General features: G+C 41.8%; 4 protein-coding genes across 12 annotated transcripts in view; 3 read left to right on the forward strand and 1 right to left on the reverse strand.

Annotated features, from left to right (window-relative positions):
• The first annotated feature begins 40,906 nt into the window (after positions 1–40,906).
• Positions 40,907–88,843, forward strand: zmp:0000000755 (phosphofurin acidic cluster sorting protein 2). Of its 2 annotated transcripts, XM_037124650.1 has the most exons (25): positions 40,907–41,483; positions 60,843–60,930; positions 68,084–68,173; positions 69,404–69,529; positions 71,460–71,622; positions 72,685–72,776; positions 73,003–73,083; positions 73,441–73,500; positions 74,880–75,031; positions 75,134–75,227; positions 76,215–76,298; positions 77,073–77,200; positions 77,420–77,552; positions 78,385–78,489; positions 78,727–78,833; positions 79,833–79,987; positions 80,064–80,174; positions 81,369–81,471; positions 82,082–82,114; positions 84,220–84,262; positions 84,355–84,397; positions 84,583–84,721; positions 84,848–85,071; positions 85,592–85,705; positions 85,906–88,843. In XM_037124650.1, exons 1-25 carry the CDS (start codon positions 41,278–41,280, stop codon positions 86,019–86,021), a joined length of 2,790 nt encoding a protein of 929 aa, XP_036980545.1. In that variant the 5' UTR covers positions 40,907–41,277; the 3' UTR covers positions 86,022–88,843. The 2 variants fall into 2 exon arrangements, with proteins under 2 accessions (XP_036980545.1, XP_036980546.1); XM_037124651.1 differs by lacking the exon at positions 82,082–82,114 and having other exon boundaries at positions 40,918–41,483.
• mrpl2 (mitochondrial ribosomal protein L2) lies at positions 88,816–92,215 on the reverse strand. Of its 2 annotated transcripts, none has more exons than XM_037124660.1 (8): positions 92,061–92,215; positions 91,564–91,659; positions 91,298–91,466; positions 90,499–90,640; positions 90,286–90,401; positions 90,093–90,203; positions 89,265–89,338; positions 88,816–89,182 (listed from the first exon to the last, which is right to left on the reverse strand). In XM_037124660.1, the coding sequence occupies exons 2-8, from the start codon at positions 91,636–91,638 to the stop codon at positions 88,970–88,972; spliced, it is 900 nt and encodes a 299-aa protein (XP_036980555.1). In that variant the 5' UTR covers positions 91,639–91,659; positions 92,061–92,215; the 3' UTR covers positions 88,816–88,969. The 2 variants fall into 2 exon arrangements, with proteins under 2 accessions (XP_036980555.1, XP_036980556.1); XM_037124661.1 differs by lacking the exon at positions 92,061–92,215 and adding an exon at positions 91,888–92,008.
• klc1b (kinesin light chain 1b) lies at positions 91,701–118,705 on the forward strand. Of its 7 annotated transcripts, none has more exons than XM_037124653.1 (17): positions 91,701–91,724; positions 101,309–101,579; positions 101,918–102,148; positions 103,759–103,840; positions 104,273–104,501; positions 104,629–104,716; positions 105,394–105,495; positions 106,044–106,217; positions 107,207–107,306; positions 108,672–108,724; positions 109,001–109,068; positions 109,322–109,430; positions 109,587–109,595; positions 109,901–110,053; positions 116,678–116,802; positions 117,008–117,062; positions 117,174–118,705. In XM_037124653.1, exons 2-17 carry the CDS (start codon positions 101,331–101,333, stop codon positions 117,246–117,248), a joined length of 1,902 nt encoding a protein of 633 aa, XP_036980548.1. In that variant the 5' UTR covers positions 91,701–91,724; positions 101,309–101,330; the 3' UTR covers positions 117,249–118,705. The 7 variants fall into 7 exon arrangements, with proteins under 7 accessions (XP_036980548.1, XP_036980551.1, XP_036980547.1 ...); XM_037124656.1 differs by lacking the exon at positions 91,701–91,724 and adding an exon at positions 92,757–92,908 and having other exon boundaries at positions 103,762–103,840; XM_037124652.1 differs by lacking the exon at positions 91,701–91,724 and adding an exon at positions 92,758–92,908.
• A 2,026-nt stretch (positions 118,706–120,731) lies between these two features.
• ptk7b (protein tyrosine kinase 7b) overlaps positions 120,732–144,179 on the forward strand; it is a 75,431-nt gene continuing 51,983 nt past the window's right edge. The window contains exon 1 of the mRNA XM_037123740.1: positions 120,732–121,500. Coding sequence (XP_036979635.1) covers positions 121,440–121,500 — 61 coding nt within the window. The 5' untranslated portion in view covers positions 120,732–121,439. The remainder of the gene's footprint in view (positions 121,501–144,179) is intronic.

Below are 144,179 nucleotides of genomic sequence, written 5' to 3' on the forward strand. Positions count from 1 at the left end.
TCATCTTTGATTATTATTCTTATCCTCCATACATGGCTCATCTGCCTCTCTCTTTGAAGTCTCTCGGCTGCTTTGTGGGTTTTTTTATGCGATCGATCCCGAATCGAAGCTGAACAGATGTGTTTGCTGTGAGAGACAGTCTGCTCCTCTCACCAACAGAAACCCGGTCCAGAGAAAGGACTGGCAGCGTTTGAGAGGAGACTTCAAATGCACATGTCATTCCTCCAGACAGCCAGTGTATAAATATTTAGATAGTGTGACCAGGGGATGGATATTCGACTCAGACATTTTCTTTAACCCATTCAACTGATGGACACAGCAGAGACAAGGTTTCCAAGGTTATGAACAAAAGCGATAAATAGACTGGGAAAACCTCAACAATACTAATATAAAGGTATGGGAACTGTGTTAAACAATGTGAGTAGGAGAGAAAAAACACACCCTAGACAATACAAAAGGGCGGTGAAATGACACAAACAAACAGTTGAACATGAAGATAAAGTACAAGTTGCAAACACAGAAGACTCACACTACTGTGCTTTAGAAGGAGTGGTTACTCAGTGTATTAAACAGACTTGTTCTGGATCAAATTCTGGCCTGGAACACAGGCCTCATTTTCAATGATGTCGAGAGCACCAATTAAAAAAAAAAAAAAAAAAAAAAAAAACAGAAATGGTGCAAAAATGTGAAACCAAACAAAAGCAAGGAACATAATCACAGAGCAAATACACAGAACGGGTAAATAAAAATGATAACAGATAAGGAGCAATATGACAGCACACAAATAAAACAGTGAAAAACTGCTTGAAAATGATAAGAAACTGCAAGCAAATGAACATGACAAAACAAATAAAACAGAGGTGCATAAAAGATAAATGGAAGAAAACCTCATTAAGAAAGACGCTCTTTAAAACAAGCCCAGAAATAAAATACATACAGATAAAACCTTGGCAAAACAGCACTCAGCATAGCAATAAAAGAATAAAAGAAAAACAATTAAACCAAGACAACTACATGGGTGTGAAAGGTTTTTTTTTTCCCTCAACAGTCACAAAATGGATTATATTAGCTCTTACTTAGTGCAAAACCAGTTATTCACATCTTCACCACAGTGTGTTGGCAGCAGTGGTAAAAGCGATACTTAAAGCTAGGGTTGGCAAGTTATTCAAGCAGTTTTGTTATGTTTGTATTATGTCTTTTAACACCCCAACAGCAATAAATACATCAAATCCTTTTGCTCTTACGAGCAAAAGGGAAAAAATCCAGTATCTGCGACACCCTTAGTCCTTAAGAAACCCATCTAATCGTTTCCTTCTACCTGTATGACGAGATTCAACGAACGCTGCCCTTTGCCCTCTGCCTTCATTGCATGTGACCTCAAGCTGTTATAAAGCTGGTGGCACAACAATGGCAAAGAAAGTGCAGCCAACGTGTTCCAGTACTAACATACTAGCTTGACAGCACCATGTTTGTTGTCGACAGTGCATTTGTAATGATAATGTCACGTGGTTTATTCCTTGTGAGACACAACCCAAGCTGGATACGGTTGCAATAATGTTCTGCGCTGTTTGGCAGCTAGCTAACTCATTAGCACAAAGCACACAGCCCCTGAACCAAAGCACACCCCTACTGCAGTAAGGAGTACCTGTCACGCCAGGCAGCCTTTTGAGACAAAGTGGTGTTCATGACAGTTATTTTGCTTGTGTTTATATGATGTGGCATGTCGTTTATTTGCCGTAACGCACAGCATATCCTACATTATGTGTTGATTATTCTGAGGCTTAACTTGTTTTACATTATTGGATAAAGGTAGAGGAGTAAAAGTGCAAAATTCGCCCTTGAAATGTCGTAGAGTCAGAGTGGAGAGCGCTCAGTCAGTGCATCAGCCAACCCTCTGAGCTACACAACAGATCCTTATTGTATACAAATAAAAAGACATAGAGCAGCTCGCATAAATACCTCACATTAATTCACTGACCTTTAAGGCGCAGCTGCTAACCCTGGGCTAGCGCTGAAAAGCACGCAGCGAGGCCGAGGATAAATGTGACATGAGCTATAAAACTAACCATGGAAAGTGTGGCCTCCAAATAACTTCAGCACAAACACTTCAGCATGAATTGCCACGGACATATTTCAGGTAATCTGTCTGTTTTGTGAAATGCCAGCCCCTGTCTTCGGCCATTGTTTATCAACTTTTTTACGGCTCATTGTGGCGCTCTCCGCCGAAACAGCCTCAATCAATTGTGTTTGTCGGCGCGACACCATGTGAATGGAGCCTTACAGCAGCAAATCCCCCTCCGGCAACACAAAAACCACCTGACAGCTTGTATTACAGAGAGATTGTGCCAGCCTCTTCTCGGACATGGCATTTGAAGGAATAAGCAGTTGATTATCACTCGCCAAAATGCTTTTCTTTCAGCTTTCTTATCAGTGTGGGGGATGACCTTCAGCGCTGTGTGGAGGGAGGAGGGAGCCATCAGAATAAATTACAGGCTGCTGCCCTTGTCAAAGAAGTCCCGCTGGTGGTTGTGACAGCGGTGTGTGTGATTCTCTCCCGACGTCTTTTTCACACATACACACACGTCTCCTGCTCCTCGCACTGGCACTGGAGGCTACAGTTATTGCCGTTTGCTAGGAAGGCACGTACTAGATGTAAATGAGCCGGAATAAAAAATTATAGGTATAGATTAACTCATAAAACAGCTGAATTTATTAGTCAGAAAAAGAGACCTGCATCTATTTTGTGATTTATCACCGAGGCGGTTTAACAAAGGCAGTGTAAACAGGGGGGGAAAAAGTCGAAGTGATTACTCCACCTACTCCAGCCCTCTGACACGCCGGGTCACAGTCTATCATCGAATGAGTAAAGGAGCCAAGGCCCTGAAAGAAACCCATCCTCTGACTCCCAATGTTGCCTTTCATAACTCACCCACATCTCACTCACTGTCTGTCACATCCACATCTCACAGTCACAATGACTCTGTGTAAAGAAGTCTTTTTTCTCTGTCTGCTTATCTTAGGCTGCCGCTGATCCCGGGAGTGGATGACCATGTTTTTAAAGGGCAATAACTAAGATTTTTACTGGCCCCAGAGCGCCAAATGACCGACATCCATCTGCAGGGGTGCTGACAGTGTTGTTGATCAATATCAATGACTCAAGGATCAGTTCTCCAGGTGCTGACATTTCTCACTTTCCAAACGTTATGCTCCATTTTGAAAACTAATCACATTTTTCAGCTGTTCTGCAAGGGGAGCGGCGCTGCGAGGGAAGCGCTGGCGGAATAAGATGTTTGAGCTGCTAACATTAAAAAGCCTTGGAAGCCCGATTTTCACATTATTACTTATATCTTTGTTGGGTTTTTCTGTTGGATTTCTACGATGGAGCCTAAAATCCAACCTTAGCGTATCAGTCAAAGCCTCATGTCCTCATCAGAAATACTACCATAAAGGTCAACTACGGAAGCAGTTTTTTACAACCCACATTTCCTGTAAGGCAGCAACCTCTAGTGGCTGTAGTAATAGTTATGGCTGCAAGGAAGAAGTAAGGAGAAGAAGTATGAAGAGCAAAAAGCATAGAGGTTGGAGAAGGGCATTCTGGGAAAACAAGCAAGCAAGACATGCTGTTCACGTCTAGTGTGAAACCAGAAGACAATGGTAAGTTCTTGTGGAAACATACTTATTTTAACCCAAACCATGTTTTCCTAAACCTAACAGACCAAAGAGAGTTTTGGTTAAGCTACGGCTGGAATGCTGCAACAGATATGTCGTTTTGGAAACGGCGGTATATGCTATTTCGGGAGCTGTCTTGGCCCCAGGATATATTGCTAAAAAGAGCCAATATATAGGCAATCCCACCTAGATGAAAATATGTCATTCCACCCTGACCTCTTAGCCACAGACCTCATGCGCGGTGGGTCTTTGACATTATCCGTCGGTTTCACAAAATGTGATTCAAAGCCTGACATTGGCTGCTCTGCTTGCCAACATCTTTGTCAGTTACTGGGGACAAAAATTTGGGCAACGAGATGGAGCAATCTTTCGCTTAAATCCCGCGTTGTTACAAGCATGACTCTCTAGGCCATGAGTGGATACATGTGTCCTTCTGTGCAGTGATTTGTGTTGTTTGGTAGAAAAAGAAAGAAAGCTTACAACATGTGGACAATCCTGGGTAACTGGGTCATGACTTCAACATTGCTGTTGGGGTTTTTGGGTACCACAAGCTCAGTGCCATCTAGTTCCATTATATTTGAGAGAGGGCAGACATCTCCGTCACTCAGCGACTAACAGCAAAACAGTCGAGATGGAGACAGGAAGGAGGAAGATACTATACTGTATGCAACTGTCAATTTATACAAAACGCTTTTGTTGTCGGGTGAACTCTCTTCACACCCTGAGTATCTTTTCTGTAGCGTCAGAATCCTGCGTTTCACACATCCACAATACACTCCGACGACTCTTTCACAGTATATGTAGCTCTCTTTTCTCTCAGGAAAAGGCTGCCAGTGAATGTAATCCAGGCTGCAATTATGTCTCCTCCTATGTCACCTTACTTTATATGAGACAGGGATGCAATGTCTTTGGCAGTGCTACTTGTCATCCAAACAACCGCATCTAAAGACAGGAGTGTTTTTACCTTATCCGAATTGCTACACTTAAAGGTTGAGCCAGAAACCGGCTGTCAGAAAATGAGGCGAGATGGAGCAATTGTTAAAACTAGAATAAGGGCACACACACTGTCTGGCAGTCTCTCCTCAAAGTCATCCGAGGTGTTTCACCTTCAACACAAAGAAATTGACGGAGGTAGTTGAATGAAACAAGAGAGCAGGGGAGCTCGAGAGAAAAATTGAAACCCTGCTGAAGCTCTTATCTCTGTACACCTGGCCAATCACTGCTTGTAGTTGCCATGATTGTCGGATCATTGGTTTTTGAAAGTTACAGAACTTTTGGGAAGCAGCCCCTCCGCCCCCAGATCCAATTTTAGGTTCTGTCCAAAAGTCCAACAAGGACTTTACTGAAGCCCCAGGTACTTGTCAGCAACCACATCCTAAAACATTAATAGCCAAGTAATATAATATCCAAGGTGCAAGGTAATTTGTTTGCCATCATACACCACAGGTTTGCTTCCACATGGAAGTTCATAAATATCTTCATGCTCCATAAATTACAGACATTACATGTATGCAGTTATTTATGTACAACTATATATAATGGAGTATCTTCTGAATCTGCATCATAGTGAATGCAAACAGCAGCGTGATGGTGTTGATAACATAGCTGACTTCTTCACATTTGAAGTTCAACATCTAGGGAAACAGTGTCCAGCCACTTGGACTTGGACTCTGTGTTTATAACATCGATGTTTGGTGCTCACACACAGTTAGAGTCCACCTCTCTTTGTCCAGCTGTAGTCCTGCACTGTGACGGCCTGGAGGACGGTTTGACCCTCAAGTGCAGCAGCTTGATCATTGGTGTTTCTTACAAAAATGTGAGCGCAACAGTCCCTGATTTCTTGTTGTTTGGTCCCATTTGTCAGTTTCCTGCTCCTACGACTGGGCATAGAACAGGAGGGTGTTAAACCAAGCTGGATTAGCATGGCTGTAATTCTGACTCTCTTCCTCCCTGGGGTGGTCCAGCCGGTCAGTATAGTTGGTCTAAAGATGCTGTGTGTCGCGATGGTCTGCCGTTCTTAATCCAAAACACCCACTTGCTTCTCTGATCCTTATGTCAGTATTTCTACTATGGGCAGTGCTTATTTTCAGCAACAACAAAAAGAGTTGACATAGCCTTTCCTGTTTTGATATAAACGGGTAAGATTCAACATTACAGCAGTCCTCAAATCTGAAATATCAAGAACTTTTTATGAAGGATGCATTAATTATCAGGTCATCTCGATTCGCTCCTCCATGGTTCCTTAGCAACTACTCACAGGTGTGAGCATCATATTGTAAAGTGTTAACCCGGTGCCAATAGTACAATGACAGAGTGATGAATTAATTGTCACCCAAACTCTCTGAAAGATCAGTTCCTCAGTGGCAAAGAGAGCTTTCAGTGATGCTGTAGAAAATCAAAAAGGTCTCAATTTTCTATTTCAGTCCATGCAACAGTTGCAAAAGTTACACATTTGTTATTGGTGAGAATACAAGAAAATAGTTTACATGTCTGAGCCGCAGTGGCAAGAGGATAGAGGAAGCAGTCCTTTTGAAGTTTAATATTTTTGAATAAATGGTTTCCACATTCCAAACATATTTTGTTAACAAGTGGTGGAGTAAAAAAGCATTTTAAAAAATTGAGTTGTTATATCTCCACTCGCACAGAGTGTGCAGTCTCAATCGTATGACCACATCCAGGAAATTGAACCACCCTGCAGTGAAAGCAGTGGAGATGTCCCTGCGTGTCCTTATGTGCTTGGAAAAGATAGACGTGACTGACTGATTTTATTGATTCTTGTCTTCTCCGAGAAAGTTTTGATTAATTCCCTTTGAGGTAATTTGACTTCTGATCCACATTAATTCCAAGCAGAGACACTGGTCGACTGATAAAGAAATGTCAGTATGTTATCTACATTTCAATCAGCGTTAATTAGCGAAAATATATTGTAACACTCTCCCACAGCGTTGTCGCCCAGTGGGAAACAGATAGATCATTAAAATGTAATGTCAACAGCGCCTGTCTTTTTAATAACTTGTTCATGCCTTTCTATTGAGAACAATGGCAGTATTGAATAAGGTGTTAACAGCGGAGTGTTAAGTAAATGTAGGTGCTGCTGACTCCCCATCAATTAAACCTGCAGTGGTATCCACTGATCTTGACAGTATTTCATCTGTAGTGTGGAAACATTTTTGATCTCACACTTCGCTCCCTGGGAAAGTTATGTCACTGTACATGTATGACAATACCAAAGTTCAGCGTCAACAGCCTTAATTTAAAGTCTATAAACTGCGCTTTTATGCAGATATAGGCATTTTGTGGAAAGAAAACTGTGACGGTGCCCATTGATTTTGAAGCAATGAGCCTGTGTTAATTGGCTATAAATGTAGTTATGATTGATGGTTTTAAGGAGATGGAGACAAGCTTTAAAGCTTGTACTAACAGGCCTCCTGCTGCTTTATTGCAGCACATCAATAACCCTGCAGTATCTCCAGCTATCTGCGCTCACACGGTTGCTCTGCCTGTCCCCTTTCTTTCACTCATCAGATAGGGCCTCCCAGGGCTCACTTGGTGAACAAGTTACGTGCCTGTTGTGGGCTTCGTCCTTTATGAACACTTATCAATCTGGGCAGGCTTCTTCCAGCATGTTTGTGATGAATGCAGGCAAAGAAAGCTTCAGAGAACAAGCCGTACCCCTTTTTCACAAGGCTATGCTCAATACAATTTATCAAAGCTCTGCAGAGGGAGAGACAGTCAGGAATGGTTGCTGTAATTATTAGTCATTCCAAATATTTTCCCCTCAGAGCAGTGCGGCGCCAGTCGTTGATCTGATATGTCTCTTTTTGAATTCTAATGTGCAGACCAATAAACAACGAATATGCAGTCTTTACATACACATATGCTGTCGAAACTTTTCATCGTCATGAGTTTATGAGTTTTTCATGAAGATTAAATAACAGATGGTGAGCTGTTTATTTAAAAGTCAGTTTTTGGTGGGTTCTTGTTGGCATGCACATGTCTGACTTACACTGAATAATGAATGGAGAGCTATTCCTGGATTGTAAGAGTTGCACCTTCTCTTGCTACTACAGTATGACTGACAACTCTGTGACCAAAACACACACACAAACAAAGTGTGTGACAAGACCAGTGATCTGGCGGTAAACTTATACTCAAATACTAAAGGCCATAGTCTGTTTATTCTTTGTATCGATACAGTTAATATTTACATATGACAATACTGGCAGGTCAGAAGCTGACCATTTGAGAGTGGTTGGGATGACTGGATAAATCTAGAACAGTTCACCCAAACTCACTTTGCCATCGTGGCTGATGTGAGCCAATCACAACATGCTCTCTAGTTGGAGGTCATGATGAGCCCACAGCTTTCCCAGCATCAACATTTGCAGAGACTCTGCAGCATCTGAGTGTAGAGTTCTTGTGAGTACAAGTACTTTCACAACCTAAATATCCTTCAGAGGGGTGAGTCACTGCTTTTTAAAAAGACAGTCACAACCTCTATTGCCTGAGAAAACAGTGTTGCCTATCTAATGTTTTCTGACTCCATCCAGTACAGGACACGCATCTTAACACACAAATTCAAGCCTCGAGCAATCGGTGTGAGTGTGCTTATATGCACGTTCCTCACTTTGTGTGTGGGCTCACTGGCTAGTCGCTTGTGTGCGTTTGTACGAGCGTGAAAAAGAGCCTTTAAAAAAATGATATCCAAGGAGATCTTAAAACAAAAAGCTGCAAAGGTAGCGGGCCTGGCATGACAAGTGTAGATAAGCGATTATGTGTTGGTTTCGGCGGAGCAGGTGATTCCTCAGCCCTGCAGGCAGGGGGTGAAGCATTTCGGCAGCGTGGAGAGACGGCAGAAACATCAAAAAGCGAGCTGGGAGCTCCGGCTACGCCTTGCAAGATCAATGATAGGGGTTACAGCTACAGCTGTTCTCACAGGAGGTTTTGTTGCTAGAAGTGTGAAAAATGAATCACTGCACTGATGTGGTGTGTTCATTATGTCCACTTCTGATGGGGAAAAAAATATCTCATTGGTAAACATGAGACAAGAGCCTGGAGGAGATGCGAAGAGGTCACCGAAAACGCAGGTAAACAAAAGTTTCAAAATGGATCCACATGTTAATTACGTTGTACTTTTCCAATACGGTCTGCCAACGGGAATAGTCGTGTCGAAAATAATGATCAACTCCATTTGCTAACATGAGGCAGAAGGTGTTTTCTGTGGTTTTTCCCTTTCGCGCTACCTTACCATGTCCCGTGATGAAGCTACAAACCTGCTGACAGCATGACCGAACACCCTGCATCCTCCTACTGCAATAAAACTTACGGCTCACATGAATAATTTGTCCATCTGGGAGCAGTCTATTTAGCATAACTGACTCATCTATCTGGGCACCAGGAACGGGGACGGGGCTGAGATTGCCACCAACATACATTTCAAATTTTTGCAAATTTTCTGGATGATTTCACACCAGATAGATTTTTATTTTTTTTATTTTTTTTCCCCCGAGTTCACGACTGCGTCAAATTGTCTGTGAAGATGCCACCCCCTGATCTATGAATAACTGATCCATCTCAGGATGAAAATAAGATATATGGCACTCAGTGGGTTTCCATATGGCAGCAATGCTGGATAATTACTCCGTAATTACCTTGAATGTTTGCACTCTGGACCATTTGCATCGCCAGCTGTCATTGCTGAGGCATCTGCTGGATATCGCAGCGTGCAGTGGCTCACACCTTGGTCCCCCTCTGACCACCCAGAGCCACACGCTCATTAACTAACACATAAAAAGCACAGGCAGCAGCGCCTCTACCTCCTCTTCCAGCTTATTTGTTCCTTTACCCACCGGTCCTCTCAATAAATGCCATATCCTCATGACTTAATAGGATCCTCAGCCGCATTGCATCGCTCTGAGTTCATCCTTAATAAACACAGGCGGCTGCTGCTCCGGTGGCTGCCCGAACCAAGGTCCCCCTGCCAATCACCCGTGACTATGGAGCGCCATAACCGAACACTAATGAGTAAATTATTGGATGTTGATAAGTCATGTCTCACAAGGGACACTAACAGGAGGAATACATGCACGTCTTCCACACAAGCTACAAAGTCACGCACCTCGCAGACAAAGAAAGAATCTTGAATTCATAGCGGCGGCAAAAAAAATCCACTGAATGCGCATTGTTTTCCTTTCACCTTGAGGCGTCTCCTCAGTTCCTCCCTCTCGGCTGGTCAAGGTCCCGCCTTATACCGCCTGTCACTCATCTCGAGGAGCTGTCTCCTATGAATGCACTTAGCCTGAGGCGGAGGTAAGTGCCATCCATAAAGACACCACTGTCACCTTCAGTGAACGCTGATGGTCTGTGGTACGTGGAGCACCTCACACCAGTGTTGTCCACAAAGAAAACCGTAGATTTGTGCTAACACGGAACCACGCAACTACGGCGACTTCATTGCGAAAACTTGCTTATTACACCAGCAATTTGTCTGCTTAGCTCCGTCTGTCAGGAGAACACGAACTGCTTTCGTTGCCGTGCGCTGCTGGATGATCTCAGGCGCCTCGCTGGCTCGTATCTGACAAGCATATCTGATTCATATTTTGAAGACAGTGCAGTGGTCCGGGGACAGGCGTAATCTGTTTGGATTTCTCGTGTTGCTGTCAAGACTGCAGCTGCATTTTCAAACCCAGTCAGTTTTTTTTTTTTCTCTGCTGTCAGCTAAGCCATGCATTAATTTCTCCGAGCACTGCTGCTTTCGCCGTTTCCTAATATGCCATTTCAGGGATTGTCGATCCGAGAAAACTCCCTAATCGCTCACAAATATTCTGCTCCTGTTCCTTTACACACGTTGTTTTGAGGAAGCCTAGTTAGGTGAATAATTTATTTATCCGGGGCTTTTAGCCAAACACGAGCAGGTTTTTCTCAGAGAACAGGTCGAGCAAAATTTCTCTAATTTTACCCTCCTCTTCCTCCAATCAATAATTCAAACACAAGCTTCTAAGTGTTTGCAACCTCGTGCCCGAAAGATTTTAACATTCGGCATCATTCCCCATAATGACGGTAAATCATCCTCTCTTTCTGAGTAACATTTTGTATACCAGCTGTGCGGTATGATTGTCAGACTAGACAAAGAATCAGTGGGAATCAAATGACATCCGGTCTGTTTCATGCTGTTTGAGAAAGTTGACACACTACAAACATTTAGGCAGAAGGGAAGAGTTTCATATTTGTTCAATTGATTCTCAATTTGTGAGGCTTTAGTAGTCATAAAGTCTGTGACCGCACACAGCTAATCGCTCTGGCTGGCGATTGCCAATCACGTCCCTTGCTATCATATCCTGCAAGTCGTTGCGGGCAGCAGTCGACGTGCTGCAGCAGAGGCAGGGCCCTGCTTAAGAGACGCAGACAGTCTCCTCGCTATGCTCCCAATGAAGCAGAGGAGATGTGTAGAACAATCATTTGATTTCCCCACAGTGCTGCTCCCAGGCACGCCAGCCTGATTCTCCACAGTCCCCGAGGATCAATACCGCGGGGCTCCTCCAGCCACTGGACCGCAAGTAAAGTTATTATCTGACATTCTAAAACTTGGAAAGTTTTTCAAAAGCTGTTTCCAGTGTGACAGGCTGGCCGAGATTCTGCTGGTAGTCGCTCTAAAAGTCAGAGTTAGCTGAGAAGCCTGGCATGACTCTCACGTGTGTGCGCAAAACGTGAAGCAAGGAGTTGCAGGTGGATAGCTTAGCTTAGCATAAAAACTTTAAACATAAAATAAAAATAAGGTTTACTTCCGGGTTTGGTGTCCTACTGAATATGCCGAATGCATGACGTCAGCATTTCTTAATTCGTATTCCACCCGGCTCGAGGAAAGTTTTACAAATATGTCCATGGATCAAAACATGGTGATGGAAAGAAACACAACACAAAGGAACAGCTCAAACAGGCTGGGTGCACTAAGTGAAAAATACAAATGACTGTAGCCTCTGAGGCCCTTCGCCGGATACCACTGGCTGTAAAAGAAGACCTTGTTTATTCATTATTATATTCAGCACCACTCTCTCCACTCCTCTTGGCCTCATATGTGGCCACACGCGGTGTCTGGCTTTTTCTGAAATTAGAGGATTAATGATTGCATGTATGAAACTTAAGGTTATGCCGCAGAGCAGAGGTCAAAGAAAATTACAATCGCATGCTGAGTGAAAGTGTGAGGGTTTAATGAATGAAATCGCAAGCCACACCTGAGTGTGAAGTGAGGGGAGGAAAGTAGATGAAAGGTAATTATAGTTCATTAGGAAAAAGTGCTTCTGGAGCAGAACTCTGACATTCCCTTTTTCGGGGGGGGAAATTAGATTTCAGGGGATCAGCGTGACCTGCTCTTTAAATGGCTTCTATATGGTTTCGCTTCTCTGGAGCAACCCCCTGCCTCTTACCATTCGTATGATAACCCTATAAGTCCTGATTGCTTCACAGACCTCTTGAGCTCCGTGGCAATTAATGATCCACTAAGACAGCTGAGAAGTTTGCTTTGCCTCTCAGTAGGAATTCACGTCCTGCTCAGGATGGAGCTATAATTTGACTGTGGAGAGGGAAACTACTCATCCTACATCCTTTTCATCAATACATATACATCTTTGGACCTCACCGGTGGGAAAATTGCCACTTACTGACAACTTGACCGCAGGTGTGTACTCCACTTGGCCAGAGGAATTATCGCAAACAAGCGCTCTGATGCTCAAGCAAGACTGCCACTCCTCTGCTGGCTGTTGAAGGTTCATTTATATATCATGTCACATGATTTTAAAAATGCAGCTACAGGCTACAGAGACGTCCCTCAAAAGAGATTTTGTCAAGATGCTACAAAAAAAAAAAAACAATCAAGTCATTTTGAAGAGCAACGCTGAGCATATGGGAGATTCTTGGAAAGCAGTCGAGACATAAACTAGTCTTATATTTCTCTGCTTTGGAAGGCCTCTCCCAAAAGCTGCAGCATCAGCAAGAAACGGCACAGTAAAAAAAAAAAAACGGGGGACATAAAACAAATCCGATCCTATTAAGTCCACCAACATCGGGCTGCGAAAGGAAAAAAAAAAAAATCAAGTTGATGCAGTATTTAAATATTGAAAATCACAGTGTGGCGTCTGTGGGGACAGCTTGTGTTTAAAGGATCAGACCCATTAAAATGGATGAAATTAACATGAACATGCAAACAAACAGGCCGGCTGACTGGTGTCACGCCTTTCTATACGCTCCTTTGACAGTTATCACGACCTGATTTCCACTCTCACTGATGTGTTGTTGGGTAAACATTATTCTCAATGTACACCTCTGCATCATGCTCTTTGTGTTTTGTATTCCACCCACGTGCTTTGTTGAAAGCGCGCCTCGACAAAGCCTGTCAGTGACGGAGGATTGCTCCGACCTATAATACCAACCAGTCCACCATCAGCATCATTCTTGAATATGTTGTCAGTCAGCGCAAGAAAATTCACTCATCGAGATGCCGTTTTTTTTTTTTGAGAGCGGGAATCAAATTATCCAACGTTTTCTGCGCGTGGCGATTTCTTCAAAATTGTAACAGTCGTCATACAATGAGCTTTTCATGACCCATTTTCATATTGTGAAGTTTCATGCACACCGTCAGGACTCTCGGGGGTCCTACTGCTCCCTGGACCTGCACGCAGCCCCTCCTAATTTCCACCTTTCACTCTCCAAGGTGATTCCACAATAGTCTTTCTCGAGAAGAACTATTCAGATGTATAATGTGAAAGGGGGCTCAGTCCTACTGTAGTAACAAACCTGCAGATAATCACCCAATTACACCAGGGTACTGCAGTCTATCGCCATTTGAAAATGATAACACCCTACTTGCTTTTGGACATGTAATATATCATTTCAAGGAATAGAAACATATCAGTAGCACAATATGAAATGCACGGCTGATAGGTTGTTTGTTTACATTTCATAACAGAGGTTCATATTTCACACATTCACTCTGGACAGAGAGTATTGATGAACTATACTGTTATGATACACTGATTTTTTTATATATATAATACTACATTATAGCCAGCTCGCAGGCTGTTAGGCAGAAGTACAGGGAGGCATAAAATGGAAACAGCGATGTACTTCAGAATCAAATTCAGTGCACTCCTTTATGATATACTTCCCACCGTTGGAAAATATAGACATACTGTATAATGTGGTTGCTGTGGAAAAGCTTTTTATATCCAATTTTACATTGTTATTTTACCAGGAGCCCTTTTTACACCCATAGTGCAAGTTTCAGACATGCTGTCTGGTCTCTGAGGGGCTCTCTACCCCGAGGCCCTGCACACATCCCCTGCTAATTTCCCGAAGTCTTAATCAAGGTGAGAAAACTCGAATGAAAAACCAACCAGCCACCAGGCAGAAAGCTCTCCACCTCTGAGTCATGGCTCGATTTCCACTCACTCCTTCCCTTCCCCACATTCGCTCTCCTCTCCTCTCCTCTCCTCTCCTCTCCTCTCCTCTCCTCTCCTCTCCTCTCCCTCTTGTCCACCCCCCCACCCCCCATCCCCAATCCTCCAGTCCCTCCTTCATGTGAGAGACTTGTTCCTCTGATCTCCTGCCTGCAATTCGAGGCCCTGGGCACACTTGGCCGTATCAGTCCCACGGGGCCCGCCGGTACTGTCAAACTCTCGCGGGAGCCCTCCTGCCTCTTCTCCTCCTTCAAGCCCGTCGACACCCGACAATGCTCATTTGAAGGAAGTTCATTCATTATGTAATGCTGTCTTTAATTATTTATCCTCCGCTGAGCCTCCATTAGCATGCGAGGGGGGCTCATCCGTTTCCAGCGTGTTCACCAGTGGTGATCCGTGTGTGTTTGCCACCTTAAATGCTAATAGTTGTCACGCTGCATGTCATACAGCTCCCCGCAGACCCGGTACGAGACTCGCAATTCATGCCAAGTGTTAAATCTTTTTGAAGTTTTTCCCCCCACTGCTCTCTAATGGCTGGGAAGTATGTGTATTCAGTGTATTGTGTGTCAATGGGTTTACGTGGGGGCAGTGAAATAAATGTGAGCCTTTGCACAATAATCATTAACCCTTGTGTATTAATTACTTGTGTATTTAAAAAGCCTCAAGAGGACTCTGAAAACTGGCCACACAATCACAGTTGTTATCTGTCCAAGTCCATGAGCCGGAGCCTCGCGGCTCACCCAGCCAACATGCTGTTTATAGGACGCGACCTTAGCTTTCTCTTTCTCTTCTGTCTGCCCGTAATTTTTTGTGTCAGAGCGTCTTGAGCCAAGCGATGTGGTCGAGCCGCTGGATCCCCTCCAAGAAGTGTCCCCGTTATTGATTCGGGTCTTTTATTGCACCATCAGTAGCCATTAGGGTTTTTATATTTTTATTATACTTCATCATTAAATGGCTTCTTGTAAAGATGCTGCAGTTAACTAAAATTGTTCAGCAGAGTTTGAAGTTAAATTATATTGCATTTGTCTCAAATGCTCTGAAATATTCAGTCACATGTGAACCGGGAGCCGTTCTCTACTCTTTGTTTATCGCTATTATTGAATTATTTAAAGATCGCTGTATGGCCTAATTAAGCCTGATCAATGTTTACTTTGCGCTTATTATTATCTCAGGATGTTACCGGAGCATGTGAGAAGTAGGAGATGGAGAAAGGATTGGGGATAGGAGGCGGGGGTGAGGGTTTTTTTTTTCTGTTCTTTCTCTTTTTTTTGTTCTCGCTCTTAGTAAAATCATTAAAGAATTGATCACTAAAATGTTGAAAAGAGGAGAACTTTATATGGACCAGAGGGCACAACGGTAAAGTTTAGAGGAGCCCGTTTGATGTTGCAGATTAAAGAAAAAGCTCGTAGAGGACTGAAGAGAGAACTTTTAAGTGGTTGCCAAGTTTGTGCTTATTTGTTTTAAAGCTTCACCTGCGATTGAATCTCAGAGCAACTCCAGTGCTTTTTCATCATGTCTCTGGCATCTCAATAAAGGCGGTTCAGTCGGTTTTCATTTATTGCACCTTTTTATCGCTAAAAAGCTGTTTCTTCGTTAAGTGGCCTCGATTTTGATTCGGGCCTCACAGTCACCTTAACTTTCGGTTAAGTCTTCGAACCTACACACCTGAGACGTCTGCTTTGGGGAACGTAATCAGCGAAACCTTCACCTCCACATGCTACCGTGGCACTATGTCTCAAACTGCGACTGTGACAAAGGAAAGTGCGGCTTGGATCGCACTATGGATTATTAGCGAGTCAGGCTGATGCCATTTATAATCATGAACGCCTGAGTATTTCAACCAGTCGATCAATAAATCATTATTGACAAGCAAAGGCTTATTTTTGACAGCCCCATCATCAGAATAAAAATGTTCTGCAGAAGTGTCATATCACATTCACATTCCATGTATATGAGCTGACTGCGACGCTGGGACAGACATTGGAGGGCCAGGTGGTGACATTACAGCAGGCTGCCAAGCTTTAGACGACTGTATCTGCTGGTGTTTTGACATCTGTATCCACGAAACTACTGGACATTTCAAAATATATCTCAGGACGTTTTCCAGCTGTTTTCTGGCAACAAAACAGCCTCAGGATTTTGGTTTGGTTTGATTAGCCATTTCCTGTTTTATTTTGAAGTTATATCCTCTTGTTGACACTCTCCACCTCCTGCTCATCTCTGTTCCCAGTGTTCTGTTTCCCTCCTGTGTTCCTCCCCAGTCTGACTGTCTCGCATCATTCTCCTTAGCACTGCCCTGTTCCTGGTGACTCCACCCCTCGTTAGCTGAGTTTGTATTTAAGCGTTTGTCGTTCCCTCGCTCTTTGTTGGTTCGTCTGTAATCATCCTCAGCTCAGTGCTGTTGTCATCTTGTGTGCGTCCATGTGTCTCCTGTGTCTCTGTGCCTGTGACCTGTGTTCTGGATTTGTTCCTTGTGGTTTTCTGGTTTGTACATCATTTAGCTTTTGTATTTCTCTTCCTTTTGACTTTCTGTTGCCTGCCTTTGTGTTGCCTGGACTTTGTAATTTGGACGGTGGATTACAGCTTACATCATTAAAGCTCGCCTTGTGTTGTTTCAACCTGCCTGTTTGTTCATCAGCAACAAAAATAGGTTTTCCTGCTCTGACTATTGTTTGTGGTATTTGTGCCTAAACCAACCAGACCATAAGAACAACTCTGTCACAGCATAAAACCAAAAGTGTATGGCTAACATGAATTCTGGTGGTTTGGGGTTAGGGTTAAAAATGTTAAAAGTATTTTATGCATACATGATAAATATTCTTTGTAAATGTACAAATTACCAAGGACACATTACTATATTTACAATTGTTTTAAAGATAATAGCTATTCAGTCATTTTTTTCTTTTTTTAGCTAGTCAAAATAACTCTGATATCTGAGGTCGAGGAAATGTCCGAGCTGATGCAGGAACTTCTTCATCCCTGGGGTTTAAACATGGTCAAACGACAATCTGTGAATTTGATTTGTGTCTTTGCCAAAGTTGGCAGTGGAAAAGTTGGGATTACACTCTTCTGTATAAAGAGGACATGTGAGCTGTACAGTACCTGAGCCAGAATAAAGGCTACAATGTCACGGGTGATAAAGCCCTTCTCTGTCAAGGCCTCTGGCCTAGAATACTACAGAGCGGGCCTGTCATGGGGTTACACAGCGGAGGCAGGAGGTGCTTTCAAATGCATACCCAGGGACCGGCGCAGGTCAACACTTTGAGCTTCCAGCTCCGCACTTTTAGGGGCGATCCAAAGAACCTTGAAGTGCTAAAAGCGAACACCAGCGTTTGCTTCCATGTCCTCAGGCAGGAGAAGCATCAGAATGACACATAGAGTCTGACGGCAGTCTTAAACTGTCTGTTGGCGTGGGACATCCTGCGGAGCACAAGAACCCACCTGGGGCCAAAGCAAAGAGTTTGACATGTTGCTGCCCCTGCTGCAATATTGATGCCCACTGTGATGTGTGAAAAGCCTCTCTGAACTGCCCATTGTGATGAATATAAGCAGGACTGACCTTCATCATTTTCAGGGCCCTCAGTGAGACATTGCTTGGAGGTTATTCTACATTGTAAACAATGAAGAAGGGCCACATAGATCACCTGTAGTACCACTTGTATTGTACTGTATAGTTAATACATTTATGTGGACTTCAGGGACGTTTGCTGTTGTGTTAAGTGTCGCTAATTGTGAATTCAATTAACAATAAAGCCAGATGGCTCAGTCAGGAAGTGCTATAATGGCATTTTGGAGTCAGCCCTGTGCATGTGAATTAGAAGTTACCGCTCCCTGAGCCTTGGAGCTGTCTGACACTCGCCAGCAAAATAGGCAATGAGTACTTTTATTGTCATGATGTTGAGGCAGATTTATATTTCAAGACATCCAATAAAACTTAGATGAGAACAAGTTCAGTCGATTTTTTTTTTTATAAGACATTTTGACAAGTGATTTTACATCAGGGAAACAAACGCTACTGTAGCTTCTTTTACATCTGACATTTATTTTGGACTTTCCTCGCCAGAAAAAATGACAGTGCCATTTGTGGCATATGTGTATTACTTTTTTCCTTTTCTGGTTTTAAAGGCTGTATTAAAATGAAGTGGTATCCTTTTCTGAATCTTCCAGGTGGTCCTAGACTTGTTCTAATACTTGTCTTTATCCACTTCGTCATTATATCCACATTACTGATGATTATTTATCAAACATCTCATTGTGTCAAGATTTGGTGAAATACCAATAGTCAATCTACAATATCGTCACAATATTGAGATGGTATTTGGTCAAAAATATAATGCTGTTTGGTTCATGTTGCCGAGGTATATATTGTGTATTATGAGGCCATATCACCCAGCCCCACTAGCAGCCCCAGAAATTATAACTCAAGTGAAAAATTAAGTAGAGTGATGTTATAGAGCCAAAAAATACTTTGTCTAAATCTGTTAGTTGTAGGCTGTGATGTAACCTAGATGTGGAAATGGTGCTAAAATAAAGTTGACTTAATTTCAGCATTGTCATATTGGTACACATAGCTACATAGCCAAAAAAGGACACAATATCCCATCACTTTGCCTCCTGCCAACAGCTGTGTTTATAAAAGAAGAATGGTATTATATCTAAGGTTATAAAACAAAAGGGCAACCGTGTCCTCTTGGATGCCCCCGTGGTAGATAAAACATGATAGGGTGCCCTTCCAGTGGACAAAAAAAGTTAAGTGCCCGCTTTACAGCCCCTCCAGTGAGTCCATCACTGAAACCAGAGACCATCTTGTGATTGGCTCATACCAGCCACGGTTACCATTGACATGTTCCCATTCCAGCCCTTTACTGCTTTATTACATGAGTACTTTTGGGTCGGACAATGCCCATCTTTGAACTCAGCTGATTTTTTATCTTTACTACACAACTGTAAATTGTCCAGAGACACAGACAAGTTTAAGACTTCCAGCTGTGCTAGAGTGAACAAGAATAATTGGAACTGAGTTACAGTGATCCCCAGTTTAAAATGAATGTATGCTAGGGGAGAAAAGTTTGGGGCCAATAGCCGTCTCCTACTTCCCACTTCCCTAGCTGTGGTGTTTGTACCGGTTTCAACTTTCCCAAGGCGATTCTGCATTGCCATTTAGTTTGATTCCAAACGAGATAACTGTCTTCATTTGGATTGGACAATAGGCCTCAAGTTGACTCTTGCACTCTTACATCAAATTGCAACAGAGGTTGTCAAGATGGAGACACGACTGAACTTCAACAAGCTACATTACAGATCACAACTGGCTGATAAACATCTGTCTTCTGTGCTGCGCATTTAAACATCATGACTTTGATGGCTTTGCATCTCAACTGTTCCCATTATACAGCAAAATGACGGGGGTAGGCATTGATTTCCATATTGTCATTCATAAATATTATAATTAAATATCATAAGTTACATCAACAGTTACATCTGAAAAACAGAGAATAAGTTAATGTGGTTTTATACATGAAGTGTTAGACCACATGTTTGTTAATTAATAGTAAATAATAAATATTAGCCCGATCTTTACTTCATTCAGTGTTGCATTTTGTGCTGAGAATTAGTTTAACATAATTCACCACTACTGTGTGTGTAATTCTGTAATTTTGTAAGTCAGTATGGCCCCGGAATAATTCATAACCCTGGTAAAAGATGAATGCACATCTTTAGTAATTGATGTAGCATTTGAAAACATTCTAAAAAAAAAAAAAAAAAAAAAGCACAACTTCATTCGTTTAGGGAAAAAGCTGAAGGAGTGAGATGATAGCCACTTAGACGCTTTGATAGTGCTATCAGAGCATCAAACCAATTAGCATCACCACAGACTCCTCGGGAGTCAGTGCCCCGAACTGCAACTGTTGCACTGTGTGGCGAAGGGGCCGGCTTTCATCAGTGAGTGAGTTGGTGTATGGCAGCTGTGTATGTGAGGCGGCGGCTAAACGAAGGGACAACCTTACACATAAACCAGCTGTCCCCAGAGCTCCCCCATCACGTTGGGAAGACTTCTGAAAAGCGCTGACTCCCGCTGTCAGCCCGAGCACTTAACTGCCGAGGTCACACCTTAATATCAGAACAAAGATGTCTGACAGACGGTGCCAAGAGCAAAATGGATTGTGAGACCCAGCTTTGACTCAGCGTTGTCTATAATCGCCCATGAGTGCCTTGAAGCCACGGGCCATCATTGCAAGGGGAGGGTGGGGGGGGGACACAAACTTTCAGATGACAGGGCTGGATTTGATATATAAGGGGAAGTACTTCATGTTAAACTTGAGGACCCGTCCCATCCATCAATCTAAAGACAGGCGAACACGCTTCAATGATAGCACGTCGCTCCTTCCCTCCTTTATGAAATACAATTTCATTTTTTGATGTGTATGAGACATATCTGGAGGTGACTTTTAGGTGCAGAGAATAGTAGAGGAAGGCTTTTCTTCTTCTTCCTCTTCTTCTTTTCTTTTCTTTTTTTTTTTTTTTAGAATTGGGCAGCAGTTAAGAACCTCTATCCCTTTGATATAAGCCCAGGGTAGACAGCTCTGAAGTAAAGTAAGCTGCACAGTGTGGCAACTCTCACAAGCAGTCAGAGAAAGAGACGAGTTTGTTGAGGTCATTGTTAAACCCTGTAGTGTAGGCTGCACAACAACACATTTAGCGGAGGGAAAAAGTCACTTTACAGAAGAGTGAGCACACAGGGGAGGACTCTTGTTGTGCCTTGAAAGTGCAAAAGATTTCTCGCAGATCCCAGTTTTCGGGACAGCTATTGTAGTGTCTTGCACGGACGGTGACTTTTTCTTTTCGGGTGCTTGCTCTCACTCTCAGTGCAAATGCATCAGCTGTCCTGTGGATTGCGTTCCTGCTTCGCGTCCTAATTAAGGACAGGATGGTGTATTTTTAAGGATTCATGCAAAAAAAACAAAAAAACAACAACAACAACAAAAAACACAAATAAAAATCCTGCATGTTGCGCTTGAAGGGGGTGAAGTCTTAATCTACAAAGCCACATTGTTGCAGAGCGAGCAGCCTGTTTGTTGGCAGCGACTCGATGTCACTCAGTGTGAATTCTGCTGACTTTGTTCTCCTGGTGGGCATCAGAGGAAGCAGGAGAGCGAGCGGATAGAGACCTCAAAACCTTGTACGAGCAGCCAGCCATGCAAAATGCGGGGGGAAAAAAAGCTTCCTGCAGGACCTTGAGGGAAAGCCCAGATAAGAATTTTGTCTTATCATAAATCCCGCAACTGAATTATTCATGGGCGGCAATTATATTCTATCTCTTATTTGATTCACAGTAGAATGTGGGTGTTAAAAAAAAAAAAAAACGTTCTTTGAAGTTGGGAACTGTTGGCCCTTGGCTCAGGAAACAAGTTAACAAGTTGGATGCGAGTGTAGCCCACTTTGATTACAGACGACAGCTCACGCTCATTGTCTCCTAATCGTTTGGGACAGACGTTTTATTCCCCTGAAACAGGCAGATAACGCTCGGTGACAGCCAGCTGGAGAGAGATGTGATTTATCGTTTGTTTTACATTAGACGTCTTCTGCTATGCGAGTATTGTTGGGTTGTGTGATTAGATCCAAAAGGTGCTCTCAAGTAAACAAGCGTGATACGTAGTACAACAAGTGAGGCTTATCTGATCATAGTTACTGTTTGTATTGTGTTCACATGAAAGTAAGTGCAGTGTAAGGGCTGTATTAAGTGACTGCTGGTGGAAACTGAGGAGGATCACGTTGACATTGAGCATTTGACAGTGTGACACAGGTTGGCTTTTATTGTGATCGTTTATTATCATTCCATTAAATGCAATGTGCCCGTCAGTTAGTTCAGCACTTACTGCTACTGTCCGTCAAACACCATTTTTTAGCGGTCATTTTCTGCATTTGTTGACAGCCGACCAGACTGAAATATTTGCAGGGTGTAATGGAACAGGAAAGGGATGCGTTAACCGTTTTTATCAGGTTCCCTACCAGCATTGGGTTTAAATCCATAATATTGCCGAGTAGGCGCTGTTGCTCTTTGCCCCGACAGCAAATCCTCCATCGTCTTGTCGGTCAAATCTCATCATGTGATGAAGAAAAATGCTTCTGCCGTTGTATGGACTCTGTCCATCAGATGTCCCCACGAGGTCACAGGTGGCGTCTGGACCTCACGATACACAAATGCAGGAAGCAGGAAATTGGTTGAAAACTACAAGTCCCTGAATTTTGGGCCCGCAACCGCATCGTCAGAAGCTAGTTACCAGTCACCATTGGCTTCGTTTGAGGACAACAGGTAACAGACAGAAATACATTTCATCTGTCCCTGCTTGTCATTTACAGCCATTAACCAGTTGAGTGCTTTCAATGTGAAGCTGCAGCAGTAAGGTGCTCCGGGTGCATTAGCTGTAATTTAATACAGCTGCTGTAAAGAGAATACACACTAAAGAGTCATTAGATGTTGTTATCAATTAGATGAAATAATGCTAGATTACAAAGCAATGATGGTAATTTGCAGGAGTGGTGGACTCTGAATGGAAGTACATTAAACGACTATGGCATATCAACTGCAGACCATAAATTGCATCATTTTGATTTCAAAAAAATCTGTAGCTTCAGTCTCCGTACACTTCCACCAAGCTCTTTCTGATGCAACACATTCTGGTACCTGAACGACTGCCAGTTACTCTCAAACCAACACACATCACCGTGCTCAAAACAACATGACCAGTGCAGTTAAGCAGTGGACAGGAGTACCGGACCTTTGCTGTACTCTCACATTTTGGCTAAAGTAAGGAGAAAAAAATACTTAGTTCTCAAAAAACATCATGGTTTGGCTTCAAATCGCTAATTTACTTATGTGACTTCAGTTTGTTACATCAGTTACGTACTTACATGATGTAACTTAACTAGTATATTTTCATGCCTGGACTTTATCGTGCTTTGTGCTATTTCAACTGACTTCCTCCTTTTACTACTACTGGGCGGTAGAGGTCACTGGCTCCCTAGAAATATAATTATAGGTTTTAATATGCTGCTTTCCAGTCAACCTATGTGGTCATTTTTATGGTGAAGAAGAGCTATACGATGCCATCAGCTCGGTTATGCTATTACATCTTAGGTTTGATCTTGTTGTTTTCAGTTTTGTAATCTTATGTGTTAAATAAAGGATGGTATAGTCTCTGCCCCCGTCCCAGTGTGTACAAACTTGATATCTGCCCTGTCAGCTTTCATAGTTCAGTCCTGTAAACACTGCCATTGGCATCCAGTTATATTCGGCTATTACTGTATTATAATTTAAAATGCACAATAACAGCCTTGCGATCATAAAGTTGTCAAACAGCAGCAACAAGCCAGGCTGAGCTGCCTCATAGCCTCTTATATCTGATAGATGAAACAGTTCCTGCTCACCTCAAGGGTCTCCCTAATGAGCTTGAAGGTATTCGACATCAAAGAGGGTTTCATAAAAAGGATTTCAGGTTAATTTCAACATAAAGCGCCTCTGATATTAGAATAATTATACTGCTTTATAAAAAACTGCCTTACATTACAGGATTGCAGCAAATTCAATTGACCAAGGCTCTGTGAGGATTTTCTCTTCACCTTTACATTTTCTATCTAAAAAAAAAAGATAGTGATGGTATACATACTATCTATATTGAAAGAACCTGATTTTGAAAAATGTAAGCTTTAATTGACAAGGTAATTACAACGAGGGTTCCATATTTTCATGGGTGAGTGCATTCCCCTTTATCTAACCCTCCTTTCCCTTCCAAAGCAGACTGGATGCTATGACATCTAATACTCATGGCACCCATTACAGTGTGAGCCTTTATAGTGAGTGCCAGCATCTGTCCTCGCGGCATTCAGGCTATGACTCTGTGCACAGCCCACGGTTGTGCTCCTTAATATGCAGCTCCGGCGCACTGAATTCTTGGAAACAATTGGAAACCCAAAGCACCTGCCTCACTGGGACGAGCAAAGATTCACAGTACAAATGCGAGATAACATCACATCTAGACAGCTGGGTGCCAAATACATCAAATCCGCATTACGGTAAGGATCACATGCGCAGCTCCAGCCGTGCTGGAGCCGTGGAGACAAAGCTGATTTTGTTTGTCTCTGAGCGGGGAAGTTTCTATCTGCAGCCTGAAGGTATGAGCTCAGCCCTCCCTCGGCAGGGGGTCGTCACAGCAGTCCGATAAGACTTCATGGACTGGAATGAGAAAAAGGCTGGTGATTTCAAATCGATCACTCTGTTGTGTAAGGGGAGTTATCCAATTGCTGAAAACTCCCCAAACAACCTCCTCAAATCACATCTAATAACAGTCCATTTGTATCGACCCAGCTGTAGCTGTATGGAGTTTGTGCCACTGCATTTGAATTTTGCGTGCGTCTGACTCACTGTTGACAACAAACATCCCCCCTCAAGAAAAACAGGCTGGTTCGCACGTGGCAAATTACACACCCTTTTATATATGCTAAACCGTGTTAGAGGAGAAGACCAGCACGAGGCTGAGCAAAGCGGGACAAGGATGAGATTGCTTTGGTAAGCCTGTTACCGTGTGTGTGTGTGTATATGTTATGGACACACACACACACACACACACACATATAGGCTTGGTAAAAGTCTGTGTTCAGCAAGCCAATGCCCTGCATGGTCTGCTTATCTATTACCACGATGTTTTGCTTGGCTGAAACATTTTGAATTTTTAGCAACTGAGCACTGCCGGACAGATTTTTTCTCTCTCTCTTTTTTTTTTTTTTGCAACATCATGCATATCGAGTCTGACAAATATAAGAAGATGTGATATTAAAAAACACCGTAAGCATTCTAACTAGTAGTCAGTCTTGCCCAGTTGCGCGTTCGTCTGACCTGCGGTCTGACAGTTTTTTTTCAGGGGAATGGAATATTGAAAGTGAAGACGAGAGTGTTTGGATGAGTTGCTGTAAACATGGATTCTCATCTGATGGATGTTGTTTTCTCATGAATTTATGTAAAGGCACGTTTAAAAATTCAGGTTCGACTGAACTTAAATGCGGTTTCGAACACTAATCACTCTTTCTGGATCCATGAAGCACCACCGTCTAACCTCTCCTCCCAAAACTTTCGATGCATTGGGATCTCTGTTTAAACGAGTACTCCAGCAATTTAGTATGTCACTTAAACCCTTTAACTTTTTAACCCTAACCCTGGAAAATTGGCTTGTGGCTTAAAGGGTTAATACAGTTGAAAGACCCACAAGTGACAAATTAAAAGGAATTATTAAAACTGTTCAGCAAAAGCTAAGCTAGACAACAGCTAACGTAAGCATTCAGCCACTTTCTAGCTAACATTGCATGACACGATAGTAAAGGATTAAATTAACTCTACAATAAGAACACACACATGGAAACCTTGAAAACCACTGTGCAACATTTGAGCGTCGCATCAGGGGGAAATAGCTGCAATGTGAACATGGTCTATTGTGGGCCAGGCTGGAAACGCTGCATCCTACGCTGATAACACCACCAGTGTTTTTCTCTAATGAGCTACTTCTAGAGCCACAGAGGATATAATACAATTGCAAATACAACTTGTACTCCCCTTAACGCCTAAATGAGTACTCATGTGTAAAATCAGCGGGGTGCCATTAAAGCATAAATTTGATTAGGAATAGGCACCAAGTGAGCAGAATATAAGTTGAAATAATAATGGGCTTACAAAATGCAAACTAATGCTCACATGGTGAATGGAGCCATGAGCCCCCTCACAGGGCTCGAACCCCAGGGGCAGTTGCTCGGTCGGCCAGGAGAATCAGGAGATTGTGTTGCAATCATCACATTTTAATCGCGACCCCTGCTTCTGGTTCCCTGGTATATAAAACATGATCACTTGGTGGAACAAAAGCACAGTTTGTACCAGGTCTTCTGAGAGTTCCCCCTGCCAAGAAATTCTCACTGCAAGAACAAACGAGAAGCACATTTGAGTTCACTGTCACCAAAAACTTTTCAACCCTTCACCTCTAACGACTAAAGTTTCAGATCAAATGAATGCAAATGTAGACCCAGAGTCAGACGTTTGGCCCCCGATTCACACAACGGAGTTTTAAATCAGTCGGTGGCAATTCTTTAGGTGTTAAGGTTGAGGCTTTCTGTTCAATAATAGATGACAGGAACGCTCTGCTGGGCCATGGGATGGGCAGATGGGTGTGTGTAGTCTGAGGATCAATAGGTGATGGTGTATTTGTCAGATCTTACGGACAGGACATGCTGTGTTTTAGATCCTACCCACACAAATCTACAGGGGTCTCTGGTACCACACTAGTTCTTTGCAGTGTTGATTTATTTTGAGCCTGATGTTTCAAATGATCTATTATACTATGTGCCTTCATTGTAATGTTTTGAACAGCAGATTTACTGTGTGGAATGAATCACGCTGCACTGCATGTGAGCCACAGTCACTTCAGATCTTATAATCTGGTGTTTTTCAGTGGCGGGGCGTTTGTGTTTTGCCACATTTGGTTGAGACTAAAGCGCAGTTTCTATTTACAGCACATCTGACATCTTTATTACACAACCACTGCATTGACAGAAGTGACACAGCTAATAGCTCTAAGTACAAGTCAAGCATGCAGTGACAAACCATTGGCTTTAATGGATTTCTCCCCCAGCCACTCATTGGTTTCCTGGTATTTTTAAGGGACAGCTCAAGGGATGACACTGTCTCTGACGGTCCACTGCTTTGGTCCAGACTTCAAAACTAGATTAAATTCGACACTGTTGGTAGAGTATTAATCCTAAAGACTTTGGCGATCCCCTGACTTTTCCTCTAGTGTCATCATCAGGTTCAAACTCTGTTATTATATGCCATTTTGGGCCCAGATACACCAAATTAAGTAGTGGTGACAAAGGCCAACTGTTGGGTTGCCTCATCTCACATCAAAGCTGTTGTTTGAGTATTAATTGGACAGGTGGCCAGTTCTTACATATCAGTACATGCTAATATAGCCACCTCTAACCGAGAATATGTCTAATGAAAAAGTTGCAAGTGGCACTGGCGGAGAGACTGAGGAGAGGAACTAAATGGGTAATATCATGGATACTACATTGACAGGCTCGAGGAACTTACCCTTTCTTTTTCTGTTTTATCTTCTCGTGCACTGAGTCACACAGCCAAACAGCCAATCGGAGTGATTTCTCTCACCGATGGGCTCTGCAGCTAATTCAGCATGCACAGTGAGCAACATAGTTGTGAAAAAGGGCTGACTAATGCCAGTGGCAAACAGGACACTGCAACAAATTGGATCAGGGCCCTATGACCTACACCTTCAAAACTACTTGCATCAGTCTTAGCTGTACTTTGTTATTAGTGCTAAATAGCTAATTTTGGCATGCTGACATGTGGTAAGATGTGCAAGGCGTTAAACAGCAGCATATAAGCAGAGTGCTCATTTGGGCATGTTAGCATACTGACGTTAGCATTTAATTGTGTCTAAGTTAAGCCGCACAGAGATACAAACACGGCTGTGGACTCTTAGTCTTGTTGAAATCACGGCATACATGTTGGCTCCAGTCTAAGGGATATTCAGGGCTTAATGTCCACCACATATAGGACTGACTTTCTCAGAATGCTGCATGCTTGTGGACTCAGGCTGTTGGGTGATTACATAACTAAGAATATCAGGCTCTCCGCTCTTTTGACATGATCCCACTTACATTTGCGCATGATAATGTGACAGCTCACACTTGCCCAGGGAGTGTATTTTAATCCCAGTATGTTGCTCGGCTTGCCTTGGTGGCTAGAGGACAAGGGGGGGGGTCGACACCAACTTCAAGTTAGTTTAGCAATTAAGTCGGCAGCTGTGATGATGCTCATCTTGATCAAGTGGACAATTTAATGTGATAATGGCATAGAACTCGCACATTTGTCATTACAATGTTCAACCTTTTCTTGTATTTGCTTGTCTGATGTGTCAGCGCGGCTGCGTGCTCACTCGGGTAGATACTAGCTAAATGGTCTAGACCAAATCCAGCCTCTTGGTTGATTGTCTTTGCAGATTCTTTGACATCTGACTCAGTATCCATTATATTGTTTGATGAAGTGCGTCTGTCAAAGCCATTCAGAATCTCACTCTAAGTAGCTAAAGCCAAACAACCATTAACCATTTCTAATCCTCACACCAATGCCAAATAAATTCCCCATCTTCGCATCAGCTTTAGCTCTGCAGTATGAAAGTTAATAACCGGAAAGTCATAGCTGGAATTCAATGATATGTTTATGGCGATAAGGAGCTATTAAGATTGGTGTGAGAGGGTAAATGAGGTGACGGGAACTAAGCTGCTTTGTGACTATGCGTCTGGCTGAGGAGAAGGAGCTGAGTCATTGAGGTGACAAACTTCAGTAATATCTAAGAGAGGAAGAGAAGGACAATAAATCTGTAATCTGTGCGCCCAAGATGTGATAACCCATTAACCACATAAAGATAACATCTGGTCTCCATGCTCCTCCCTGGCACGAGATAACAGACCATTTTACATTTCAGTTTCTTATGCTTTTCTAATCCCTCGGCCCAGCCAGCGAGATCCATCCCAGTAATCATCGGCACATATAAACAAACCCTTAATCTTCTCGAACCCCCAAACTTCACAAAATTAACAAGGCTCATTTTGTGTCTGCGTACACAGCTGTTTTCAAATGACCTGAATTTACCGGTGAGCGAAGACTGCCTTCCAAATTGGCTCTCGGTATTCACACTTGCATTTTTCCACATAACGCAGGCCATTAGATCTAATGACCTAATGCCATATGCAATTACTGCAACCATCTCACAACTAATCCTGTGATTGAAATTCCTCCTCGGCCGTTCTAGCTGTTTGATAGGGTGAAAGAAATTGTTTCACCTGTTCTGAAAGGCATCGCCTCCCTGTCCTTTCTCTCTCGCTCCAAAATCAAAACAGTGAGAGTTTTGAGTATGACTTCTGGGTGCTTTTTTACAGCACTGACTTTCACTAATCCTAACCATCAGCAAACATCAACGCCGCTAACGCTAGCTAGACAATGTTAATGTTGATGTTGTTAATGACATTATGGCAGCACTAACTGTCCGCTCACTCACACTTTTTCGAACCCACCTGTCAAATGATCAACACAATCATCCAACAAAATTTTACAACGATAAATTCACAATCATAATAACGTTTTTGAGAAAAGGAGATACTTTTGCATACCTCCTTATAAGTCCTGTAGATGTCTTCTTTTTAAATTATTTGCCTACATAAATATGTTATCAATAAGAGCTTCAAAAATAGGAAAAGTCTATAGAGTGTTTGGTCAAAAACCTGACACGTCCCAAAAATGCTTTCTTCTTTTCAAAGATCAAGAGTCTTCGTGAGGCTGTCTGCTTTATTTATACATTGCCACGAGCAAAAATTGCAGCTGGAAACACATTTTTAAGCAGCACTGTAGGTAAACAAAGAAGAACACCACAAAGAGCAAACTTAAAAGGGAACCATTCATTAAGGTGAGCAACAATTTTTTTTTTTCCACATTCAAGCTTTTTCTGTCAGACCTAACCGAGTGTGTACAGAATAAATCATGAATCGTACCTTGATTGTTATCCTTGATGAGAGCAGAATCCAGCCTCCATCTGGAGAGGCAACAACCTTGCAGCTTCACTGCGCCACGTGATGGATCGTGTGGGTGTCTCGGCGCAGGAATGTACAACCTTGCAACATGAAAAGGTGCTGCAGTTCAGCTGTGTAGAATTAACGGAATACAATTTATTAAATGTATGCTTTGGATCCATGCTTTACATAGCCTGCAGCTTCAGATATTCTGTTCACATATCTGGGTCAAATATCCCACTGAGAAACTACCAAAGTTGTGTTTTCAGGAAGAAAGGATGCTTTGATTGTCTTCTCGCTTCCTTACTTTTCTGTTAGCTGTGATAGTCAAGGATGTCTCACAATGTCGTGAGTTACCACAGTGCATACTGCAGCTGTAGGCCAGTTTACGAAAGCTCCAAAAAACACACATGAAGACTATGCTGAAGTAGATAGGGACTTGTTTAAGAACAAAAAAAAAACAAAAGGGAAAAAAACAATAAAATGGCTCCATAAAGCCCGCCTGGCATAATTCAAGTTTCCAGAAGATCTTAAATTGATTTGAAAGAAGATATTGATGCCCTTTTCCAATCTGAAATCTTCACTGTAGCTGTACAGCTATAAACAGTAGCTCACATCCTGCGTGTGTTTGACTGTGTGTCAAGGGGGCAAAGAATGTCTTTTTAAATCAAACTGGGGTGTTGGGGCCTCTGGAGACTTATAGTACACCAAATGAGATGTACAGAACCATTTTGCTTTCTGATTTTTGTCACCATCTACATCAGTTGTTTAGGAGAATACTGCGATGATTTTCTGCTGCGAAGCTCCAGAAATGTTTCAGGGACTGTGAAACTTCATCTGACCTTCCATCAGCGTGAGGGTGACTAGATGATGACTGACTTTTCTTATTTGGGTGAACTTATCCTTTAATGGCGAGACGTGAGAGCGACATCAATCCTCTCATGTAACTCTCAGCAATCAAGCAAATTGTTAAGCTATTTCTTTAAAGCCTTCATCATATTGTGCTTGAGCAGTTCACATGCGGTATGAAAGTGAATGTTTTTCTTTAAGAGCTCGCCCCTCAAGTACATCACAGAAGCAATATTGCTTAAATGTACTGCAAGGAACTTTAAGGTGGCTGTAAAACAGTCTCGATTTCTAAATACCCTGGTTGGGTTGCGACCTACCTGGGGTGGATAAGTCATAAAACTGAAACTACTTTTTATGGCAGAGTGCTGAGGACAGATTTAGGAGTCTCACAGCCTGAGGAAAGAGGCTGCTCTGTAGAGTGCGGCACTGAAAGTGTTAGCTTGCCATCATCTCCCGCTCGCTCCTCACGCCTCCTGATGTCACACGGATGATCTGATTTAGTGTACGGCCCACGACCTTTAACCCTATGGTGTCGTTAATGAGCCAATACATGTGTGGATGACATACACGTCAAAGAAATGCCAAAGGAGGTTGTTTTCCGAAATAATAAATAAATTATAAATGTGTATAAGAAATGATGGGGTCTTTTTCGCAGTGTGTTAAATATTTCTAATGCAATGGACGGCCAACCTCTGGACACGAAACTCATATTTTGCTTTGCCAAGAAGCAATGGCCTGCTGTGACATCCGCAGTAAATATTTGCTGTTTATTTCAAGCCCCATAACATAAGTCTTTGTCAAATACGTGTTGCTTGTATTTTCTCAGCCTTTAATGTGTGGGCTAAACAGGTTACACGCCGAAGAACAGCCTCACTTTGACAGCATTTAGTTCTGACAGGGGTCAGGAAAAAAAGCACCTGACATTTAAAACTCACCGACAAGATAAAGTCAGTGCTGTTTTCCTGTTTTCACCCCGAGGGCAGTGTTTGCAAAGTGATCCTTTCCCTGTTCCTGTTCTGGTCCGTCGCTAAAATCAGATATGTCAAGTTCCGGTGCTGCCGCGACATGTCCATGGACAGAGCAGTGAGAGACGTCTGTGACAAGTTGTAGACAAAGGTGAGGTGAAAACACGGTCTCTTGACATTCAGGATGTGCCTGCTGTCACAGCCCAGCGCAGGCAGAGGGGGAACTTAAAGCAACGCGGAGCAATGACCACTTCATCTTGCAACACGTTCCAGCCTCTCCTGTCGGCTCTCAGGAAACCGTTGCACTTTCACTTCATAACATGGCAGCTTGGACAAATGAATCCCATCTACAGTGCATTGTGGGTGGTGTTACAGAGGGAACAACATACCGACAGACGTCATCACAGCTATGCAGTTTCCTTGAAGCGCCCACCCATCCTTTTGCCACAGTTCAGTAAGTATGGACAGATGAGCTCGAGGGCCTGAAGCAAGAGCACCCATTCTAACATGAAAGCACATTACTTTGGAACTTCATGGTCCAGTCCTGCATACATCCTGTTCGAGTTTTTGTAGCGTAACAGTGAGTCACTGATGCCAAGTTGAATTGTTAAAGGGGCTCTATGTCACAATTTGTAGCAATCTATATGCATTAATCACATTATTTCTTATTGGCCATATGCAAGCAGATTGTAGCGTGACAGGTAAAATGAGACCTCCCTGTCACTCTCGGCTTATATCACTTATACAACCATGTCAGTGATTGTCAGTGATAAGTTGCTTAATGCTGCTGGACTGTGGATTTTTTTGTGAAGGACAGCGCTAGCATAAACCAGCTTCCAGCAAAACACAGAAGTTCCGCAGAGCCCCGTTACAGTGAGTTTTGTTTGAATTGTTATCAGTATACATGTTGTAGCATTTAAGGCAACACCATTTTTGCCATCTTTATCGCTAATGCCACAGTTTTGGATTGACAGGGATGTGATCCCTCACCGGCTTCCCACCCACAGAATGACACGAAAAAGGCTCTGCAGTATTGGATGAATTTTGGCTCAACCCATGTGCCTCTCCCTGTCCTGTCTCCCAACAAAAGCTGAAAACTTTTTTGCACGTATGAAAAAATACAAGTTTTCTAAACCATCTAGTATGCAACTGCACATTTTCTCAAGAAGCCAGAAAAAATCTGAAATGTCAAATGATTTCAGGCCAGATGGAAATGTCAAGTTGTGGTGCAGCCTAAAAATAAGATCCTCTGCACAGAGCTAGCTGTAGCCCACCACCACACTGTTTTTTTGAAAGAATATGCTTTTTCTTTAGCCTTTTAACCTCTCTGTGCTTACTTTGCTTCGGGTAGGAAAAGGTTCTCACTGATTTAGAAGTCAAGATTTTGCTGGTTTCAGAAGTATCAGAGATGGCATTGAAATAATCTTTGTGCATATTTTAAGTAACTGCAGCTGAAATGCTCTCAGTGGAGACACAAATGAAAAATGGAAGAAAAACAAACATTCCATTTTTTTTTTTTTTTGGAAGTGGTAATATCACTGTAATGGTGAGGATCTGTCTGTTATCATAGAAGAGATTTCATCTGGATAGAAGACTTTACAGGATCTTGGATTAGCTTCGACAGATCATGTTTTTGTACTGTAGTGTACTGGCCTTGCAGTGTGATAGAAGTCATACAGTTGGCGCGCTTTGGATTAACATCCCTGCATTACTTGCACGTTTAACAGAGGGAGCGGCAGATGCTATTGCAGGAATAGCCTACAGCCCACACAGTTTAAAGATGGCAATTGGGGACAAAGACGTGTTTCTTGTTTGATGACTTTAGGGGAATGCTGTGATAGACAGATACCTTTTCAATTTCATGGTGAGAAACTAGCTGAAGTTTGGGCTGTCTGATTGCGGTGGAGTTCAAAGCATTTGGGGGGAGAGCAATCAAACATACCCCGGGGCTGCCATTTTGGATATCTGGGTTAATAGTGGGGAAAACATGTAGCAGCATTCCGGCTACAACTCCAAAGCAGAAAAATAATCAGCTAAGCTTAAAAGGACTCATTAGGAAGAGCTTTCTCTGTGAGAAATATGTCACCGAGCAGGGAGTGTCCTGCTCCCCCCGCGCCTGTTTTTACTCTGGGAAATCTAAATGCAAAATGATTCCTTTCAACAAGGATTCCCATCTGAGCACATTTAGGAGAGAAGAGGAAAGAGGACAAGCTGGCAGGTGCACTTCCTGCTTCTACTTAAATGGGAATTTTAATGGCAGAAGAACATTTCCCCTAATGTTGGCTCCCATCCAACGGTGGCTTTTGTGAGGCTACCTGGCTGTGTCGTGAGACCTGGTCAGCCATGGCGTCCCATGAGACGCTGTCGGTCTTCATGACTCCTAGAGGGGCTTTTCATGTTGCCTGCCTTTCTCTGTTCTCTGTTCTCTGTAGCTGACATTCATGCAAATGGGCTTCATAGCGCCATCTCTTTTCCAGACTGCATTGTCCAGAGTGGAAACACAATGAATGCCAGTGGGAATCTGCCTGTGCATTCTTCAGAGATCAGTGGAGCTGCGCTGGTACCACAGAATGGATGAGAATTATGAACGCACTTTATGCAGAGTTCATGTTCTGTGGGATTGAGATGACAATCGAAGCTTGTCCCCGCTGATGCGCACACTGTATGTTCTAATAGGATTTCATCAACCCACTCCATCCCTGTTTCATTTCCCTCGGCTGCCTCTCGTCTGTTATCCTCTCTCTTACCATTCTCCACGAGCCATCTTTCTGCACCATACTGATATAAGCGCAATCTGTAGATGTCGGAGAAAAGAACACAGAGGGGTGACTTTATTCGTCTCAAAATGTCAGTGCGCTCTGTGTAAGGAGTGTTTCCATAAACAAGTGACCAAAAAAAAAAACGTGTTGGCTAGATTGAATGGGAACGTGAGCGTCATTCATGTGCAAATACGCATTAAATGTACTAAGTTCTTAGGGAGCGCTATTCACAGATGCATTCTTTCCCGTGCTTTCTTTGTCAAATGATGAAGGGCTTGAGTCGCAGAATCTCTTCATGACATGCAAATGGGATTTGCACACCGTCTGAGTGGTATGTGTTGAAATGAAATTAAGTTTTTGAATCCGTGTGTCCCAAACCTGGGTCTCAACTCTGCCACAACTGGAATTAAAAAGGCAGGTTTGGCTTTTGTGACATCACAAAGATCTGTGTAAAACATTGTATATAACAGAATAATGTCATGATTTGATGATCATCAAAAAAATGGATGTTACTACGTTTGTTCAGGAACACTCTGTTAAAAGTTCAATATGTAAGAAGTGGCCACCCCTTGAATTCATACAACAAACACATAAGGAGCAGCATATCACCTCAGTAACTGGTTGGTTAATAAGCTCTCTGAAGAACAATATGTCTTTGATTTAACATGAAAACTGTTTTGCATTCTGTTGATGAATTTTAGGTCAGGTGAGTAACTAAACTTATCGACAGAATGTAAACTGTTTAAACTGTTGTCGATAACAGTTAGAGTTTGTTTGCAATTGACTGCATTCTGTTATCATTTATGTTGTGCATGATATATTGTACAGTGTCGGAGTCAGGGTTGTGCATAAAAATTGTCTTATTATTGAGCCAAGCAACACAGATGAACTTGTTCAAAGGTCATTCTACGACTCTATGATCTCAGAGGCACCTGAATGTTCTACTGTGAAATTGGATTGGTGTGGTTAAGACATAAAAATTCAAAGTTTAACATCCAGGCTACAAAGGATAGTCGGTCAGTCCGATCCTTGTCCTCTCAGGTTTTTTTTTGGAGGTCACACGAACCAAGAAGGACAGGTTTAAATGGGAGACTGGAAGAACGTGAAGCTCATCTAATCATCTGAGTCCCGACCCCATCCTGGAAACAACCTTGTGTGGATTTGAAAAAGGGGAATTCAAACAAGATAATTTCAGTTTTCATTTTTTGGTGAGCAAAGAGCAGATATTTGACTACTTAACCTTATATCTACGTGTGCTCTGCTCAGGCTGAAGTACACTCACTGACAGGACTGGTCACTTACTTGCAAATGCTTCATCCAACTGATGAAGGTGTCGTACCGGGACTCTCTGGTATTGTGGAGTTGGTTGAGCTTTACAACCTTGGTTGGTAAACTTATATACAGAGCACACATGGTCAGCGTGCTTCAACTTCACCTCCCTTACAAAATCGGTTGTATTATTTAATAATAAATCAGCATCACAGCCCAAACCACACGCAGAAGCAATGAAAATACCTGAGATGAAACAAATTCAGGAAATTGTGCATTGATTGTGCCGTTCCAAAGGATATAATCCATAAGACATAATATCCTTAATTTGCCAGGCTTGCAAAACCTTAATTACATCAGCAGTTTATCTGCAGCCCTTAGTGTTTTGAAGTTTGAATAGGGGTGTACGGAGAGGTTATGAAGGAGAAAGGCACGTTCCTCGGATTGATCTGCCGTACTGTATCAGGCCATGTGGCAATCTTTCCAGCAGATTACAAACAGACAGGACCTTTAAATTGTGTCTGACTGCTCACCAGAGACCAATCACTCCGAGCTGAGACCGAAGGCAGCTGTAATATGTGCGCGAAATGAGAAACATAACAGTAACGCTGTGCACAATTTCCCTGATGAATGAGACCCCCTTTAAACTCTTGTTAAATGGGTTGGCTTTGATAGCGCAAAAAGTTAACCCTTCTCTTCCACCCCAGCCTGAGAGATCACTCCATCAGCATCTCTTCCTGAACACTAACCACTTCAGTGAAAGCTGTAGAGAGACCTCAATTAAACTGACCGGAGATTGTGCGTGTTGCTTTGGATTATCTTCAAAACGGAACGAAAAACTCTCTCAATATATGCATGGACACAATCCAAGTCAAAACATAAAAAAACGCCTTCATCTGTCTCCTTCAATCTTGTCCAGCTAACATTTTTATCATCTTGGTATCAAGTATGAAGTACACGTATGAGTAGGAAGGCAGATGTTGAATACCGAGTCAGATAAACAATCTCTGGGCCGCATGACTCCCACGCTCAGTATTCCTGCTCATCTGCAGCGTGCCGATGCACAGCTCCTCAAGGGTCAGCATATGGTACACATATTTTTTGTGCCTCTCAAGTGGCCCAAAACACTTCTTATTAATGTGTCAAGATGCTCCAGAGTTTGCTGCATATAGTGGGCCAACTGCATTTTAACTATGAGCCCAATGACTGCTAATATGGTTTTGCTGCTAGAACAATAACAACGTTATCAAGATTTGATTCATTAGTGCTGTATTGCTAAATTGCACCGAAAGCAGAGGCTTAATTATTTCCTTGGATTTCCCCATTCAGTGGCAGAGGCGGAAATATCTGGTGGCGCTGACGATTCTTGGGAAGAGTTACAAAGCAGACACATTTCTGGTTGGGCTCAGTGGCAGATGCTGGGGTGATTTTTGCAGTGCACCAGCTGCATGTGTTGCAGTACCAGCATTCAGAAAGTCCTAATGCATTTATGTAGAAAGAGAAACCGATCCAAACCCTTTTCTATTATAGAGCAGACTACATGGCATAGACTCTATAAAATATGGACAGCCAATGGTGATGGGCCTTAAATCTACATTCTTTCTCATGGCCAGAAGGGGGCGCTCCAATGACTGGAAAAAGAAGTCTGATTGTATGTGAGCTTATGAGGAAAAAACCCTCCTTTTCACTTGATTTATTACTTCAGTAAACAGATTGATAATGAGTTTTTGGTTTCAATGGCTAGTTTTACATCTTCTTCAATACAGCAGGATGCTCATGTTTGAAAAAAAAATGGTCCCATATAGAGATAAAATAGACAATAAAGCAGGGAATGGCTTGTGATTGACAAGTCACTAACCATGCTGTGGCGTCCAATCAGGATATGCCCCCCTAGTTCCATCTGCTCATCCATACACAGTCGCTTCTGCTTCCATAAAAACCAAGATGGCGCCGACCATAATGCCAGACTTGAGGTTTCAATACCAGCCCCCAGGAAAAATGCCAGGCTTTGAAGCCAGTTCAAAGTTGTGTGATTCAGTGGCGCCCAAAGAAACGTTTTCCCATATGCTTACTTTGTGAAAGAAGTAGCTGTAAAACAGTGGATACAATTTTCCAAACACAACCCCTGCAAAACGACTCATTTCACCATCTTGATAAATTTGATCCGTTTGGTCTGATAACATATGGAAAGTCTAGAAGGGGGTATGATTAGATTAAATTAAATATTATACCCAAACAGTTTTTCTTTTTTGCTGTTTGCTTCCTTCAAACAGTTGGGCACCAGGGCTGGTGACCCCCTGCAATCCCTGCTGAGCCCAACAGTGCTGTCCATCACGCTCGCTTTGCCAAGTGTTCACAAACGTCAGAGGAAGACATGATGCCCTTGAAGTTCCAAATTTAAACAGGAACATGCGATGCGTGGCTGTGGTCCTGAAGCCCTACGCAGTGATTCAGAAAATTGCTGTTTTTAGCTTCTAATCAGAGGCTTGCTCATTAATAATGGCTGACTTTGATGGTGTGGAGGTGGCATGCAAAACAATGTCACAAGCCTAAAACAAAAAGCACACACCTAAAAATAAAGATCTGCTTAGAAACCGGATTTGCTTTCAATCACTGTGGCATTATCAAAGACGTGTGGTTTTCAGTAATATATCTGAGAAAGGATGAGATGCTGTTACCTAATGGATGATGAGGTAATAAGTATTGTTCGTCGCCTATGTGCCTCCGTCAAAGAGATGCATTGTAATGCCCACTTTGCTTTCTTTGTCTGTAAGACGGACTCCCAACTCGGTTTAATAACAGGAAATGCCCTGCAACCTTTCCAGAACATCAGCACCAGCAGCCGCCTCTCAGCTCCCAACTTCTTTTTTTTTTTTCACTCGATATTAGGATACGAACGATTTATTTGATTTTGGGGGGTGGATGCCTGCCACTGAGCAGGTGTTATGTGACAAACTTCTGCTAGGGTATTTTATTCTCTTCTCCAGAATTCAATAAAGGGGAAAGGCTGGCTTATAAAGTGTCAGACTGTTGTGTTGTGGAAACATCAATGGTGTCACAATGTCACAATATATGCACCCGCCCACTCACACTTATAAGGGGAGGAGATGGGAAGAGGGGGTTTTAATCAGGAAGGAGGGTAGGGTGAGAAAGAGAGAGAGATTGGAATGGAGAGGGAGGAGAGAGCGATTGATCTTTTAATATCCAACAAAAATGCAGACAGTCTGCCATCTATTGGAAGAATCACAACATGCAAGATGTGTGTTTAGTGTCCTACATTTTTGTTGCGGTGCCGAGTGCGAAAACTAGGTGGGGACACACTCCACAACTTCCTGAAACAGTTTGTACATTACCGGTGTCGTTTCCTCAGAGGACTGAAAATGGGGGTGAAATTAAATATGAAATGATACAGATTAGAAGGAAGCCAATGTGCACTGCAGATGTATGTTGTAAAAGACTCTGGGCTTCATATTCAGGCAGTTTGCTGTGGTCAGAGAAGTCAGTGACTTTTCTTTTAAGGATACTTTTATTTATACAAGTGATGTAAGCTTCTTTTCAAATTCAGTTCTGTAAAAGGTAAACTGAGTGTTATTCTCTACATCAGACGGTTGTATTTATAATAAATGCCGTGTTACAAACTTACCATAAACACACTGATGAATTCTTTATGAATCTCATCCTCTTCAAACGTGTTGTTAGAAAAATGAATAATGAGCAAAGGAATGACATATTTTGAAATTTTATTGTGACTCTCATCATCATTACTAACAACCCCCAGGGGGTGTTGCCACTGTTTCGGTCTGGAAGATTAAGTGCTGTCAGGTACAGAGTTGCCTAGCAATGACTAAAGATTAGATTTCTTACACCCACAGCATTTGTTTTGCAGTGGCAACAATATATCAAATGAGACTGTAACAAACAAAGTGCCAAGCTTACTTTTTTAAGAAATAGCATCCCCTTTGTGTGAGCTGTGGTGCATGTCAGCGCGGCTCTATTCAAAGTCTAAACAAACATTCAAAAAGGTCTGTGACGCAAAGGTGAACCTGCCAACAGTGATGACTTGGTACAAAAGAATGTTTTGGTGAAATGATGTATTGCTTTTAGGTCAGACAACCGATTGTGCAAAACGCAGCAATATTTGGCAAATTCAGGAATTTTTTTTTTTCTTTTCTTTTTCGCAATATGTTTAAACAGGCTGTCACACACACACCGTTACCCAACCCTCCTGAGCGTGTCAAGTCAAGTCAGCTTTCTGTGAGCCCTTAGTCAGAGTTACAGTCACAAGGTTTCACAACACGAGAGCAAAGACTGCATCATGTACCAGGTGTCATTATGTGATCACAGACTGGGAGTTCTTACCAAAGCAGATACTGAAGGTTTACTGTGAAACCATTTTACAAAAAGAGAAAAATTATTAAATCTTTTTAGGCATTGCAATTTAATGGGGAGTAGCAACATAACCATAAAAGAAATATGCAAGTGTTATGTAGTGCATCATGTAGCTTATATGTTTTATTTTGTATATTGTATATTGTACCAACCACTGGATATTCTTGTATTGTGAAATGGTCTAGATATTCTCTTTTCCTGGTATCAAGGGCTGAATTACAGTGATGTGACGCAACTTAAGCTATCCTCGCCACCAAATCTTACACTGGCCAACAGTGAGCATTTACTGCCACAGTAATTAAAAACTAAACACAAAATGTATGAGCTATGAGGATTAAAGGGGCACTATGCTGGTTTGGGATAGACATTTTATACAGATTCAAGAGATAGATCTTCATTGACTGATTTCTTTTATTCCTAAACAAACTAAATAAACACACTCTCTTCATTCAAATGACTGAATAAACAAACCAACAGCAATTTCATACTGTTTTAGTTTGTTTATATGTGGCAGACCCTGTCACCTTTTCAAGCTTCAAACAGTGTTCTGGGGAACTTATTTTTCTCTGAGGACAGCTTGCTTTTTCAATTTCATATTATTTTTAAATTGTTATCACCTCATTAATATTTTAAATATCACAGTTCTCAATTTCCAAAACTACACAGCATCCCTTTAAAAGCAACTATATAGCACATAGGGTTACAATTTATGAACCCTTTTACATTTTTAACTAATACACATGTATTTATGGTAGAAGTTTTTTTGTCTGAGACGAGGCATTTGTGATACACCAAGCTTGAATAAAAAAGTCATTTTTAGATGTTTTAATTCATCACCTTCAGACCAGACATAACATCTCCTTATAAACACGTGATTTGATTATTTTATAGTCCTGTGTATTCTGCTTTATTTGTACGTATTGACAACAAACGGAGTCAACAAACAGAAATGGTGGGAATGTGGCTGATAAACAAGGTCTAACCTAACTCGAACTTTCCTGATTATTTCCTGTCACATCTCAGTCTATAATAGCTGCTCTTACATACCATTCCTGTCGCATGCTTACCCCCATATCTCTACAGGAGGACATGTAGCGCCATCAGACAGAGATGTCCCACCCTAGAAGCGGGGACGTGCTGCCCCCTATCAGCAGCGACATGCCCCGCCCCGCCTATCAGCATCTCCCAGTCAGTGTAGAGGAGCTGGGAGTCTGGAGGAGCAGGAGCAGGCAGCACAGAGTTCAGCGGCTCCCGCGTTTGTCCGACACTTAGCTAGAGCTGCTCCCCCCGGCAGTGGAGGTGATGATGGCGGCGGCTGTAGAGAGAGGAGGCGTCCGGGCCGCTTTCCTGAACCCAAGCAGCGGTGGCGGCGGTGGACCAGCACCGACAAGCCTCCCGACTGGAGTGTTAGCCGGGGCTGTGGTCCTGGGCTCCGGCAGCATGCCTGTGCCCATGAACCTCTTTGCGACCTGGGAGATAGACCGCTCATCCCCAAGCTGCGTTCCGAGGTAACGTTAACATTGTTGTGTTGGCGTAAAATAACACCCCCACACACACATACACCACAGTGTTTACAAACCACCTTGTCGCTTGGTTAATACAACGCTAGCGTCGGACAAGCAACGCCCTGGTTGAGTGTAACGTTAGTCGAGAGAGACGAGCTGCCACACATTTCCAAAACAGTGCTGGGCTGCTGACTAGCGAGCTAAATAGCAAGATGGCTAATGCTAAAGCTACCTAGCAAATGGCACTGGTGGTCGAGTTCCTCTCATGTTCCGTACCGAAAGCATTTTAGTCAGAATATAATTTTATCACAATAATAATGCAGCAGGCCAAAATGGCCTACATTTAATTGTCTTAATTAACACGAATACCTTCGACTTGGTCTTGAGTGTGTAAATTGTCCTGTTAACAGTTACTCAGTGTTGTTGCGAGCCGTTATGATAACTAGCTAGCGTTAACAAAAGTTCAGCTAACTAGTTTATCGGTCAGGAGGGCTGCTGCCTTCTGCTCGTATTCCACTGTGTGGTTACGTTGTCAGAGCTTTGCAGATATTACATGCTCCTTTGTCTATGCAGGCCTGTGCTGGAACTGATTTAAGGTATGCATGCCACCTAATAGCAGCATAACGATCTATAAATACAGTGACATGGATGCCGTTCGTCTCACAAGTAGGCAGGCATCCTCTTCGTACGTGTGTCATGAGCAAAATGGGCAGCTCGACCAGCCGGCTGTTATCATGAAATCCTTCACAGTATTCTCGTTCATGTGTTGCGGGCTGTTTTATGTTTATGTTCAGGTAAACTCCGCGCAGTTCAGCGTTGGCTAACGGGTCTCACATAGCCCCTATGACCAACGCGAACACATCCACTGGTATTAGTGTACCACAGCAGCTGGCACTGGGGGAGAGTCAACTGTTGTGATTGTCACTTTTTGTGTATGCAAATCTACTCTGGGCCATCTGCATTGTCTTGATGTTATTCCGACGACTTATTTCGATTCCGAGTTACAGCAGCAATATCCAGTAATACTCTGCATTAGTATTCATCGACACAGTGAGCAGGCATTGCTGCCACCTGACCAGAGCCCTCTCGGGAGCTGTGGGCACATTAATCAGCTTTGACCTAGATCTGTTCCACTCACTGGGAGAGAAGTGGTCTTGCGAGGGGAGGGTTTCCTCCACAGTCGATGTATGTGTGTGTGTGCGCGCTAGTGTGTGTTTGCCTGATGCCCCCTCTATAGCCTGCACCAGTATGGATGTGTCAGTGGAATCGTAGCATTTGGAAAACATGGATAATTTATGGTGATCTTTCAAATTCTGCTTTGTCTGTGACAACTCGGTTGTTTTGAAGCCAACCACAGAGAAAATGAATAGAGAGTGTCAACTGACAGCACTGCTCCCTTATTTGACAGCTCACTGGTCCTGTTTCTTAAAATGTGATTGCATTATTGTTGAGTTTTCATTCATACGTCTTGAAATGACCATGCTTTTCACAAGCACAGTCTTTCACAGAAAAATGTTGAGATCCTTTCTGTCTGTGATGAGGTGCCGGAGGTTCGAAAGATCCTCTGTCGACACACATAGATTAAACCAATGTACCACGCAAGCAACTACTGATATTGTTTACTGACATATGACTCAAGTGGACATCCCTCTGACAACGTACACATTACATTTTAAAGCTATGGGCGAGCAGAAAAAGCAGCAGACATGTCAGTGCATTTATAGAGTGTGCCATACATGGCACATTGATTTCACACATCTCTGCCTCCACACATGTGCTGGCTCTCTATAGTGGATGACATACAAGGTGCTGTATTAAAGATAGATAAGGATGAGCATGATAATGGATTATTGATGAAGGCACAGCGCGAAGGTTTACCAGTCATTGTTCAGTATAAGACTGCAGTAGCTGCCTGATCTAATATGCAAAGGAGCAGAAGTTATCGGAGATAATGACGTGTGACACGAGTGTTTATCTAGGTTAAAAAGTCTTGTCGTAGTTCTTGCGTAACATGGCAGCTCAGAGGTAGCTCTCAAAGCATTTTGCATAGTAATTTCCAGAGCCTGTCTGCCTTATGTGTCTTCAGATCATTCTTGACTGGTGTGAAACGGCTTGCATGGGAGCCCAACCCATGGCTTGTTTTGGGGATTCTGCCTTGGCATTCTTTCAGGGGTTGGGCCATTTTGTGTGCAGCTGTTTGCTCCTCCACTAGCCTTCAGCAAATGTGGGTGTCCATTCAAGTGGCATGGTTTCACATGAGGGCATAGGGCTGTTAGTAATTGACTTTAATTTTGGTTTTCTAAAACATCCAACACAGCTGTGGTACATTAATAAGACGCTGCATTAAAAAAACACAAAAAATCCCCCTAAGCCCTGAAGCCCCACTGAAAGCCATGCTTAGAGGAAAATATTTTATTCACAATGGAAAGTATGCTGTCAGCTTTTGTAGGCCCTCTTGGCATTCTCAGCCAGGGGTTGTAGGTCCTTGCAGTTTTGTTGTTGTCACACCTTTGGCACTGGGCCACTAAAGGAACTCGGACATATAACTTATTGTTCTTTCCGTTTCTATTTCATGTACCAGTACATAGGGTCAGTTGTTTGGACAAGGAGCCTTTTACTCTACTCCACTCAACTATTTTGTTTCTGTGTTTGATACAGTTTTTGACTGTTGTTTACCTGCCAGACGAGTGTTGTGGCATCCTTAACAGGCGTGTTAGAGCAGTTGGACAAGCATTGTTTTTATTCCAGCACTCCCTGCCACCCTTCAGAGTTTCTGAAACCACGTGGTATTGGTGTTTTTTATTGGAGCATATTTCTTGTAAGCTGAGGTTTTTTGTTCTTGTGTTAACCGTCCTCTGAAATGACAAAGAAAAAACAACGTCTGGAGCACTTGCAGATTGTTTGTTTTACACCATCTTTTCCCCTTTTACCATTAACAAATTGCTGACTGATGCTTGTAATGATGTTGCTGAGTAAGTGAAGACAGAAAAGAGATGAATTGCACAAGGTGAAAATCCTGATTTTAAAAAAAAAGAACAAGACAGCTTGTATGAAGTTGAGAATAATACATAACAGTATATTTTTTCTATTCTTAATGCCATTTTGATGATGGATTCCAATGCTTTGGTGGCTGTTTTGACCTTTGCGGATTTAAATTACTGCACATTATGATAAAGAAGTTACCGTTACACTATGATTCAAGGGTACCTGAGAATGATCAGTTTGGCATAAAAACTATTAAAATCATGATTATGTTACATTTGTTTGGCCAAGCAAACATGTTTTCTTACAAGTTGTGTCTGTCAGAGCATCTCAGCAGCTGTTTTGTGTCACATTTACCTTCATCAAAGAATTGCAGCTTCTGTGGTTTGGATATTGCACTGTGACATAAGGTAATGCTTTGATTAATCATGCAGCCCTACTGTCAAAGGCAAAGGCAGCTTAACCTCTAAGACCCCTCAGTTTCAGTGCTCATTTGTTTGGGTGCAGTAGCCTTATTTTCACAGGTATTTTTTCCCTCTGACAAGTGGGAAAGCGTGTTATCAATCATCTCACACTTGTGTCTCTGTTTGTTTATATTGTATAACAGTCACTGTTTAATGTTTATTGTCTTCAATGCATGCACCTTATTCACCAAGACACATTCCTTGTTGGCATAAAATCCTTCTTGGTAATAAATCTGATTCTGATGGTTACATAGCAAACTTAACTTAAGCTAAAACTGTCCCTTTTGTCAGCAGACCAAAAATGGTGAGACTTAACTTTGCATGGCAGTAGGAGTTAAAGGGCTCGTTCAGGCCTTTAACCTTAGCAAAGCAGGCATTTGTTGAGGGAATGGTGTGGTAGTTGAAAGAATGACACTAATGCAGAGGTCAAAATGGTGCTATGTTTATCTACTAACAAAGAATGTGTAGCAGCATGAGAGGGTGGCTTCTTATCAAGTTCAAAAAATCTTTTACGACTTGGGGTCAAAAGTTGTGACCTTTACCCTTATCACTGACACGATGGGAGCACCCTAGCAATTAGGTCTTACTTGCCATACAAGCTCCCAGGCTTCATTATGTCCAAGATGTTAGGGGGGCTGTGAAGGAAGACACTTGATACCTGCTTACAGGTTTTCAAAATAAACATTGCCTTATTTTGGTCGCTGAATGAAAGGTTTGGAAATATTTTTAGTCCATGAATATATTTACTTCAAATATGTATCTATCATGTTTATTATTTATATATATTTTCCACCATCTGGGTTCAGATAGGTGAAGATATCTTAAAGGTTCCCCACAAGCTTCAAAACAACATCATTCCTCTTCTGTTTTGATGTTTATCTCTGCTGAGCAGAGCATCCTTCTCTCTGGCTGTTTGATTCATATGAGTTTCAAGATAACCTCATTCTCAGGCGAGTTGCAGAGCCCTATCTCGATAGTAATTGAGTGTACTTGGCAGGCTCATGTCAGATGTTTGTTTCTTTTGCCCTAATTCCGTATGGTCAATCAAATTCATATGTGCCACGTATGTCAGTAAGTAAAGTAGATAAACAAAAACAAACTGGAGCAACATTGGTGTTTCTTATTTTGTTGTAGGTCGGTGGAGATGAAGCCGCCAGCCTGAAGTCTTTACATATCCCTTATGCTTTGATGCGCACAGACATTTATTTTACCCTGAAGTTTGAATTGTCGCCACACAGTATCATCCATGGCCTTAATCTCTTTGATGTGACAGCTAATTCTCCATATGTCCATTTTAAACCAAAGATGAAGCCATAAAATCAGGATAGAAATAAAGGAGGCCTGTCTGTCAGATTATTTGAGCTTACCTTCCCCTTTCACCTTCCCAATAACCCCCCCCCCTCTCAAGGCTTAGATATTGTTTCTCCTAGCAGGGGAGCTGCATTAATCTGATTTCATAACAGGAAAAGAAGAGCTGGTAATCTGATGCTGCACACAGACACTGTCTACGTAATCCTCTGCTTCCTTCTGCAATCATAAACAAGGCTCACTAGCAATCTCCAGTGCCCTTCAAGATTGTGACACAGCACTCCACGTCTGTCTGCGTCATGTTTACAATCTTTGTCTGGCCACACCAGCAGACATCTGATGCACAGAGAGGGCACTGTTCCTGTGATGTCAAAGTCAAACAGCAACTAATTGTCACAGTTTTTTGGGTGGGATTGGAATTGATCAAACTTTATTGATACCAGTGCCATCTGTTCAGCTCATTGATCTGATTCCTGATTGATTACTGATTAATTTGATTCGAGTTGGCTGGAGCCTGAGAGCTAGCTGCAGCGACAGTCTGTCATTAACTAAATGGATGAAATGAGGGAATCTCTGTAATCTCTGGTTTTATGTGAAGATACTTTTGAACGTTGAATTACATACGCACAAAAATAATCCAGTTAGTGTTCTCTAGTTTGAAAACAGAAGAGTTATCCCCAAAGTTAAGTGAGATTGTATTAATGCCCCAGAGCCACAGTACAATTGCATTTTTTTTTATTTCAGGGAAAGGGGCTTGGGAAGAAGACCCACATCATAGAAAAGCCTTATTGTAGATCATTTCACTTAAAGAGATCAGACTCAATAATATGTTGCTGCAGCTAGAAGTAGCAAGTGAAAGTGATGACACTGGCACGCAATGTAATTGCTTTTAATGATATTTTGCTTATTATGATCATAAGGAATTAAAATGTAAATTTTGTTGTAGGTCCCTTCTTAGAAGCAATTGGAATATTACTCTGCACCATGCTCAACAATGCTGTTCACACACTTTGCTAGCAGTAGACCAATCAGCACCTTCCCTCCTTTCTTTTTCATGCTCACTCCCACTGCCTGCAATGTGTCAAAATTCTCATGGTTTCCTTCCATGTCTTCCTGGAGGAGGAGGAATTTCCTTGGGAAACGTTTCACATTCCTGGCAACTAGAGAGCTGCTGGTGGAGCTGAAGCCAGGCAGCTCTGGTCTGTCCTCAACCCCCTTTTGTATTATGTTGTTGACCAACAACCTGCTCTCTGGGAGGGGGGGAGTGGTAGGACTGGAGCTGCAGATTGCTGACCCTGTTGAGTTTTGCTTAACTGGCCAAGAGCGGGCATGTGCTGAATGCTCATGTTGAATTCCTCACAAAGGGAAGAAGGGTTTGTTTCCCCCTGCCTGGACCTCAGTATGTGAGAAAGGCCAGATACTTGTGTGGGTGGATACCGGGTCTCTACTCGTGAAGAGATCCAACTTCCTGATCCAACAAGTATGGCAAGGAAACTGTCCTCTGACACAGGGAGGATCCTGTCAAAATAAGCACATTGGGGACAATGTCTCTCAACTGGTGTTTCTCTCTTGTTCTTTCTCTACTTATTTCCCACCTCTCCCATTCAGGCATTTCCTGAGCTGTATGTGCCAGCAGCAACACGGAGACCATTATTTCAGAGACAAAACACAGTGGTGTGGATGAATGAGAGCACATGACAGACCATTTGAAAACATGAAGCATTATCATAAAGACAGCAAGATATCCTGTGCTACAATCTAGCACTGTCTGGTGATGTGAATAAAAGCCAGCCATGTGTGGTTTTGTTTATCCCACCGAGTCAAATGTTTTTTGTGCAAAATCTCATAATTATTGCCAGACCATTTTTTAAAATCTTATTGCTGTGCTTCAAAGCCCAATGGAGATGTTGCCCTTGTCTCAGCTAAATAATATCCTGAGAAAAGAATCAACACTTTTGCCTTAGCTGTCTAGCTGAAGACATAACAGTCCCTCGAGTGTCAGCTCTCAAATAGCATTGAGCTGGATGCCCTGCCCACTTGTCTAATCACAGATTAAGAAGTCTGAACTGTCTGGAGTCTGCTTTCCCTCCATGTGCTTTTGCTCAATTAGCTCACACTCCAGTATTGCTATTCTTTTCGTCTTCTACACTTCTGGACAGAAATTAAGGCCACGTTTAAGGTGTAAACTGAATTTAATAAGATTTGTCCATTTGAAAAACTAAGTTGGTCGAGGAATAAGCTAGGGGGGGCGCTGTATAAGGGAAAACAGCCGCTGTATAAGGGAAGAGATGCAATTTAGTTTAAATATGAGTCTCTCCTTTTATTCACTCTAAGCAGCTGATCACACCGAGGCACATTGCAATGAATGCCTCACCAGCACTGCCGTTTTTGATGTTTTTCAAGCCGGCGTGACTGTGTCAATTAGTCTCGTCATGATTGGAGCCGTAGTGATGCTTTCTGCCCCACAGACAAAAAAATCACAGAAATAGTTGGGTCAAGAATATTAAAGATAGATAGAAGTTCAGAATCTGGCTCATTTCTCTTCTCTGCACAGATCTTGATCAGTCATGATGTAAAATGGCCGCGAATGTTGGATAATGTGTAAATAAGATATTGATCGATAAAGCTGCTCATCCCTTAATGCTTAAATCATGTAGAAATCTGGGCCTCAAGTTTTTTTTTAAATGACTGGAGTTATTTTACCTCTTTAAGTACTTTCCAGTCTGCCTTGCAACAAGAAAGCTCTACCGCTCAGTGTGTTATGTCTCAGTTATCACAGATCTAAAAATCACCACTGCATGGATAAGGAGAAAAACAAGGTCTATGTATCAAAACTCTGGAGAAACTGGATCTCAGATACGTTCAGCACATTAGTCATTTGGACATATGATGCCAGGGGAATGGACTGGGAGGATAGTAAGAATCCACTTCTAGGCTACCATTAAAGCCCAAGTAATAGTACCAAGACAGTATAAATACATGCATCAGTTAATTAATCAGCAGCATCAGTGGCTATTATAGCTGCACAGACGTTTATTGTGATGCATTGCTTTTTTTTTTAATTAAGTACCCATGCTTCTGGGAAGTTTGAGCATATTTGCTGATGCTGACCATGATGCCTTTATTGATTGCACAATTCCCAGTTCATAGTGACCCTTCATTTTTCTTCCAGGAAGTGTTGTCTACATTGCAGAAAATAGTTTTGAGTCAGAGTGCAGTTTTGGAAGGCCTGTTTGTCATCTGCAGTGCAGTTAGCATCATAAGCACTGACAACACACAACGGTGCTCTATATGGCTCCCAGAGCAATGTTTTCTGGTATGTATCCCTCATACAGGATAGAGTGAAAACACAATCACTATGTATTCTGCAAAATCGTTAATCGATGAGAGCAGAAAAACAGACATGATCATGGCCGTTGCAAGAGTTAAATGGCAGACTCAATCCTGTCTGCCTGTCTGTTCATCAGAGGCACCATATGGCAGCATGAAATATGTATAGAAAAACTAAATAGATCATTGCGATGAAATGTCAGCACACTAAGGCAACACTGGGTTTCACGCCTTCAGACATGGTGAATGGGATATCTTAAAGTCTTAGCGGCTTCTTAGATTGCTAACGATCAGTACTTTTAAAATACTTTCAACCAGACTTTAGCCAAAATGTGATTCTAATGTGTAAAAGCTCCCACAGGTCATGCATTTCCATCCTTGCCCAATCTGGCCCATTCACCATAGCTAAGATTAAACGTCTTCTGAGATTTTGGAAAAGGCTTACATAAGCTCCCCCATCTATAAATACTGGACTCTGACAAAGTCTGCACATCTTAATTTATTCATGCTGTTTTGCAATTCCAAATATTTCCTGTGTAGTAACTAGGGCTGCACAATAGTGGCTAAATTCTAGTCTTTATTGAGGAACATTATAATTATGCATCATTGTAGTTCATCCATTGCCTGGAAAATGCCTTCACATTTACAGCGCGTCTAGAATTAGTAACCCTATGAATAAATAGCCATCTGTCATTTTTAAGCACCTTTTCTTTTCTGCTGTTGCTTTTTTCTTTCAAGGCGATTGAATATTCCTGGTCAGTAAGTGAGACAGAGAGATTGTTTTAAACAAGGCTTTGCTCTTGAGCTTTTGATCCTACTAGTCGAGTCCATGCAAAGGAAGGTTCCAGACCATCCACCTAATAGGATTTTAAAGCCCAGTCAAAACTTTGTCAGAGGCTGTGACCCTCACAGGATTCACTTGCGTCTGTCGGACTGGTGACTATACACTCAATTTAAAGTAATCGAATACAGCAGGCATGAACTCAAGATCCTTACTGTATAACAAACAATGATCTCATCATAATGTTTATGAGTAGGGAGATATTATCTGTCATGTTGCCTCTGTAGCGACGTACTGTATCTGATCCTGCAAGGTGTCTTATACTGGCTCTGATTTAGCCTGTAAACATGTCATGTCTGGTCTGATCTTGTCTTGCATGGCCACTACAAACAAGGGCCTGCTGACCTCACCAGTTTGTGTTCAGCGCTGAACAAAAGGGCTGTTAAGCGCTGCAAAAACTGCAACAAAGGATGGCAGCCATGTACCGAGACCCTAGCAATGATTGTCAGATCCCTGAGGTATGAATGCAACATGAGGCTGTATATTTAATTGAGAATGAACCAAAAAGAAGTCAATGCGGACAAATGTGTTCAGCGCACGCTCAGTGGGAGCTTGTGCTGAATGCATTCATTAAAAGCAAGAGACAATGCTGAATTATGAATTTAGTGCTCTGTGATTGCTGACTCACAAGTCATGTCACCCTGTGGTGTTATAATGTGTGTCTTGTGTTCAAGTCTTCTTTGTTCATTTTGCTTCTTGCCTGTTGAACTAGGAGAAGCTCTTGTTCACAGCATGTGCTTGACTTCATGAAGAATATGGGGACAGATTTTTTTTTTTTTTTTTTGCCTAACCTTGAGCAGACTTTTTCCTCTGCCCCATATTTCTCAATAGAACACATACTAGCGCACCCTTCATTATCAGTAAAAATGCTTTGAAGGATTCTACCAAACCACCCACATAACAAGAGCATACTGGTCAAACCGCTGATTCACACATCACAGATATAAATCTTTTTTCAAACGGGCGTTTGAGGGAAAGCACTAGCTTAAATCACCAAGCGGAAACTAAATCTGGCACTGAGCTCCAATGCAGCAGCACAGTGTTGTATTACATAAAAAGTGCTGATAATCCCGACAACAGTCAGATTCAACCACAGCTCTGGCGAGCCTCATGACCACAGAGTTCACAAAGACCATATTACAGAGTATTATGACAGATATGAGTGCAGCTATTACGGCCTCTTCTCTCGCATTCTCGGAAATGACTGGTTTATCTGCTCCTCCAATCTATTTCTCTTTTCATGAAATGTCCCTAAGGGTTTTTTTTCATACCTGAGTGATGACACCTGTCATGCCTTCACAGCACCAAATCACTTCATTGCAGCTCATGTCTTGGCACCTGTTGGCCCAACAAAGCTTGAATCCAGGCTAATAATGACCCAACATAAACTGTGTTGATTGACAGACTTTAAAGGGCATGTTGATTTAAAAAAAAAAAAAAAAAAGTTAAACTGTCCTAACAGTTTTTTAAAAATGACACCATTTGAAGGGGCAGTTGATCTGAACAAAAGTAGTGTTGTAAGGTGAATGAGACTGAAGGGGGCTATGAAATACTGTTAATGGCTGAATGTCAGTCAATCAGTAACGCCTTTAAAATTACTCTAACAATTTCTTCAAAGTCTTGTTATAATAATTCATATGCTTAGTGTGGCACCTTCAGCCCTTTAGATATTAATGATAAGGTTGTGACAGTTATATATTTTTTGTTACTGAATGGTCTTCAGGTCTCTGATTTCAACGAAACAATTGATCTTTATAATATGCGATGTTCCAAAGATTTACTTTTATGTCTACATATCATTGTATGGTCTCTGTTTAGCTTAAGCACATGACTGCTTGTGGACAGGATTAAGCTGCTGTCTAAATATAAAATTTTTTGTTTTGTGTTTTCATTAATGAGTGCACACCATCTGTTGTTTTGCATTATGAGAATTAATGTCCGATCTGAAATGTTCATTGTTACAGATTAAAGGATATATTTTAATTTCTGTCTCAATACTGAGCTTTGACTTTCAGCACTGTATTGACATCAAACAAAAAACAGACACATGACTTGTCCTGACAAGCCGCCTTATGAAGGTTACTTTCTTCTCCAAAGGTCTCTTTGATTTCAGTCTTATTTTACTGCTTTTAACCTTCAAGTTGGGTTGCTATCATGCTAATTGTGTCTTAAGCATAAACAGTTACAGAAATCAGGCTCTTCAAAATGAATAGCTACCTCTTGTTCTCTGCACGTCTTTGTGCCTGCTCACAGCCTCTTCCTCCTCTTTCACTGTGACCTTGAGAAGATTTCATTCAGGGAATTAAAGCCTCAACCAGCATATGGCCATCTGGCGCTCATAACCTGATATTTGGGGGCTAAAATAGCGTTTGCATGCAAGCCTCAGTACAGGCTAAGCTCCCTGCCCGTCTGTGTGAAATCAGTTTTATGGTTTTATTTTGATAACTCGTGATTAGAGCTGAGACGATTACTCAAGTAACTTGAATAATTTGATTACAAAAAAATGGTCGAAGCAATATCTCTGCCTCGAGGCTTTGTTTAATTCCTGTCACCCATGTTATGTGGCCTGCTTACCTCAGGGATCACTTTTCCACACGGACTGTTATTGCGGACACGCACCGCTACGTTCAGAAACAAAGCAAACGTAAACATTGATGTTAGCTAATTTAATGTAGCCTACCATCGCTAGTTAGAATGTATGGTATTTGTAGAGGCTGTAGCCTGATGTCGGTATGACTAGATATCTTGTTAAGATGTGGAAACTAATTTGAGTTAAATTGCAAGAGAATAATAGCCTACGCCAAATAACTCCTTTACACACACACAAACACACACACACACACACACACACACATCTCGTCTCCATAACTGTCCCTCACGCATGCATGCACACACAAACACACACCTTTACTCCCAGTGTTAGGTATAATTGGATTAAATACCTGTGTGTTTTTTTCAGGAATAAAAGCCAATTGCTTGGTCTATTTAACAGGCCTGTCAAATTAATTATGCATTATTTGGTATTGTTGTTTAATAATGCAAAATTATTTCATATTAATCAATGGGATAATCGGTAGCTTAATATATGATAGCTGCAGCCCTACTTGCGATATAGATTGGATTAAAAAATGAATCTAGCTGCCTGCAAAGTTTCTACCATTAGTCTCCTCACACCTTCTCTGTTCCCTCCTTAGCTTTAGTGCATTTGCAATCTCCATTGCTTTCGAGTCTTTGTGTAAAAACTGTTAATTTGAAACCAAAAATATAAAGAGGATTAATGTGTTGAAGAACATTTATGTGGGTGGTGTGGGAGTGGATTTTAGAGTGTAGCTTTGTTTTTTTCCCTTTTGTCTTCATTTGCAATTAGATTGAACTGCTATAAATAAAATGCATAAAATAAACAATAGAAACTTAAGTGTATAACTGCCTGAATCTCACCATTTCCGTAGGCTAGCCCTCACAGTCAATGCATTTGCCACTTTTTTACTTGTAGGAGGATAAAATATTCAGAAGAAGTAGCTTTTAGAAGGGAATTCCCTTTATTTGGACTGAATTATACAACTAGACATGAAGAAATAATAGTCTTATGAAAGAACAAAGTGCTATGGCTTTCCTCAGCCTGTGCTTTGACAGGAGAGAAAGGGTTTTTCTGTCAGTCCCCCACATACAAGCGGGCACTATACACTGCTTCCGTAGGAATTTCATGCAGAGCACTATGTTCAAGCATGCTTTATTAAAAGAATATGACCGCATTCACATCTCTAGCAGAGAATACGAGGAATAGCACATTGAAAGCACTAAAAGCATGACTTGAAGTCTTTTTTTTCCGAGCTCGGAAGCCCCCCCGGGCACATACCAAACATAGACAGTCTCTTTTTCATTCAGCCCTCTGTTACATCACTCATCCTCCATCCTCCACTTCCCCCTGCATTGTGCCTCTGACAATTGCTGTGCAGTGATCCGAGGGCATGGAACTGGCAAAACATCAACCAGAACGCTGACCAGGGGAAAAGAACTACAAAAAGTGTGTTTTTGTTAAGGCAGCATATATCGTTTGGATTCGGTGGCCCCTCTCTCAGTGCCATGCATGTTTGTTTGGTCCATGAGGACCCATGTCCACATTTACATGATTAACTTTTTTTATGGCCCTATTAATGCAGATATATTTTTGGGAATAGGTGGATGGAAAGAGTTTAACTGCTACTAATGCTTCTAGATAAGCAGTGATATAACATGACACTCACTTTCAACATAGGCCCTTTTTGATTAACGGATCTATCACCATGGGATGTTCTCAAGCTGTTTAGGGTGTCGGAATTGCAAGTTATTTAAGACATTGCTGTCACTAAAGTGGTCCAGAAATAGCATTGTGATAGTAGCCACACATTCACTCTTTCACGACAATGCATCTTGGACCAAAGGCTTTTGAGGATGTGGTGTAAATTGGATTTGTGTTTGTGAGATTGTCTGGTCTACTGACATCGGTTTTTGAGGGAGTGAAATCCATCTGATGGTTGAAGCATATGTTTAAACAAAGTAAGCTACTTTTTGAAACGGTTCTTCCCAAGAGTATTGTTGATACTGAAATGTTGACATGAAACAATTGTATATTGTTAAGATTTCTGCTTATATTTTGAGGGTCTGTATTTGAATTGCCTCTTTATGTTCAGACTTTCTTGTGACACTTCAGAAACAAAGAACCAACTCTTGATGTCAGTCACTCTGGGGATGTCAGTTTTGATGTCAGTGTAATATAAACTATGTCTTCTGTTACATAAGCATTCTCCAGGCAAGACATATCATTTTACCAAAGAGCCAAACTCAAAGCAGCGAGTGGTTGAAGTCCTCTTTGAGACCTGACTTCAGAGAAACCTGTGTGAGGCCCCATATGTGTGTTAAAGAAAGCCAGCCTGACTCAGGGGAGGTTGAGGTCAGGAAGAGGCTAACAAAAAGGGTTTTTCACCGAGCAGAGCATGTGTGTCCCTGGGCTTTGCTCTCTGACTTCAACCCTGCTGTCCACCTTTAATCCACCTCCCACATTTGATTTGGTTTCCTCTGATGTTTCAGTCGTGCTTCAATACAGGTGGGCCGAGTTTCTCACTTCTCTGTGATGGAAGGGAGGGAGAAACTTTGTTGAATGTATATTTGAACATACATGACTGTCTCCAGATTTAGTTGAATGAGGGGCAGATGCACATTTGTGTCATACATTCCTTTTATTCTCTTTTTGTCGCTGGTTACTCAGTAGATCAAAAGAACTTTTACTTAAGTGATGAAGTGTGAAAAGAGCTTTAAATACTTGTTACTCTTCCCTCTGAAGTCTTCTTGTAATTGTGGTAGAGAAAATGGATTAAGGGCAGATAAGATAATACACCATACTATATAGCCTACAATCACAGGCCTCTTATCTAAAACCAAATATTTGACCACGGCTGTTTGAGTGAACTGCCTGATAGTTGTTTTGTTTGTCCAGGACAGATAAAGGTGAAAGGATTCAAGTGTAGCTGCACAAGGACCATCTTTCATTGTACAGTACTTTCAACAGTAGCTCTGAGATCCTATTCCCTCAATTAATGTCCAATAACAATTATATGTTTATGGTTCAAGCTGTTCTATGATTTAACACTATAAGGTACACCTTTTTACCACTGCATGCCAGGCCCCTGTGAATTAAAATTCCTGGTGATTTGATTTAGTCATTAGACTGTAGGTTATAAAAAGATGAAGATTATGTTGTCATGGCTTTTGCTATGTTAAATACAGCAGCCATGGTAGAGGAGCGGTTCCTGTTCCTGTCTGAGCATTGAAAGCTCTTTAGTTGAACATCCATATTCTTTTCTCTGTAGATAAGGCTGCTTGTCACCATACTTCTGATTCCCTAAGTAGTTTGTCAATGGAAGCAGTCTGTATAATCTAAAGAGGGAAATAACCTTGTAATCAAATGGCCTCGCTTCACTTTAGAGGCCCGAAAAGGTCAACAGTTAGTGACGGTACAGTGAGTGACTTGAACGCACTAATGGGCTTAGATGGAGCAGCACTACTCATGCTGCCGTGAGTGATGCCATATAGGCTAAATCTATTAGCTGCAAAGTGCTTGGGCACCTACTGGTCAGTGCTCATCAGAGCTTTCAATAACTGTTCATTTTGACATGTTACCAGCTGTTTCATGTGTTCATGTGTTCATGTCTAATGGAACTAATGGAAGATGTCATCTAGAAAAAGATTTGCACATTTATGATAGGTGTAGGATATGATCCCAATTTCTGCATTGCCTCAAGGTCAGTTGGGCCCTACCTGGGATGCAATTTCAATCTGATATTATAGTTATTCCCGTCACCATGTTGAAGGTTAGACATGAGCTGAGTGAAGGACAGTGTAAAAACCACAGCTTGGTTAAAAATCAGCAGTCATTACTAGAGCTGAAGTGATTGTTAGAATATTTAATTAGGTTATTCAGTCGACTGAAAATGTATCTGGCTAAAGTTGTGAGCACGGATTGATTAATTGTGGGTAGTGCCTGACCGATCAAAGATATATTGGTATCGGTGTATATTTTTTCCCGATACGTGCCAATTTGAAAACTTTATTATTTACAGAACGTAGTCTAGTTCAGAATTATAGCTTTCCCATTGAAATGTAATGTTTCAATACACTTCATTTGTCATTTACGACAGTAAGGTTTATTTGTTAAAAAGGAAAATATTCTGCCTTAAGTACCATACATTTGTTGTTTTCCAGTCAAAACTACTTATCTGCAAAATGTCAGCTTTTCATTAGCTAAGAAAATCATCATCTTTGTGGCAATGCAGCTTTCAAATTTATTGACTTTTTAAATGGAAGAGTGCAATTGTTTGGCTATAAGATACAGAAGAATTGTCTCATTTCTAAAAGGAGCACGCCCTCCTTCAGTTTTATCAAAACTTATGTGGTTTTGACAGTATACATGTCACAAGTGCTTGATAACCACATTTGAGGGGTCACTGCTAAAAAGAAGTATATTTAAAAGGAATATCAGCCGATTTATCAATATTTGTATTTTTCCCCTCCTTAATATTGGTATTGGCATCAACCCTAGAAATCCAGGATAGGCCAGACTCCCCTCAAGCCGTTCATCAAGAAACTATTATGATATAATCTTTAAAGTCAAGACTTATTGCATTGCATTGCCACTTTGCCTGCCATACTTAGATTATGAAAAATAATAAATCATTATTAAATGATAATACTTATTCACATAAATATTGTTTCAAATATATTTTTGAATGTTTTTTGCTTGAAACATGTGGTGGGCCAAATTGAATCTTCAGGCCATTATTCTGGCAGCCCTGTCCCAGTCAGTACATTTATTTGCACGTGTGCTGTGTTTATGAATAAAATAATATCAGAAAGGCTTAACAGTCACAGTCAATTAAACTCAGACAGTGTTTAATCAGGTTACAGGCAGATGATGTTTATCCTGCACGCCTTTATTGGGTATTTCGACTGTAGATAAAATGAATGCAGTCTGATGCAACAGCGCTGTAATAAATCCCACCCTCAAGAAGGTGAAAACAAGTTCAGTTTCTATTGAAACAGTTTAAATTCATTTTGTTGTGGTTTCTCTCCCCTCGCTGTTGACCTGACTAAGATCAAAACCCACAAAATACTCAATAACCAGGAGTGTGGTGTGAGATTATTGTGAGGATCAATGAGCTCTGTCTACAGTAATGATGACCCAATCAGAAGAGCTTGGCATTCAGTGTGTTTATTTTACAGCAGAAGCAGTCATACTGAAAGAGGGATTTCCCCCATGGGCTCTTATCAACTTGGAAACAGACAGAAATGTATCACTTATCATTGCTTTGCACCCTCAGTTAACAGAAATATTGAACTGGAGACTGCTGTATAGATTCTCCACCCACCCTGCCTTCTCTATGGATTGATAACACTGTTGTGTTTTGGTCGTGTTTGGCATGGAGAGGCGAGCTCTGATTCCACCCCAGGCTCTCTCTGGGAATGTGGGAAACGACATGCCAAAAATGGGGGATTAATGCATCTTTTGAGGGGCTTCTGCAAGCCAATATTTTGATCTTGAGTGTGTGCCAGTGACTGTTGGGTGGAGGGGAGACCATACTCCATTTAACACATTCCTGTAATCTGTAACACACAGGCTATTCCTTACTGAGAGTCCTTTCTAAAACTATTTAAATTATCTTTGGCCCATTGAATGCCTCTGCCAGCTGTTTAAGCACAATGATAGGTGTTGTAGTGGGCCACCTGGTCTGTTGCTGTAGTCACTGATTGTGTGGCAAAGTGTACTGGCACTGGACAGAAGCACAGGGACAGACTGGATGCAGGCCAGAACAGATGGCCACGAGTTTCACTTGCAACACAACACAGTGGCAGGCAGGAGTGGAGATAACACCTCTGTCTAATAATAAAAAATCCCTGGTTCCCTAGGTGACCCCTTCAGCGCCTGCAGCCTTTTTAATTACATGTGAATCCCAGTCTACCGAGAGAGAGAGAGAGAGAGAGAGAGAGCTGTGACGGGATAGAGATGTTGTTAAACCATCAGCCCTGCTTTCTGTCGCCCTCCCTCCCTCATGACACAAAGCTGTGGCTTTCTGGTGACTCATCCTCACCATAAGGCTAGCTGGATCCATGGGCTACCTACAAGGTTCAACATTTAATTTACCCTGTAATAGAGATAGATTTGCATTTGTTATTCTAACACGCATGAAATAAGTTGTGCAGCCAAGTGGAACGCTAATGTATGCCTAGGTGACGCCAGTAAAATGTTGCAGGATGATGCGTTTACTTGTTTGGGCCATAGGCAGATCTGACACAAGAACACCAAGTTCCTGGCCCATTCCTGTTGTTGAATATTTTGTATTGTCATCATTGAAGATATATTCTGTTTGTTGTTGAATTTTGAATTTAAGACCAAAGAAATAACAACTTAAATGTGTATTATATTTAAGGAAGAAAGAGGACACGGAAATCTACCAAGATATAAAAATCATTGACAGCGCTCACATTAGAATGTTTGGTGATAGGTTGTATTTGGTTGGACTTGACTGAATGATGAGTGATAAGTTCCCTGGTTGACTTGTGTGATTGTGGATGCTTATTTCTTCAAAATTTCCATATTTTTCTCCATTTAATTAAAACAAGGTCAGAATTCTCAGCATGCAAAGCTTAAAGATTTTAATCTTAAAGGATTGTCTCTGAGACCAGCGTACTGAATTTCTGAAAGGTGTGGTCAGAAAGTTACTCGGTTCAGAATACTTAAATACACTCAACAATAAAGAAACAGCAACGTGCCATACTACATGTCGACCCCACAATACTCAATTCTACACGAGCCAGCACAACTTTGTCATCCCTAACACTAAAATTCCCCTTGTGCTTGAACGTGATGTGTCTTTGTGAATCATGCTTGCTGCAGGGAGTGCCTGAGTGATGTCAGCGAGTGTTGTCGAGTGTCTCTCAAGGAAAGTGGGTGACAGGATAGCTATTTGTTTGCTTTGTCTTTCTTCCTCACCGTTGACTCTGGCTCACACTGATCACAATTTAATGCAGCAGGACTGGTGGGAAAAGTGGGTCAGGAGGAAGTCTTAGCAAAGTTGGCCTGAGAGTTGTTGACTCTGAGTTTGAGTGTTGAATTGAGCTTGGGTCTGGCCTTCTCATATTGCTCAGTTTTCTTTTTTTTCTATCTGCCTCTGTGTTCTACAAGGCCTCAACTAAAAGGTGTCCATACAGGGACCCTCTGATGGATGTTGTTGTTTTTTCTTCCAATTAAATACAGTATATGAAACTGTACATGTTATCTTCTTTGAACCTCACAAACTCCCTAGTAAAAATCCTAGTATGCCAATCAAAAATTTATTCAGCTCCTTTTTGATGTGTGTATATGTTTCTTACTTGTTTTATTTAACAATGAACAGATGGTAGTGAGTCACGTAGGCCTCTGTGCTCAACATTTCAGATTTGTAGCATTGTGCTGAAACAGGGCTGACTGAAGGCATTTTACTGCACTGTGGCTTGTCAAAGCATCTGTGCCGTGTCACCTTCCATGAAGAATTCACCCATAAAGCTGACAACAGGACTACTGATTTAGTAGCACTTGCAGCATCCACTGTCAACAAGTCAGAGATCTTTCCTTGATGATGAGGGACACCAAGCTGAGTACAATAGGGTTTGATTCAGTCTTGACTGTTCACTCACCGTCTCGGCAGTAATTGATGATGCTTGGATGTTACCTCTAATTAGCATCATACCTATATACCAAAGAAATAACAAAGACACAGTGGAAATAAAATGTGTCAGCAGTGAATGCTGCTTTGTCTGCCATGCTTGTTATCCCCAGACACTACAACATGTCATGAAGGTGTGCTCACACTGTGTTAGTCATGCCACTAATCCGTTTCCTTTTCTCTCCACATCTCCTCTCTACAGGCTCTGCAGCCTCACGCTGAAAAAGCTGGTCGTCCTCAAAGAACTGGATAAAGAGCTGAACTCCCTGTCCATAGCTGTCAAAATACAGGTGGGTGTGTTAATCTCTCATGTGCGATGGGAGTGATGGGCTTGATTGCAAAACATTTGATGTTTGGGTGTCACGGGCTGGAGTCGGTTTTACACTGTTTCTCTATTCTTTGTGTGGGGCAGCACTCCATTGAACACAATCACAAAGCCTAGACAGTGATAAGACATGGTACTAATCCTGCTGATTGATAAAAACCTCCTGAGCTGCACAGGAAGCTCTGGTGAGTCACATCCACTCAGGTGCTTTAAATGGCAGCATAGAATTACCACTCTAAGCAGGAGCATTAGCACCATAAGTCGGATTGTACATCTTACATTGATTGCTAATGCGTTTCTGCGAGTGCGGCTGTGCTGCCCTGACATGAGTTGCTTGATGCCACGGTTGGTATTCAAATGTATCTTGCACATTTCCGTATGGTGGTCGCATTGTGTGCTTTAAATGCAAAATACAAAAGCACATCCTCTTTGATGCAAACATGTAAATAAACATGTTGAGCGTTCACCCCATCCTATACGTGGAATTCAAAGTATTCCTTGCACACAGAGTGAGCTATTTGGATAGATGGGATGGGGTATCTCCATCTCAATATATTGTCGTTTGATGGAGAGGTTGTGTCCGCCCCATTCACTTTCCTCGAATTTGTGTAGAGTTTATTTATGTATGTGAAATAGAAAAGAAAGAGCAAACTTTTTCTCTTAAGGATTGTCCACCTGTCAAATTCATACTGCAAACTGTTGGCTTGGACAAAAGGAATTCAGTTGGTTAAAAGCATGCCTAATAATGAAGCATAGTGTATGCTCTGCAAAAGGACCATCAAATTGGACACACTCGGTGTGAAAGCGCTGGTGTCACAAAGAGAGAAAAACACCAGTTGGCTTCTAAAAGTCTCCAGCGAAGTCACGCTATCACACACTTTTGTACACCTTTATCACCAGTTGCAGGTCCAAGGTCATCCACTTCCGCTTGACCAGAACTCTGTGCCACCTCTGCCGTCTCACAGTCAAGCGACATTAAAGTTTAGTTAACTAAATGAAATTAAGTTCCTGGATAAAAACTGAACTAAAACTTCTTAATCACTTGTTAAACTAATTAAAACTAAACTGAAATAAAAACAAACTGAAAAACTAAATTAAGATAAAAACTAATGAAAATATAAAAACTATGATAACCCTGACACACTCACTCACTTCTCCATTGATTGAGTTGCTCTGTGAATGGCAATAAGTGTGGATATTTTTAAAAGCATTTTTGCTTACTTATATGTACATTGTGAAGGTCTTAAATATAGTTCAAAATGGTGTTAAAAAGTTTGACATGTGTGTTTATATAATAAAATAGAAAAAAAATATATAGAGAGAAAATATAGATATGATATTATTTTTTTTTGAAGAGTCTTTAATAATATGCATCCCACAGCTCCTTTTCTGCTGCACAAATCCTTACATACCTCTTAGTGTCAGACACTCTGTGCCCAGAATGTTTGTTTCATTTATGCAAACAAGAGGAAATGTTTATACCAACAGTGGATATGAGAATTTCCAACAACTGATATGCAAGAAAAATGATTTTTTCGCCATACTGCCTACATATCTAAAAAAAAAACAAAAAAAAAACTGCAGTGTCAAGGCTTAGCTATGGCTAATTTTGCTCAGTTCTGCATTGTTTCCTGGAATTGAATTCTAGAAACATTTTGGTATCAGTATCAAAGGAATACATTTTGTCATACCACATAAATGAGGAATTAGTAAAAAAAATAACACAAGATGAACTAGTATGGCTAAAAAGGTCAGCTAGCCCAGTTTAGCAGAGTAGCAGTCACTGCCATCTATTTAACTCCTTCTTCTAATGTAATTTTTGTGAAAGCACATATTCAAATGTGTTTAATTAAATAAGACTTTGTCAAACTAGCTCATTACCCTGAATTGACAAAAGTGCTGGAGAGGAAATACTTTTTATGTAGATACTGCTGATACTTTCCCTGTGCAAAAAAATAAAAACATCTAAATGTTTTTTTGTTTTTTTCATTTAAGGTCTTTGTCAATGATTAATGATCAAGATACAAAGGCATGAAATTAATATTCCAATTTATATAGCTGTCATATACTTTGATTAAGAGCCTTTTCACTTTAAACCCATTTTTTTTGTGAAAAGCTTCATTGTGTCTGTAGTTCCTGCTCTCTGCTTTCATGCCTCAGTAATTGACCATTTTCTGTCCCACTGTTAATATTGTCACCCTCATTATGAAATGTAATTTTAAATTTTATGCAATACTGGGCATTCTATTTAAAGAGAAACAAATCGTCTCACCCCCCCTTACTGTCATCCAGAAGGAGAGAGTAACCAACCAAGTGTGGCTTTATCCGTGAGCTACGTTGTCTCCAGAGCGTGAAATCTCTCTGTTTCTGCTGAGCTGCCCTTAGGACTGCCGAGCAAAGCTCTGTTCACCGCAGCTCCGGAACTGGAGCATTAAATGCAATTTCCAGCAGGTTTGGTTAGGGAGAACAGAGACGCTGAGGGGATAAAGAGACAGTTGGAGAAGATGACAGATGAATAAGAGGGTTTTGTTTTCAGACAGTGAATGACAAAGCCTCATTACCGCATGTCATCGGTTCTCTGTTCGGCATACAGTGGCCGTCTCTCTTCTCTCTCTGGGTCTCATCGAGATGAGTGTGGCCTGCACACACACACAACCCTTGTAATGGCTAACCATTTGGATGGTTTCCCAAAGCCGCAGCATGATGAGATAGCAGTTTAGTCTCCGGGAGGCCCTGTGTTTCCCGGGAGATGGTCGTCTGTCTCTCACCCTGCAGACCGCTGGGTCAGTTTGAGTAGCTCAGGCTGCCTCAAAGAAACCTCTGCTGCATTTTCTGCACATGACTTTGCAACATTGTACGCTACAGCAAGTGCATGACATGATTCTTAATTTTGTTTCCTGTCTCTTCTGTGTACAGTAGCCTGAGGTTGTAGCCAGACATCGATGTCAGCTGGATTATGATAGGAAAGGCGTGCAGTCCACATTTCAGTGCAAGCTGCTGTCCAAAGCACTTCCATTTGCTGTACACTCAGATATGATCCAATTATGTGTATGTGTGTGTCTGTATGAGTTGTGTGTTGGGTGAAAGCAGAAGCTAAAACCTCTTTAATACAATTGCACACTGAGCTCTGTCCTGACCCTAAATCCTTCCTGTCGTGGCTGCAAAGGGGGGAGCCAATTTAGAGAATTTAACATGTTTAAAAAAAGTAATCTCAAAGAGAAGTGTGAAGTGGAACTTGTTTTCCCACAGGCGTATGGAGATTGGTGGAGCAGAGTGGCTGTAACATCCCCTTCATATGGCCCCAGAAAGACAGTGGAGAAGCTTGTAACAGGGGAGAGAGGGCAGCAGAAGGGGGGCAAAGGACATTCAGTTCAAGCTTTCCTGCCAAGGCGCTGTATTGTTAATGCATGTCAGGCAGTTTGAGAGTGCTCAGCTTTTGTGCCTTGATTCATTGTGCCCACCACTGAGCATGAGAAAAGAGTGCATACAAGGCCTCTTTGTGGAGCTAGAGTTAGTGACAAGGTCAGACTCTGACAGAGATTTACTCGTTTTTTTTTTTCTTTATGCACAAAACAAAAGCCGTGGCTACTGTCAAGATACTGTCAGCATGTCCCTCTCTGAAACATATTGAGCCATGAGGCTGGACAGAAAAATGCTTATTGCAACTGAATGGTTTGCATGTGTCAGCAAAGTTAAATATTTTTTTATTCCGATCATGTTCCCTTTCCTTCTTCAACAAGTGTCCTGTCATGCATTTTAAACGATTGATACCTAAGGTTCTTTTAAAATGTTCTGTTTCTTTGAAAGGTAAGCTGGAACACAGTGTTGTGTCTTCTCTAAGTATATGTGCTTGCATTTTAACAAGTTTGTAGACTGAGACTTTGAAAGTTTTCAACAAACAAACACCACCTGTTGAAAATTTGTGATGTAATGCTCAATGGGGTGATAAAATCGCCAGTATGACTACAGATCTTATGTAAACACTTAAATGGTTATTGCACAGATTTATTGTGTAATGCTAGCATTGTTTATCCCAGCTACATCTGTGTCCATGAGCTTAAACACCCTTTAATTTCTGCTGCTCTGTCAGTAACTGACTTAGGAAAAGAGGAAGTGGAGGTTGGATTTTTAGACATCTGATGCAACACTACTTAAATTTTTACTTAACACCATGATACTTGATAGATACTTGGGTGGAACCTTTTTTTTTACCACATGTTATTTTGATGAAGGAATTCTTGTATTAAAGCGGTTAAAGACTAGTAGCACTGCATTTCATGATAGAAAATGATTTATGTGGTATTGGGTCATATGAATATGCTGTTTTTATTCATACTGAAATTATTGTTCACCTATCCTTTTTTTGTACCCGCTTAAATCTATTCATGATCATGGAAAGGTTGGTGGTAGGGCTGCAACTATTGGTTCTTTTCATAGTTGATTAAACGTCAGAAAATGGTGTAAAATGTCATCAGTATTTCCAAATGCCTAGGATAATGTCCTCAGATGTCATGTTTTGTCCACATCCCAGATATTCCTTTTACATTCACATTTACGAAAAAAAATACCCAAACTAATTGATAGATTATTGTAATAGTTGGCTACTAATGTATAAGTTGACATCAATTAGTTTTTGCAGCTGTTATTTGTGTCTGTCCCAGCATGCATCACAAGGATGATATACAAATAGACAAATGACTTAATACCTAGAACATGATTACCGGCTGTGATCACGTCGGTTGGTGATGTTTTTGCCTTGTGAGTCTGTATGTTTGATATTATGGTACAATGTGGTCCAAGTGACAGCTATTGGAGGAGGAACTACCATGGGAGTAGTTTTGAGAACTTTGGCAGGTATGTGTTCTGCATGTCTGTCTATAGACAGATATTGTCAGCATGATAGCATCACAACTGTGCAACACCAAGTTTGCAGAAGGGTGCATTTCACCAAAGGGGGGCTACAAGTAGATGGGTGCCCCTTCACACTGGCCAACATTCACTTTGATACAGTCATGAAATTTTACAGGTGTATAGCTGAGATCAAAATGAAGGCTGAGTTTGAAGTATGATCCGACAAAGTAGTACTCGTGTAGTACTAACTTGTAAATAGTCAGGGGTTGACATGTCAACATGTTGACGTGTGTCACAGCTGGTGTGATCCGATTGCAAGATGGTCTCTCATTAAGATCCGTCACTGTTGAAGGAATCTGGAGCCCCTGGAGGAAACCCACAGGAACAGAGTAGAGCACCCAGAACATGTAAACTCCGAACAGGAGTGTCAAGGGCTGATAATCACACCCAGGGCCCCCTTCGCTCTCTCAAACAGCAGTGCTAATGAGCTTCAAGAAACACTTTCAGTTCAGTCAAATATTCTGAGTCTGTTTGCTGAAGATACAAGTGTAAGTTGGGGGAAAACCTTCACACTGGTGTAGTCGTCCAAGAGCTTAGAAATAAGATTGACTTTTGTGGTGTCGGGTCTGTTTTGCCTGTCATATTGAGCTATATGCAATCTTCTATTTTGTTTTCTTCTTCCCAGCTCTTTACACTGCTTAGTGTTCTGAAGTGAGCTGAATACTTGAAGTGTGGATATGTACTGTATGCCATTGGCTGTGACAGACCCTTATAATCCTCTCACCTGCTGTGGCTCACAAGACCTTTGGAAGTTTGTTAGCCTAGTTTTTCTGTTTGTGTCTCTCTGGACTCTCCTCGACCTGCCCTCTCTAATGCCCATCCACTTTTAATTGGCAGGTGTGATTAGACTGAAAAAGACTTTGATTGGAAACCCAGTTAATTTAGCAATTTTAGATCACTTGTGCATATGCTACACCTGCAGGTGCACCGCTGAACACCCTCCGATATCCCTGGATGATTCCTTAGCACACACCCAACGTTCATTTGGTATCTGTTACATGATTTAGCAGCTCTCATGACATTAGGATCCAATGTCGCACCCACTGCATCAGACTATTAAAGAGGTATTCAGCCAGATACAGGATATCCTTACTTCTCGGCTGCTCACCAAGTCTTACTTAATTCTTTTGGCAGGTTTAGCGGGTACCTGAACTAAGCTTTGGGGACTTATGAAATTTTTACAGCAGCTGATGATCTGCCAAATGTATTCCAGAACAGATGCCTGTCTTCAGCACTCACAGCTTGACATAAAATGGACGAAACTGAGACTTGACAAGCTGTTTCTGTTCTCACGTTCACACTTTGATTCCCTGTTTTGAGATTCTAAGAGGTGGAAAAGGAAGCTTGGTTGAAGAATGAAACTGTAACGTGATGAGGAGCATTATGGACTTTAATCCAAGGCTCGTAAACATGCTGAGGTCTTCTGAGGACATGCTGTGTCACGTCCTTACACTTCCACATCCCGTGGCATTTAAATCCCTGTGCTGTTTGGCCATGGCAACTTTCTGCCAGGTCCTAGAATCAGCTCAGATGATGAGACTGTCTTAAATGGAATAGCATTAGATAATAAAGCTAAATTTGGGTTTGATTAGCGACTTGAAACAGTGGTTAATTTATAACAGAGCTCCATGACAACAAGATAGCAGATAGGATTTTTCAGGTTACAGTCATAGTTCCACCTGAACCAAACATCCCACACAGAGCATGATTAAGAATTCTGACAGGTAGCTTAGAGGCCGAAGCTTTGCCGTTTTGAATTCTTATGTCAGCTACATCATTGTGGGGAGAATTCTCAACAGCAGCTCCTGATGTGTCCCTGAGCAGGGTGTCTGACCTCTATTTCAAATGTTCTAGTAGTACTGTCCTCTAGAACGCAGTGAAGGAGTGGAGGACTGTTTGTACTAGGCTGCCTCAAGGTGTGATCCTGCATAAATGTGTGAATGTGAGGCAGGCTGGTACTAGAATAAGACTTGCACACTTAGTCACTTTTGTCTGGATAGATCACGTCTTAAGAAACGAAATGAGATAAAGGATTTGGGGAGATTTTCTTTTGAGTGTGTTTAGTTTCACTGAGTGTGGCCGTTTCTTTCCAGAATAGGTTTGTACCAATTTCAAGGTAGCTGCCAAAACAAACCGGGAAGTCCTGGCTGTATGATTGTTTATATGTAGCATTTATTAATCTCACTATGCTTTGTTGTGTCTTCCAGGGTTCGAAGCGTCTTCTGAGATCCAATGAGTATGTCCTCCCACCCTGTGGGCTGATGGAGACGGATCTGGAGCTCACATTCTCACTACAGGCAAGCACTCTTGACATTAGACTGTGAATTCTCACACTGATAGGGACGTTTTTTGACAGGCAGAATTGTGTTGAAGCCTTTATCAGAACTTGAACCCTTAGCAAAAGTGTTACATTCAGAATAACTCTGTGTATTTATATATGTGTATATATAAATCATTATAATATATAAATATTGGGCGGTACCGCAACTTTTTATGGTATTTTTCTGGTCAGAGGGGTCTTTAAAATGTAGTGGAATGGAAATTGATGATACTTCTATCACTGATAGTGCAAACTTTCTCTGTATAGGACTGAATAATTCCCGGAGTCACTGATGTAAAGCTGTTTATGAAAAAGTGTTGTTTCAAATCAGAATCTACACTTTGTGCATGCTGAATATCAGGACTGGAATTGGTAGACAACTATAGAAGTGACCAAAGCTAGGACAAGTTAACAAGTTGGGAAAACAAAGTATGTAAAGGGAAAGGTTGCACATTTGAACATTCACACTGAGTAAAGTTGAGAAAAAATAGTGGCTATATTGGACCTGGATATTGCTTCAGGGATGTACAACCAACTAGGGAAACTTGATCTTACAAGCTGTAATTGTGTGAATATTATTTGCCAAGAGGTCAAGAAAAGTCAACATGAAGATTCAACTTTCTGGAAGTCAGAGACAATGTCATACCAGAGGAGGATCAAAGAGCAAATGAGGATGTGTGAGTGAGGATGAGACACAAAGTTGCAGAGAAATGAGTCTTGATCAAGGTTCAGCAGCAGGTCAGCTACAGTCCAGCAGACTGACAACAGAAAGTTTTTTTTAGTTGTTCTGTCATTGGTTGGCAGTACGAATACATCTAACACCCACCATATTAGTTTACTGCTGGCATCTGTGTACAGCGAGACTGGTTTCACTTGAACCAGGTGTCTGTGGTAATGCCTCCATCATCTGTTCACACACAACTTTTGATGTGATGAAGGAGGGAGATGGTGAATACATATGATCCTGTTTTATGATATCAGTCATATGGTTGAAAAAAATATGCTATTTGCAAGAAACAGGTCTGATACAGACACTTCATCTTTTCTGTTATTGCACATGACAGGTTGGGGTTAGGATTATGGTTGGGGTTTCTCATGGAGAAACAGTTGAGATAAGTCTGTATTTGGGCTTTCATCTTAAAAGATGATAAATGTATATGTATATAATACAGTTTACACTGTTAATTTGACATTTTTTAATTTTCAGTACCCCCATTTTCTGAAGAGGGATGCTAACAGACTGCAGATTATGCTGCAAAGGAGGAAACGCTACAAGAATCGAACCATCCTGGGCTACAAAACTTTGGCTGTGGGAGTTATCAATATGGCTGAGGTACTGTACAGGGCCTCACCTGGGGCATTAGCTTCAATTATTATTTTCTTTTTGTGCTTCATTGTCTGTCTTCCTCTTCAGAGACATTTCTCACTTTTCTCTCAGCTTGTGATTGCATTCTGCTCTTCTCTGACAGTGATTGACATGGCTATTAGTGTCTGCATACCATGTCTTGGTTGCCAGAGTGAAGGCACTCCTGTGTTACACATCATTTCAGATGAGTCATGCTCATCGCACATACTGCTGTGTGAGATTATGGGCCATCTGGAGCTGGCTTCATATGCACTTTTCGGAAAACAACATATTCAGCCATGCGATGCGGAAATAATGACATAGGAGCTGATATAAAGCCCCTTCTGGATGTTTGTTTGATGTAAAAAAAAAATAGATAAAAAATATTCATGCTATAGGGACTTTGCAGTTATGTCACACTGAATGTATGTTTGGTCGCTCCTTTGTAGCAGACGTAGCTCTATTTGCCTTGCTTACTGATACCACGCTCAAGTGTTGATGTCACACACCAATACTTACTGCTGTTAAAGAAAAGGTTTACTCAAAAATAAAAATTCAGTCATTAGATGTGCCCCCCCCCCCCAGGTGAAGTTTCATACTCCTAAAACATTTCTGGAGCTTCACAGCAAAAGAGCATTGAAGCATTATCTGACAAAGATGGGTTCTTAGTTTTAAAATGTATTTTAAAATAAAAGATGCAAGATCACAAACTGATTTTTTTTTAAAAATGTTTTTTAAGTGTGCCTCATTAAATTGTGAGACTGTAGAACCAATGTGCTCCACTGTTTTAACGGGGGAGAGTGGGCCCTTTTATATAGCTGGGTTATTACAATTGATTATACTAAAAAGGGTTTAATATTGTGTTTTTAAAGCAGATACAGATAAAGTAAATTGCTTGTTCGGGAGATAATTAGACAGAGATTAAGGCAAAGATCTTGAGCCTCGCTCTTTTGAAATGGAGAAACACAGGTAACATTTCCCCAATTCGAATTACAGCAGCTGATGCCCCATTAACACTCAGCCAATGTTACTTTCCAGCAATAGCCCCAGGACAGGGATTGACTGACATCTGAAAAGAAGAGTAATGCATTATTGCATTTTAAAATACCACTCAACTGCTGGGTTGTTTTGGTTGCTTGCTGCCGTGAAACAACCCACAGACCTCTATGACTAAAGTTAGACTGGCCATTATTGGATCGTATTGGGTAATTATGTTGTCATCTGCTATGTAGTAAAACTCTCCCGTGCCCCTATTCGGAATCTACCAGGGCAAACGTGGGAGGAAGTCACTTATTGGACTTTGCATGCAACATACAAGTGCACCCCTGCCGGTGTTTGTGCAAAATGAGCCTTCTCCCTGTACAGCGATTCATCAAGTGAAATATTGAAACTACCCCCTGGATAGAGCTTAGAATGAGAACTCATCCCTTCTCATCTGATTCAAAAACAGTTTGTGCAAACTGTGTTACACCATCTGATTGGGCGATATGAGCAAACTGGCTCAGCTCATTTAGATCTTCAGAACAGGAGAGCAGCACTGTGCTAATGAAGATTTATTTAAAGATAGCATAGCTGTCAGCTTGTAATCAGTCTGTAAATCTCTGTGAGCATAAAGCAGTGAAACAGAAGCCAATTTAGTCCCTGTTGGATCAGTACTGGCTCACTGAAGAGAGAGATAAAATTCTTTCATCCTGCCTATCTGTTGGAGAAATATTATTTGTTCCATGCTGCTTCGACAAGGCTCTACAGGATGATTGATAGACACAGGGACTGAAGAAGACATCTGAGTAAAAGAGGGCTTGATGTTGAGGCAGATGAAATCCATATACCAAAGATGATTTTATTTTATATACAAGTATCATGGATACAGTTTTTGTTTGAGTGGATTTTTAAAACCAGTTAATCTTCATATGTCCAGGTGATGCAACACCCAACAGACGGAGGACAGATTCTGGGTCTCCATAGCAACGTGAAGGAGGCGCCAGTGCGTGTGGCGGAGATCAGCGTGTACTCTCTGTCAAGCCAGCCCATCGACCACGAGGACGGTAGCGGCCAAGCTGGCCGCAAAACCAAAACCTCAGGTGGGCACAGCCATCACCCGTTCCCGTCCGTGGGTCTGTTAGACAGTCCTGTACCTATGTGCTGCCTAGTCAAATCCTGTCTATAATTTCAGCTTTCACCCTGCAGCCAGCCCTCTCTGCTCAGGCCTCTCTACCTTCCATCCACATGGCTCCTATTTCCCAGCCCGAGGACAGAATAAACTCTATTAATCCCCAGCCAACCTGTGGCCAAGGATATGTTATTCTCTTCAGCTATGGTTGTAATGTTGATTTGAGAGTTGAACAGATTTAGGGCCTATTACTTTACACTGTTCTAATTCTGGATGGGGGGAGGTATTGGGCCCCGCTTGGACTCTACGCCTTCATCCTGCTATGCTGATCTCTTGCTGTTCTGGATGTTATTAAGGAGGCCACTCAAACATAACAGATGAGCTCATGCACTGAGTATTAAACTAGTGTCACTCAGAGGGAAGGAAAGATGTTTATCCTTCTCCTCGCCACAGTGATCCTTAATAACATCCATCCCATCTAAGAATGTAGAACAGGATCTTACGCAGACAAAAGGAAGTATGAATTAGGTGTTAGCAAAAAAGATCTTCCATCACCTGATCTGTCCTCAGCTGTCAAACATGCCGTAAAATCTGCCTCTTTAGGAATGTGTCTGTTGAAACCAATAAAATCTGCCATTAAACAAAAGAACGATAGTAAAATGTTTTAGCCATTAAACGTCGTTAGAATCAGAATGTGAGACATGGATCACAAAAGAGCTCTGTGGTTTAAGTTGTATATATGTAGAATTTTCATCACATTTCAGCAAGCAGATTTAGCGTACTAAATGCGTATGGTATGTACTATATATCAGTTTTTATAGTAATAGTTTTTTCTGTTAGTAGCAGTTGTGCTACCAAACACCTAGAGTCTTTTGGCTCTGTCTGATATTTGTGAAAACTATACAATATGCTGAAAACATCATTTTCATTGCAATAGAATGATACTTTTATGTATGTTTAACATCTTTTGTCTAATATAATACCAGACATGGTTCCCTCTATTTTGATATTTTTCTGTGCTTGCCTACCTCAGACCGCTCCCCAGACATGGATAACTATTCTGAGGAGGACGATGACAGCTACTCGTCAGAGCAGGAAGCCAGTGATGATGCTGTTCATGGCCAGGTCAGAACAAGAAAAAATGCTTAGCTGCAGGCAAATCTGTCATACCCAGTGAAATTAAATGTACTTAAGAAATTCATTAATAAGTTTACTTTCATACTGAGCATGCTGTTGTATAATTATATATACTTGGAATGTTATATAAGAAGCTAGTATAATATATTTTCTATTTTTTTATGCAGATAGAAATGAGGTTTCTCCTATTTAATTCATCCTCTCTGTATTTTAGGATCTATATGATGAAGACGATGAGGTCAGGAAGCCCAAGAAACCCCGGAGGAAAATGATCCGAACCACGTCCATGACCAGAGTTAGTTTCCTCCTTTTCCACCGCATGGACGTTTTTTATGCTCGCCAATCATTGACCATGAGAATAACTAAAGACCCGTGTTTGCGGTCGTGCAAGCTTTTAGGGGAAAGCACACACATGGTGTTCCATTTGTTCAAGCCATTAGGATGATGTGGATGAGCATGTAAATGAACGCTGTGGGTTTACTGGACTGATTCTAATGGTCTTTACATAGAGTGGCTGTGAATGAGTAATCCAGTGGACAGTTACTGGGAGAACTGATAAGCCCGAACCCAGCTGTCATGCATATTTAATGATGAAATGTAAACCTTTTTCATGGGGTCCTTTTTCTCATAATTGCATGTCTTTTTATTTCAGCAACCGAACTTCAAGCAGAAGTTTGTTGCATTGCTGAAGAGGTTCAAGGTAACCGATGAGGTGAGTGTGAGGAGAATTATTGCCTTTTATTTTGATTGACACCCAAGAGAATGTGATCAATGTCAAAGCATACAGTGTGGTGATTTTTAGTGATCCTGCCTCAAGTTTCTTAGTCTTTCTATAATGAAGCCTCGGGAAGTCATCTGCGAAACGTATCAGTCACTAAATTGTCCTTAAGGGGGTAAGGGGAACTAATCTCAGGACTGACTTTCTAAACAACATATTGCTACATCACTTCTAATGTGCTCCTGACCAGAAAAAAATCACTGCCGCAGCAGAGGTACAAGCGTCATTATGATGCTAGGCTGCATTACCTCTGTTCTCATGGATGCATGATTCATACATTTCCATTAGCAGTGGTTTGTATGCAGAATCCATTAACGACTTTATTCTCTGCCACTTAATCTAATGATAAATGTAGGCTTGTAGGCTTGTCCTATTTAGGCTTGTGTTTTTCTCTTTTCTCAAGTCCTTTTGAATTTCTGTGGATTCTGCATAATAACCTGTAATCAGGTCATCAGCAGGATGTTGACCATGTGTGTGCAACAGCCCCTGGATGTCCATTAGAACATAATCTCTGGTGAGCCATTATAATGTTGATAATAACCACTGAACTGTGAAATATATAGGAGTTATCGAGATTACGTCAGCAAAGATGGATAAAAGACATCTAAGAGATCTGTTTTTAACTACTCATGTTTTCAGACTGGATGAGGATTTACTCCCCCTCTTACTCACCTTCTTACCTCTCTATGTAACTTTATCGAATATGAAACAGATACTTGTCTGAGTAATTTAACCTATTGATGCCTACAAGAGCCTCCAGGCCTTCTGAGTTGTACTTGTGCTGGGTGCTTCTGGAAGCTCCAGGTGGCCCGGTGATCTTTTATCACGTCCCCCATCTCTAATCCCTTCCTTGCGGCTGGGCAGTGTTCAGGGCTACAGCTCTATAAATACATAGCCGGGAGGGAGGAGAGAGGGGACAGACTGTGTTTATCTGCTCCCTGCCAGCTTCTGCACTTATGGAGTGGCATTAATCACCTGATTAGTCCACAAGCCTGCCTGTGTGCAGTTCCTATGATATACATTCCCACTGTGCAGCTGGCAGATCAAGGCTCAGCACCTTAGCTCTCATCTCGCACTCACTTACCTTTTAATTGGCCTGCTTAGGACCAAGACAGGGATGTATTTATAGCTTAGATTTTCTCATTCTACACCCTTCAAGCTCGTTCTTTGAGGTCCATTAGCCCAGCTGTGAGAGTGATTAGCTAATGCACGGCACCAGTCGCTCCCTACAGTTTCTTAATCCGTGACCATAAAAACAAATCCCTGATTACAGCGTACTGATGTGTTGATGATGTGTCTATCCTGTGCGGCAGGTCCTGGACTCTGACCCAGTTGACCAGACCCAGGAGGTGGAGGAGGATCTGGACTTACTCTATGACAGTCTGGAGGTATACAACCAGAGTGACAGTGGGCCAGAGATGGAGGACAACGAGAGCGTCCTGAGCACACCCAAGCCCAAACTTAAGTATGTCTGCATATTTAGTATCATTGCCAGAAAAAAATGAAGACAAGCATTTATTCTGCTTTCTAAGTTTTCCCAAATTCAAATGTTTGTGTCTGTTTTCAGGCCGTTTTTCGAAGGGATGTCTCACTCCAGCTCCCAGACAGAAATTGGAAGCATACACAGCCAAAAAAGCCAGCAGAGAGAGCTGTCATGTCCTGTGAGTTAATCACCACTCTCTCTATTAACAAACCCATCTGATGCCTCTCAATCCCGCTGTTTACCCAAAGTTCTGCCACTCAATTACCATAGAAGCTCTTTTTGTAAACAGTGTTGCATAAAGGAATTGCCCCTGGACACTGTTGAGATGTCTGGCAGTCCTCTGTGCTTATTGTGGTTCAGGGATTCCCAAAGACCATGATAGCACAGGCAAGATATTCTGAGCATGAGCGCAATGCAACCCACCAGCTCCCACCCCTACAGAACTGGAACGGGGGTGAGGGGGCTGCCGTCCTTACCCTCTTCACCCCCACAGCCCACCAGTATTTATAGGGAATGACACCAAATGACCTCTCCACCACCATCAACACACACACACACAGACACAAATATGCTCCCATGCTCAGAGAGAAGATTGGTTGGAGCAATTTCTGAACTCCTACTCAGAGATTTATGGCCCATTGGAAACAACAAGGGCAGAGAAAGAGAGGGAGAGACATGTTGAGTCTGAGGGCGAGAGGGGGAGTGCTGTTTATAAATATCTGGGAATCCATTTTGGTCTGTAATGAAACAGCCCTGAGCATTTCATACGGCTATAGTCCTCCATTTTGCTCAATAAATGTCTCCAGTCGAAGTTCATAAACGCGTCTTGCAGGAAAACAGGAAAGTCTCTGATGTAATATTAAAATAAATTAAAGTAGGTGCAACAAGATGCACTTAAACACTTTTAGTAGAGCAAACTTGAGCACACAAATGCCAGTTATTCTACAGGCATTCATATCCAGAGGGGACTGAAGTGAAACATATTAAAACCACTGTCTCTGGAGCCATGAGGCTGAAATTGGTCATATCTCCAGAGTGGCCACTCTTGACCTGAGCAGATGGAGGTGTTAGATTTGTTAATTTAAAATCATCATATATGTGACCTGTGGTTCAAGTGGTCTAATGTGTGTGTATGTGCCTGTGTTTGTTTTTTTGTACCCCACAGACCGGAGACTTCCTGACTGTGGACAGATGTAAAGTTCAGGGGGCCCGGTATCAAGATGACAGCATCACAGACACGACCATCGGGGTATGTGTTTTGGAACAGCAGCAGCTGTACTTGACTTTTTTTCTCTAAACTAAATCCCCCTTGAGGATCTCTCTCTCAGATTTTTCTGTTCCAGCCCCGTGCCCTCTCCACTTGAGTGCCCTTTCCTCCCATGGGTCTCACTTTTTTCCAAGAAATAGCGAAGATGGTGGGAGTATGCAAGGGCAGGCAAAACAAACCGCACAGTCATCCATTATGAATCAGTAGAGCAGATAAGGCAGCCCCACGCCAGATAGATCCTGACTGATGAGGGTCAAAATGAGGGGTGTTTGTGTTTGTTGTTGTCTCTGTGCTGTCGGGTCGGCCTAACCTTGCTCGTCTAACCCCAAGCTCCCCTGCTGAGAGTATAGCAGCCGGCCCAGCACACCGCTCCACTAACCCAGTTCAAACAGAATATCTAAACTGCAGTAACATTGTTCCCCATTCACCTGCCAAGAGACCATGGCCCTTTATCTCTTCTGTCGTGGTGGGCTTGCATCATTATCTCCAAGCTCAGCAGCTAAGCTCAATTATTCACAAGGCTAACACCTCTCTACCTCCCGCCCCACTGCAACTCTTTCAACTCTTGATCTTAAAATGCCAACTGCAGATGCGCCACACACAGAAACACAGAGAATACAGAGTGTACCTTTATTCTGAGAGAGAAGTGTGGTGTATAGTGATGGGGCATGACAGCTCCTGTGTTTGATGATAAACTTCAGTATTGTTCTCTTACAGCTCTCTTGGCTCAACTTTGCTCTCCCTCTTCTGCTTTAGGAGCCTGAGCTTGACGACAGCGGACCAGGGCCGGGGGAGGTGAGCAGCTGGGATGTCAACACTGAACGGATGACCAGCACTGTTGGCAAGCTCTGCAAGACAGAGTCCCAAAACCACATGTCTCCCAGGTACACCACATCTGGAAATATGCACATGAAATAGGGTTATGTCATCGTGTATGTATGCATGTTACTTAAGATTTTTATCTGTTTGAATGTGTAGTCTGGACAGGGAGTTTTCTCAACCATTTTTATGAAACGTTTTGTTAGCTTCCAAGTCCAGCTGGTTAGGACCGCTGCTCTGCCTGTCATGTACTTTGAGCTCCTCGTGTTCTGCTCCATCCTCAGTAAAATGGAGAACAGACTGCAGAGGCGTCCTCGCAGCACTTCTATGAAAGACAGACAGAACTCCAAGGCCCAGAGCGACAGAACCAGCAGTATGGAGAGCGAGTGCTCCCCAGACTCACGTCTCATAGCACAGGTAAATGACTCACAGATTTTATTTTCAGGAAGAAACACAAACATAGAAGAGAAATAGATTTAAAAAATCAAACGGCAGTAAAAAAAAAAAAAAAAGAAAGAAAGAAAGAGAAATTACAAACAGTGTTGAGAGAAAATTCTAAAAGTAAGCCCATAAAAACTGTGATTTGAAATAAATGTATCCAATTAAGAAGACCACCTGTTTCCGTAAACCAGTTGATCCTAAACAGGGTCTGGCTGTATGTCTGAAGTAGGGACACGCACACAAGTTTGCATGTACGGTGACTATAGATAGTCAAACAACCCTCTAAAGGCTTTTTACAAATGTGAACAACGGCAAACATGTTCTGAAAAGATAAATGACAATGACATTTTGGAGTCAGTGTGTAAACATGATTTACACAACATGAGGCTGTATTAATTTTTAGAAGTGCAGCGTTTTAACATCTAAAAAAAGGCACTTGTACCAATGCTTAACTCTGTTTTAAGAAGAGGACAGTGTAATACTTGGCTGCCATTTTGGCTGCACAAGCTGACTTAGGTGAGTATCCAAGAAGAATTTGATTTGACCAGAGAATACAGAAGGAAGGGTTGTGTTTTGCAGAGGGTTTATGTAGCAAACTAGATAGCAGAATGAATAACTGGGCCAACCTTTGGGCGCCAATCAATAAATTGTATCTCTATAATCAAACAATGGAAGTACGGTCATTTAAACAATCACGCATTTGGCAGCAGATTTAATGTCAGGCTGTGGGTGTGTTCTTTATATGGGTTTGTAGAAATGCACCAGTTTGTGTCGGTCTCAGACTCTCAGCCTCTCCTTTGTCTAAAAGGTTCCCAGGAAGTCTGTGTACGACCAGCTGAACCAGATCCTGATCTCTGATGAACGCCTACCAGAGAACATCATCCTCATCAACACCATGGAGTGGCAAGGACAGGTGTGTGTTTTTCTGTACATGACACTTCACACTGACTTTCATCTCTCCACATATACAGTACAAACGCTGCTAGCCATGCTGCAAGCATTTCCTGACATTACTGCAAAAAGCCCATGATAGGAAAAGAAGATTCTTTGGAGTGTATACATGTAGCATGATGTTCCTGCTTTCTTTCCAACCCTGCCTCTTGTATATCCATTAGCTCATCGTCTCCCTCTCACGTGTGTTTCTGTGCAGTATGTAGCCGAGTTGCTCCATGAACAGGCCCAGCCCATTGTGTCTACCTGCTCTGCTGCCGATGTTCAGGCCGCCTTCAACACCATCGTTACTCGCATCCAGAGATTGTGAGTCCCATTTATACATACATACACATACAAACACACTCACACACGTCCTGGGGCAGTCCTTGCCAAACTATGCATGTTTACGGTGGCTCACTTCCAGAGAATTCCGGGACACCATCGCTCACGCTGACTCTGTCCGTGAACCCATTCTATCACAATGTGCCTGTTTTCTCATGAACAGTTGAAGGTGCAGCTTTCTTCTGTCTTTCTGGGATCCATCCTGTCACGTCAGTGAGAGACGACGCTGCTCTGCTTCTTCTGTTAAACCTGTTTTCTCTTTAATCCAGCCAAAGTGCAGCTTTTCCACTCTTTACACACCTGCTCCTCAGTCAACCTGTTTACTCCACCTGTGGCCGTATCACGTTGAGCCATGCATGTCTCCCATGTAAACATGCTTGCTCTGTGCTCTCACTGCTTTAGATGGCTGCTCAAATGTTGTCAAAATGAACATAAAGCCCTTAAAACCCCACATATATTTAGGTCTTGTTCTGCTATTGGACTTTGATGTCTCAAATCCTGAAGCACTTAGCTGCAAAGTCCTTAAGTCAGTCTTTATAATGACTTAAAGCACATAATTAATTTAAAGGCGAAAATCTTGAAATAATTTTTCGGGTTTGAAAAAGTATTTGAAGTGAGCAGTTTAAATCAACCCTGCTGAACTGAATTGAGTTTCTTTTTTTCCTTTCTTTTTTCTTTTTGTGCATTTTCAGAGTAATTTTAAGGATTATGCTCGTGGTTGTAGGATTAGGATCTAAAAGCCGTTGCACAAATCGGACAAAGACTTGCAGATACTTGCATGTACCTGCTAATGCATATTATAACAAATGATGTAATCTGGCATTTTAAAGAAGGTAAAACCGGTTTTAATCCTGGAAAAAACCCTGTTGAGAGATAAATCTTTCTCTTCTCATACACCCACATGACCCACATGTTTTATGATTTGGAACTCTCTCTTTCTCTTAATGACTCATCCTCTTCCTCCTTTTCTAATCCTTGCAGCTGTAACTGCAATGCACAGACACCGCCAACAATGAAGGTTGCGGTGGCAGGCGACCAGAGTTACCTCAGCACCATCCTGAGGTTCTTTGTGGAGCAGCTGGCCAACAAGACCCCGGACTGGCTAAGTTACATACGCTTCCTGGTGATCCCTATAGGTAAGTCATCAAGGGTTTGTACAAACCAGCCCTAACATTTAACATATTGTTTGATACACAGTGCTTTTCTCTGCAGGTTCTCATCCCCTGGCAAAATATGTGGCCTCCTTTGACAGCAGGTTCAACAGCATCTTTATGGACACTGCATGGAGGGAGCTGTTCTGCAGGACAGAACGGCCCGCCTCAGGTAAGATGCACAGCTCTGCTGTCTGGCTACAATGCAAGCCTGCGTGTCTAATGTTCTGCCAACTTGAAAGGGAAAGAAATGAGGTCAGAACATGGGTCAGGGGCTGATAGATGGGAAGAAGAGATTTCATCCAGTTGCAAAAGACGGCTACAGCCTGCTTTTGTGCAGCGAATGGCTCTATGTCACGGCACTGCTCCCCCTTCCTATAAACTAAGAAGACCCGGCAGTCAGATCTGACTCAGATATTTACTCCAAAGGTTGTCAGAACTGATTGTAATTCTGAAAGTCATTTCTTGGTCAAAAACACAAATCATGATGAGATACATCCAGGTTTTTCCTCACTTTCTATGTCTCTCTTATGGTTTTATCTTACGGCTTATTTGCATATACACAAAAATGTCGGATTAATAAAAGAGGCCAAAACAAGGACATTCGCCATTATTAATCTGTTTATTTTAGGACTGTTTTGTAGGATTAAAGCGTTTGCCTTTATTCTTACACCCACTTGCAGTTATAAGACTTACAATTGATTGCTCACACGCACAGACATCCATTCTGTTCCCATCCTTTTCATCACTTCTCACTTGTTCTGCCCAAACAAGCCGGATAATCCTCACCCATCCCCACCTATTACTTGACTTAATTTGCACCCAAAAGGTGCAAGAGTTACAGTTTCACACACTGTGTTGAATCATCTTAAAAGGGGTTCAGAGCAAAAAAAATTGAAATAAAAGAAGGTCTTTATCTATTATCCTTGACATGAGCTGTCATCACAGCATGAAAGGCAGTGTGTGGATCGGATCTGGCTGTGAATGCTTTCCTTCATGTTGATATAGAGTTTAAACTGATAAGAGGACTATTATTCAAAATAAATTAATGTGAAAAATCAGCATTTCCACATGTCATGGTGCCAAAAATGTACGATGGGCTACACGTGGCCCACAGGCCTTCTGTTTGACACACAATTCATCCTGTGTGTCTTGGAGCTGTCTTCGCCCACGTTTAATGGCATTTTACACTCAGCAACCCCCATCTCGTTAATTCGGAGGAATGAAAATGATTAATGCACCGTCTTCTAGCGATCTGCTGCATGTGAAGATTGGCTTTTGCGTCAGTTGTCTTGCAGCTTGTTAGTCAGATATAGAACAAGAAGAGGCATGTTGTTAACAAGCCTTCCCTCTGTGCCCCCTGCAGATAACATAGATGTAGCAGGACGAGTGGTTCAGTATCTGGCCGGTGCCAACGTGTCGCACCAGTTCCCCATCTCAGAAGCCATGCTCACCTACAAACAGAAGAGGTAACGTCACTTCAATTATTGAAGTTTGAGCCTGTACTGCATATGTTTGTGTGTACACATGTATGTTGTTGTGTTTTTTTATTTTCAAGCATGTCTGTGTTTTTTGATGCCCACTCACAGTACTGATGTTAATGTTCAGTAATGTCTCATTAAAAACAAGACCGATAATGATTATTTCTCAGATTGACCGTCAGTTGCACTGCATGAGGAAGATGTTTAAATGCATATGCACATGCATGCAAGCAGGCACATATATTCTGCATACACGTAAAAGCAGCTGCAGTGTGATGATAATGATCCTCTATTTATCTATTTATTTTAGTCGCATGTGTTTATTCTGACACAAACGAGTCTAAAACGTGTAGGTTCTGCTCCTGTTCAACTCCACATTTTGATTAAAGGCTTATGGATGAAAGCCCAGTCGTGTTTCAAACACAACTGCACTCAGCAGTACAGACGGTCCGTTGCATTTCTGTGTGCATTTATTTGTTTCCTGTCTGAGGTATGACCAACCCCCTCCCCTCTTTGTGAGAGTGGCTTCCTATTGGTCAGAAGGTTTTAACACTGTTGCATTCCTTCTTCCCCCTTTCCCCTTTGATTTGCATTCAAGGAAAAGGAGTTTGTATTTTGATTTTTACATCAGGTATCTAATTCAACTCTTGTTTTGTTTTGCCCTTCTTATTTTTCTCTCCACCATTTGGCTTGACCTCCTTGCTGTGTCTTAACATTTCCCTTTCACACTCGATACTCACTGTATCTTCACTCTGCACTCTGTCCTGACTTGTGTCTTTGGTTCGGTGTGATCTCAATTCTTACTCTGTCCTTTCGTGTTTTTGCTGTGAAGATTTGCCTAACAACCTTTTAAAACAACCCAAAAATCTCTCAAAGTTGAATGTTTTTCCAGCAACATCGGTGTCTCAAGCAATGATAACTAAGTAGAAATCATGTAATATGCCCCACAAGGAAACCAGTAAACGTTAGTTACGGATGTAGTGTTGAGCTGAGGTGATTTCAGGACGTGTGATGGTTTGCCTTCAGAAGTGGCGAGATAATTATGAACTTTCACTCAATATTATTGACCTTGAGTCCTGCAAGGCCAAAGAAATATATCAGTATCAACCAAAAGAAATAATGATATCATTAATAATGTGTTACGATCTGATGGTTCCCACTCATACTAAACTGCATGATTACTAAGTGTGCACCAGATGTTTCCCCCATGTTTGCATATATACATATAACTATGGAAGTAAGTAGCTAGTAATACCTACATTTAGAAAATACCTACATTTAGAAAAGATGGGTAACTAAGTTCAATATGTAATTTGCCCCCATGAAACAGACAGACGAGGTCCCATCCTATCCGGCCTGCCCCATGCAGTTCTATTATGGAAATAAGATTGCACACTAGTCAATGCACAAACACAACACAAATGTGGTGTTTGTTGACTTTACAAAATAAATAAGCAAGTTAAGAAAGTCACAGTTTGTCATAAAGACAATAAAATACCATTTAGTTTTGTGTAAAATCACTGTACATCACCAACACCAACATGGCTGTCACAAAAAACTATTAACAAAGATGAAACAAGTCAGGCCATATTGACGGATACATTAATGTGAAAGGAGAGTTAGTTCTGTGAGCTGGCTAATGTACGCGAACACCTCTACAAGGTTTCCTCATTTACTCGACTGTTGGGTGTGTAGTCTCTTTATTTACATGTTTCTTATACATCAACATTTTTATGACAGACTGCCTTTCTTGACTTGCGAAATGATCTTTTAATTTGACAAACATCATATGTGTAATTCATGGCACAATTCAGATGGGATCAAAACATTAAATGTCTCTCATCATTAACTACTTTATTTAGTCTTTGTGAAATAAGGTCACATGGTGGTCCACCAGGAGGGGCATGAACAGCTTTTAATGCCAAGACATGTCTTAGTTTGATTCAGTATATCCCTAGTTTGAAGCTAACTAGTTGTTACTTCGAGTTTAGGAAGGACTTGGCAGTGTTTTGCTCGGTGATTGTGTTGTTTTGCAAAAACATGTACCTAACACTGTGGAACATCGATGAAGTATAACCATATAGTAGAACAGCGCTTATACACCAGTAGGTAAGATTGCTGGAGACTGCCTCCTCCCGTTGTTTGCTGTGGATGTGATCTATTTTGCAGGCTCATGAAAGACTTGGAGAAACTCAGCGGATAGTTTAGGACTTACACAATTAGTTCCTGCATATAAAGGAGGACATTTGCAGCAAGAAAACACCATCTCAGCTCTTCCCTGACAGATTATTTGTTGGATTTTTATTTATTTATTTTTTTGTTTACAAGTGACTGCCATCCTGTTTTTTTCCCCTATCTTTGTAAAGGTATCTATCTTTGAACAGATGATGTTCTCAGAGTAGTAGCGTGAAGTAGCTGTGCCCAAACTTTCACTTAGTTCATGTATGGAAATAGCTCTCTTATCTTCACACTGGCTGATAAGATAAGACAGACTTTCTTTGGTTGTAAGGAGCGGTCCTCTCATTCATCTCATTGTTACATGACCCCCAAGATGACCCCATTCCACCCAAAGCCAGTCATGTGCCATGTCTGCTGCAATGGGACATGGTGCAGGGCATGCCACCGCCATCTTCCCTCCAGGACCATTGAGTGTTCATGTGCACCTCTGGAGTGTTGAAGTGGTCGAACCCATCTCTGCTCGTACTCACAGCCTCTTTAATTTCTGTCTGTTTACAGCCCTGATGAGGACTCCTGTCAGAAATTTGTGCCATTTATTGGGGTAAGGATTGATATCTACATGCAAAAGAAAATGATTTGTTAATTAATTTGAGTTAATTTAGTTTCATGCCAAATCTGTTCTTATTCTTACAGGTTGTGAAAGTTGGGATTGTAGAGCAAAGCCTCTCCACTTCAGGTAAGGAAGGAGATCTTTCTTTTAAAGGTGTGATTGTATTCAGTCAGGTTAATGTTTTCTATGTTTCACTGTTGATTGTATGTATGTATATGTATTCCCAAATGAGCAAGAAATACACATTTTTACAGTGCATATTCTTGGTTTGAAACTTTGTGTATGAGGCTTTTCTTCCCAACAATTTGCAGTGGACTCAGATGATGCGATGGGAGGCAACACAAGCATCCTGTCCTCCCCAACACCCCCATCGGCTGGTCCGTATGGGAAGGAGATCGGGGGCACCCCTCCACAGTCTCCCTCCGTGTCCACCGCCCTTTCTGGAGCTGGGTACGACAACACACGCAAACAGAATTATCAAGAACAAAACCATATCCTATTTCTTCTTTCTCACTGTAAGATGTGTTTTCATAGTGAAGATGTTTGTTTCTGACTTTGCCTTGTTTTCCTGTGCAGCTCTCCATGTTCGGGCAGTGAAGTGATGGGACTCCAGGTGGACTACTGGACGTGGCAAGGCCCAGAGAAGAAGAAAGAGGGTGAGAAGAGAGACGTGGGACTGAAGAACACCCTGAAGAGCAATTTCCGTTCACTGCAAGTCAGCCGGCTGCCGTGTGGAGGGGAACTCACCCCTCCACCCAGTATGGCCATGACTGTGGTCACCAAGGAGAAGAACAAGAAAGGTAAAAAAAAAAATCTGACTGATGCACACACAGAAAACATGAGTTGTTGTTACTTTATATAATAGAGAATGGCTAAAAGTGCACTTAAGTGATTGAGCATGTAATTTCTTTGACATTGTTGACGACTAAAGGACCAGTGTGCATTTGGAAAATCCCCATAAATCCTGCCTTTAAAAAAATCAACAGATCAAAATCGATGCAGCACAGCTGGAGATATGATTTGTTATCATTCATTCTTCTTTCTAAATCCACAAGCACTTTTTCAAATCGCATTCTTTAGACGTAAACAAAACTGCCTTACGTGCCTGGTCACTCAAGGCAGTTCATAAAACTTTAAACAGCTCAGTGTGGAGCTGTAAAATGCTTTGTATCATTGTTTTCATACATGCTATAGGACTCCCCAACACATGGAAAACTCACTTTGGTGTGTGAAATCTGTGGGGTTCCCCTTTATTTGCAAAAACGAGTTGTGAAAAATTAGATTCAAATGCCTTGGCTCACTCCCTGTTTCTCTCCACAGTGATTTTTCTCAGTAAGAAGCCCAAGGAGAAAGAGCTGGACTCTAAGAGCCAAGTGATTGATGGTATCAGCAGGTTGATCTGCACAGCCAAGCACCAGCACACAATGCTGAGAGGTAAATATCAATGTCCAGACACATCCCCACATCTGAAGCTATACTGCCATCTGGTGTTCATGTCAGGACTTTCTTACATGTTAAATAAGAAGTGTGATGTAAACATAGTGTTGCGTGCTCAGTACCAGCTGTCAGTGGAAATTGCAAAGTCTCCATACGACATTTTCAACATGCTAACCGTCATCTTTTTTCATCCTCAGTCACCATTGATGGAGTGGAGTGGAATGATGTGAAGTTTTTCCAGCTCGCTGCCCAGTGGCCAACACATGTCAAGCACTTCCCGGTGGGAATCTTTGGTTACACTAAGCCTGTGTGACCCTGGCCACCATCCACCCAACCACCCAACCAACCACCACCACCTGACTCTCCGCTGCACTTGTCTCACTGAGAGGCTACAGAGAATTAGAGGCAAAGCCAACAGGCCCCAGGCAGTAATAGTTTTCCTGTGGAAATCTTACTGACTCACAACCATGTGTTCAATACACAAAATTTCATGTTGTCAATTTGATGTTTTTGATGTTGATGTTGTTGGGTGTTGTTGTTTTTTTTTACACACTACAAAAAGAACAAGTACTATTTTGTAAGATTTGTGCTACCACCTCGGAGGTATTTTGAGGTTTTTGACAATTTGCCACATTTCGATAATGGCAGCTGTGTTTGCACTTTGTTTTTGTTAACATTTTATTATTTCTGTGAAATCCTACATTTATTGTTACTCTATAGACAATGGAGGAGTGTGATGGTGATGTGCAGTGGCGTGTGTGAGATTCTTTGAGACCGTGTTTGTGTTTGTTGTTGAAAGTTGGAATATTGCTGTGAATCTTGATGGAATCCTTCTCTTCTAACTCAGTGCTCAGTTTTCTTACTCGTCCCTTTACTTTCTCAAAAAAGGTAAATTTTTATAGAAAGGAACAGAAGTTATTTTTCTTTGCCTCGCTGCTTTCGAGCACGCTGTATACCGAAAGCAAATCAAAACATCAACTCGACCAAGGTATTTCTGAAGGTAGCTATGATGAATGTAGCTATGACACATTCATGTGAAAAGTTCATCCAATCAGTTTGTTATTGTAAGTGCTCAAGATTTTGTATCGGTGCGTGTGTACATTCAGACTGTACAGGAACACCCACTTAAAAGCAGGGTAACATGACACACGAAACGACATATTTCAACTATCAACAGCTGAATGCCAAATTAAGTTGTGACTGTATGAACTGTCTTATCGTTTCAAGGTCCTTAATTGTTTCCCGGCTGCATTTTCCATCTGTGTTGTAATTAGGCCTTTTTTTTTTGAGTAATTTTGCGTTTTAAACAGCATTCAGTTTGCAAACATGGCCACCACCCGCGTGTTCAGCTTGATGTAATGGCTTTACCTGAGAGGACATCTCACAGACCCGCAGTAACTAGATTTCTCCAGATGTTCAGTGATGTGCCAAAGTTGAGTTTGTTTTACAGTAACCACCAGAGCTCTTGGCTTGGCCAAACTTCATTGTAAGTTAAACTAAAATTGTACCTTTATTGCATTCGTGGTCCATGTAGAGATCAGTACTAAGATTACTGAGTTATTAATTATGAGAAAATTACTGGTCAGCGCTCCACATTCGGCCAAATATAAACCCATTAAGCATTTACAAGATGTGCACATTGTAAACCAAGCAATTACCGTTGTGTCCTTTTTAATACAGCTTGACCGTGGCTGGACAAGAAAAGTAGAGCCAATCCTAAAACACATGGATAGGTTGGTTGTTAAGTATTGTTGGCCTGAGAAAAAAAAACACAGACGAGCTGACTTGATTCAAACTTCGACAGGAAGAGCGCAATGCAAGTATCGAATTGCTTTCGAAACAGGATGAAAAGTGTATGGAGTCTTGCCAGGTTGTCCAAGTCACTGCCTATGTGTGTCTGTGTAGGTGTGCTATATGTTCGATGGTACTCCCTGAATAGTGTTACGTGAAACTTTTGCAATAGGAAACCTTTGGACAAAGGGCCTTCTGTATGAGTTTGTTGTTGCTTTTTATAAAGTGAAGACTTCACAAGCTTTGATAGGCTGGCTTTTTGTTTTGTATTGTATAGAAATATATACAAGATGTATTATTGTGAATCCCCCCTCCCACTAAATTGAAAGCACAAATAGCTTACCTTTATTTCTTGACATAAATGCCAAATATATTTCCAGAACTCGTTACTATGAAGTTGACTTGTACAATGCAAACACTATTAGGTATGTAATTTCTCATACATTTCCCTCACTTTGTAATGCACTTTCATGTGGTTTTATACACATTTTAGCTTAAATTGGGACATGCTTTGGTTTTGAGGTGAAGTGACAGAGGTGTTATGTTTGAAATGTAAACCACTACCTATAGAAGAAGGCCGTTCTTTTTTCTTTTTTTTTCGAAATGACCCTTTTTCATAGGGATGTTGTTTCTGTTGATGGGTTAAAGCGCCTGATGAGGTCAGATAAACCATCATGGCTGTCTGTTACTTAATGTTTTGTTTGGTTTTTTTGCCACTTGATGTTGAAATTTTGCAGCTACCACCACACACATTTGCCTGTGACTGTACAGTCAAGTTTTCCTGTCTCCTGCTCTTTTGAAGGGTTCACCATCTTCTCTTAGCTGGGAGACCGACTGGCCCTTACATTACTTGTAAACTTGGGCTGTGAAGTGTTAGCTAGGGCAGAGTTGTTTGAGGGAATTTGTCATGTGAGTTAGCCTTTTAAATACTAAACGGGCATAACGACAAGTGTATTTCAATGTATTTGACCTCAAGTTTTTTTTTTTGCCCTAAATCTAGAGGTAGCATGGGGGTGTTATACAAGACTGGATCAATGAGCAGGCATGCCCACTTTGACACAGCAAAAAAGAAAAAACTTAACATCAGCGTTAATGGTTTCCATTAATCGTAAAACTACAATGACAACATGCCATCTCATTGCTCCTGTTACTTGAAATGCCGCCCAGTGTCTTTGCACAAACCCTATTTTAAATGACATGACAGTATTTTTAAATTTACCACTAAAAATATGGGTTACTCTGCATGTTTTACTATAGATGTAAATATGTTTTGGATTTTTATATTGTTTTGTTTCTTTCCATGCTCTCACAAGCAGTTGTGTTTAATAAAAATTTTTAATCTTCTGTACAAACAGCTCGTCTTTATTCATGTCTTCTCTCCGAACAGTTGATTAAATTGCATTGCGAGGACAAAAATAATAGTACATGGCGATTATGAGCGAGGGACATCAATCCCAGACATGTCCAGACTCATGTCGTGTTTGAGATTGAGGGCAGGTTGACGTAATTCTTCATCGGAGGCAGCGGTTTAATCTTGCGTCCTGCCCAGCCTCCCTTTCTCTGCCACAAGCCGCTCGACGGACGAATGCCGAGCCAGCGATTGCGACCAGCTTTTCCAATGATTTGTTTATTGTGGTCGATGTTGGACACGCGTCCCACTGTGACCACGCAGGTCTCCAGCACCTGTGAAGATGAACACATTCAGTTGGCAGCAGGATATGGTTTTAACATGACAGATTCAACATCTTAATCCAGATAACCTCACCTGAACTTGCTGCTTCGATGGAAGCTGAACGATTGCTGTTCCGTTTACTTTACGGAGCAAAACGCCGCTTGTGCCTGCAAACAGAATAAACCCAAAAACATTCAGTTTGCACAGGGCATCCAGATAACATGAGACTAAACAGGCTGTGTGATGAAACTTAAAAAGGTCCAAATGCATTGGATATAGGGGACTATACTGTCACTATGCTCTATGTATACAGCTGAAACAATATGTCAGTTGACTTTTCCCTTCACACTTTTTTTTTCACAATTGAAATTAAAAAAATATTGAACAGTATCATTAGCTGCTGCCCTCGCTGTTTATACACAAATCCATCAAGACATTTAAACCACTGATGAGTGAAGTGAGCAACATTGATGCCACTTGACACACACACACCACCCATCCAAACACACAGCACAACCCCTCATGGCTGCAGCGGCCCCCGCCGGAGAACATTTCACCGTGACATGTCACAAGAGCTGCTCAGGAATGGCCAGAGCAGTGTGACAAAGAGTTCAAGGTGTTGACCTGGCCTCTGAATACCCCAGATTCCAATCCACTTGAGAAATTTATGGATCAACTAGCAACCTACAGGACTCAAAGAGTAAGAGTCAAGGCCACTGGGGAGCGCTGGTACCACGAGAGAGTGTACTTAGACATGCACCACTCATTCAAACACTGTAGCAGACAAAGTCACATCCAGCACTAAAGGGGTTTCCCAGCAGAACATTTCATTCTAACAAGATGATCATACTTAATCACTTCACCAGTTTGTCCTTGAGGCCAAACATGCATTTACAAGTCACTCAGCGTAAACTCAATCACCTGCAGCACGAATATACTCGGATCCCTTCCCTGGTTGTATCTCCAGGTTGTTCACTAGTGTCCCCACAGGGAGAGCTCCCAGTGGGTATGCATCACCCTCATTGGCTGAGACTGCAAAGTAAAACAAAAGAATACCGTGTAAGTTTTTGTCAACCACCAAGTCTTTAAAATCCTCTTCAGTGAGGGGTCATACCTGCCATACGTCCAATAACTCCAGATGTTTTAATGATGTCGCCACTCTGCATGCTCTCTGTGGCAATAATCCATCTTTTCCGGTTGCCTCCAGCTACCAGCGCAATGTCAGCAGACCTGCATCGCCGACACAGTTTATTACAGCCAACTGTATGTTCATACCTTTCAGTATATATACAAATAAATGTCTTGCACGTTTTAAAGCTGATCTCACCTGCACGGGTCGTATCGCACTTCAACAACCTTCTCTTCAAAAGGTTTGGGCTCTCTGTCTGACTCGTAGCGCAGTCTCTGGAAGTCGATCATCCGGTATTTTTGTTTGTGGCCCCCACCGATGCCGTGTGTCCGTATCTTCCCTGAGTGGGAGAAAGAAAGACGGGCAGCTCTTTTCACTCAGCAACCGGAACAAGTAACTCAGCTGTTGTGAAAAGCAAATGCATCACAAAGATCTCATCCCATTTCCTGTCACTCTTCAGCCTCCTATAAATAAAGCCATGAAAGGGCAAAAGAAAACACACAGATATATATATATATATATATATATATATATATATATATATCTCACTATAAATGTCAAATTACAGATATGGAGCTCTGTAGAGAGACTATATATATATATATATATATATATATATATATATATATATATATATATATATATATATATAGTCTGTAAAACTGACTGCTTGCAGACTGCTTCAAACTCAGAGTCAGATTTTACTGTACTGTAAACAGTCAAAGGGCTGTTTTTTCTCTGTTCATATCACAAAAGTCCAGGTTTATTTTAAAACATTCAGCACTTAAGTCAGTCAGGCCTTCAACAGATTGACAACATAGGCCAAAAGATTGTTTCAAACTCAATTTGTAATATTTAAAATCTATTATTGTAAACAAAACAAGGTGCAAATCCAGATCCAATTCTGCCCATTAGGGAGAACAGGAACCTCGCCCTCCTCCAGCCCAGCCTGTAAACACACACCCATCCTATCTGCGCTCCTCTGACCCCTCTCTACCTGTGTGATCTCTGCCTCCGGTCTTCTTCATCCCTATAGGCTTGATGGTGTACTTCTCCGTCTGCTTCCATCGTGTCCTGTTCTGATCCAGGGAGGCTGTGGTGAGGAAGCCTCGGCACTGTCCGCCTGTGCAGGGCACCAGACTGCCCAGCTTAGTCTGTGTGACTGCCTGTCGACACAAAAAGCGACACACAGATGTTACAGCTTCGTAGATGCGACGTGATGATTCAGATCTCCAGTGTGACTGACAGGCAGTGGATGTTTACCTGCGCGGAGAGCAGGGCAGGCTGGGACACGGTCAGGGAGCGCAGAGCTCGGGTTAGACAGGACACCGCCATCATAACAACGTCCTCCTGACAGAGCTGAGGAGCAGAGGAGCAGACTGTCAGCTGGGAGCCCACCCTGCAGTTGTCTTCTCCACTACCTGGTATGCAAGTTAAGCTTAACTATATACAATACAGTGTACAGATTTCTACTTTAATCGAATTATTATGGATCAATAACATAACCTGTTACTTTCAATGACTTTACTGTTATATAATCGTATAATATGTGCCTACACTGTCGTCAGAACTTGTCAATAACCTTACCAAGCAGCAAGTCAACGTGAGCTCCAGCTAGCTTAAACAGCAATTCAGGTAAATCCGGCTCAATAACTGGACCCGTTTATTGTTTTCTGTTTTAATGAAGCGAAACCAAACCGGCCGTTTAACTCAGGTCAACTTTGCCATATAATCCGGTTCAACAGTAACATTAAACCAACCTTTATATTTGACTTATTTCATCCCCAAGCTTCTCGCTGGCGTCCTTCACAGTCCTGCACGCTACGTCGCGCACTGATGACGTGTACCGTATCTAATTTGGCCTCTAGGTGGCAGAAATGCCCTCTCACATAGAGTCCTACTCTCTGTAGCACTCTACTATCACATCACTGTAACCATAGATCGTTATTAGGCGGATGTGCCAATTATACAGCTTACTGTTTGTCAACATTGTCGCTCACCAAGCAATTGGTCGTAATCACAATGGCAGTCAGTGGTGGTATTTTTTTTTTTTTCAAAAGATACTGATTACTGTTGATAATCAAGTCAATATTACGGACAGAGTGTGGTGGTTATGTGTAGTATAACAACATGTTACAATTTCTTCCATCGTTTAACTTCTCATGTTCACCACAAGATGTCACTATGTGCTATTTAGTTTGGGTTTTTTTCTGTGGTGGAATTCATGCGCCATAAATCCATCAATCCATTACAGCTTGGTCGTATGTATTTGAAATTTTGAATTAGACCTTTAAATTAAAGTCATCATCTTTCCACCGTTGCGCACTTTATGTGCACCCTTCATATGTACATTTTCCGATTCAAAGTTTGTCATCTTTAGATTAGACTTTAGAGCAACACCATTGCAGATAGATAGATAGATAGATAGATAGATAGATAGGTAGATAGATAGATAGATAGATAGATAGATAGATAGAAAGAAGAAAAGTAGCGAAAACAAAACATGACGTCACATCAACCCAGCCGCAGAGGCTGCTGGGAGAATCTTGCTGTGCTGGAGACATTTTGGATTTAAAGGGGCTGAGCTAGCCGTCAGTCCTAGCTCTCGGTAAGTGATAGCTACATTTTCACTGACTAACATCATACGCCTGTGAGCCCATTGTATGACCGTGTTTTTATATACTACTAATTCGAATAAGTATGTTTAGAAATTATCAGCTTGGCTGTTTGAACAGGGTGAACCCGCAACGACTAGGGAGTGGTGATGCTAGCCGCTTAGCTGAAGCTAGCTAGTAGCTGACCGGGAGCGCTAAAACAGATCAAAAAACAACAGCTTCACCGAGGTTTAGTGAAACGTAGGAGTTTTTCAGATAATATCGTAATGAATGTAGTGAAGAGAGGGACTTGTGAAATCAGCTCTAATCGACAATTAAAAACCCGGTAGATGGAGATAGGAAATCGTAGCCCTGTTGTCAACTGCGAAAGTCGTAACAAAATGAAATTGTCAGTCTCATGAGCAGCTCTTATGTCAAATGATAGACCGCCTGATGTGTTGTTTTATGGTCTTAGTTAGGCCTGATTTGCAGATGATATTGAGACTCTTTGTTTGTATACCAGGCGCGTTGAAGATGCATGGTATACATTCAGTCAACAATGTCTTAGATCAAATGCCCGGCTTTCTTTCTTTCAAAACTACTCCGACATTACTGTAGACTTGTGTCGAGAGTGTGAACTACACAGGTATCACATGTTCTACATAAAACTCTTGATCATCTGGCTGGAACTTCTTCCTGCATCAGTAGCAACACTCAGGTCGACATATTTACAGACAAGTATTATTAGGAGAACAGCCCTGTAGCAGCTGGTGTCAGTGCTGTGATGGATGACTATAGACAACGTCAGTGGCACTTCCCTCCTGGTCATCCCAGGCCCTGCCACACCCTCCTTGATGGCCAGCTAGCCTTTGTGTCTGGTACTGATGCAAACAGTGTGTTGGGTTGCTGTTTTTGCAGGAAACAGAGGAAGACAAAGTGATTTGTTTGTGTCAGACTTCACCAAGTAGACAGGAAACACGTCTCTCGGGAGATGGCACAGAGATCGGCCACTGGCTTGTTGATGCACCCACTGCAGTCTGCCTTTTTCCACTTCCTTTGCTAGTTTTATATTAAATTACCAGCAATCACCACACCCTCTCTCAAAGGGTTTGTTTCCATGGCCTATGACTTGTTTTGCATCTGTTTATTAAGGTAGTACGACATATTTAAACATTTGTCTGTAGTTCTGCTTAAAACCATATCCATGCAATTTTAAAGGAGTAAATGGCAACCTCTAATGAGTATTCCTCCCGCCCTAAAGCCAGTATGATATGCAATTACACTTGGCAGTAGCGAGTAAACACTTAAGCACAATTAAAGGTTATTCAGTTGATCCTCCTCTTTGATATCAGTGTGCGAAAGTCCACGTAACACGAATGACGGTAGTGCAGAGATGGTAGAGAGGGATTAGGAAAACCGAGAGACTGAGTGATGATGATGTTTGCCAACGGGAGATGTGATCATGTGAGGCTTGAGGCCACTAAGAGACTAATGAAGAGTGGAGCTCTGGATGTTCAAACATGACAGGGAGATGGCCCAGGTTTTCCACTGCTCTGAAGGAAGCGGAAAGTACAGACAGTATTTTTCTAGAAACACAGCACTGTCTTTCATGATGCTGCACTCTCCTCTTAGGTGTTTGTATTGGCTCATGGACTAGATATGCTATGAATGCTGCAATATTGTGACCTTTGATCACCCTGTAAAGTGGAGTCATCTGACTTGTTCATAAAATTCACTTCCTGGTCGACTTCATCAGACATGCAGTCTTTGAGGAGATCTGTGTTTAGTTATGTACAAGATTTTGTAAAGCTGGAGGATTATTTTTTTTTGCAACAGCTTTAAAAAATTAATGAATCAATCTGAAGAATCTCAGCCTATTTAGTTCTACCGTGTGTGTGGTCTGGTTCACAAATAGGGCTGAATGCCAAAAACATATTATTACTGATGCATCTCTGTAGCACCGCGATGATTTATTTATATATAATGTTTATGTATGGCCCATTTTATTTTTCATCAAATATAGCACCTCTTGTGATTTAACCAAGAGCGTCTGGCTCTAGACTGTGATACTGATGATATTTCCATTAATTGTTCAGCCTTATTCAAAAATTGAACATCCCATACGATGCAAAGAATAAGCATCACTTCAGCGATTGTCCTCTAACATTCTAGCTCTGATAGCGAGTTTGGATTGATTTTTCCAATGTGGCCCATGGAGTACAGGTGCTCTGTTGCCACTCTATTGACATATATTTGACTGACACTTGCTTTAGGTAAATCCAATTTAATCATGTTGTCAGAAACTAGATAGTTGTGAGATCACCACTGTATTATTCAGCCCATGAAAATCACCGTAGAGGTTGTTTGTATGTTCTGGAAGTAGGTATGATCATTACGGTCAAGTGTCATGTTGCAAGCGCTTAGTGGGCTCCAGCTTTTCCCTTCACCATTAGAGCATTTGCTGGACTGCACAAGGAAAATGGTTGAATTTGGATTATAAATGCCTCAAAGATGTTTATTGCCTGCTGTTAAGGGCCAGGAGCTGCATATGTACATCAGTGTCTTATTTTCACATCTGCTGTGTGGTGCCATGAGACAGCAGGTTGTAACCTTGGAGTGTTGTGTGCCCTCAGTGTTAGTGGCGTATGAAAGTCCTTTCGAGCCTGTAAATAGTGTCATTGCGTCTATTCCGTTGTGTCTCATTAGCTGTGTTCCTTTGTGTCTGATGAGTATAGAGGAGCAGAGTCTACATCAGGATGGCTCCCTCCCCCATCCGACCTGCTCCACCACTCTCCTCTGCTCTCCTCCCGCTGTGGGTGGGGCTGTCTCTTGATGCGCGCCCTGAGCTGATGTTGGTTGTTCTGACGGAGCAGTGGGAAGGTCATCATCATCCTGCGAGCAGCTCCCATCTAACTCTCTCCCGGCCCTCAGCCTAATTCCTGTCCTGTTTCATTTCCATTGCCATCTGCTCGAAGGTTTCCTCTCTCATTTTAAGGAGGATCACTTTGGATTAGCTCAGCAGTTTTTATGATGCGCCTTGCTGGCGTGTAGCGCTATTGCTGGAGGAGGAGTCATTATCTCATCAGTTTTTCTCCGTGCCAAACTATGAGGCTCTGATCTGCCACTGAAACCGAGGTTAGTTTTCTGGTCCGGCAAGCTGTAGCAGCTGAAAACACTGGCAGCATGAATGATAGATGGATTAAGCCTTTAGCAGGCATTTAGTTGGTTTTGTAATGGATATACAGATTTATTTAGAGTGCAAGTTGCCCCTTTTTCACATGTGTTTCCCATCGTTCTTCCACATGAGGAAAGACCATTTTGCAAAGAATGAAGCAGAAAAAACGGTCCTTTTTTATTGCATAAACATGCCACTAGAATGGTTTTGGATTGCAACGGGATTGTAAAGCTAGATTTCATGAAATACTCCCATCTGTTGCAAAGTACTAGTGAGAGGCAGGAACATCTGTTAATGCACCATATCTTATCTTGGTTGCATACATATTCAAATGGTAGGTCAAGTAGGCCTGGGCAGAGAGATTTGTTGAAAATGGTCTCCTGCTGTTTACTTTTTCTTATGAGCTTCTGTAGCTAACTGGCTGCGACTGAATCTTGATCAATACTTGATAAAAGCCCAAATCAAGTGAATATGTGCTGTATATTCTGGAACTGGTCCATGTATTTTAATTTAATCAGTTGCTTGCATTTATACTGTTGATGCCATTATTTGTGAAGGTGCACATGATGAAACACACAAAAGTAAACGTTAAAGATTAATTCAAGGGCACTATGTTCGAAGAAAAACACCAGGCCTGTTGGACTTTATCTCCCTCCTTGTAAGACTTGCAAAACATTAACTGCAGCCGTCTGAAGGCAGCAGACGTCCTCGATACAGGTGTTTGGGTACGTTTCATAGCAAAGCTGCTTGCTTCTCCCCGCACTGACATGAAAGCAGCTCTTTTACTTAGAACTGCTTTCATGTCAGTGAGGCTTGTTACTTACAGTGTATTCCTACCGAGAGAGGCCTTTCATCCACACAAGTGTTAAACTGCAGAGACTCAGAGTAACTGCACAGGGTAATGAGCTGTCTGATCTGTGAATATGTCTGATCTGTGAATATGTTTCAGAGAGATCATTTCAGATCTTGTTCAGAGAAGGTAAGAGCTTTGGCACAAAGCAGATTTCTCTTCATCTGTCTGACATGTTTCCATGTGAAGTTAGGGTTTCATAATCTCCACCTTGACTTTACTTGGGCCTCACATGATGCTCATGCACCATATGACTGTAAGCACTCTTTAACTCAAATGCAGACATATCTTTAACTATGCAAAGAGAGTTCAACTCCATTTGTTTGGAACATTTGAATAGATTTCTTTATAATGTGCAGGGTTTCAGGTCTGGGCATTGCATCAGTGCTATGGTCTATTTTTCTTTCATGCAATTTCTTACAAAATCGTGTTACTTCTTGGCCACTGACTAAGTTTCCCTTTTGCACATTTTCCCTTTTGCATTCTTGCAACCGCTGACTCTAAGCCCTCTAGTCATTTTGTATTCAGCATACTAAATTTGTGCATGCCAAAAACCTGACACCCTCCATGGACTACTTTAACCCAATCTGTTTTTATATGTATTTGAGTAAATGCCAATTTGATCTTAATACTTCTTAATCCTGAATCTAGCAGCAAAGAGAAGATCACACCATATATATTTGGCATTCTGGAACCTCTAGAAATTGTTTAAAAAGAGTGCATGTTACCATTAATTGATGCTTGATACACGCTTTGTTCTTGTAGATTTGGGGTCATTTGACGTGTGATGAAAAATACGTAATGGATCTTGTCACTCAGCTCTTTGGAGAAGGTTGACTGTCTCTGTGAATTAGCCATTTCCAGCTCTTCTGTTGCTTCCTTTTAAAAATGACAGCAAAGAGATGAACTGCATTAAGGTACTAAATTGCAGATGAGGGATGCTTAAAGGAGAACAGGGATGCTTAAAGGAGAACAATTTAATCATGCAGCTTCATTGCTTAAGCTACCCTTGACTTGCCAGTACCGAAGACGCGGACACATTTGGTCCAACCATTACAGGGCTCCATGAATGGAGAGTTAGCGTTGACAGCTAACAGCATAGGGTCAGAATTTTACACTGTGTTTTGAGCTTCTTAACATGCTCCACATCTCACCCCAAGTAGTTAAAACAGTGTGTTTGTGCAAAGAGCTACATACTGGTTTGTTGACATCTATGTCTTCCAGTAGCTAGACCAAACTAGTCAATCCGTCGAGTGTACGCTTACTCCCTCACTGACGGAGACAGAAACATATTCCAGCATTTTCGTTTTTCTGTTCATAATGTACATGTCCATGTTACAGCCTGTCATGAGCCATAAGCCTTACAATAGCCTGTTAAGCCTGTTGACCACACGCTCGATGGATTGACTAGTTCGGTCTAGCTGCCGGAGGACACGGGTGTCAACAAACCGGTATGTGGCTACTTGCACAAACACACTGTTTTAACTAATTTTCAATTGATTTTGAGTCATACACGCTACAGTGCTGTGCTGTAAGGTGTTTGCTGATGTTGCACAACTTTTGGGGTGAGATGTGGAGCATGTTAAGAAGCTTAAAACACAGTGTAAAGTTCTGACCCTATGCTGTTAGCTGTCAGTGCTAACTCTCCGTTCACGGATCCCTGTAATGGTTGAACCAGATGTGTTCGCGTCTTCAATACTGGCAAGTCAAGGGTAGATTGAGCAATGAAGCTGCATGTTTAAATCGACCGAAGTTCTCCTTTAATGCCACCTCTGGGTACCATAACTATTTTTCACAGTATTAATCAGCAGCAAAACCACAGCATTTTAACAGCTTAAATAAGAAGAAACAGCTTACTGCACATTTCACATGCTTTTGTCACACCTAGACATTTAACTTTTTGTTGAAACAGTGAAAAATATCAGTGGATATCTTTTTCTCCAAACATTCTGCTTTTTTTTTAAAGTCTTCAATGCATTTAATTAAGCAGGTTCAGGAACCTGCGGATGATAGGGCAGGAAGAGGAATTTGTATTTTGAAGTTGGGAGGGTTTCACCAGACAGCTGAGGTGCATTTGTCTTCTCTGTGTGCTCCCATACACTCCATATTGTTAGGTCACCTGACATCAATCATTCCTGCTCCCCTGTCCGTCCACAGCCTCCAGCTGGCGGTGCACAGACTCCAGTGTCATCCTGACTAAGGCTCATTTCCACAGGTCTTGACATCTAGTCGCCCATTAGTTGACTGCAGGTTGCTGTCCCTGTGCACTTGTGTCCATCATGAAATATATTAGCATCATAAACAACACTGCTCTGACAGAGCACAGCTGTGATTGCATGATGTGACATGCTTAACATCACAGGGGGGATGTAATTACTGGATACTAGCAACAGACCCAGCTGGACTGTCCATATGTCGGCTACAAAGTTGAACCAAGGTCCACTGAAAATGCACAAGAAAATTTGATTTCATAGAGAGAGAAATTAAGAATATTGAGAGTATTTAGCAGATTAATCGATGATGATAATTGTCAGTTGTAGTCCTGGTTCCACACCTCTCAGATTTTCTGTCCATTTTCTGTTTTCCATTGTCTCATATTAAGGTGTACAAAATGTCTTTTGGTTTTGGACTGTTGCATGGACAAAACATTTGAAGAGGTCACCTTTTTGCTATTTTGTGAAGTCTTATAGACAGATGATGAATTGACTGATAGAGAAAATTATCAGGAGATTGATCGATATTGATAATAATTAGTTGCAACCTAGCCATTAATCTTCCTCTCTGAACATTGAAGACATGTCTTTTCTTTTTTCAGCTGATCTACTACAGGACTGCTGTCATTATCTCTCCTGTTGTCACATCACCAAACAAAGATCTATTTATTGCAGCTGTTTGGGGCTCTCGGTGGCCCTTTCATTTTCTCAGTGGTCTGCTTCAATAGACAACTGCTTAAATGCAAGCAGCAAAGCAGTGAGCGGCTTATTAATGGTGTAGGATATTTTTCTCTTGGCAGATGGCTCTCAGCTGGTGTTTATGACTGCAAACCCCCTCATCCTTTACTTATTTCCTTACCGCTGCTAAAATACAGCATGCACTAGCTCAACATTGCCTGGACTCCAGTCAGAAGGGCAGGCCACAGACTGACATTTGCACGATATAGCCAACAGCAATGTGGCTCAGTGAGTCATAGGTTATGTTCAGACTGTTTGGGGAAAATAGCACATGTTCCATGGACTCACCAAAGGGCTGACATTTCTGCAGAACGCAATATTATTGACACAGAGTTCTTTTTATGCGACTTGACCAGCTGTTGGGCTGTACCACAGAGGCCTCTGTCATGTCTTGTCATTCTCTCCTTGACGCTTTAGCAAGTCATGCAGCCAGCCAGGCCTCTGTTTGAATAAAGTGCTGGCACCAGAAGGCACCCACACTGCAGCATCTGTGTGCCCTCTGTTAGACAGCACGCCACAGCCCTACTCCCAACCACAGCTTATTATAGGTGTCAAATCGCAACACTCTGACCACCGGAATAATACATCCCTGTGGCACTCGGGTATGCTCAAAGCAGGATTTCTGAATCTGTTCATGTCTCTAATTTGTGTGTGGCTACTCATTCAACACTTGCAGCTGAGACTCACACAAGGAAGTCCCTTTCTTTTGAATCATATTGAACTACATGCATTGTGTGTCCATCTTATTTAAAAGCTCAAAGAAATGCTGCCTTATCTCGCTCATGAAATTTGAATCCCTCATCTACCCTGTAGTGATAACACAGGTTCATTTCCTGTTTTATGGCTTCCACGTTGCTGGTGGATCATGCTATGATCTCATTAGCTTAGCACAGACATGAGGTAGTGTCTGTCAGCATTAAGGGCAGGGCTTTACACTGGCAGATGTGAACTACGTTTACATGATCACTAATATTCCACCCTTATCCCCAATTTGTTACTACTACGACTAATTAGCAAGGCTTGAGAAGCGATGCGTGTCCTAAAGAAAAGCCCTCATTTCTGTTTTAAAGAAGAAACCGAACTCCTCTTAAACATGATGAAAGGTTGGATATCAATTTTAATCACAGATTTTCACTGTCACTTCATCAGAGAACGATTTAGATGGTTTATAGTGTGAAAGATGATTGGAAAGGGAAAATGTTTTCATATAAATAGAGGACAACTAACGAGACACGTTGTGACAGTTGCTGTTTGGCTGAGTTCTTAGGTTCTGTTTTGTGAATTTGAGTGTTAAACAAGCACAGCTGCATCTTTGGAAGACCGTTATGAGAATGTGTTTTAATGTGGCAGCTGCTGCTTGTTTAAATTTCCCACCAGTGTCGAGTGGATTTGCTTGTTGTAACAGCTGGTGGTTCCCTCTTTTTTTCTATCTGGACAGGTTTCCCTGAGCAACATAGAAGATGTCCACCATGGTGTATCCACGGGAAGAGAAGCTGGAGAAGCTCTCTCAGGAAGAGATCATCTCCAACACGAAGCTGGTAATCCAGGGTCTGGAGGCCCTGAAGAATGAGCACAACTCAATCCTCCACAGCCTCCTGGAGACCATCAAGTGCCTAAAGAAGGATGAAGAGGCCAACCTGGTGCACGAGAAATCCAACCTGCTCCGCAAGTCAGTGGAGATGATTGAGCTGGGCCTGGGAGAAGCACAGGTAAGAAGGGGTGGTAGAGGTATGAGGAGGGCAAAAAAGTATTTTCCTTTTTTTAATGAGTATATACAGTTTGGTCATTAGGAGGGTATCTTCCTGTGAGTTACAGTTTTTAATATCAGAATTGTCAATGTAGTAAATGTGATTTTTTTTTTTTTTAAATCCACACAGCGTACCAAACTGTGCTCCTCTTTTTTGTGTTTCAGCTTCCTCACAGCTTCCTCATTCTATACTGAGCTCGTGTGATGATCATGATTCACTCATACTCAGCCCCAGTTAGTACTCTTCTGCCTTTTGTTCTTGCTAAACATCGTGGCTCTCCCATGCTCTCTCTATTTCAGGTGATGATGGCCCTCTCCAACCACCTGAACGCGGTGGAGTCTGAGAAGCAGAAACTGCGCGCTCAGGTGAGGAGGCTTTGCCAGGAAAACCAGTGGCTGAGGGACGAGCTGGCCAACACCCAGCAGAAGCTGCAGAAGAGCGAGCAGAGTGTGGCCCAGCTGGAGGAGGAGAAGAAGCACCTGGAGTTCATGAACCAGCTCAAAAAATATGATGAGGACATCTCACCCACTGTAAGTACTATACTCTGGAAGTAAGTTTGGTATTTGACATTTAATCTATTATCCAGCCCATGCAGTTAAATGGAGATGAAGTGTTAGTTATCATAAGGAACAGACGGACAGAAATTGTCATAAAATATTAACACAAATCCCGAGCTATAAACCAATTTGAAACCATTTTATTTGAAATCTGCTTTACGCTGAGTTCTTGAACTCTAAAGGGCTGCCGACTGTCAATGATATGTGATACAGGAGAAAAACACAGCTGTTGTTTGTGACAGGAAGAAGAAATTGCCTGGTCTTCCAGGAATTTGCCTTTCTGGTCAGGTCCTCATTGATCTGATGGTGCAGATGACTCACTGCAAATTCTGACCTTATTCTTAGTCTCAAAAAGTGGCTGTAATAGCCCGTATCGACTAACTGCTTAACACTGCAGGAACTCATCCTGCCAACAGCCTGAAGGATCTCTATTCTTGCTCTGGTAGCAATTTCCATTTTCCAGCTTTTTTAACAGGGCTGCTGTGTTAATGTCCAGTTTAAATCACATCTAGTCATCCCTTCTTTAGACTAAAATATCAGTGTATTCTTTAAATGTATTTTTAATAAGTACATATTATTTTGAAATGGAAGAAAACAGAATTATTATGAAATATTTTGTCTCCAGACAAGAGAATAATAAGCTTGTGCTTGTAGCAGCAAGTCATGGGCAAGAGTGTTTTTTTATGTAAGAGGCAGGAACAGCATCTAATCAGACTACATGTTTATTGTGCCTCTGCTGCTTTGCTAATCAGCATACAAACCAGTGTAAGCCGTGCACCTTTCCCCTGTGACTGTTTGTCTGGTGGCTTATTTAACAAGCTGTAGTGCAGAAGAGGGCGTGTTACCATGTTTGTAAGTTAGATAAGAAGGAGACCTTCATAGGAAAGCTAATGCGGGCTGTTTAGAGTCTGTTCTGGTTCAGTGAGACTGTCTGTCCTGCTTGTGTTAGACTGCTGACATTCCTGCTTTCTGCAAGATTTGATTTGCTGTGGGGTAAGAAGAAATGGTCATTCTTCACTGATGCAGACAAATCCATAACACTATTCCATCAAATTAAAGTAAACTAGAAGGCACAGTTATGAAAAAAAAATACATGAAATGTAAATTTATACCTTTTGGTTTCTGATTTTAATTTTTTCTCAAAAGAAAACACCGAGTCACAGAGCAGATTTGAAAGTTGTTGTAGACAAAATGATTTTCAATATAAGTTCAGCTGAAGTCTTTTGATGGTATGAATGAGACAAGTTAATTCTTCTCTCCATTTTGTTGAAGGCATTTGTCTATATGCTCTAATTCTACCAATTGCATATGTGTAAATGCATTATAATGTTGCATCACTTCCTTTTGTCTATAATATTACCGTATCTTATATGAGGTATTATTATCTTAAGACTTGTTGGTTATTAGTGTTTCTGTTTGTTTGAACTAATCAGATGGATGTGCTTAACCTTCCTCTGTTGTTTTTGTAACTTGTCTGTCCTTGTGTCATTTCATGTATCTGATGTGGATGATTCCTAAATTTTCAGCGGTAATTCATGCTGTCTGTTCAAGGGTCTGACTGTCAGTTTGTTTGATTGTCTCAGCAGGAGGAGAAGGACCGCGAGACACCGAAGGACTCCCTAGATGACCTCTTCCCCAATGACGAGGAGGAGCATGGGCAAGGAAGTAAGAACAACAGCACTCAGCAATTCAGCCTAATGTTATGATTCTGTACACACATTAAACAGTTCAACCTGATAACAAAGCTTTTCTATAATACAGGAGTTTTCTTCCAAAAAATCAAGGCCACTATTCAGAGTTATATTACTGTATTATAGAGCTAATTAAGCATGTCTATCCAAGAGTAAATAATAGCACATAGGTCGGATTTTCTGGTGTCACTTCCCTCTCCTAAATTAACCTGACTATCTATGTGACAGGACACTGTGGTAGATAATGTCATGCCATTAAATGGTAATTGAGTCACCCCCATAATCAAATTATTCCCTGAAGCCACAGCATCGTGTGCACGCAAATGTAGTTAGAGATGTAATCGCCTCAGGTTTTTCCCTTTTGACATCCGAGCTGAACTTTGCCTTGTGCGTGTGACCCCCACAGTGCAGCACCAACACAACAGCGCCGCCGTGGCTGCAGCCCAGCAGGGAGGCTACGAGATCCCAGCTCGTCTGAGAACCCTGCACAACCTGGTGATCCAGTACGCCTCCCAGGGCAGGTATGAGGTGGCTGTCCCCCTCTGCAAGCAGGCTTTGGAGGACCTGGAGAAGACCTCTGGACACGACCACCCAGACGTGGCCACCATGCTCAACATCCTGGCTTTGGTCTATAGGTCAGAAATGTCTCCATGTGGGAGCTTTAGCTAGTTCTTCTAATTTTCTTTCTATTTTACATGTTCACGTTACCCGCCCCATTACACAAATCCTCCTCACTCATCTCGCTCCCTCTCACTGTTGCAGGGATCAGAACAAATACAAAGAGGCCGCCCATCTGCTCAACGATGCTCTGTCCATCCGGGAGAAAACCCTGGGCAAAGACCATCCTGCTGTAAGACTCCAATATTGCCATAGCAACCATGTCTTTAGGTGGACTCATCAATGTTTAGATAGATCAGACTGGCCGTCTGGAGTTGGTTCATATTGGCTCAGAGCCTCTGAACAGGGAGGCAATAACCACACAGTCGACCTGTATTTATTGATCTAGTCTATCCGCATGGATTTTTTTCCACTATAAAAGTGTGGACTCTTGACCACTGTTGACTGGACCTGTGGGCAAACTGTTAAATGTCTGCTCATACATCAGACATGAACTAAATACATTGTAATACAACAACCAATGGGAAAACATTACAATTTATTGAGTATTTCACTGCTTGCTGAACAGATTTGTAAGAATGGATTTACACCGTGGCACCAAAACACCTCGTAAAGCCTGAGAGAAGTTATTAAAGCCCAGTGCTGTTCCCTAGAGCTCTGTGGGCCTTGCAGTTTTCCTCATATTGTTGCTCTTGTCACTCACACTGATCCTCCACACAGTAATGAGTCGCAAAGGAACGACACTGCCATCCTGTGTAATCCAGGTGGCTTTGAACATTTTAAACAATATGCATTTTAGTGTGCATCAACTGTAAATAAAGTTCTGATATTGTGAAACTTAGCTGCCTTGGCAAACCAGACACATAAAAAATGCCCTGAATCATGTTTTTTTTATTTTTGTCTTTCCAGGTTGCTGCAACTCTGAACAACCTGGCTGTGCTGTATGGAAAGAGGGGGAAGTACAAGGAGGCCGAGCCTCTGTGTAAGAGGGCTCTGGAGATCAGAGAAAAGGTAGGCCACATCCCTGGACTGCACCAGTAGAGCCATCCACAGCACTGCTATCAAGGCCTCATCTCAAGGCTAAACTGGTGAACAATTGGCTCATTGTAATAAACTAATTAACAGTGATATATTTCCAAAATGTCACTTGGAGCAACTGAAACAGCAGTGACTATAAATAGCAAAAAGAGCAAATGATTTTCTTAAATTGCCTGTGAAGTTTCCACTGGGTGCCATCCCCATGTCGGAGGGGAATTGGAGAGTTTAATTGAGAGCACAGCTGAAAATGGATAGCAGACATTGGGGAGCGAGGCAGAAGATAGATAGGAGACATGACAAAGCTACAGAGCTCACTCGGGTACGATGAGTCTCTCTTTGCCTGAAAGCTCTATCCTGTAGCCTCTATATCGATCAGCCAGCCTTTGATTAGATCTCCTGAGTGCCTACAGCGGGCAGATGTGATAGCGGCTAGAGGTACATGAGGGGAGAGATGCACGGGGGAAAGCCTAAAGCAGCGAGGCCATGTTGGTTCAAAACATTTGCTTCTTGCTTTCCATCAGGTCCTGGGGAAGGACCACCCCGATGTGGCCAAACAGCTGAACAACCTGGCCCTACTCTGCCAGAACCAGGGCAAGTACGAAGAGGTGGAGTACTACTACTGCCGCGCCCTGGAGATCTACGAGTGCAGGCTGGGCCCAGATGATCCCAATGTCGCCAAAACCAAGAATAACCTGGTGAGAGACGAGCTACCACTAGCACATCAGTTTTGGTTTGGTTCATCTCCACTTTCGACCCTTTTAGCATATTACTTTATTTCAACAAGAATCACAGTCCCTATTGAGCTGTGACTATTCCATGGTAAACTCCAGCATAGTGTAGTTTTATTGTGAGCAGAATCACTTATTTGTTCTGTCTGCCTGAGCGCAGTCTCTGCGTGGGTGTTCAGCATGTAAACTCTCACAGCACTCTGCCTGAAAATCTCCCACTTGAAATGTCCTTTAGAAATGTCTTGTATTCAGCTGACGGTGCAAAGTCTTAAAGGTTGGAAAATGCTTTATTTGAACTGTTTTGTTTTCAAAGTTAAGAATATGCTCGAGTTTGAATATAATCCGTGAAAAATGCTTGATTTTCAATGTGATATTTCATCTTCACATTTATTCATGTTAAAAATCTCTTGATAGTGGAAATGAAACAATACTGATTTCACATATACATTGATTGCTGTCGGTGTAAAGGAATTTAGTAAACTTCAAAATAGGATTTATAGTAACACTTTAGGTGTGATGATAAAGCATAGACTTTTTTTGTTTGGGTGCCTTGAAAGTGCTACAATTTTAATCTTAAAACACTATAAGAATGCTAAGATTTATATCTTGCCTGGTGTTAAAGAGCCTTCTAAAATAAACAGTTATGAAAGGTAGCTGAATAGAAGGTCATTTTACTCTCAGTAATTTTATAGAACATCTTTGTTTCAGTTTGCTTTGCTTATAGCGTACCAAGCCAGTAGTCCTTTCTCTACTTCTGTCCTATCTCCCTCATGATGGAGAGGCTACATGGGGACAGCGAAGGAGGCTCTGTGCTACTATGTCATTTTTCATGAGTCACAGTGCACAGGAGAAATATGCAGAGCGACTGCTGGTGCTCTCTCAGGGGACAGGTAGAGAGTCGATAGGCCCGTTTGTTCCAGCACTGAAATTTGCTTTCACTTCTCTTTCTTCTTCAGGCGTCCTGCTTTCTCAAACAGGGGAAATACAAGGAGGCCGAGGTCCTGTACAAAGAGATTCTGACTCGTGCTCATGAGAAAGAGTTTGGATCTGTCGATGGTAAGGCCTCATAGAAGATATTGTGCAGTACGTGGTGGAGATTTCTCTCAGTCAGCCTGGAAAATGCAATAAATTAATATAGTTCCCAGGAAAAATGGTGGTGGGTTACATTAAACTGCTCCTCAGATTATAAAGATCAGATTTGTTATTTGTTGTCTTATCTTCCACCAGCGAGCAAGGTCAGTGATGGAGCGATGGTTAAAAAGTGGACGATGTTCTAAGCAGCATGCCATCCTTCACCATTCAGAGGACTCAAAGAATCTAAACAAACAATTCAGGGAAATAAACAGTTTACCTCCCTGAAAGATGAACTCTCACAATTGTCTTCTCTTTTAGTAGAAGCTCTCTGTTGGCTTTCCTCCAGGGATTAGAATGACTGCTTTGAAAAAGGAATAAAAGGGACTCTGCACAATGCCCCGCTCTGACGCTTTTGGAGCAAAAGCAATAAGCATCTCAGTTTTTCAGAGAGGTTTATTTTTCATGTGTCAATTAACTCCACAATAGAGTTTGGATTCTTTTATACCTGTTGGTGAGTTGAAGGTTGAGGGGAAACAACACAGGAACACCTAACATCAACAGTTTGTGTCCCTGGAAGTTGAAAATGGTTTATCTTGACAGTCACAAATAGTGCTTAAATCATAAGGAGACAAATATTTATATATTTGTGTTTTAAGGGCATATTTAATTCATTTATGGCATGAAAACTTAATAATGGTTACTTGTGAATCTGTGAAGGTACTCTCTGAAAATTGCTTGTGTACAGATAAACAATGAAGAGAACAGATAATAAGGTCATCATCATCTTTCACCTGCTCAGGCTTTTGTACAACAAAACAATTAAATTGTGCTTTTATAGTGTTTTCTGTAAGATCTTTATGCTTATTTCTGTCTAAATTCATTTTTGGAAGAATCTGAAAAATGAAATGAAAACATTAAAATTAAAACAAAGACATGTTGCTGTGTTGCTGCATTTACAGTCTACGAAAGAGGTCAGGAACATATTGTATCTCACTCTGTGTACACTATTGACAACAAAGCCATTTACCAAGTGTTTGAACAATTATACTTCAAGTCAGAACAAACTGGTCTATTTCACTTTCAGAAGTGTATTTCTCCAGCCACATACACATAGAAACAGTCCAAAAAAACAGCTTGTCTCCTGATCGAGATGCATCTATATTTGACACACTAATGATCTGTGCTACCGTATGGCTGATGTCACTGTCCTTGTCAGCGGGGTATCATGAAAAGCTCAGTCTGCCTCATGAATACTTCATGATGGATTTGATGAAACACCCACCAGATAATCTGTTTTCGAGTCCTATTGTACTGTGTGTAGACCACCTCTCCTGTTTGTGTCTGCAGCTGAAAACAAGCCCATCTGGATGCATGCAGAGGAAAGAGAGGAAATGAGCAAGGTGAGGGACTATATGTGATCAACCTCATGTCAAACAAATGGATGAAACTGCAGATTAAATCAATGAAATTGGTCAAATAGACACAGAATGATCCAGAATTAACTGCTAAAGTGAAACATAATCCTTTGTCAAGGCACTGTCCTTCACACACAATATATAAGCCGTTGTGGGCGTATGATAGTTACATGTAAACACCACAAAAATGCCGCTAATCCAGTTTGAAACACCGCTTCCCTTCATGTTCTGTTCTTCCTCCCCTCTCTTTTTTACTTCCAGGGCAAGCACAGAGACAATACTCCGTACGGAGAGTATGGCGGCTGGTACAAGGCCTGCAAAGTCAACAGGTGAGGCTGAGTGTGATAAGAGTATTTATTGCTTGGTCATAAACGAATAAAGTGAATCATGTCACAAGTATTGTTTTATAAAAGCATGAGGTCAGTATATTTGTTTGTTTTTTTAGAGGAATATTGCCATTGTGAGCATTATTGTTTTCCTAATTATCCTGGGTTTTTAGCATTTTCTAGCAGTATCGTAGGGGGAAAAAAAGTCAATTGGCTCATATCAAATTGTTCCTGATGAGCTTTTGTCTTTGTCCAGCCCCACAGTGAACACCACCCTGAGGAACCTGGGGGCCCTGTACCGCCGACAGGGCAAGCTAGAGGCTGCTGAGACCCTGGAGGAGTGCGCTGTGAGGTCTCGCAAGCAGGTCAGCTGCATTTCCTGAACTGAAGATGGCCAAATTTTTGCATGCAAATAACTGATCAATTCCTGTTTTTTGTAAAATTCACAAATATGTACCCCGTGTTAGGACAGCAAATCTCATGATATTTCTTTCCCTCTCTCTACATTGCTATGGACCCAGAGCAACACAGTAAGTGGTTTGTCTCTAACTGATAGCCCACATAGAGCCTCCACCTCTCTCCCATAACATCACTCCCATCTCACAGCCATTTCAGAAAGCTCCCTCGTCTGTGTGACGGTGCTTTGAATGCATTCAAAGAGACAAAAAAACATAAAACCCCTTGAATTACATCCATGTAACTTCGCACCCTCACCTATATCAACAAGCTAATCTCCGCCTCTAAGCCTGTTCTGATGATCATATGTTTGTTTGTTTGTTTGTTTGTTTGTTTGTTTGTTTGTTTGTGTGTCGTACCTGTGTGTTATTCTTACCAGGGCATCGACCCCATCAACCAGACACGTGTGGTGGAGATCCTGAAGGATACAGACGGTGACAGGCGGAGGAGCAGGGACAGCCTGTCCAGCGTTAAGTATGAGAGCGGCTCTGAGACCGGCGAGGAAGTGAGTATGGGCGTGGAGTGGAACGGGGTGAGTACAAATCCACTACAGTCGAGTCAACACGGCCGGTGACCTCACTGGAAGAACAAGGTGGTGTTAGTACTGTTACGGGGAGTGTGGACCGGTACAGAACAGCCTGCAAATGAATTCTAAAATGATAGACAGTGACATGTAACCCTAACCCTATGACATAAGAGGACTAATGACGAGGAAGCACCAGCAGGAAGGTGACTCCTCTGCCTCCTGTGCCTGATTTATCACAGCCAGGCAGGAAACAATCCACCTGACAGGAAGCTCAGGAAGGCTCTCTCTTCAGTGTGGTCAAACTATACAAGCATATGTTTGTCCCAGAGACAAAGTCTCTAAGTAACATTACCTGCATAACACAAAATGATTTTAAAGCACAACCTTTTCAACAAAAAACAACAACAACAGCTGAGTAGTTACTTATTCCATCGTTCTTGATTTGGCTGCACTCAGTGAACTGTATCTGTACCTGTCCATCAGCTCTGTGTTCATGTGCCTTGTTCCTCCCATGAGGCTAAACTTAAAGTCCCTTTTGCACAAAGTAAAGCTGATTGAGTGTCTTGGCATGCTGCCCCGTTGTTTTTGACAGCATCCGAGTTTGCTTTGGACCCTAGGTGTTCATGTCGTTGTCGTTCATTGCTCGACAATGAAGTGTCTCGTTTTAATAAGTGGTTGTTGTTTTTGCCGGCATTGCTTCTGCACAAGTGGAGCGGTAACCAAAAGGCACAAGCTCATCCTGTGGCACCCTGGCAACATATTAAATATTTATGTGCCTGCAGGCACACGGGCCGTCTAAATCCCTGTTAGGATAACTCATGTTTCCGCTTTTAAACACAATCGACAGGATTCCCAATATCCTCGATGCTCACCCCTCTGCGCAGTAAATTGAGCGGTGGATATGTAATGGTTCATCCTGCTGGGTTTATTGCCTCATTACAATGTCCACTCTGGCCACGATTCAACAATCTTTAGTGTCATTTCACCACAGAGCTTGCAGTTATTGCACAGTGTTTCCATTGGCTGAAAACATGATATTCAATATAGCAGTGAATACAGTTAGACAGTGCTAGAATAGCCAGAGGGCAGGATTATGCCTCGCCTGAGCTTGTGCCTCTCCACTCACTTAAGTGCAGCCACGCCCTTCACTATCCAACCCCGTCCAAACATGCATGTAGCAATGCCAGCCTGCTGGGCCTCACCCTTAACACGGACCCATGTTTGTTCACTGTTTTCACATGGTTGCGAAACGTCTGTTAACCTGCTCTTTCTTTGAGTAACATTAAGTAGGAATATGGATTTTTTTTTGTTTGCTGGCTGTTGTATGAAAGCTTCTCCGCACACATGTTGATACTCATAACACGGCTACTCAAACCCGCTTCTCACAACGAATGCAACGGCATGCGCCTTCACCGGAGCGTGCACCTGTTTGTCTTTGAAACATGTGGTGGCATGCTGAGGACTGCTGGGTGTGCACGAGCATTTCATTCTCCACGTCATCACACTAGAGATGCGCACAGTCAAAAACAGGAAATGCACCCATGACATTCTCATGCCTTTAACAGTTGTTCCTGAAAGCTAATTTGTCACAAAACTTTTGAGCTTTTGACTAAAAATCCATCGATCCATTCATTTAAAAAGCTGCAAACAAACTGTAGCTTAAGACAACCTGTGTTTTAGGAAAAGAGGCTTCTAAAGTGCTGTCTGCTTGTGTGAGAGATGCTGTCAGAGCTTTCACTCACTTACTGTGGAGCTTTGCCTAAACATGTCCTCACTCTGCTCTCAGAACATCTTGAAGAGGAACTGAGGCTGTAACATGTATTTGAATAAATACCTGCTGAGTCATCACTACATAATTTAGATGGGGCTAATTTAAGTGGAACTTCACCGGAGCTCACTTACTTAGTTTGGTTCGAAGAAGTAGAGGCATACAGAGGAGTAACGCTGAGGTGACAGCTCTTTCAAATGCATGACTTGACTTATATGTATGTGTGTCTGCAACGTGCTTCAGCTTCATCGTGCTGCCTGCTAGTTTGCATGTTTTCTAGATTCCATCCTTTTGCTTCTTCCCTGTCTGTGAGTCACTAACCTACTGTCCTTGTTGATTACTTTTGCCATGACAACCAATCAGCCTGTCAATCAAATTTCCTTCTCTCACCCAGTGGATTGTACTCTCCCTCTTCAACTCTCATTCCACACAATATGCTTGGGCGGGTTGGTATGTAGTAACATATTAAGCAGGCAAGATAATTAGTCACCTTTTAAGGTCAGGGAACATGAGACAAGCTGAGGCAAGTAGGATTAAGGTTATGTTTTGATCGTTCATCAGATATGAATTGAGCTTTAGGTCATTTAATCTTGCCAAGATTTACACAGGATTTTAAAATGCTGCAGATGGAGATTTTATTCACTGTGTCAGTCCCACTTAGCATCAGTGTAATGGCTGCAATAGTTCACCGAGTTCAGTGCTGATGCTTGCAGATGTTCCACGTCTGCAGTGCACAGTCACCGACTGGATGCAGTGTGCCAAGTTCAGGCTTCCTGGTACCTAGCGAGCAAAGAAAAACAGCTGAGTCATGGTGACTGCAACCACCAACCTCCTCTGCTGCATCACTGACCTGCTTTTTCATAGTGCAGCTCCTATGACAACTGTGATTTAAAAGAGAAACCGCAGCATCTGTGTGGCTGGATTTGTGTAGAATGCCAAGCTGCAGTTGTTGATACAATAAATCCAGTGTAGGATAGTTAACTAGTAGACTAGACTGATGCAGTGCTGAAGTACAGGTTTACCCATTTGTAGGTGTCTAGCGTAGGCAGCCCAACCCAGAGCTCTTGATCTTACGATGTGTGCCGTTTTTTTTTTTTTTTTTTTGTCTGTTTCTCTCTTTCTCTTTTATCAGGCCTAAGCCATCAAGATTATTCCTCCATCCTTCTCTCCTTCCCCAACACAATAGCAAAAAGGATGCGTGTCCCCTCTGGCCTTCTCTGTCCCAACAATACAACAGCTCCTCTACCATTCCCGGCGCCCTCTCCTCCGGCAGAGACTCAGAAACGCTCCCCCCCACTCCTGGTTATCACCTCTGTCCTCTGTTCATCTGACAGCTGCTGCTGGGACGTTTGGTCTTCTCATCTCTGCTCTGTCCTTTTTCCTCTCACTAACCCCGTGTCGCACACTGTTTCAGAAATCGTCACTTCAACTATCTCTCTCACTTAACATTAAAAGAACAAAGTCATAGTGTGTGAAATCTTTTCCCTGTGAGGAAGTTACTTGCATATTTTCCTCTCTCCAACAACCATTTGTAATATTTCATAGGTGCATAGTAGATTTATTTGGCTAGATAGAGGAGCAGGAGAGTAGTGTATTGGAAGAAGGCAAATCAGAATTGCTGAAAGACCTCTAGGATCAGTGTCACCTTTTGACAGCAGCCATGGCTCCAGACATCACTCCAACCTTTGTAGTGTTTGTTCCCAAGACAGTTTGTTCTAGTCCTGCCCTGCTATGCTGTGACTGGCGACTGCTTGTTACCTCTACACACAGTGAAAGGGTCTATCTATGAGCATCACTCTACGATTCTGTCTTAAAACCAAACCATGATCTTTTCCTAAATCTAATAGTTTTTTTTTACCCTAAACTGACTGAAAACTTGAAAATATTTTTTGAAAATGAAAATAGTAAGTCAGCTGGCAGTAAATCCAGAAATAGTAAGTCATCATTTGGTTTCACATGGGACACAAATGAGGTGAAAGTTCAGTGTGTCACCCAATTATCCACTTAGCCTCCTCCCTACTTGGACTTTGTTGCTATTTATGCAACATCCCGTGACTTCTGAAAGCTTTGTAGTAAAGGTACATCACACTCTAGTGTATAGAAAGCAGTAATGACTGTCAGTTGTGGCCGCAGATCTTTAACTTGTGTGGCTGTTAATGGGTTTGAAGTCAAGAAAAAAAGCCTCCTGGCAGAACAGGAAGCCCTAGTCAGTCACAGCACAGTGAGGCAATACTTGGTGAAACTTTCTTGGGAGAAAGAATAGCACCGCCAACACAGAGATGGTTAAAACAATCACTATAAAATCAATATATTAGAAAGTGACTGATTTCCACAGTTGCTTAACATTGGTCTCACCCAGAATATGTTTGTTGCCTTGAGCGCTCAGCAAGTGAAATTTGACCTCGGAGCTTGCTTCCAACCTGGTGCCTGTATTTAGCCATTATAGTCTCTTTTCTTTCTTTTAACAAAAGTATTTTTTTTTCTGTTTCTAATGCTCTAATGAGATCAAATGCCTGAACAGTTGCCTGGAAATAAATGGTACCACGTAGCTTCTCATGCTAACCAAAATATTCATTTTAACTTCTGCAGCCTAGTTGGTAGGAAATGAGAAAGGGAGCATTGCTATTTTTGTTTTTATAGATATATTTACTTTAAATTTTTATATAATTTTGTTTACATTTTTTAAATGTTGATTATTTTGTGGCTGAATATTAAGGCGGTAGTTTGTCAACAATGCCATGCCTGCTGTGAAAGACCAGAAGCGCCGACGTCAAAAAAAAAACAAAAAAAAACAAAGCTGTCAGCCAATTGGTTCGACCACAGCAAGCTCTTGTTGCCATGGTAATTTATCTACAAGTTGCTCTTACTGGCTTCAGTGTCTTTGGTTTGATACGAGTGTTCACACTGGCTCTGCGCTGGTACAACATGTACACAGCAGCTTGCATTTACAAAGGGAATTGGCAACATTGGCTGATCTTGTAAAGCCAACATCGTGCATAGATACTGGCCACCCGAGAGATTGATAAATTATCATAATAGATTTCAAAATAAAGGACGTAAATGCCCAGAATTGCCTTTATTTGTTGGTGTAGGAGTTTAAGCTAGTATTAATGGAAGCCTGGATTCCGCAGTAGTTCTAGTGTGTATTTGTGTATGTTTTGGTGGTACAGTCACAGTGCCCACTCTGGCTATGGATACTGTATTTGAACACAAAGCTTGATGGAGTTGTGTGTTGCCTTTTTCCTTACACGTTCGTTTGCAAGTAAACATTGTCACTTTGGTGAATCATGTTTTAAGACACAGAAAGTTCAGTGCGAGTGTTTCAAGATCAACATGTTATTTCAGATGTTTAACTTAACTGAATGTAAACAGACTTTAACATCTTGGAAGTGTAATTGTAGGCTGTATTTATAGATTTGACAAGTGCATTCACTATACGGCTGTTCAGTATGCTACTTGCCTTGATTCTTCATTCCTTCCAACGAGTAACTCCTATACTTCTAATGCAACTCTGATCAAAAGAATTGACTATGTACATCACATAATTATGACAATATTGTTGTGTTAGTGGAATGCTTATTTATTGAACTGTCTATTCTTGACATATATAGTGTGACTTCAGTTTCCTAAAGTGGAAGAACATAAATGGTAAGGTCTATAAGCACTATCTTAGTAAGTAGGACTGCATTATATATTGCCATTCTGCATTGTGATGATTACTGCATCAACACTTGTTGGTATTCTCAAATAAAGTTTTTCATTTGTGAAGTTTTGTCTTTTCTCTGCATCGGATGGTGAGTGTGTTTTCCTTGTGCCTTCAGTGCAGAGCCACCCAGCGGAGCAGAAATATTAAGTTTTTGGACAAGGCATGCAAATCATCTGATTTACCCACAGTTCCCCCTGCTGGGGATACACCAGCACTGCATTATGAAGATCACACCTCAATCACCACTGTTTATCAAATATTTTGTTGGGGTATGCCAAAGCCAGAGGAAGATACTACTATTGTAGTTACTGGCTGGGTAGTACTTAAAACCCAGTGTGTGATAGGTGTCATGTGACAAAATGGCAGGCTAATTTAAAAAAATAAAAATAAAAAAAAATGAATGGATAGATGGATAAATTATTGTAACACACTGTCAAAATGCATTGAGTTCGCTGACTATTGTCATTATTGATGAATCCCATGCATAATTTCTGGGCGACGGTAATAAACAGTGACTGGGAGTCCATGTTATAATGGTATCATAGATGCAACTGATGTCTGCATGGTCTTCAACAGGTCGTACATTTTTTTCCTCAATAAATTGGTTAATCATTTGGTCTGTAATAGTCCCAAATTCTCCCAATTAAGGTGCTGATGCCAAGTAAACGAAAATTGAATATCAGAGTAACTGCTTATTCTAAATTGCTAGTAAATTGCGAGTATTTTTAATTTTTAATTTTCCAATTAAATGCAAGTTGCTGTACATGACAAGCACAACACAACCACTGGACCCCAACAGTACTGACCTTTACAAAAGTACATTTGCGTCACTGTTACGGGATGATTATGACAAAAATGATATTTAATGTTCCATTTACAGGAAAGGAAATGATCCCAGCGTTGCATGCTACCATTGCACACTTACATTGTTGCTAAATTTCCTTATTAATATTCTCTCTAGTGATATAATGCATACACTTACACGATCTCATGTGAGGCTTAATGATCATGCGGCAGCCAGCCATTCATAACAACTGATGCAAAAGGGCAACCTGAATCTGCAGATGTTAAGAAAAGTTTTTCAGTTGTGTTCAGCACATGTTCAGTGTTGATTGGATAGGTTGATGATTTTGTGTGTGTGTGTCTGTGTCTGCAGGACGGCAGTGGAGCCCTCATGCGCAGCGGCTCCCTGGGGAAGCTCAGGGACGTTCTGCGTCGCAGCAGCGAACTGCTGGTGAAGAAACTGCAGGGCAACGGACCGCCTGAACCCCGCAACACCAAGTATGAACAGAGGACATCCTCTGTTGTTATAGATAGAAGGGTGTATAAAGCTAATCATACGACTTGCTGAAGTAGTAAGGAATGACTTTACGAAGGAAGTAGATTCATAGTACAAGAAAATTAGCTCCCCAGCTACATAATAATAATTATTTTGCACCTGATCTCAGATAATTGTATGAACATTGTTTTGTTATTCGTTCAACAGCATGAAACGAGCTGCTTCCTTGAATTATCTGAACAAGACCAGTGATGAGTTCCAGGTGAGCAAACACATCCACAAAGTCACTTAAACAGCATTAATTGTTTGCCACATTATCATAACTGCTATATTTTAACCCTCCTGCTGTATCTGTCATGTGTTTCTTCATCAGACTCGGGGAGGCGGTGACTTCAGGCAGAGCCGGGGCCTGAGCTCCAGCACCGTGGATCTCTACACCGGAAACTGAGCCTCGGGTGGGCCGGCGGCTCATCTGCTCACCGACCCAAAGACGCTCCTTCCTTCGGCTCGTTCTCTGAGCCGTGAGGATCACCTACAACACTACCAGACAGCCTCCTACACACACCCTTTGACTTCTGCCTGTCAGCATCTGATCCAAAGACCCACTTCCTCCAAGACCCAAAGACATTTTTAGTAATCAAAACATATACAGACAAAACTGGTGTGTTTTCTTTTTCATGGTTTGTTTTTAAATTCAAGTTATCCCAGACTGCCAAATTGCTGTATCCCCCCCCCCCCCCAATCATGTTCCTAATATTGATGTCACCTCAGTGCCTCCTCAATGTGGCCAATTAAACATACCTCATCTCTCCCCCTTATCAATAATCACTGTGACTCTGCACTTTCACTTCATCTGTTGCTCTGGTATATTTCTCCCTGTGTTGTTTTGATTTCGGATGTTTTGTGTCTTCCTGTGCCATTCGTTGTTCTCTCCAAATAGAAAATATAGCAGATGGGTCTGTTGAGTTTGTAATGACATAATGTAAAGTTGAAAATGATTTTTATTTTCATTTTAATGGTGATACATTTGCCTGTTGAGATTTACTTGCAATGTGAGGTGTTGGTTAAAGCTTTGGGAAACAGGGTGAAAGTTTACCTGACGGACATGATGCGAGTCATGTGACATGTTAGGGATAACTTCTTTTCATACAAACATTTTTAGATTTAAAAAAAGAGAAGCTGCTGCTTGGATCTCTACTGCTTTGAGATCTAAGCATGTCTTTTTTTCCCCTGCACTACTTTCTCTTCCGTTGCAGAGAAAACACAGGAACTGTCAGAGTCGTTTGTGGAAACACAACCTAAAAAATGTTCCACTTTTAAAACTGTATATAAAAAAGAATCACGAGGCTGAATCGGGTCGCTTAATTCATCCTGATCATCCCCAGTGATCTCTGGTGCCATGCAAGACCTCAGGCGGGTTTGAGCTGCCAACTGTGAGCACGTCTTCTAATAATGTTGTTTACAGTGATTAGGATGTGTGATACATGTCTAGATTTCTACTATGTGACGATGATAGATTTTGCACAATGCTCAGATGGGTTTTCTTCTGTCTTTGATTGCATTTGTTTTTCAGTGAAGCTACTCTAAAGAACTGGAATGTCTCGTAATTATTCTTGATTTTGTTTATTTTCTTGTGTCACGTATGTGTTTGTTTTTCTTTCTCATCATTTGTAATAAATGTATAAAATAGAGTCTGATCGTAAGTTCACAAATCACAGAGTTCATTAGGAAATTAGCTGGAATAGAATTGAGTTTCCGTAGGTTTAAATCATTGTTGGTAAGAGCTGAGCGTGCATCTGTTTGGATCTGATTCTTAAACAGCGTCATATGTCGTGAATACTGTCTGATCTCAACAGCTGTATGAGCTTGATTCAGAAAAATAAAACCAACAATTTTCTATTCATAGTTGGGGTTTTTTTGTCGTTTGTGATTTTATCTGGCTGATGTGTGGATTCCAAGAAGATTGTCTTGAAAATACATAATGACTTGTGTTATGTTCTGTCCCATCACTAAACCTGCAGATTATAACTGAATACCAAAGAGCAGGATCTTAGACGTCAGTGTCTTAAGAAAGTGTGGGAACCCTGTGAACAGCGATGCCTTGCCAAGATGTGATGTGTCACCCAGAGTTTACCTCTCTGTGGTAGAAGTCGGCTTCGGGGTTTCTCCTCTCACTTGGTAATCTCTCAGTATGTCAGAGCTTTAATGTGGAGCCTGTAGGAACTCTGGGAGCTTTGAAATAACTGATCCAACGATGTTTCAGTCTACAGAGGGCTGTCAGGCTGCCTCTCTGAGTCGTATTTGGAAGCAAACTGCAAGCAGAGTAGCAGAGTTCATTAGTTCACGAGAGTTGACAGCCTACCCCCCAGGAAAGCAAAGGGAAAACTGTGTTGTAGCTCCTCTTCCCTCATTGATGAGGAGTTAATGGAGAATGAAGTAGGTGGCTGTCAGGTTTTTGAATTTCATTTTTACACACAAATTCAATGCAGGCCCGTCCTGTCATCAGGTAACACTGATTTGAACCTTTAATTTGAGCTTGGTTTACTGCCTGTTTCTGTTGGCCTTCTAGGTGCCAGCTGGACCAGCAACATGGCGCCGGTCCCACTCACAGTACCACCAGCAGGGGCTGTCCCTTTATGATCAGACTCACTGAGTCTGTGCCATTGATCACCTGTCACACTGTAAAATGTACACAATGTGCTGTTTTCCTATTGGTTTAACTGGGATATGACATGATGTGCGATTTTCATTATCTGTTACAATGACTCTTAAAGGCTTGGGGTTTTTTTTGTTTTTTTGTTTTTTATCAAACAAATGCTAAATTATACTTCCACAACATTTTATGTCTGAACAGACATGGAACTTCATATAAACTTGAATTATATTGTTTTAGTAACACTAAAGTGGTTGAATACAATACCATAGATAAGCCAGTGTGCGAGGTGCAATAACTGTCAGTTTTTTATACCACAGTGTACCTTTAAACTGGCAAACTGTTTCAACCTTGAATCATTTAATTTTACAGACACTATTATATGAATCACAATCAGGGATATTATGGACTATCAAATTTGTATTGATTTATTATTTTAAAGTTATTTCAATTAATCTACTAAATTTAAGTTTATAATCTCTCAATGCACAATAAAAAACTACTATTATAGAGATGTAATATGCACATAATTATGGAGAAACTTATCTAGATAATAAGTAAAATTGTTTGTGTTGATAAAAAAAAAAAGTCACTGTTTTATGTGGCAGATTGTAAAAGCTCAAAATAGGTACATGTACTGTGAACTGAAATGGGTTGTTTCTGGTTTTCCTAAAAAATTTGCAATTCATCTGATCATTGTCATCATTTATTCTGCCTGTGGGCAACTGAATGAAACAGTGATCAGGTTGATCCAGGGGGTCGCAGTGTTGTATTCCTTATCCCAGGTCGGGTACGGGCACCGGAAGCTCCACTGTATGGAAAGAGGGAATAACGTCAAGCGACCAGAGATACCGGATATGTGATGTTTTGATTTCAAAATAAAAGATTTTGATATGAACTCTATTTGAAACTGCAGAGGTGTTTATTTCTTTATTGTTTCACTAAAAAGAGCTCCGTTAATAATGCCATACCAAAACATGAGCGAAAGCGCACGAGGGAATGTGTTTTCTTATGAAATTCGGGAAATTAAAATCTAAAAAAAGTGTAAAAAAAGGAAACCGTCTGAATATTAGACATTAACACAATATGAAAGTAGATATGATACCTCAAAATAAGTTGGATATGGATAAAATTGACTGAAATTAAACATTGCTCTTGTTTTTTCCATAATTACCTTCATACAGAATGAAAGGAGAACCAATTAAAGTTATGCAAAATGTGGAAATTAAATAATGCGTTTTTAAAAAATCACTGAATTAAATCTTTTTTCGCAGAGGGTACGGTTGGTTCGAAATTAAATGCAACGTGTATGAAATCCCACTTAATTCAGAGGAAACACGGACGAAATCCCTCTTCATAACATTTATTTTGAAATTCCACACAGGAACTGACGTGCGTCGCTTCGACCGCCTTGACGCGCTGTGGGAGAGTCACTGAGGACGGTGGGAGGAAGCCAACTTGGAAACACCGCGGAGCGAAACTCCTCTTGTTCAGCACTCAACTGGTCCGGCGGTCGGCGGCTCAGGACGCACGCAGACGGCGGCAACGCAGACCGGGTTTGTAAATGAACCTCTGCGGCCTACATTCACACCAACCGTCCGTCCCGTAAACCACCTGGAAGTTTAAACCTCGCCTCAAACTTTCGGCGGGGGGGCTCCTCAGTCTAAGTCGTTAAGTCGTTTTGTCTGGCTGGCCCGTGAACCGAAGCGTCCCTCTCCACATGTGTCTGCCTCCTTCCTGTTAGTCTCCAAAACAACCAGGTGAGCACACAGGCCGTCTGGCTCACCCCCGGGGACCTGCGCAGGTAACGGTGTTGGTTTACCTGTACGCACACGGTGACGCACGGATTCCCTTTTCGCCCAACGGCTCTTTCGCAAGCCGCCGGAGAGCAGCACCGGGCGGCCGCCGTGCAGCACGACGGTCGTGGATCTACCAGGAGCTGGGAGCGAGACCCGGCGGAGGGAGGGCAGGAGAACCCCCGCGGTGATGAACAGGAGAGGACCAGCGGTCGACACGATGTTCGCCGTCGGTGTTATCTTCCTCCAAGGTTGGTTACGAGCTACTGTACATTCTCACACACGCACCTTCTATTTGTGTCAGTTAATGTTAATGCTTTAAAGCAAGAAAAACATCAGAATAACAGGGGCTCATTGACGCGGACCCCGACATTGACCTCCATGCTTTTTTCTAAAGGATTTGCTGCTGCTGCTGGTTCAAGTTAGTTCAATGCGCTGGCTGCCTGAGAGACTCAGCAGACACACTGCTGAGAGTGAAAGTCATGGGTCCAGCTACTTGAGCTCATGTATTTCTTCGGGGAACGTTTTTTCTGTTAAGTTAAGATGTAAAGAGTTTAGACTACATTTTGTTTTGGGGGTCAGTGGAGGCAATGGGGGGCCTCCCCCTCCCCCACTGAGCTCAGTTTGGGGGGGGAAAAAACAACAACTGCAACTGCCTTTTTAAAATGGCTAGAAAAGGAGAAGAGTTTAAATGCTCAATGGAAAAAGAAATAGCTGTGCGTATAGGACTCAACAACATATCTGTTTGCACATTACACTGGTTACACAGTAATTAGATATCTCATCTGGAGCAGGGGAGCAAAAGTATGATGGCTGTTTTTTTTCAGCTATCACTGGAGGCAGCCTCGCCGTGTCATTATGTATTCCCCGGAGTATACTTCCATCTCCACACAACACATTGGATACGCCATTTCTGATTATCATATTCATAACTCTGTTTGCGTGTTTGAACTGCCTCTCTGAGCCCCACAGCTTGGCATGCTTTCACGGGCGCCATTCGTATGCACGGGTGGAGAGCTGCCCAAAAAGAGGGGCGCTCGGAAAATATCAACTTGAACATGACTCAACGCCATCACACATTGTTCGAAGCCTCAAAGTTCATAACCCCGGCTGCAGACGGAGAAGAAAAGCCACGAAAGGATCTTTCCTAGTTTGTGCAAGGAATGCTCTCATCCTGCCAAGGATCGGGCTCATTAACTCACTGCTCATCATGTCAAAACTGAGTCGGTTTTATCTGATCCCCACATGTAGACTGAAACGTAGACGACACACAGATTGTGTTTGCCAGCGTCTTCAACACAGCCCCAATAGTTGGAGTGGCTGAAAAAAAAATTCCTTTAAGTTGAAGTGTGTGTCGCCCCCCTCCAGTCCCCCTCATGGTGCCCACTTTGGGATGAATGTGTCCTCTGTGCGCAGGCAGCAGGGGAGACGGAGACTGCTATGGGTTTGTGTTTATAAGATTCATGAATACAGCCAAGGCAGGTACTGTCATGACAGCCTCGCGTTGTAGAAAAATCCCGTTTTTTTTATAAGTGCTCTCTGAATGTATCAGAGGACTGCAAAAGGGCCAGAAATGGCGGCGGTAAAAACATCTTTATAGTGGCTTTTTATTCCCACACCAAACACACCATGTTTCTGGAGGGTTTGTCTGATCTGCAGGATCTGGGCGCCGCTTTCAAATATTTACCCAGATTTTTTAAATTTATTTTTAGTTTACAGTAATCACTCTGTTTTCCCGTTCCACTCTTTGCCTTTCTGTATCTGGATCTGGTTTCTATTTGTGGCTGACCAGCTCCTGACACAGCTCTCAGAGTACATGGAAGCCACTTATGGAGATGATGTCCATAATGTTAATGCAGCAGCTCTACGCCCATCCGCCTACCTACTCCTTTCACTCTTCCTCCCCCTCTACTTCTTCTGGTGTGTTTTTCATTCTCCCCTCCCTCTCGGCTTCATCAAGGCAATCTCATTGCTGCAGTATTTATGTGAAAAAATATGTGACTGGGCTTATTGCCGACAATCTGAGATAGATGTGAGATGTTTAAGTAACATCCTCACACACTCGTGTCTTCTCGGGCCCTCCTTTTTGATCTGTCTGTGCAGCTGGAGAAGATCTGCACGTCAGCTCTCCTGCCGCATTAATGATTTGGATGCCTGTGCAAAAAATGATATTCACCTCCTGGCCACATTTCTTGATACAGTTCTCCAGTAGGTCCAGCCTTACTTTATTGACTTTGTGTATCTTCTCCCTGTCTTCTATACCTCACTGTAAAACAAGATACCCTAACTGAATTGCAGGAGCAGCAAACCACAGCTAAATTATTGGGCTTATGTAATTGATTTGTTGTTCGCTCGCCTTTCAGATGGTGTTTTGCCCAGAAGGATAACAGCTATAGGAAGTCAGTGTTGTGCAGAAGCTCTCCTGTATTCAGGAATCGACCAGTGTTTTACAAAGGGGTGGTTCCACTGCTTTTATCAGGAGGTCCCTTAAATCTGCAGCATTTGTGCCGTTTGAGCTCGGGGTCTGCAGAGATCCCATTTGGCTTTTTAACAGGATGTTTTGTCGACGTACCCACCTGCTGCAGCTCTGTTTAAAAACCCATATACTTGGCTCGTATTAACCCGACTGTGGCCCTAGGCTATTTGGCTGCACACTGGTCCTCATTCTTTGAATACTCTGATTCAGAGGGGATGAAAGGATGCCTAAATAAATACAGGAATATGTCATGATGAGTGGAATATGTCTGTTTACTATCAGCGGATTATTCTACAGTGAACAAACAGTCAAATGAAATTGTACCGTTGGAATTTATTTACACTCATTTGACTGGATTACAGCACAGTGCTCAGCATGAGATTGTTATCTTTCGTGCACAGCTGCTGATGTTGATCTCAACACGTAACTCAGTGTTTTTGATGTGTTGCCTGTTGTCTTGTTTTTTTCCACCACAAAGATTTATTCTGATGTCTTATTCGTGCTTTGTGCTGCAGGAATTGAATATGAACATCTAGTACAATCCACCACAAGTGTCCTGCAACGTGCTGTATCCCGCTTTGTTAATCCTCTATGTTTTGTTGTTGTTGAGGCAGTGTTAGGCAGTGATGTGTAGCTTTAGTATTCCACAAGTGTAGTTTATGTAATTGCTAGGTACAGTACTTGCCATTGAATTTAAGGTCATATCATGAATTCTGCAGTCTTTACAACATTACTCATCTACTGACAAATACTTACATATATTATATCTATACTTACCTGTTCACAGATTTAGCATTAAACCTTAAAATACTTACTGTAGAATATGTTGTCACTAATATTGTGAGTTAAATTTTTGTTTTTCTTCTCTGTTTAGAAATACTCTTAAAGATGAGATTTGTGCAGCCCTGTTGAGGAGAAATAAAAGAAAACTGAGCCCAGAAGAACTGTCTCAATTTTTTTTTAAACTTGACAGACCTTGAATTTATACAAGCTGAAATAATTTTTATTATTTTCCACGGCTGTTTCAAGGATAGTCAAAGCTATCAGAGCATGACAACAGACGAAGCATTGAGCAGAAAAACTGATGAATAGACTTGAATAATAAGATCTGGTTCCCAGTGTGTTTGTGCACATCTAAGAGTGCGACTGGTAGTGCGAGTTTCATGACTGGGGGAGGATTTCTCAAGGTCTTCCATGGCTCTTGTTTCTGGTCATTTATCAGACTATGTTTATTCGGGTTTATGAAGCCTATTGAACTTGAGAGCCCTCTTTTTCACCCAACTGGTATGTGCAGTTTGCATTCACTCCATTATAGAGGGCTCCTCTCCCAGGGGAGGGTCTTGTTGCACTCACTCAGAGGTCACAATCATGGCTACCTAAGAGCTCTGATTTGAAGTCCTCCTCGGTTCTAAATTTGCGTGCCCGTGTCTCCTCTCCTCTCTGTCCTCCAGACCATGACCAAATGGTCTGCCATCTTGATGTTGAACCTGGTGAGGTGATTTTTGGACGAGTAAAGGGGCCTGGAGAAAAGATGAATGTCTGGATAAATTGTCATGAATGTGCGTACTTCCTGCACCCTCAAATTTAAAGAAAACAAGGTTTGACTGAGCGAAAATGTCCCATTTGGCTGATGCATGTAACGGCAATATCTTTATCCACCCCCTGTGTTTTCTTTGATGTTGAAAAAGTAGAGGAAGCAAAGTTACATATCAAGAGCCATCCTTTGTATTACTTGAATTGTCATCACTAAGATTTTTTCTTCTTTCTTTTGCTTCAAATAAATTGAGTGAGCAAAAGGGAAAAACATGCTTCATATTAGCTTTTATTTGAGTTTTAGTTTCTTGCTAGAAAAACAATAAATAAATTAAAACAAAACCTCTATCCGCCAGAGGAAAAGATTCTTGAAGGAAATAGAAGGATGTTTTGCCTGCTAACATTTTCCAGGGCGTGATGCTAAATTGATGTTTGGTATGTGTGTTTGGAAAGTGTACCTGCTGAGAATCTCGCTGTCACCGATAAAGCCAAATAAACACAAGACCAAGCTACTCCCTTTAAATAATGATCTTTGTACCTAATGACCCATGGGCTTGGGCTGCTGTGTGTATGTGTGTGTGATGGCATACATGTGCTTTGGCTCATGTGTTTGTGGTTCTGCTGGCTCTGCTGTTGGCCCCCGTGGTTGTGATTGGAGTCTGGCCTTGCGGATCTGTCTCTGTTTCCTTCTTTCCTGTCGTAGTTGGTCCATTGCCCCTTGTGGTTGCCAGTCTTGTCTGGAGGGATCTCTGTTGTTTATTGACTTGGTGCCTGCCTGCACAGCTCTGTCTCCTGTCTGGGCTGCAGGAGTGGTTAACGTTCACCCTAACCCACCACTCCTGCAGGCTTCTTCGTATTATGCTCAGCAAAGTTTTTTTTTTTTTTGTTGCTCTATGGTGTTTCCAATTACTTCCTGCCATGCTTCAGTGGGAGAGTATGCAAGAGGAGTTTTGTGATTTACGCTGGATTAAGTCCTAAAAGGCAATTTTATTTATTTAAAAACACAAATGATCTAAAACTAAATATTTATCCTTAGAATTAATGTTTTAAGATGGTTAATAATTCAAACAACAGTAGTGGTAAGTAGGGTTGCAAATACTTATTGATTGGTCAATTACAAATTTAATTGGCAACTATTTTGGTAATCTGAATTTTTTTTTAGCATAATGCCAAACACAAACCCATTTTCTGGTTCTCAAATGAGAGGATTTGATGCTTCACTTTGTCATTCAGCACAGTAAACTTAATATCTTGCGGGTTATTATTGTTTCTCGGACAACATAAGACATTTAAAGACGTCTCCTTTGTTTATGACAAAAAATACAGCAGACAGTTTTTACTGCTTTCTTATATTTTATAGATAAAACAAATGATTTAATTAATTTTGAAGGCTTGGTCCATAGTGTCATAAGCTCAGCCCACCTCCATTCCTAGCATACATTTATTGATTTACAATAGAAAGACCCAAACTTAAGGAGAAGCAAGGACAGTCAAACTTGATCTGAAAAGATTCAGGAAGAATGAAACCCGCTCCAAAATGCTGTCAGTTACAGCGGATTCTAATAGAGCTAATACAACAGCACTTGTAATTAAAGCTCAGCCGTGTCAGACAGTATAGCTGTGAATTTCTCTCAGCCTTGTTCATCTTTCGTCACAGAACAAATATTTCCTCCCGCAATGATTATGAAGTGACACATTATCAGAAATGCTAGCAAGTCCATTGAGATCAACGCGAGTATTAAACATGTTTACACAGAGACCTGAGATGCTCAGTAATATAGTCCAATTACATAGAATATTATTAGGTAATTGCAGCCTGGATTACTTTTCAGAGTTGTAAAATCCTTCCTAATAATATTTCAAATGTGCTGCTGTGATCTCTGTTTGGATAAACCTTTAAACTCAAGGATCGCTGACTGAATGAATTTAATTAAACTCACACCTATATATATTAAAGAGGCTACACTACCATACTGTAATCAGTGTAGTATTTTCTGTCTAACATCCATTGTATCTCTTCTGGTAGATAGGGTTCCAGTGTCTCATGCTGCATATTGCTAAATCTCCCAGCCCTAGACCCTGGTTGGGTCTTGGTCTCTAGTAACCAGATTCTAGTTTGAACTATAAATCTAGTCAAGTATAGTCAAGTACATTTGGCTGTTCTTGCCTTATTTGGTTGCAGGGAACCTTCAGTAATGTGCCATTATTGTTCTCTTATCAGATGCACTTGCTGACATTTGCTGACCATCTTAAGCCGCAGCCCTGTCTAATCTGCTGCTGATAGTTAACTGACTTGGTATTAGTGATAACCTATGGTTTCATGTTCCCCTTTAAATGATAAATACAGATGTTTTTACTGGTTTGACACTCTGCAGATATCACCCACCCCAAAAGTCGTAAATTCTTACAACAACTTTCCCCCTGCAGGGCAGGTGTGAGGCCCTGGTGAGGGGAGGCTTGCCTTCAGAGTGAAACGAAATCCCTGTTTTGTTCCCTCGTTGGTGCCAAAGCATTCAAATGCATCTGATCGAAACGTGCAGGAATGCCTAATTTGGCTTCAGCCGGTTTGAAGGGGAAGGGGGGTAGAAAGGAGGGCAGGAGAGGAGAAAGGCGTCTGGCATGCCATTGCATAATCTCGGCAGCCATTAACTCATTGTGTCCCGAGGCTGAATGAACTCATCATAGCAACGGGCCACAGGCAGAGTGACATCGGGCAGCTCTCAATCAGCCCGCAGCTCCTCCCCGCCACACCAGCAGATTTAAACAGGCTGAAAAGGCCACTGGTGTTTAATGGGAATGGCCTTCAGCTGTGTTTGATCTTGTAATGAATGGGGTCAGCTGGCTACAACTGACCCTGCAGAGAGCCCAGTTGTTGTTTGGAGAGAAAGTATTTATCTTAAGTAGCGTGCACATCTTCGTATCTGTGCTGATTTGCTGCTTCACCTGGCTTGCATGTTCTCTGCCCTGTTTTTGTTTCTCCTCATTATGCTGTGTCTTGTTTTTTTCCGCTGTGGGTTACAGTTTTGCTCAGAGGCGGCATGAAGGGCCAGATCTGTCTCCATGGCAGCCTGCACAGTGTTAACCTCCTGGTCCTGGTACCTGACTAAACGTACAGAGCTGGGATTCACGATGGAGCCAGCCATAATGTATGACTGGTGGCTTTATCAGCTCTTGGCACGGGGTGCATGTGAATGTTGTTGAGCTTCCCAGTTCCTTTGAATCCACACTCATGCATTTTGGATGTGAACCAAGTGCCATACTGCTGTTCTCTCAGGCTTTGGAGGAGAAGCACAGTTGTATCTTTTCAGTTCACACAATAATCCTTGAGAGGGTTTTCATTGAAATCGTCCATGAAATTATATGTAGAGATGAAGAAGATAAGTGTTCAGCACATTGCCCCAAACAATTCATTGATGTGACTGACACACAGCATGACTGATACCTCCTGTATGATGAATCTTGATCAGCTAGAAGAGCGTGTGTTTGTGTGAGCTGAAAATTTTTTACGGAGACCCTATTATTATCCATCACATCCTAGTGTATCAGAATTGGCTCTTCAGTCACATTGAGTTTAAAATTGAACCATTTTCTTTTTTCATCATCCCCTGTCTTTGCTGCAGTTAACCACCTCCCTATCCATAGCTTCACTTTCTTAAAAGTAGAAATCCACTCTTTGCCATGGTCTGTTCACTTGGTGTTCTTTGTTATGCTTTCCACAGTGGACATAGTCTTGCTAACTGAACTGGTCAAACTCTTTGCGCTTACAACTGTAGTGCCATCTGAAGTTGATCTGAACTATCATGTTGGCTTATATGGCCTTGTGGAATAGCTTCTTTCTCAGTCAGGTCATTGCCTTTGTTTTCATTTTTGACCTTCAACCAGTGCTCTGGCTTAACTCAATATAATTTCTTGTGGTTGGAGTTAGCCCAATAATACTCTGTCTCCCTGTGCCTTTTTTGTTTCTCATATGTTCAGCACAAAAGGTTCTGGTAAATTTGTATTTACAGTGAGATCTTGGCAGTCTTTCTCTGAGCTCACATGACTTTCTGTGGACGCTTTCATTTTGTGTATTGCGGTAAGAAGTTTGCACAAAATTGCAACATATTTGATAGTATTGTTAGTTTTAGTAGAATGGAGATATCTTAACTGTAAAGATGTATTGAAGGATGTTTTTAGAAAATTAGAAGGCTAAATAACCAAATGAACCCAGGGCTATAACAGCTCCTGTTTTCTGCTTATTTTAGTAGACAAACACTTCATTGGCCCAGAAGCTAACTGATTAATTTGTTCACTCGTTTCTGTTCTCTGGTCACATTAAGCCAGGATTAAACCCCTGCACTTTGCAGTTTTTATGCTTTTTGAGTATGTGATGTGTTCTTGTTGACAGTGTGAACATGTTCAAAAGTTGAGTAATCTCTGATCATTTCAGTGAGGAAAAAATGTACTGTCATGGACAAATGGAAGAAATTCTGGTCAAATATAATCTGTGTACATTGAGCTCAAAACTGATTAATGGAGACAGCTGATGCATTCACCAGTCCTTTTCTCTCTGTTCTGCTCTCTGTACATTACCCCTGCAGTAAGCAGTCAACAAGGTTGCAAGACACTAATTACAGTACATTAGACCCAATAGTGGAGTGTGGTACCTTTGTGGCTCGCTGCTGTAGACAGATTGAGAGAGAGTGAAGATAAATCCACCTTTAAAACAATAAACTCTGATCTCTCCTCCCGCCTGTAAATGGCTCACAATCAGAGCAGAATCCGGTGTGACTGCGGGTGTTTATCCCCAGCGCTGCATCCCGACCTGGCTCTGCCCTTCCTCTGTCCAAAGAAAAAGCCACTTCATGTTTGGTTTGAACTCAGGGAAATTATGTTCACTGGATATTATGACCGGAGACCTTTTAAATGTGTTGGACTTAAAACAGATTTTTTGCTTAAAAACAGTAATTATGGTGAATAATGGAAACCCTGCCTCTGTTTTTTCATTTTCTACAGAATTGTACATCTGTCTCCATTTGCCCTGTAATCAGCCTCTAACAGCGAAGCCGACTGTTCAATAGATTTATTTATTGGCTACATTTCACCTAGTGAAACCTCTGCTGACCCAAGGTCTGTTAGCCAGCCATGCTTGACAATTATACATCTCGTCTCCTGCAGCCAGTGCGCTCAGCAGCATTAGCACATTATGGCCAGCATTGTTCTGTATTAGTAGACAGTAATTACCACAGAATAGAAGGAAGCTCATTACACTTCCAGCATCGTTATTTTCTGTGGTTTTAATTATGTTAAACAACCTCACCAGCGTCCTTGGCTTCATCGTGTTCCCTCTTTGCTGCGGCTGTTCTCGCGCTCTGCTTCACTTTCCTTTGCTCCTTTTCACTTTGTTCGTTCCAATTTCCAAAACTATGCCAACTACTGACTCCCCTTTAAACCCCCCGTCCTCCTTTCTTGCTGTCCTCTATGTGAACCTCCCCTTGAGTCTACATTAAGCCAGACTTCAGTGTTTTTTTAATCAGTTCTGACAGAGGGATGGCACAGCAAGCAGACTGAATAGGTCTGCTGCACTAGTAATTTTTTGGTAAAACGGCACTTCTTTCCTCAGAGTTTGAGAAGCGATGCTCCTCATGGGAAGAACGGAGATGAAATGATGAACAGCTGTGTAAAATTCTGCTGTCAGGGAGTTGATTCACCCACAGAAGAAATTGTCTTTCTTTCTCTGGTACAAATTAGTTAATGTCTTATGGCTAACTGTCACGTCAAGGGTACATCTGTCTGTTGATGTGTTTGGTGAGTTGTTTTCACCAGCGCAACAAAAGGTCACAGGTTAGCCCCGCAACATCTGCTGCAGGAAGGTGCTTCCTGTTTGTCTTGCATTATTCCCTCCATCCTTCCTGCTGCTGCTTTCATTGGGGAGTCTTATATGAAGTATGGGGCTTCGCTCTGTATTTAATTACAACTTTTTGCGATCTGTGTGTTGTACCATGATACTTGACCAGTGTGGATGCTTAAAGTATTAAAAATGTTTTTTTCTGGATTTCCATGGAGGATTTTAGTGCTGCATGGTCTAAAAGCTGTTTTGAAAAGGATTTTCCACTCTGCCAAGAATAAAAGTCTTGAGGGGCAAACTTGTTTGTATTTTTATTTTTTTTTACATGAAAATAGCTGTAGTACAAACATGCTGAATTTTCTACATTTGCAGGAAGACACCAACCATTAAATTCTAAATGTGGGTAAAGGTTTTCCATGAATAAATCATCAGAAGGTCACTTCTTGAGTTTATAACACCTGAATGGAGGATTTTGTAGCTACGGTTAACCACTAGTGTCATTTTTACATATTCATACACTTGAATATTTGCAGTATTTTGACAGTTATTTAATGATAAATGTATCAATGGTTTTGTTTATAAAATTTCAGATAGTGAGAGAGGCCCTGTTACAGTTTTCCATATCCTAAAGGGGTATCATCAAATTTCTTTTTTTGTTTTATTGCAGAGCTCTGCTAACCAAATGCTTAAATGGCCTTACAGACCTGCAGTGACAGATTGTATAGATGCACTGATTATTGTAGCCAGTGTAACTGATTGCTGGCAGGTATAACTGTAGTTTGTCAGACCTTTGTGGTTGAAATGAAAAGTTCATTCCAGTCATTGCTATCAGCATCAGCTATTACTGGCCTCAGTCAACAATATCAGTACTTTCCCTCAAAACCCCCTCATTGGTCAATCTCCACAGAGGACAAACACACCACATAATACACACCACTACAATAGGCTGCTCTGTGCAGGTGCAGCCAGCCAGCAGCCTTGTTGATTGGGGAGCACAGGACAGTGTTTCCTGTCCTTATCTGCTGAGGTGACGACAGATAGAAATGCCCGTGTTGTGTCTGTCTGACAATTGACAATGGTCCCCTGGCTCCCCCCTCCTGCCCCAGTGAGCAGAGGAAGTTTTGTTGTGGTTGTTTCCTCCTGGCGTTACGTCAGAGCGGATGAGGATCTCCGCAGTGTCCTCCCTGTTCCACCCTAGAGCTTTCACCACGGCTTTGTGTCCTGGTCCAGGTTAAGACCCAGACAGAGGGCCATGGTCCTGTCTTTCCTCACCCTGAACCATGTGGCCGGGGGTCTCGGCTCTCTTTGCGTGTGTGGTCAGGATGGAGGGCATTGACTGCCATCTCCCTGAGGGGTCTCGACAACAGCCGTAGCAGGAGAAGGTTGGCGGCTGGTTGGCTGCTGACTTCCTGTGGTGCAGATGGGGGGCTCCCGTGCTGCTGAACACACGGGGCTTTCACTGCCTCTGGAATTTAGAAAATATGTATACGCAGACTGACGCCACGCAGCTATTTTATTTATGTCATATGTTAGTGTGGTATACAAATGAGGATTGTGCACCTGTGGGCACATATCTGTTTATATATTTGTTTTTTAACGTTGAGTGCTTTATTTGTCCTGGTATGTGTTATGAATGTGATCCGCATTTCTTATGCAGACAATGATATTATCATTATTTTGAACATTTTCTGTAAGTATAATGTATAATTTTAGAGATCAAAGGTACTTTGTTCATATCTGATTAGTTTTCTCCTTGATTTTCTAACCTTTATGTAATTTTCCGTCAAACCTGTAACAATTTTAAAAAAATAAATTTAAGCAGTACAGTTTTCTCATCCATGTCAGACTTTTTATACCTAATCCATGTCCATGCTTAAAAAGTAACCCCTCGGAGTCCTTCTCCTGTGCATAATTGCCACATTCTTTGTGGCGTTAATTCACCTCTGTTTGGGAAATTCCGTGCTAAAGAACACAAAGCATTGTCAAAATGATGAAAAATATAGAGTGTGAACTGAACACAACGAAACAATGGAGCATTATTTAAAGCAATCACCACACGATGCACATCCCAAGTATGTACTATTGTTGATGGACCTTGTATGACACAAAACAATGAAGCAGACCTGATGTTTCTTTTTCGTGTATAATGGGTTGCTATGGGACTGAACATCCATGGATTTGTAATCTCAAATTTTTTATTCATTGTTCTCTCTCTGTACGCATGACTGCTGATGCTCATCCACATTCTCATCACTGCTGCATGAGAAAATGCAAAGCCTGTGATGCTGTCTGTAACAGACGAGAAGATGATTTGCACAAAAAAATCCAATGTACACTTATTGAAATAAGAAAAAGTATTATAAAGTGATTTTTAGACATACTTGGCAGACAACTCTGTCTTTTGATAAAAAACTGTCAGTCGTTATTGAGAAATGGAGCCGTGTATTTCTCCCAGTTGCGTTTTTGCGCCATGACTTCACTGGGGCTCTTTCATCTCAGTGCGGATGGTTTCCAGGCAGACATCTCACTCTGCCTTTGTGTGCGCCCTCCCCTCCTGTCATTTGGGAGGAAGCAAAGAAAAGGTTGCAGTGAAAGCTACACCCCTGCCTTTGCTACAACCTCACAGGTCCTTCTTAAAATGAGGTCAGATGACACACGAGCCCTGGGTGCACCTCTTGCTCTGTTGCTTCCTCACTCTCCTTTTCTATTCCTCCATCGCACACACTCACATTGACGGTGGTGTGCTTTGAAGGGAGAAAACTACTACTCTCTGGCAAGAGCCATCACGCTGTGATGCAGAAAGGGTAGAGAAATACTTGTGACTGCTGTCAAAAAAAGGCATGTTTGTTTTTTTGTGTGTTGAGTGACAGTCAAGTCAAACAGACGAAAAAAATCTGTCAAATCATAGCTGACATGTTTCCCTGTGTTGTCTTCCTTTTTGGATATTGATCAAGTAAAAATGTCACGACCAGAGATTATCATTAACAGTGATTGACTCTACACCTTGAGGGAGAAGCGACCACACCTTTTCACTTGTAGTTAGAAAAGCTGCTACACTTTTATTTGATTCTCTAAATTGTAAAAACCAAGAACATCACTGTATCCTGATGAAACGGCAGTTGTCTTTGTATCCAGTCCGCTTATTAGAAAAGTGTTCAGATTTTCATCCAGCCGGGGCCAAACTTGACAACACCTCGCAGAAAAGAGGCTAGTCATGAATTAAACAGGCACTACTATTCATAGACACCCGCACAAATGTTTCTCATCTCCTACAAGAGAAAGAGTTGGATGTCCTGCAGCTTTTCCTCCGCCCCTCCTTCTTTGTTTGATCTTTTCTTTTGGCACTGTAACTCTTTTTAAAAGTCTGTGGCTGTTCAAAAGGCATTATACATGAGCGAGTTCTCCCAGTGCAGGGAAATGGTGAGAGACGTTCACAGAATATACTGAGTGTATTTAAGCCAGACAACGGGGCCCGAGCCTCCCAGAGCTGTTGGCCCCTGCTCCCCATTTCCTTCAGTAAACACTCGTATTCGCACACTCACACCCATGTTAGTTGTGTTTTCAGAAATGTGTTACTTTGAGGTTGCCGGTTGGGATTCTCTCATGTCTGTGCATTTCCTCCTGTCAGTACTTTGTGCTGAATTTCTGGCAAATGGTTGGTTTACTTTGGAAATTTGGCTATATATTACATAAATGTTTGTGGAAGGAAGGAAAAGTGCACTTGGGCTTTTGTTTTTTATGCTCAGCGAGACCACATTTGGCTCACCGTGAACAGCTATAAAAAGCCCCAGGCAGCGTTGTCATAAAATGTAAGATTCATGTCTTAATTATTTTCCTTTTTGATGCAAGTTCCAAAATATTGGGAAGCAGATAAAAGAAAAGGCAGTAACTCAGAGACAGGATTGTTACTTTTTACATGTCAGAAGATTCAAGTCAGGAGAGGAAGCTTTTTATAATCCCCAAATTAACTACAAAAATTACCAATCTTGAGTATGATCCTCTGACTTTTTTGAATCAGGCTGCAGACAGCATATCAAAGAAGCTTTTCCAGGTCTTGTGCTTCTGGTTAGTCCTTAAAATTGGACAGTGGTTTACTTCTACTAATCTTGTAATTAAGACTTTAATTTCAGGCCAGACTGTGGGTAATTTGGGCAGCTGGAGGATATCAGACCAAGAGGGAGGCAGAGAGGTTAAAGGTTCAAAGAGATGCTGAGGTCACCCCCGAAAGACCTGCTCAGGTTTCAGTGCAGATGGACTCTAACAAGCATTAACCTGATTCAAAGTGAGGAAGAGACACAGGTTTTAAGCCTCTACAGATGGAAGTGTGAGCTCCCAAGTGCAACCATGTCAGCTTTTAAAGTGTAATGAATGATTAAAGGTCAGGGGCACATCTAGAACCCATTTGTTCCAGACACACTTGCAGATGGCTTAAAGGTTACATTTTTGACAATAGACGCTTAAATAGACACTCTACAGATTTTCTGCTGATTTTTTTCCTACGATCCAGCAACTCATCCCAGCTGTGAACTGATGGACTGAAGGTGATTGTACGTGCTTTACTCAAGGACGACACTTCTTGGTCAGCACAGGACTCGTCTCCCTGAAGAAATGCATGTCTGAGTGAGTGTGTGCACTTGGGGGGAGAAGCTGACAAAGACTCACATTGTTGTCCAGTAAAGTGATCAAGGTCCTCCTGAACTGTACTCCAGTTCTTCAAGATGTGTTTTTTCTGGCACCTTCTGCTGGCACTCACCGGCTTGATCCTGTGATCCTGATCTGATTTTCTCTGCATGTCAGGTGATGAGGTGAGGAACAGGGACGGGGCCCGTCCCACCATGCTGCCAAATAAGTTTATAGGATGCATCAACCTTTGATGCCTCATTTGATCCCAGAAAACCCAGCCTTGTAGGTGGATGTGGTTGTTGTTACTATTTTGGTATTGACTGGCTTCACATTCAAACTTTGTGGCAGCCGATTCTTAAAACTGTGAGGATGGGAAGTTTAGGCGGTCAGGAAACAAGATGTGACTAGATTAATTTATTGTCATTTTACACAAGGTTTAATAACGTATTAATAGCCAACAGTTTCACTCCTGCCAGACGGCAGCAGGGTGAACACACTGTGGCAGGGTTGGCTGTTGTCTTTCAGCCCTTTTCTCATGGGTGAACCAAGAACCATGAAGGAGAGCAGGCTTGTTATACATACATGATATAGGAGCAAGGCTGTCAGGAAATCCTGTGGATGAAAAAAAGTAATCCTGCACGCTTACCACATCTTTCTGATGAGAATCCAAGTGTGGCATGGAGTAAGTGTGCAGGTGCTATGTTTATTCAGACGTGTGCATGAACCAAGCCAGTTTATGATCTTTCGGTCAACCTGAAATCATGGTAAACTTGACTTCTGTGCTTTGTGGTTACAGGATCATAAATCATGCTACTCATTTCTAATTTTACAAGAGCCTTCATGAGTTTGTTTGCTTGTAAGACGATACCACTAAACATTATAGCAGACCAACTTAAAGTGATACCAAAGTTCCTGTAACTTCTTGCTGTTTTTGCCTTAAAACCTTTACAAGTCACCATTCAGGTAGAAATTGTGTGCAGGGTTTTGCTAATACTGATTTTCAGAGTATTAGCTTGAGGGTTGTATGTTTCAGAGTGTATGCAAACATGGATTTCAGATCAAATTAAATAACCCTGTTGTTTCTAAGTTGAATTAATCTAATACAAGTAGTCTGACAGTAGCATCTGTTATGGCTTGATGACAGTTGAATTTAGTGGGGACATACTGCAATTTTCACAGTTTTTATGAGCCCAATATGATTGACTGCACTCCTAGTGAGTCACTCGTCAACATCACTTTTTCTCTATGCATGCCTGCAAGGAAAACTCTATACAGGATCCTGTGGTGTGTCTGATGTCCCTTTTAAGGTCTGTTTTTATGAATGCGGGCTGCTTTTAGGTGGCTAGCTCCTGAGGTCACACTGAACCGTGCAGCAGGATGATTCCTCTAGTGCAGCGGTGAACAAGTGGTTCTTGTTAAAGAAGCCGGAGAGAAAATAGCTGTAATTGAATGTGAAGCCATATGCTTCTTATTTGGTGATTTAAATGCTTTTTTTCTTTTTTTGTTTTAGATCTTGTTAAATGTAGTGTTGCCAGACTACTTAGTACATGCCATAAACAATGGCCCATTTTCAGCGTTTTATGATGGAATGTTACTGGATGACGAAGACCAGTTCCCAAAGAAGCTTCAGGCAATTTAATGTGAGGCTTTCATTGATTTTTTTTTCCAGTTTGTCAATGAAACCACATTGTTCGTTTTGTTTCTGTTTCTACATGGACATGCTGTAGACATGATGAATGAGTGAATCGTGGCGGAAAATTCTGCGCAAATAATTTTCATGTGATTCCAGGCCTGGCACACAAAGTTGCTCTTCTGGAGCTTAACATTGTTATTCTCCTTTGAGAGACAACAAGAGCATCTTTGACTGTTCACCACTTCTCTGCCTTCTTGATGACAGCACATTGCTGGTAATGTCATTTCCTTTTAACTCGGTTAACACACGTAGCGTCAGACAGGTGGCTGCATGAAAATGAAATAGAGGTTGACTGAAAATATCTGAGGGGATGGAGCTCAAGTGTGATGTTTCTTTTGGCTGCGGTCCAACAAGAACTATGCTAATCCAAATGAAATAACGGCTTGCTCTGTAAAATAAACAATAAACCTACTTCTCAGCCAGCCTATACATTTTTACCCCCTTACATTTAATGTTTGCTTTAGCTTTTAAGTTGTTGGTTGAGTGAAGCAGCACGATTCTTCAAGAGCTTTGCACTTTACACGCTACAGAGAAGGGGTGGATTGTGGAAAAAGAATATATTTGCTTCTGCAGACAGCAGAGTATTAAGTTACAGAACGCTGATATTTTTCTTCATTTAAGCTGTAAGTGGCAGACTTGTCAGGAAGGTATTTTTAATGGATTCATTGCAGTGCAGACAAGCTGGGTGTGTCTTCAAACGTTCAGGAGTGAATTTCAGTCGCTGGGATCAGTGGCTCTTTGTTACTGCATGTTAGAAAAGGAGTATTCTGACCCTCCGTTGTAAGCCCCAGTCTCTGTAGTTGTAAGCCTGACCCGGGGTGTTAAACACATAGGGCAGAGCTGGAGCTTTATGATCAAAGGTCAAGACATGTGGTAACCTCAGGTCCTGAAACACTGGGACTTCTGTACAACATGACCTCTAACCATTTAAACAAGTCAAGTCTGCTCCTTACTGGGTCATTATCTGATTATGCACACCATGTAATTTCACACAGGAAACACCGTCTTAAACAGCAGCAGCCATGTTGTGTATTTAGCAAGGTTTTAAATCTTAACAAATTGTCACTTTTCTCCAAACAGACTCGGCTGCTCCAATTGTCTGTTTACTCAGACAAAAGCAGGACTGTTGCAATGTTGATAACTCTCAGGATGTAAATTCTTGTGTTCTTTGTGCTGCAAGGCTAAAGTCTCCACAGAAATACAGTTCGTCCAAACTTTAGTAAACCAACACTGTGCTTACGCAATGGCTATCAATATCTCCTCGACCCCTCTCGTTCTGTTTGTGTGAAACTCAAACAAAGTCTTCGTCACCTTGCATACCTTTCGCATAGTGTGATAGACTTTTTTGTCCAGACAGTCAACAAAATGCACCACTCTCGGGGCAAAGCGGACATAGCAGAGGTAATTTAGGTGGCATGTACTCATTGTGCGACCGTGCACAGAAACGGCAAAGCTCTGACGAGCTTGACCAGTGACGTTTGTCCGTTAGTTTCACCCTATCAAAAGGAAACTTGGCCAGACAGCTTTTTAGTGCAGAGGTGTGAGACAGGGAGCAGGCAGAAAAACAGGTTCTTGGTGATAAATAGCAGGCCCGGTTTGGAAAGTGTCTCCTTTCTGACAGAGGATCAGGCTTTGTCTTGAAATGTGAGCTGGCTCTCTGCAGCCACTGCCAGCTTCTCAGGGACTCTGACTATCAACAGGACAGAACGAGAAGGGTGGAGGGGTGGGGGGCAGCTTTATGTTACACGGGGATACCTCGGGATGACATGAAGGGATAAAAAGATTTGAGTAGCTGTTGTTGTCTGTTAAAGGGGATTAGTATTTAATTAGAGCTACGGTCAAGGATATCCAATCAGTATTTCAGATCATGAAGAGCTGTCTCTGCCCGAACAGTTGATAATATTAAGAGGCAGTAAATCACAAACAGATTTTCCTACATACATGTAGCTTACATGCTAAAAGCATGTGGTTAAATTTTCTACACTCATTGTGTTTTGTTGTTTTTTTCTGTGTTTAGGGTCATTTCTAGCAACCTAGTGCCTATTCTGCATTCATGTAGAAAATGTTGCATGAACAGTTGATGTACTTATTTTAAGCTTTTTGTTTGGTCACTGATGCAGATAAAGCAGCTGTTGATCTGGAAACAAGCATTTTTTAACTTGAATTGGTGACTAATTTAATTTCCTGTTTTGTCTGTAAAACACTGCAGCCATTCTGTGTGGTAAAGGTTCCCTTTAGAGATAAATTTGACTAATCAAAAGACATGACACAGATTAAAGAGCAGACAAAACCCTTTTTAACCAGTACGTGTGTTATGAGAAACTGGAAATTCAAAGGGCAGAAGAGCCTCATATTTCAGTCTTCCTTCAAAGACCTAATGTTCAGAGCCCACGTAGTCCATTAGTACTAGCAGCTGAGATATGTTGAAGCTAACATTTATAATGAGATCCCTCTGCTGTGGGTCTCTCTGTAGTCTTGTTTAAATAAATTGTGCTGCCAGGGAAACGCTGACCTTGTGTGTCCTGGGATAAGGATTTAACCCGGCCCTCTTTTGGCTCATCTCTTCCTGCACCTTGTTCCTGCTGTCCTCAGGTGTGAAATTTATTTGGGTTTATCTCCGAGTTTGTGTGTAGGGGAGGTTGGTTATGCCAAGTGGTAAATTGAAGTGGGATTTGCACTCTGCAGGAACTTTGGTACCCAGCATATTTTTCGCGGGTCACTGACCTCACCTTCATGCATCCCTATGGCACACTGGCACAATCCGTGCTGTGCCTACAACTGCACTGTGTACTAAAACACGTCCTTTTAAATTGACAAAAACACTTGCGTATACTCACAGCAGAGTGAAATGGAGTGGTCCAGATCTAGTTTCCTTGGAAGAAAGCCTGCAGCAGTAGTATGTGATGTCAGGTGATGGATGCAGTCCATCTAATCTGCTCCCTGTGTGTCAGTGATGGATGCGGATGACTGGTGAGGAGCTCGAGGAGGCTCATTACCGTCGCTCAGTGCCAGAGTGTCCTCTGCTTTTAGTGATCCCTGCATGCACCTACATGCTTACATAGAATAGCTCTTGTTTGGTTTCACTGTGACCATGAATACGCTAAATGCATGACGGATAAGTGTTGTCAAGCCTTTCTTTGGAGATGCATGTCAGCTTGGCGAGGGCGAGTGTGACTCACAGGATTCAGGGAGTTTCATTTTAATGCCTTTTTCCGAAAAACCATGACTGGGTTTGTTTTGTCATACCTAAGAGCACTCTAAATGTTTACCCCCCTGCAGTTCAGCTAAACACAAGCAGAATGAAACATTTAACCTGTGGCTGTTGCAGCTGGGAGATGTGGGAGAGCTGTGGGAAATTTTGACAATATGTGTCAGGCATTCTTGTCAGTGGGAGTGTGGTTTCCAGGGCTTGTTAATATCAGCCATGAGGTCAGAAGAATACACACTATGAGCTCTCAGTCGAGGAAAGCTTTGATCAGCCAGTGAGACCAACAGAGAGTCAGCAAGAGTCCTCGAGCTCTGCAGTGGACCTTGACTCACCTGGGCCGCAACAGAATGGGATATTGCAGCACTAAACACAAACTTTGCAGGGGACCATCGCTGCAGGATGAGTGCACTATGAAAGTTCATATATAAAACTATGAGAAACTCTTATTGTTGGGATCAGCCATGCATGCAAATTTATTTCTACCTGTTGGAGTTAAGAAATAGTAATTGAATTAATGCGAAAAAATTGTCAATTCATTGATTGTTTGATTCCCAAAAAGATATGATTGGATGTCTGTTAGGATGATGTATTATTCATTAAAGTGCTGATTAAACAGAAATGAGAAAATGCTGTTTGTTTATTTCTTTTGTGTTTCCTATCACTGTAAATTTAATTTGTATTTGTTCCGCTCGGATAAAACTTCAACATGAAGATGTGCAATTCTCATTCAAAATCTCATTCAATCCATCCAACATTTGTTGATCAGTCCGGGGTTGGTCAGCTGGCTGCACAAGCAACATTGGTATAGCCTAGAGGCTTGTGTGACTTAAAATTATGTCTAGCCATACATTGGCCTCCAATAACCAAAATTATTCACATAGCAACATGGTCTATTGTACATCTGGCAGTACGTCCTCATGCATAAATGTTCCAGTTGAGCAACAAGAGGTGTTGTTGCACTCTTTTCTTGCTAATCGTCAATGATCAGTTCTGGTAATAAATACTTTTCATGTGATTATGTGATCACAACTGCTAGCATAATTTATTCAAGTGATTTTATGTCTGTGGTTGGAAGCGTGATGGCGGTTGCTGGAGTGCAGCTGTTTAATTGAACCATTTCATTAGTGCTTGCCAGTCCCCTTTTCTCTGTGGCGTTTTTTTTCCATGCCATGTGTGTTGCCCATCCCACTCTAAGCGAGCTGTTACCCATACTAATGCAGAGTAGGGTTTTAGCGGGACCACTGTAGAGAGCTCATTCAAGGGCTTTGAAGGGGGGCTGGTTTTAGCAGGGCCGTCACTCTCTCATTGAGCAGCAGAGGAGCGCGCCTCAACACATCTTACTCCAATACAAAGAGAGGCTGTGATGTACATACAAATGAGCCCATAATAGGTGGTTTTGTCACTCAATTCCTTCTTAGTTTAATCTGACTAAACAAACCCTCTGTGTGTGTGTGTGTGTGTGTGTGTGTGTGTGTGTGTGTGTGTGTGTGTGTGTGTGTGTGTGTGTGTCGTTCTTGCGTTTGAGTGTGCGTACGTGCACGTTCTTCACATCCATGCTTGTACCTTATTAAAGGCTCTTACTAAAACTGTGCCCCAGATCTCATCTTTCCACAACCTACAGCCATGTTTGAAGGCTCTTGTAAGCAGGAACTCAACTGAGCCCCCCGTCTTCTTCCTCAGCCCCCCTCACACCCACCCTATCCCCCCCTTCAGCCTAAATCCTGGGAAAAGCAAAACATTGTTCATTCTCGGTGTGCATGACCTGCAGGAGACGGTGTGTAAAACAGGAAGTAATTAAAGCTAATTATTCTGCTTTAATCATAGAAAAAAAAACCTCCATGGTTGAGGCCTTACCAGTGTAGTTGGTTAACCAGCATTCTCACCATATAATTATTGTTCATAGTGGTCTGTTGTTCGCAGTGAGACACAGAAGCAAAGGCGCATGATGCCCTTGGTTTACAGCCAGTCTGAGTCGTCTGAAAATCGGTATAATCAGATAAATCTGCAAGTCTCTCATCAAAGCCCTTTTCTTACCTCCTGTAGGCTTTAGTTTTTTTGGATTAGCCCAACCTCTTCTGCTGTGCATTTTTACATCCTCATGGGAAACTCTCTGCCTTAATGCAAGTCATTCCAGATGATATAAATGGCGTGCCTGCTGTCATCAATAAATCTATCTTATGTGTTTCCTGCCCAGTAAAGCTGTCTGTACTCTCTATTTGCATTTCACAGCTAAAGGTTCTGATGTATCCAAAAATGTGCAGCCGGTGTGTCCCCCATATGGTCATAAATTTTATGCCGCAGACTCTCAGGGACAGGGCCAGATAACATAATTTTACTTATTGCTGTGTGCACATGAAAGTATAATTTTGCTTTGCCCCACCTGGTAATTATTAGTTTGAAAGCTGCACGTAAACAGTTTTGTTGCAATGCGATGTCTGCTCTTTGGACATCAGTGGCACCAATCTGTAGACTGTAATTACTGAATGTTGTAACCTTAATCTGACCTTTTTTGGAAAAAAAAATCTGTACCAGCACCAGTAGCAAAGACTTTTTTAGGAGCTTTCTCCTTTCTTTGGCAGCTAACTCTTCTCTGATGTAGGCGTGTTTGCTGGGTAATACATTTTTTTAATTCAGCAGTTTTACTGAATTTACTGTAAGTGGTTTGGTGATGATGCCACTTTAAGAATTACTAACCTTCAGTGGAATTCATATCTTGATATTGTGCTATTTTCAATCAAATATATGATTGTGTACATTTTTATGAACTAAAGAAGTCATTGAAGCCTTATTTTAGATGTGTGTCTGAGTGATGCATGCTGGGAACACATTTGTTATTATCATAAAATGATATAATGAGGCTTGATTATTTTGCATTTTCATGTGGGGCCTTTTTGGCATACAGTGATATATTTTGATTTAATATATTTTAACTTCTCCCAAGACATCAGTATGAAAGATATTGACCTCCCTTCATTCCTGTTACGTCTACGCCGTGACAGCACCCAGAAACCAGTCTATCTTATCATGCCCTCTAGACAACTAAGATGATGATAGGTGGATAGGTTGTCTTCATGCCACAGCTCAGTCACACGAGTGTCGACCCCACGGTTTGTTCACGAGAGTTTGCGGGGGAAGTGAGGCCTAATTGCCAGGGGAAATGGGACGGTCTTACAGGGAGGTTCCTATTGTAACCAAGGCAATTAACTTGGCTTCTTTCATCTGAGCGTCTCCTTTGAAAAGAGACATTGTACTTAGCTGCTCAGTGAGCACCGAGATGGGTGTGAGCTGTTAGCGGCTGCATTCCACGGCAGTTGCAGAATGAGGCGTGTGTGTGTGCACTGGGGATTGTTGTTGGGACGCCTGTCCCTGATTGCCTGACCGTGTCGCATCCCCAGTGCTTGCTCAGTGAAAGAGACTTCCATTTCTTCTGTGCTGTCAAGACCAATAAGCTTTGTGATCCGTGAGCTACTCCAGTTAGATTACACCTGAATCTCTCTGGGTCTTAAACTATATGCGACTCTGCAGTTTTTTTTTACTTCAGAGCACTTCCTCTGAGCAGTTAGCACAAGG

Source organism: Acanthopagrus latus, chromosome 15, assembly GCF_904848185.1.
Source record: "Acanthopagrus latus isolate v.2019 chromosome 15, fAcaLat1.1, whole genome shotgun sequence".
NCBI lineage: Eukaryota > Metazoa > Chordata > Actinopteri > Spariformes > Sparidae > Acanthopagrus > Acanthopagrus latus.

Coding starts and splice junctions, on each gene's coding strand:
- klc1b (XM_037124653.1), top strand. CDS start 101,331: ATGTCCACCATGGTGTATCCACGGGAAGAGAAGCTGGAGAAGCTCTCT. Junction 104,502..104,628: donor ATCCTGGCTTTGGTCTATAG/GTCAGAAATGTC, acceptor TCACTGTTGCAG/GGATCAGAACAAATACAAAG. Junction 109,069..109,321: donor AAGGCCTGCAAAGTCAACAG/GTGAGGCTGAGT, acceptor GTCTTTGTCCAG/CCCCACAGTGAACACCACCC.
- mrpl2 (XM_037124660.1), bottom strand. CDS start 91,638: ATGATGGCGGTGTCCTGTCTAACCCGAGCTCTGCGCTCCCTGACCGTG. Junction 90,204..90,285: donor AGTTATTGGACGTATGGCAG/GTATGACCCCTC, acceptor TTTACTTTGCAG/TCTCAGCCAATGAGGGTGAT. Junction 89,183..89,264: donor CATCGAAGCAGCAAGTTCAG/GTGAGGTTATCT, acceptor TCATCTTCACAG/GTGCTGGAGACCTGCGTGGT.
- zmp:0000000755 (XM_037124650.1), top strand. CDS start 41,278: ATGATGGCGGCGGCTGTAGAGAGAGGAGGCGTCCGGGCCGCTTTCCTG. Junction 69,530..71,459: donor GAGTTATCAATATGGCTGAG/GTACTGTACAGG, acceptor TCATATGTCCAG/GTGATGCAACACCCAACAGA. Junction 78,490..78,726: donor CCATGGAGTGGCAAGGACAG/GTGTGTGTTTTT, acceptor GTTTCTGTGCAG/TATGTAGCCGAGTTGCTCCA.